Source organism: Tachyglossus aculeatus, chromosome 16 (genome assembly GCF_015852505.1).
Source record: "Tachyglossus aculeatus isolate mTacAcu1 chromosome 16, mTacAcu1.pri, whole genome shotgun sequence".
NCBI lineage: Eukaryota > Metazoa > Chordata > Mammalia > Monotremata > Tachyglossidae > Tachyglossus > Tachyglossus aculeatus.
This window is the reverse complement of record NC_052081.1, coordinates 1,901,216-2,044,475: the sequence shown is the minus strand read 5'-3', so window position 1 is coordinate 2,044,475 and position 143,260 is coordinate 1,901,216. Positions and strand designations below refer to the sequence as shown.

The 143,260-nt window shown below is 50.2% G+C and overlaps 4 protein-coding genes and 1 non-coding gene across 5 annotated transcripts in view; 1 reads left to right on the top strand and 4 right to left on the bottom strand.

Moving 5' to 3' along the window:
• GPR156 (G protein-coupled receptor 156) overlaps positions 1 to 20,307 on the bottom strand; it is a 20,775-nt gene extending 468 nt beyond the window's left edge. The window contains exons 1-9 of the mRNA XM_038757838.1: positions 20,242 to 20,307; positions 18,613 to 18,755; positions 16,787 to 16,922; positions 14,201 to 14,311; positions 13,967 to 14,092; positions 10,805 to 10,900; positions 7,470 to 7,706; positions 1,828 to 1,965; positions 1 to 495 (exon numbers count right to left, since the gene is read on the bottom strand). The exon at positions 1 to 495 is cut by the window's left edge and continues 468 nt beyond it. Of these exons, the coding sequence (XP_038613766.1) occupies positions 1 to 495; positions 1,828 to 1,965; positions 7,470 to 7,706; positions 10,805 to 10,900; positions 13,967 to 14,092; positions 14,201 to 14,311; positions 16,787 to 16,922; positions 18,613 to 18,755; positions 20,242 to 20,307 (1,548 nt within the window). The remainder of the gene's footprint in view (positions 496 to 1,827; positions 1,966 to 7,469; positions 7,707 to 10,804; positions 10,901 to 13,966; positions 14,093 to 14,200; positions 14,312 to 16,786; positions 16,923 to 18,612; positions 18,756 to 20,241) is intronic.
• Positions 20,308 to 43,930: 23,623 nt separating this feature from the next.
• On the bottom strand, positions 43,931 to 67,272 carry LRRC58 (leucine rich repeat containing 58). Its single transcript, XM_038758008.1, has 4 exons — positions 66,740 to 67,272; positions 55,273 to 55,401; positions 51,242 to 51,519; positions 43,931 to 47,337 (listed from the first exon to the last, which is right to left on the bottom strand). Exons 1-4 carry the CDS (start codon positions 67,252 to 67,254, stop codon positions 47,129 to 47,131), a joined length of 1,131 nt encoding a protein of 376 aa, XP_038613936.1. The 5' UTR covers positions 67,255 to 67,272; the 3' UTR covers positions 43,931 to 47,128.
• On the top strand, positions 67,253 to 76,981 carry LOC119938131. Its single transcript, XM_038757837.1, has 4 exons — positions 67,253 to 67,447; positions 73,173 to 73,572; positions 74,707 to 74,994; positions 76,648 to 76,981. Exons 1-4 carry the CDS (start codon positions 67,253 to 67,255, stop codon positions 76,677 to 76,679), a joined length of 915 nt encoding a protein of 304 aa, XP_038613765.1. The 3' UTR covers positions 76,680 to 76,981.
• Positions 76,982 to 83,707: 6,726 nt separating this feature from the next.
• On the bottom strand, positions 83,708 to 128,514 carry FSTL1 (follistatin like 1). Its single transcript, XM_038758530.1, has 11 exons — positions 128,462 to 128,514; positions 127,504 to 127,560; positions 105,244 to 105,348; positions 99,650 to 99,779; positions 96,398 to 96,430; positions 95,525 to 95,655; positions 91,259 to 91,377; positions 88,959 to 89,071; positions 88,286 to 88,396; positions 86,167 to 86,261; positions 83,708 to 86,070 (listed from the first exon to the last, which is right to left on the bottom strand). Exons 2-11 carry the CDS (start codon positions 127,558 to 127,560, stop codon positions 86,026 to 86,028), a joined length of 939 nt encoding a protein of 312 aa, XP_038614458.1. The 5' UTR covers positions 128,462 to 128,514; the 3' UTR covers positions 83,708 to 86,025.
• Positions 128,515 to 138,185: 9,671 nt separating this feature from the next.
• Positions 138,186 to 138,349, bottom strand: LOC119938924. The gene has a single exon (XR_005454610.1). It is a non-coding gene; the product is annotated as a U1 spliceosomal RNA (small nuclear RNA).
• Between the last annotated feature and the right edge of the window lie 4,911 nt (positions 138,350 to 143,260).

Genomic DNA, 143,260 nt, shown 5'->3' with positions numbered 1-143,260 from the left:
CACCCTTCCTTGGCGGCCCCATCCCGGCACAGGCCCGGGAAAACGGGGCGGGGGCTGGAGGGCCGCTGCCCTTCGTCTTCTAACGTGGTAGGGGTTAAAGGTCATGCCGGCGTCGGGAGCCCTCCTCGGAGGCTCCCGGGTGGCAATGGGGTCGCGGGACCCCCGGGGACCTCCGCCCCACAGCTCCCACAAGACGTCCCTCAGTTGGTCGTGGCTGACAAACCGTCCGGGGACCGGGCGCGGCGGGGCCTGGCGGGGGGCGGCGGAGTCAGGGAGGTCCTCCGGCCCGGCCGCGTGCTCCTCGGGGCCGGGCGGCGGGTGCCAGGCGGGCGCCGGAGTGTCCGGGGGGCTGACGGGGTCCCGGCGCCCGGGGGAACTGGAAGGGGCAGGCGGGGCAGCATCCGACCCCGGAGAGCCCTCGGCCGCCATCAGCCTCACCAGCCTCTCTTTGGCCTTGGCCACCTGGTCCTGCAGCGTCTCGATGGCGGCGTTTTTCTGGGAGAACCGAGCCCCGTCGGGACGGGGGTCAAGCATCTGGGGGGTCTCCCACCCCCGCCCACCCCGAGGGCTCACGATCTGGGGAAGACCCACCCACCGCCGGAGCGGGCAGGGCATAGTTGAGGTGGTGGGGATGGGAATAATAATAATAATAATAATAATAATAATGGCATTCGTTAAGTGCTTACTATGTGCAGAGCACTGTTCTAAGCGCTGGTGGGGTTACAAGGTGATCAAGTTGTCCCATGTGTGGCTCACAGTCTTAACCCCCATTTTACAGATGAGGTAACTAAGGCTCCGAGAAGTTAAGTGACTTGCCCAAGGTCACACAGCAGACACGTGGGGGAGTCGGGATTGGAACCCGTGACCTCTGACTCCAAAGCCCATGCTCTTTCCACTGAAGGAGTGGGTTAATAAGCCGGGGGGAGGGAGAGCCCAGGGACCTCAAGGATTTGCCGGGAGCCTGGCAGGGGAGGGGGGCATTTGAGTTGGGGAGGGGTCATTAGCTGACTACACTTGCCAGCTGTGTGACTTTGGGCGAGTCACTTCACTTCTCTGGGCCTCAGTTCCCTCATCTGGAAAATGGGGATTAAGACTGGGAGCCCCCCGTGGGGCAAGCTGATCACCTTGTAACCTCCCCAGCGCTTAATAATAATAATGACGGCATTTATTAAGCGCTTACTATGTGCCAAGCACTGTTCTAAGCGCAGGGGAGGTTACAAGGTGATCAGGTTGTCCCAAAGTCTTAATCCCCATTTTACGGATGAGGTAACTGAGGCCCAGGGAAGTGAAGTGACTTGCCCAAAGTCACACAGCGGACAACTGGCAGAGCTGGGATTTGAACCCATGACCTCTGACTCCAAAGCCCGGGCTCTTTTCCACTGAGCCATGCTGCTTCTGTGCTTAAAGCAGTGCCTTGCACATAGTAAGCGCTTAGTAAAATGCCACTGTTGTTACCACGAATCCCGCCTCCGGCCGGGCCCCGGGCAGGCGGTATTTTCCGAGCGTCTGATGATACGTTTGACTGCTGCCCTTTAATTCATTTTCATGACTGTTTGGACGCCGGCCTCGCCGTTCTGCCTCCCCTCCCCCTGTTCCTTGGGAATCCTGCAGGGATGGGGAGCCCTTGGGAATCCCGCCGGGATCAATAAATACGATTGATGATGACGATGATGGGGGCTGGAGGCCACCGCTTAGTACGGTCCCGTTAACGGGGAGCACCGTCCGGCCCCCTCCAGCACCGCAGGATCCCGGCCTGCGCTGACCGGAGGGGCGGCTATCACAGTGGGCCACCCCGGGCCCACCCCCGGGCCCCGGCCCGGTGGCTACCTCGCTGAGCAGCCTCTTGAGAGAGTAGATCTGGTCTTCGCTGCTGGGGCCGGGGTGACTTTTGCTGGGGGAGCTGAAGTATTTGGCCAGGTGCCCCGCGGCCGGGCTTTCCTCGTCGAACGCCCGCCACTGCCTCAGCTGCGGGCACAAGAGCACACGGTGAATAATAACGATGGCGTTTATTAAGCGCTTACTATGTGCAGAACAATCAATCAATCAATCAATCGTACTGGACTGAGCGCTTGGGAAGTCCAAGTCGGCAACATCTAGAGACGGTCCCTACCCAACAGTGGGCTCACAGTCTACACTGTTTTAAGCGCTGGGAATGATACAATAATAATAATAATGGCATTTATGAAGCACTTATTAGGTGCAAAACATTCATTCAATTCATTCATTCAATCATATATATTGAGCGCTCATCTAGAAGTCTTTATTTATTTTACTTGTACATATCCATTCTAGACTGTGAGCCTAGACTGTGAGCCTGTTGTGGGGTAGGGATTGTCTGTATTTGTTGCTAAATTGCACTTTCAAAGCACTTAGTACAGTGTTCTGAACACAGTAAGCACTCAATAAGTATGATGGAGTGAATGATTTAATGTAAGCATCAAACGGCAGAGTCAGAAGCAAAAGCATCATGAGACTCTGTAAACAACACCTGTATATATGTATATATGTTTGTACATATTTATTACTCTATTTATTTTACTTGTACATATTTATTCTATTTATTTTATTTTGTTAATATGTTTTGTTTTGTTGTCTGTCTCCCCCTTCTAGACTGTGAGCCCGCTGTTGGGTAGGGACCGTCTCTATATGTTGCCAACTTGTATTTCACAAGCGCTTAGTACAGTGCTCTGCACGCAGTAAGCGCTCAATAAATACAATTGCATGCATGCATCCATTCTATTTATTTTATTTTGGTAGTATGTTTGGTTTTGTTCTCTGTCTCCCCCTTTTAGACTGTGAGCCCCCTGTTGGGTAGGGACTGTCTCTAGATGTTGCCAACTTGGACTTCCCAAGCGCTTAGTCCGGTGCTCTGCACACAGTAAGCGCTCAATAAATACGATTGATGATGATGATAGAAGGGGGAGACAGAGAACAACACCAAACATATTAACAAAATAAAATAAATACAATAGACATGTACAAGTAAAATAAATAGAGTAATAAATATGTACAAACATATAAACAGGTGCTGTGGGGAAGGGAAGGAGGTAAGACGGGGGAGATGGAGAGGGGGACGAGGGGGAGAGCACTGTACTAAGCGCTGGGGAGGTTACAAGGTGATCAGATTGTCCCATGGGGGGGCGCTCACAGTCTTAATCCCCATTTTACAGATGCGGTAACTGAGGCCCGGAGAAGTGAAGTGACTTGCCCAAAGTCACCCAGCTGACAATTGGTGGAGCCGGAATTTGAACCCGTGACCTCTGACTCCAAAGCCCGGGCTCTTTCCACTGAGCCACGCTGCTTCTCACAAGGTGATCGGGTTGTCCCACGGGGGGCTCACAGTCTTAAATCCCCATTTTTACAGGTGAGGTCACTGAGGCCCGGAGTACGTATTTATTCTATTTATTTTATTTTCTGTATATTTTTTGTTCTGTTGTCTGTCTCCCCCTTCTAGACTGTGAGCCCGCTGTTGGGTAGGGACCGTCTCTAGATGTTGCCAACTTGGACTTCCCTTTTAGACTGTGAGCCCACTGTTGGGTAGGGACTGTCTCAAGATGTTGCCAACTTGTACTTCCCAAGCGCTTAGTACAGTGCTCTGCACACAGTAAGCGCTCAATAAATACAATTGATTGATTAATTGATTCCCAAGCGCTTAGTCCAGTGCTCTGTGCACAGTAAGTGCTCAATAAATACGATTGAATGAATGAATGAATGAATGAGAAAATGAAGTGACTGGCCCAGAGTCACACAGCTGACAAGTGGCGGAGCCGGGATTAGAACCCATGACCTCTGACTCCCAAGCCCGGGCTCTTTCCACTGAGCCACGCTGCTTCTCTAATACATAAAATTATAGACACGGACATACGTGCTGTGGGGCTGGGACGGGTGGGGAGAACAAAGGGAGCGAGTCAGGGCGATGCAGAAGGGATGGGAAAAGTGGAAAGGAGGGGCTTAGTCTGGGAAGGCTTCTGGGAGGAGATGGGCTATTTATTTATTTTATTTGTACATATTTATCCTATTTATTTTATTTTGTTAATATGTTTTGTTTTGTTGTCTGTCTCCCCCTTCTAGACTGTGAGCCCGCTGTCGGGTAGGGACCGTCTCTAGATGTTGCCAACTTGGACTTCCCAAGCGCTTAGTCCAGTGCTCTGCACACAGTAAGCGCTCAATAAATGCGACTGAATGAATTTGAGGAGGGAGGCGAGCTCACTGCCCCGTGTCTGCCCCATGTCTGCGGGTCCTGAGATTCACACATCCCAGAAGACACGGCCATGGAATCCCACAGCTCTTCCCTGTCCGTCTGGAAACTGAGCCCGGGATTTTAAGAGCGGGTGTTTCATAGCCAATCCATCCATCAGCAGTACGCTCTGGCAATTGTCAGCTGTGTGACTTTGGGCAAGTCACTTCACTTCTCTGTGCCTCAGTTCCCTCATCCGGAAAATGGGGATGAAGACTGTGAGCCCCACGAGGGACAACCTGATCACCTTGTAACCTTCTCAACACTCAAGACAGTGCTTTGCACATAGTAAGCGCTTAATAAATGCCATTATCATTATTATTATTATTACTTATTGAGCGCTTGAATTGAATGAATTGAATTGAATGAATTGAACGAATGAATGAATGAATGAGCGCTTACTGTGTACAGGACGCTCAGGAGGGGGACTATTAATGTCTGTTTCCCCCCAACACAGACCGTAAGCTCGTTGTGAGTGGGGAATGTGTCCGTTTATTGTTCTATGTGCCAGCGCTTAGAACAGTGCTTTGCACATAGTAAGCGCTTAATAAATGCCATCATTATTATTATTATTATTGCCCTCTCCCAAGCGCTCCATACAGTGCTGTGCACACAATAAGCGCTCAATAAATACAATTGAATGACTGAATTCAGTCGGTAGACACCATCGCCACCCTCAAGGAGCTGACAATCGGAGTTCTCCCCGCAGTCGGGCCTGGGTTTCAGGGGAAACCACCGGGGCACTAATCAATCAATCAATCAATCGTATTTATTGAGCGCTTACTGTGTGCAGAGCACTGTACTAAGCGCTTGGGAAGTCCAAGTTGGCAACATATAGGGACAGTCCCTACCCAACAGTGGGCTCACAGTCTAAAGGGCTCACAGTCTAGAGGGTTCACAGGAGGCCCTCGTCCCCCTCTCCATCCGCCCCCATCTTACCTCCTTCCCTTCCCCACAGCACCTGTATATATATATATATGTTTGTACATATTTGTTACTCTATTTACTTATTTATTTATTTTACTTGTACATATCTATTCTATTTATTTTATTTTGTTAGTATGTTTGGTTTTGTTCTCTGTCTCCCCCTTTTAGACTGTGAGCCCACTGTTGGGTAGGGACTGTCTCTATATGTTGTCAACTTGTACTTCCCAAGCGCTTAGTACAGTGCTCTGCACACAGTAAGCGCTCAATAAATATGATTGATGATGTTGATGATGACAAAAGGTAGAACCCGGTAATTGCCTGCTGAGGGAGAGTTTGGTTTCTTAAGAGCAGGTTTTTGAAATTGCCTTCAAGTCGCAAACCGCCCCGTTTCTAAGGCACGTCTGAACAGGTTTCTGTTGGGGTGGACGATTCCTTTCTGGAATCGTGTTTCTTTTCCTCCTTTCTCTGTTCCCACCCCCCGGTTGGGGGGCTCCAGGGTTGGGGGGCTTTGGGACGGGCTGGGTTTAGTCAGGACTTCTCCGCCGGACCGACGTTTTCCAAAACAGACTCCCGTATTGCGTGTCGGCCCGCTGCAGGCGGGACGAGTCACCCTGCCCCTTGTCGTTCTTTCTCCACGTCCCACCCGACGCAGCCATGAAATCCCCCAGTCAATCAATCAATCAATCAATCGTATTTATTGAGCGCTTACTGTGTGCAGAGCACTGTACTAAGCGCTTGGGAAGTCCAAGTTGGCAACATCTAGAGACAGTCCCTACCCAACAGTGGGCTCACAGTCTAAAAGGGGGAGACAGAGAACAAAACCAAACATACTAACGAAATAAAATAAATAGAATAGAATAGAATAGAATAGAATAGATTTATTCTAGTCCTTTGTGGTCGGCACACGGGAATGACCGCGGCCTCCCGCCGCCCCTAGTCTCCTCACGCCAGCCTTGGGGGTCGGGGTCCACGCAGGAGGAAGGGAAAGAGGGTCCCCGACCCTTCACTGGGTGTCTCGGAATGGAGGGTTGAAATGATTCTCCTCCTAAATGTGCTGAGGGCTGAGAGACAGGGCCAGGCCACAACTTAGGGATTGATCAATAATCATAATGATGGCATTTATTGAGCACTTACTATGTGCAAAGCACTGTTCTAAGCGCTAGGGAGGTTACAGGGTGATCAGATTGTCCCATGGGGGGCTCACAGTCTTCATCCCCAATATATAGATGAGGTAACTGAGGCCCAGAGAAGTGAGGTGACTTGCCCAAAGTCACCCAGCTGACAGTTGGCGGAGCTAGGATTTGAACCCATGACCTCTGACTCCAAGGCCAGTGCTCTTTCCACTGAGCCGCGCTGCTTCAAGCCACCGGCGAGCGGTCCAGAGTCCCCAGGTGAGGCTCATTCATTCATTCAATCATTCAATTCATTCAATTCAATTCATTCAAGCGCTCAATAAGTACTGCTGATTGATGGATTGGCTATGAAGCACACGCTCTTAAAATCCCCGGCTCAGTTTCCAGACTGACAGGGAAGAGCTGTGGGGCTCCATGGCCGTGTCTTCTGGGACGTGTGAATCGCAGGACCCGCAGACACGGGGCAGACACGGGGCAGTGAGCGCGCCTCCCTCCTCAAATTCATTCGGTCGCATTTATTGAGCGCTTACTGTGTGCAGAGCACTGGACTAAGCGCTTGGGAAGTCCAAGTTGGCAACATATAGAGACGATTGATTGATTGATTGTACTTCCCAAGCACTTAGTACAGTGCTCTGCACACAGTAAGCGCTCAATAAATACGATTGATTGATTATTTATTTATTTTACTGGTACATATCTATTCTATTTATTTTATTTTGTTAATATGTCTGGTTTTGTTCTCTGTCTCCCCCTTCTAGACTGTGAGCCCACTGTTGGGGAGGGACCGTCTCTAGATGTTACCGACTTGTACTTCCCAAGCGCTTAGTACAGTGCCCTGCACACAGTAAGCGCTCAATAAATACGATTGATTGATTGATCGATTGATTGACGGTCCCTACCCAACGGGGAAGCAGGGTAGCCTAGTGGAAAGAGCCCCGGCCTGGGTTCTAATCCCGTCCCGCCCTCTGCGTGATCTTGGGCAAGTGGCTTCACTTCTCTGGGCCTCAGCTGGAAAATGGGGACTCAAAGCCTGTTCTCCCTCCTCCTTCGACTGTGAGTCCCACTAGGCCTAGTGGTTAATAAATTATTAAGTGCTTAATAAATGTCATCGTTATTATTATTATTATTATTATTATTATTATTATTATTATTATTATTATTATTATTATTACCTGGGGCAGGAAGACGAAGCAGTTGACCGTGGTCGTGCAGATGATGATACCACCGGACGTGAGACCAAAGAGCAGGTTGGGCCAGGTGGGGAAGAGGTGGGCAACCAGCAGGGTGGTGCCAGTTGCCAGCGCGGCCAGGAAGATGCCCGCAAGGAGGGCAGAGGACTGGTTCACCGGCGGAGAGCTGATGGGGCCCGTCAGTCCGGCCACGTACGCGCCCACCAGTAAGAGTGCCCCCTGAGCAGAAAGGATCATAATAACGACGCGCGTGTATTAATAATAATAATAATAATGGCGTTCATTAAGCACTTACTACGTACAAAGCACTCTTCTAAGCGCTGGGGAGGATACAAGGTGATCAGGTTGTCCCACGGGGGGCTCACAGTCTTCATCCTTTTAGACTGTGAGCCCGTTGTCGGGTAGGGACCGTCTCTATATGATGCCAACTTGAACTTCCCAAGCGCTCAGTACGGTGCTCCGCAGACAGTAAGCGCTCAATCAATCAATCAATCGTATTTATTGAGCGCTTACTGCGTGCAGAGCACTGGACTAAGCGCTTGGGAAGTCCAAGTCGGCAGCATATAGAGACATAAATACGATCGATTGATTCATCCCCATTTTACAGGTGAGGGTGGCTCAGTGGAAAGAGCCCGGGCTTTGGAGTCGGAGTTCATGGGTTCAAATCCCGGCTCCGCCGATTGTCAGCTTGGGTGGCTTTGGGCAAGTCACTTCACTTCCCCGGGCCTCAGTTCCCTCATCTGGAAAATGGGGGTTAAGACTGTGAGCCCCACATGGGGCAACCTGATCACCTTGAATCCTCCCCAGAGCTTAGAACAGTGCTTGGCACATAGTAAGTGCTTAACAAATGCCATCATTATTATTATCATTATTAATCCCTGTTTTCCAGATGAGGGAACTGAGGCCCAGAGAAGTGACTTGCCCAAAGTCACACAGCTGACAACCGGAGGAGCTGGGATTAGAACCCGTGACCTCTGACTCCAAAGCCCGGGATCGTTCCGCTGAGCCACGCTGAAGCACTTCTTGTGTGCCAATCAATCAATCACTGGTACCTATACAGAAGCAGCGTGGCTCAGTGGAAAGAGTCCAGGCTTTGGAGTCAGGGGTCATGGGTTCAAATCCCTGCTCCACCAACTGTCAGCTGTGTGACTTTGGGCAAGTCCCTTCACTTCTCTGGGCCTCAGTTACCTCATCTGGAAAATGGGAATGAAGACTGGGAGCCCCCCGTGGGACAACCTGATCACCTTGTATCCTCCCCAGCGCTTAGAACAGTGCTTTGCACATAGTAAGCGCTTAACAAATGCCATTATTATTATTATTATTATTAATCCCCAATTTCCAGATGAAGTAACTGAGGCACAGAGAAGTGACCTGCCCAAAGTCATACAGCTGACAATTGGCGGAGCCGGGATTAGAACCCATGACCTCTGACTCCAAAGCCCGGGATCGTTCCGCTAAGCCACACTGAAGTGCTTCTTGTGTGCCAATCAATCAATCACTGGTATATATGTATATATGTTTGTACATATTTATTACTCTATTTATTTATTTTACTTGTACATATCTATTCTATTTATTTTATTTTGTTAGTATGTTTGGTTTTGTTTTCTGTCTCCCCCTTTTAGACTGTGAGCCCACTGTTGGGTAGGGACTGTCTCTAGATGTTGCCAACTTGTACTTCCCAAGCGCTTAGTCCAGTGCTCTGCACACAGTAAGCACTCAATAAATACGACTGATTGATTGATTGATTGATTGGTACCTATAGAGAAGCAGCGTGGCTCAGTGGAAAGAGCCCGGGCTTTGGAGTCAGAGGTCATGGGTTCAAATCCCGGCTCTGCCAATTGTCAGCTGTGTGACTTTGGGCAACTCACTTAACTTCTCTGGGCCTCAGTTACCCCATCTGGAAAATGGGGATGAAGACTGTGAGCCCCCCGTGGGACAACCTGATCACCTTGTATCCTCCCCAGCGCTTAGAACAGTGCTTTGCACATAGTAAGCTCTTAATAAATGCCATCATTATTATTATTATTGAGCACTTTTTATGCGCAGAGCACTGTACTGAGAACTTGGGAGAGGACAATACAACAGGGTTAGCAGACGTGTTCCCTGCCCACGATGAGCTTACAGGCTAGAGGACACTGTGCTAAGCACTGGGGCAGATACAAATGTGGACTAGTGGGTAGAGCCCTTGTCTGGGAGTCAGAGGACCTGGCTTCTATCCCCGGCTCTGCCACTCATCTGCTGTGTGACCTTGGGCCAGTCACTTCACTTCTCTGTCCCTCAGTTACCTCACCGGTAAAATAAGGATTAAGACTGTGACCCCGACGTGGGACAACCTGATTACCTTGTCTCTACCCCAGTGCTTGGAACAGTGCTGGGCACATAGTGCTTAACTATTATAATAATTATTATTATTACATTCATTCAGTCGTATTTATTGAGCACTTACTGTGTGCAGAGCACTGTACTAAGCGCTTGGGGAGTACAAGTCGGCAACATATAGAGGCAGTCCCTACCCTGCAATGGGCTCACAGTCCTGGCACTTCCTTGGGACGTGGACTGTTTCCAACCTGGTTGGATTGTATCCAAGCGCTTAGTACAGTGCCTGGCACAGAGTAAACACTTAACGAATACCACAATCTTATTTATTGAGCGCTTACGGGGGGCAGTGCACTGCGCTGCAAGTACAAGATCACAACAAATCAGATCATCCGTTCGGATGTGACCCCGGCCCCCCATGGGTCTCCCAGTCTGAGGGAAATGGGAGAAGCAGCGTGGCTCAGTGGAAAGAGCCCGGGCTTGGGAGTCAGAGGTCATGGGTTCTAATTCTGCTTCTGTCACTTGTCGGCTGTGTGACTTTGGGCAAGTCACTTCACTTCTCTGTGCCTCAGTTCCCTCATCTGTCAAATGCGGGTGAAGACTGTGAGCCCCATGTGGGACATCCTGATTACCTTGTATTTCCCCCAGCGCTTAGAACAGTGCTTGGCACATAGTAAGCGCTTAACAAAATACCATTTTGAAGCAGCGTGGCTCAGAGGAAAGAGCCTGGGCTTTGGAGTCTGAGGTCATGGGTTCAAATCCCAGCTCCGCCAATTGTCAGCTGGGTGACTTTGGGCGAGTCACTTCACTTCTCTGGGCCTCAGTGACCTCATCTGGAAAATGCGGGTGAAGACTGTGAGCCCCCCGTGGGACAACCTGATCACCTGGTAACCTCCCCAGCGCTTAGAGCAGTGCTTGGCATATAGTAAGCGCTTAATAAATGCTATCATTATTATTATTATTATGAGAGGGCGGGGTAAGGGGTTCCGGTTACCCACCTTGCTTCCCAGGATGAGGACGACCCAGAGGTCGGCGTAGCGTGAAGCGCAGAGGTGAGTCCAGGCTCCAGAACAGAAGAGGTCTCTGTCAGACACCTGGGGGGGGTTCAATCAATCAATCAATCAATCAATCATACTTATTGAGCGCTTACTGTGTGCAGAGCACTGGACTAAGCACTAGGGAAGTCCAAGTCAGCAACATATAGAGACAGTCCCTACCCAACAGCGGGCTCACAGTCTAGAAGGGGGAGACAGAGAACAAAACCAAACATACTAACAAAATAAAATAAATAAAATAGATATGTACAAGTAAAATAAATAGAGTAATAAATACGTACAAACATATATACATAGACACAGGTGCTGTGGGGAAAGGAAGGAGGTAAGATGGGGGGATGACGAGGGGGAGAGGAAGGAAGGGGCTCAGTCTGACGGTTGGGACAGAGGTGAAGAGGGGCGGGCATGGGTGATGTACTGAACGGGGGTGGGAGCGGATGGGGCACGGGGACCCCCTCTCTGTACCCCGCTGGTCCCCCAATATCATCAATCGTATTTATTGAGCGCTTACTGCGTGCCAGAGCACTGTACTAAGCGCTTGGTTCCCAGACCCAGCTGACCTGAATCCTGCCACTTTGGTGGGAGAGCAAAGCCAAAGCTCATTCATTCATACATTCATTCAGCCGTATTTATTGAGCGCTTACTGTGTGCAAAGCCACCACTCAGTCGTACTTACTGAGCGCTTACTGTGTGCAGAGCCGTCAGGCCATCATATTTATTGAGCGCTTACTGTGTGCAGAGCATTTATTTATTCATTCAATCGTATTTATTGAGCGCTTACTGTGTGCAAAGCCACCACTCAGTCATATTTACTGAGTGCTTACTGTGTGCAGAGCCGTCAGGCCATCATATTTATTGAGCGCTTACCGTGTGCAGAGCATTTATTCATTCATTCGATCGTATTTATTGAGCGCTTACTGTGTGCAAAGCCACCACTCAGTCGTACTTACTGAGTGCTTACTGTGTGCAGAGCCCTCAGGCCATCATATTTATTGAGCGCTTACTGTGTGCAGAGCATTTATTCATTCATTCAATCGTATTTATTGAGCGCTTACTGTGTGCAAAGCCACCACTCAGTCATACTTACTGAGAGCTTACTGTGTGCAGAGCCGTCAGGCAATCATATTTATTGAGCGCTTACTGTGTGCAGAGCATTTATTCATTCATTCAATCGTATTTATTGAGCGCTTACTGTGTGCAGAGCCGTCAGGCAATCATATTTATTGAGTGCTTACTGTGTGCAGAGCATTCATTCATTCATTCATTCAGTCGTATTTATTGAGCACTTACTGTGTGCAGAGCACTGGACTAAGCGCTTGGGAAGTACAACAAATCGGCAACAGATAGAGACGGTCCCTACCCAACAAGGGGCTCACAGGCTAGAAGGGGGAGACAGACAAAAAAGCAGCCAGTCAATAGTATTTATTGAGCACTTACTGTGTGCAGAGCACTGTACTAAGCGCTCAGGAGAGGACAATAGAACAATAAGCAGAGGCATTCCCTGCCCTCAACGAGCTTACGGTCTAGAGGGGGAGGCAGACATTAATAGAAAGAAATACTCTCACTTCATCGGTGAAGCAGGAACCCATGTGACTGCTTATTGTTCTATTATCCTCTCCCAAGTGCTTAGTACACAGCGCCCAATAAATAATAATGATATTTGCTAAGCTCTTATTATGTACCAAACACTGTTCTAAGCGCTGGGGTAGATACAAGGTAATGAGGTTGTCCCATGTGGGGCTCCCAGTCTTAATCCCCATTGTACACATGGGGTAACTGAGGCCCAGAGAAGTGAAGTGACTTGCCCCAAATCAATCAATCGTATTTATTGAGCGCTTACTGCATGCAGAGCACTGTACTAAGCGCTTGGGAAGTCCAAGTTGGCAACATATAGAGACAGTCCCTACCCAACAGTGGGCTCACAGTCTAAGTCACACAGCTGACAATGGCAGAGCCGGGATTAGAACCCACAACCTCTGACTCCCAAACCCGGACTCTTTCCGCTAAGCCATGTGGCTTCTCAATAATAATAATGATAATGGTATTTATTAAGCGCTTACTATGTGCAAAGCACTGTGCTAAGTGCCGGGGAGGTTACAAGGTGATCAGGTTGTCCCACGGGGGGCTCACAGTCTTCATCCCCATTTTACAGATGAGGTATCTGAGGCCTAGAGAAGTGAAGTGACTTGCCCAAAGTCACCCAGCTGACAATCGGCAGAGCCGGGATTTGAACCCATGACCTCTGACTCCAAAGCCCGGGCTCTTTTCCACTGAGCCACGCTGTTTTTGGGTAGGGATTGTCTCTCTCTGTCGCCGAACTGTACTTTCCAAGCACTTAGTCCAGTGCTCTGCCCACAGTAAGCGCTCAATAAATACGATTGAATGAAACAGAATAGAGAAGCAGCGTGGCTCAGTGGAAAGAGCCCGGGCTTTGGAGTCAGAGGTCATGGGTTCAAATCACGGCTCCACCGATTGTCAGCTGTGTGACTTTGGGCAAGTCACTTCACTTCTCTGTTCCTCAGTTACCTCATCAGCATGGCTCAGTGGAAAGAGCCCGGGCTTTGGAGTCAGAGGTCATGGGTTCAAATCCCGGCTCCACCAACTGTCAGCTGTGTGACTTTGGGCAAGTCACTTCACTTCTCTGTGCCTCACTTCCCTCATCCGTAAAATGGGGATTAAGACCGTGAGCCCCACGTGGGACAACCTGATCACCTTGTATCCCCCCAGCGCTTAGAACAGTGCTTTGCCCGTAGTAAGCGCTTAACAAATAAAAAAATAACAAAAAAATGGGGATGAAGACTGTGAGCCCTCCGTGGGACAACCTGATCACCTTGTAACCTCCCCAGCGTTTAGAACATAGTAAGTGCTTAATAAATGCCGTCATCATCATTATTATTATTACCCCAGCGCTTAGAACAGTGGCACATAGTAAGCGCTTATTAAATACCACCATTATTATTATTACTATTATTAAATACGATTAAAGGAATGAACCCAATGAGCTCGGTCAGCTCCCACCCTCTCCACCCATTCCCAGAGGCCAGCTGGGGGAGGTGGGGAAGGGCAGTGGTGGGGGGAGAGGGCGTCCAAGAAGTAACCTCTTACCCTCACGGTGAAACTGAAGACGCGGAGACAGCGGACCGGGTCCGAGAGAGTCCAGGTGGCGAGCAGCACGGCGTCGGCCAAGACCAGCGCGGCCACCAGCCCCAGCAGTTGCAGGTCTTTGATGATCTGCCAAGGACCGGGACTGGGGGGAGCGCCAACTTTCCCGCAAGCGAGGCTTTGGGGCACCCCCTCCTCGCCACCCGCCGGGGGACGCGGGGCCCGGGGGACACTCACCACTCTCTTGTTGGGAAGGCGTTGGGTGAACACTTTGTGGAGTCTCCAGCTCTTCCCCAGGATGGGACAGAATATCAGCGAGCTTCCAAGGGCCAGCAGGGCCAGCCGGGTCTGTGCGGGAATGGGGCGGGAGAGGAGGCGTGAGGGGAGGTGGGCATCAGGGTGGCAAAGCAGGAGCTGGGGGGCTTCTCTTCTGCCCGAGAAGGGCAAGGAGAGGGTGGGATCATTCCCAACTCCCCAAACCAACACATTCATCCATTCATTCTATCGTATTTATTGAGCGCTTGCTGGGTGCAGAGCGCTGGACTAAGTGCTTAGAGATGGTCCCTACCCAACAGCGGGCTCACAGGTTTTGTTCTCTGTCTCCCCCTTTTCGACTGTGAGCCCACTGTTGGGTAGGGACCGTCTCTAGATGTTGCCAACTTGGACTTCCCAAGCGCTTAGTACAGTGCTCTGCACACAGTAAGTGCTCAATAAATACGATTGATGATTGATGATGATGATATAATAATAATAATACCAGTGGTGTTTGTTAACGTGCCAGGCACTGTACTAAGCCCTGGGGTGGGTTGTATTGTAATAATAATAATGGTATTTGTTAAGCGCTTACTATTCATTCATTCATTCATTCATTGAGCGCTTACTGTGTGCACAGCACTGGACTAAGCACCTGGGAAGTCCAAGTTGGCAACATCTAGAGACGGTCCCTACCCAACAACGGGCTCACAGTCTAGAAGGGGGACACAGCGGGGAGAGGGTGCATATAATAATAATAATACCAGTGGTATTTGTTAACGTGCCAGGCACTGTACTAAGCCCTGGGGTGGGTTGTATTGTAATAATAATAATGGTATTTGTTAAGTGCTTACTATTCATTCATTCAATCATATTTATTGAGCACTTACTGTGTACAGAGCAATGGACTAAGTGCTTGGGAAGTCCAAGTTGGCAACATCTAGAGACAGTCCCTACCCAACAGCGGGCTCACAGTCTAGAAGGGGGACACAGCGGGGAGAGGGTGCATATAATAATAATAATACCAGTGGTATTTGTTAACGTGCCAGGCACTGTACTAAGCCCTGGGGTGGGTTGTATTGTAATAATAATAATGGTATTTGTTAAGCGCTTACTATTCATTCATTCATTCATTCAATCGTATTTATTGAGTGCTTACTGTGTGCACAGCACTGGACTAAGCGCTTGGGAAGTCCAAGTTGGCAACATCTAGAGACGGTCCCTACCCAACAGCGGGCTCACAGTCTAGAAGGGGGACACAGAGGGGAGAGGGTGCATATAACAATAATAATAATACCAGTGGTATTTGTTAATGTGCCAGGCACTGTACTAAGCCCTGGTGTAGGTTGTATTGTAATAATAATAATGGTATTCGTTAAGCGCTTACTATGTGCCAAGTGTTGCGGTAGATACAAGGTAATCAGGTTGTCCCACGGAGAGCAGCAGCATGGCTTAGTGGAAAGAGCATGGACTTGGGAGTCAGAGGTCATGGATTCTAATCCCGCTTCTGTCTCTTCTCAGCTGTGTGACTTTGGGCAAGTCACTTCACTTCTCTGGGCCTCAGTTACCTCATCTGGAAAATGGGGGTGAAGACTGTGGGCCCCATGTGGAACAACCTAGTTACCTTGTATCTACCCAGTGCTTAGAACAGTGCTGGGCACATAATAAGCGCTTAACAAATACCAAAGTCATTATTATATTATTATTATTCATCCCTATTTTACGGATGAGGTAACAGGCTCAGAGAGGCGAAGTGACTTGCCCAACGTCACGCAGCTGATAAATGGCGGAGTTGGGATTAGAACCCTGATTCCCAAGCCCGATCTCTGATTCCCAAGCCCGGGCTCTTTCCACTAAGCCATTGTACTCTCCCAAGTGCTTAGTTCAGTGCTCTGCACACAATAATTGCTCAATAAATCCTCTCCACAGGCATCTCCTCTCCCATGACCCCCTATAACAGCTCCGCCTTACTCCAGAACTGCCTTCCACAGGACTCCATCCTCCTCCACCTCAGAGACATTTTTGCCAAGAGCCCCCGGACTCTCCTTGCCATTAACCTCTTTGATCTGATTTGACTGACCTATGGACAATTCATTCTTCTGCCTATTTTATGGTCACTTCTGCATGTGCTCTCTGTGACGTCATCATCTGCTTATTTTACTATTCCCAACGAATGTTAATTGTTAACGTCCCTCGATGGCAACACCCGCTTATCTTACTGCCATCACCCATCCACGTGTTTTGTTGTCGTCTGTCTCCCCCTTCTAGACTGTGAGCCCGCTGTTGGGTAGGGGCCGTCTCTAGATGTTGCCCACTTGGACTTCCCAAGCGCTTAGTACAGTGCTCTGCACACAGTAAGCACTCAATGAATACGATTGAATGAATAAATATGACTGAATACAAGCAAATTGGGTTGGACATATTTCCTGTCCCACGCGGGGCTCACAGTCTTAATCCCCATTGTACAGGTGAGGGAACTGAGGCCCAGAGAAGTGAAGCGACTTGCCCAAGGCCACACGGCAGTTCAAATGTCCTGCAGGGGCGAAGCCCCCGGGCCCTGGGACCACTCACCTGGACCACGGTCTCCAGCGACGCTCCGGCCCAGGTGCCGGGCTCCTGGACCCCGAAGAGGAAGGCGCTGCTGTACGTCAGCCCGCTGCCCAGCAGGGTCACGATGTTCAGGTTGGGGCTGGACATCTTCACGATCCTGGGGGTCGGGGGGCCTGGCGGTCAGTGCCGGGGTCCCACACGGAAAGAGAAATCCCCTCCCCAGGTGCCCTCCATGCCCCTCCGGGCCCAAACCGACCCCGCTCGGTCCCCGCCACCCGGGTTGGACATTGTGATCAGCGGGTCTGCCTGGGGAAAATAATGGGTGCCCAAAGAAAGCTGGGAATTACGGGAAAGCTTTGCCATAATAAACTCCAGCAATTTGTTTACAAAGTTCTTAGAATGGAAACATCCCTAATTTGTACCTGAGCACAAGCACGTGCATGCACACATGTTCCACATGATCCCACCCATACCACCCCCAATTCCCACTCAGCCCTCTCCCAAGGGACCATCGAAGGGTCCTGCCACAGGCGATGGACAACAAGCTTTGATTTCCTGCTGTGGGGGAGGAGGAGGAGGAGGAAGACGAGGAGGAGGAGAAAGAGGAGAAGAGGAGGAGGGAGAAGAGGAGGAGGAGGAGAAAGAGGAAGAAGGAGAGGAGGAGGAAAAGGGGAAGAAGAGGAGGAGGGAGAAGAGGAGGAGGAGAAAGAGCAGGGAGAAGAGAAGGAGAAGGGAGGAAGAAGAGGAAGAGGAGGAGAAAGAGGAGGGAGAAGAGAAGAGGAGGGAGAAGAGCAGGAGGAGGAGGAGAAGGAGCAGGGAGAAGAGAAGGAGAAAGGAGGAAGAAGAAGAAGAAGAGGAGGAGGAAGAGGAGGAGACAGATGAGGAGGGAGAAGAGCAGGAGGAGGAGGAGAAGGAGCAGGGAGAAGAGAAGGAGAAAGGAGGAAGAAGAGGAAGAGGAGGGAGAAGAGGGGGGAGAAGAGCAGGAGGAGGAGGAGAAGGAGCAGGGAGAAGAGAAGAAGAAAAGAGGAAGAGGAGTAGAAAGAGGAGGGAGAAGAGAAGAGGAGGGAGAAGAGCAGGAAGAGGAGGAGAAGGAGCAGGGAGAAGAGAAGGAGAAAGGAGGAAGAGGAAGAAGAAGAGGAGAAAGAGGAGGAGGGAGAAGAGCAGGAGGAGGAGAAAGAGCAGGGAGAAGAGAAGGAGAAAGGAGGAAAAAGAGGAAGAGGAAGAGAAAGAGGAGGAGGGAGAAGAGCAGGAGGAGGAGGAGAAGGAGCAGGGAGAAGAGAAGGAGAAAGGAGGGAGAAGAGGAGGGAGGAGGAGAAAGAGGAGGGAGGAGGAGAAAGAGGAGGGAGAAGAGAAGGAGGAGGAGGAGAAGGAAGAGGAGGAGAAAAGAGGATGAAAGGGAGGAGAAGGAGGGAGAAGAGGAGGAGGAAAAGGAGGAGGAGTAGAAATCGATCAGTCAATGGTGTTTGTTGAGTGCTTACTGTGTGCAGAGCACTGTACTATGCACTTGGGAGAGGACAATGCAATAGAGTTGGTAGAGATGTTCTCTGCCCCCCAAGAGCTTACAACCCAGAATGGGAAACAGACATTAATAATAATAACAATATCATTAATAGAGATAAATAAATTACGGCACACAATCTACTCACGCGCATATGCACACCCTCCTGCAGGCCCACACACACCTACACTCACACACCCACATCCACACTACACTCACACGCCCACCTAAGCCCATCGACGTCCACGCTCACCAACCGTCCCCCCGAGTGGGCCCAGGGGCCCTCGGTGATCCCGTGGGGCCGGTGGCGGGGGAGCGGGGGTCGTCGGGGTGAGGGCGGGGGGCTCACCTGTTCCTGCGGCAGCGGATGGTGAAGGCCAGGAAGAAGAGGGTGAGGAGGAGTCCGGCCCCGAGGAGAGTCCACACGACGCCCCGGAGGGCAGGGGCCAGGGACGGGGGGCTCCCACGGCCCCCGCTATCGTCTGACGGAGTCTGGGGAAGAGGAGAGTTGAGGGGGAGCCGGGGTGGGGGGCTGTGAACCTGGGCCCAACCCCATCCCCGCTCAGGAGATTGGCGCTTCCTGTTGACGTTCCGAGTGCTGAATTTGGATTTGGGTTATTTAAGTGCTCACTATGTGCCAGGCACTGTACTAAACACTGGGGTGGACACAAACAAATCGGCTGGACACAGTTCCCGTCCCACATGGGGCTCACAGTCTCAATCTTTATTTGTCAGATGAGGAACTGAGGCCCAGGGATGTGAAGCGACTTAGCCAAGGTTACACAGGTGACGGAGCCGGGATTAGAACCCACGACCTTCCCAGGCCCGGGATCTAGCCACTACACCATCTCCCTGGTGTTTGTGGGGTGTCCCTTCCTGGGGGGTGGGGTAGTCCCCGAGAGCCCCTGCTGGGTTGGGGGGGGGGGTCTCAAACTGATTTTCTTGGACTTAGTCCAGCCCCAGCACAACGCTCAGCACACAGCAGGTGCCCAGTACAGTGCTCTGCACACAGCAGGCACCCAGTAATAGTAATAATTATGATGGCATTTATTAAGCGCTTACTATGTGCAAAGCACTGTTCTAAGCACAGTACAGGGCTCTACCCATAGCCGTCACCTGGTACAGGGCTCTGCACACGCAGTAGACGTCTAGTCCACTTCTCAGCCCACAATAGGTGCCCATTCAGCGTTTGGTCCCCTGAAGCTCAGCGCCGTGGTCAGTATGCAGCCGGCATGCAGTAAATTATAATAATAGTAATAATAATGATGGCATTTATCAAGCGCTTACTATGTGCAAAGCACCTTTCTAAGCGCTGGGGAGGTTACAAGGTGATCAGGTTGTCCCACACGGGGCTCACAGTCTTCATCCCCATTTTAGAGATGAGGGAACTGAGGCCCAGAGAAGTGGAGCGACTTGCCCCAAGTCACCCAGCTGACGAGTGGCGGAGCCGGGATTTGAACCCATGACCTCTGACTCCAAAGCCCGGGCTCTTTCCACGGAGCCACGGAAGCGGGGTGGCCTGTGTGCTGTGTGACCTTGGGAAAGTCACTTGACTTCTCTGGGCCTCAGTGACCTCATCTGTAAAACGGGGCCGAAGACTGGGAGCCCCCTTTTAGACCGTGAGCCCACTGTTGGGTAGGGACTGTCTCTGTATGTTGCCAATTTGTACTTCCCAAGCGCTTAGTCCAGTGCCCTGCACATAGTAAGCGCTCAATAAATACGATTGATGATGATGATGACATGGACTGTGTCCAGCCCGACTTGCTTGTGTCCACCCCAGCGTTAAGTACAGTGCCCGGGACACAGAAAGCACTTAAGAAGTACCGTAAAAAGGAGGATGAATGATAACCATGGGCTGTATAGCGGGTGCCCCAACCTTTGTGGTCCCGGGCAACTTGCAGCCACACCTGCTGTGGGGGTGAGCCCCAGGCCCCTCCCCACCCTGACTCGATTTCCCCTCGCGGGAGCGGACACTTACAACGACCACGGAGCAGAGGTCACGGTGCTCGGAGCAGGCGTGGGAGCAGTTGCGGGTGGGCTCCATGGCGGGCATGAGGGCGGGCGGGCGGCGCTCAGGCCCAGCCGCGGTGCCCCCGGCCCCGGGGCGCGGGCCCGGGCCCCAAGATCGGCGGTCCCATGCGCCTCGTCTTCTGAGTGCCCATGCCCACGTGCGAGGTGTCCGGGGGTGCGAGAGGAGGTCACCGGCTCCCCGGGGCCTGCTCAGCGGGGGCTCCGGCCACCCCGGGATGGGCACCGGGGACACCGGGAGGGGGTCTCCGTCCCCCCACCGCGGGTGGGCCGGCCTCTCCGACCGCTCCGGCCATCTGCGGGACGCCACACCTGAAAGACAAGAGCCACGTGGTGACTTGATGGCTCAACCAGGGCCGCCGGCCCCTTCCCCTGACTAGGCCGCGACGCCCCCCAAATCCCCGCCCGGCTCTACCCTCCCCAGGGCTCGCTGCCCTTCCTCCCACCCGGAGGTTCGGGCCTGGACAAAATAATGAGAAGTTCCCAAGCGCTTAGTACAGTGCTCTCAACAAGTACGATCGAATTTTACTTGTCCATATTTATTTTATTTTGTCAATATGTTTTGTTGTCTCCCCCTTCTCGGCTGTGAGCCCGCTGTCGGGTCATAATAATAATAATGACGGCATTTATTAAGCGCTTACTATGTGCAAAGCACCGTTCTAAGCGCTGGGGAGGTTACAAGGTGATTTCAATTCAATCGTATTTATTGAGCGCTTACTGGGTGCCGAGCACTGTACTAAGCGCTTGGGAAGTCCAAGTTGGCAACATCTAGAGACGGTCCCTACCCAACAGTGGGCTCGCAGTCTAGAAGGGGGAGACAGAGAACAAAACCAAACGTATTAACAAAATAAAATAAATAGAATAAATATGTACAAATAAAATAACTAAAGTAATAAATCCATACAAACATATATACATATATACAGGTGCTGAAGGGAGGGGGAGGAGGGAGAGATCAGGTGGTCCCACAGGGGGCTCACAGCCTTCATCCCCATTTTCCAGATGAGGTAACAGAGGCCCAGAGAAGTGACTCGTCTCTAGATGTTGCCAACTTGGACTTCCCAAGCGCTTAGTCCAGTGCTCTGCACACAGGCGCTCAGTAAACACGATTGAATGAATACGTTGCCAACTTGGACTTCCCAAGCGCTTAGTCCAGTGCTCTGCACACAGTAAGCGCTCAATAAATACGATTGAGTGAATGAATGAATGAATGAATGAATGAATGAATAGTGGATAGAGCTTGGGCCTGGGACTCAGAAGGTCCTAGGTTCCAATCCTGGCTCTGCGTGACCTTGGGCGAATCACTTCCCTTCTCAGAACCTCAGTTTCCTCATCTGTAAAATGGAGATGGAGACCGTGAGCCCTCTGTGGGGACATGGGACTGTGTCCAACCTGATTAGCTTGTGTCCACCCCGGTGCTTAGTACAGTGCCCGCCACATAGTAAGAAGCAGCGTGGCTCAGTGGAAAGAGCGCGGGCTTGGGAGCCAGAGGTCATGGGTTCTAATCCCGGCTCCGTCACTTGTCAGCTGCGTGACTTTGGGCAAGTCACTTCACTTCTCCGGGCCTCAGTGACCTCGTCTGTAGAATGGGGACTTAAACTGTGAGCCCCCGTGGGGCGACTTGATCGCCTTGTAACCTCCCCAGCGCTTAGAACAGTGCTGTGCACATAGTAAGCGCTTAATAAATGCCATCATCATCAAGTAACTTGTACTTCCCAAGAGCTTATTCCAGTGCTCTGCACACAGTAAGTGCTCAATAAATACGATTGATTGATTGATTGATTGAACTGTGGCATTTGCTAAGTGCTTACTATGTGCCAAGCACTGTTGTAAGCGCTGGGGCGGACACACGCAAACCGCGTCGGACACAGCCTCTGTCCCAAATGGGGCTCCCAATCTTCATCTCTGTGCATATTTACTATTCTATTTATTTTGTTAATGATGATGATGATGATGATGATGATTTATTAAGCACTTACGTGTTGGACACAGCCTCTGTCCCAAATGGGGCTCCCAGTCTTCATCTTTGTACATATTTACTATTCTATTTATTTTGTTAAAGGTAATAATAATAATAATAATGGCATTTATTTAGCACTTACATGTCGGACACAGCCTCTGTCCCAAATGGGGCTCTCAGTCTTCATCTTTGTACATATTTACCATTCTATTTATTTTGTTGATGATAATAATAATAATAATGGCATTTATTAAGCACTTACGTGTCGGACACAGCCCCTGTCCCAAATGGGGCTCCCAGTCTTCATCTTTGTGCATATTTACTATTCTATTTATTTTGTTAATGATAATAATAATAATAACGGCATTTATTAAGCAGTTACATGTCAGACACAGCCTCTGTCCCAAATGGGGCTCCCAGTCTTCATCTTTGTACATATTTACCATTCTATTTATTTTGTTGATGATAATAATAATAATAATGGCATTTATTAAGCACTTACTATGTGCAAAGCACCGTTCTAAGCACTGGGGAGTTTACAAGGTGATCAGGTTGTCCCACGGGGGGCTCACAGTCTCAGTCCCCAATTTACAGATGAGGTAACTGAGGCCCAGAGAAGTGAAGTGATTTGCCCAAAGTCACACGGCTGACAATTGGCGGAGCCAGGATTTGAACCCATGACCTCTGACTCCAAAGCCCATGCTCTTTCCACTGAGCCACACTGCTTCTCTTATAATAATAATAATAATAATAATAATAGCATTTTATTAAGCGCTTACTATGTGCAAAGCGCTTACTAATGATGTGCATCTAGCTTTATTTCTATTTATTCTGATGACTTGACACCTGTCCACATAATAATAATAATAATGATGGCATTTATTAAGCGCTTACTATGTGCAAAGCACTGTTCTAAGCACTGGGGAGGTTACAAGGTGATCAGGTTGTCCCAGGGGAGGCTCTCGGTCTTCATCCCCATTTTCCAGATGAGGGAACTGAGAGAAGTGAAGCGACTTGCCCAAAGTCACCCGGCTGACAGTTGATGGAGCCGGGATTTGAACCCATGACCTCTAACTCCAAAGCCCGGGCTCTTTCCACTGAGCCACGCTGCTTCTATGTTTGTACGGATTTATTACTCTATTTCTTTATTTTATTTGTACATATTTATTCTATTTATTTTATTTTGTTAATATGTTTTGTCTTGTTGTCTGTCTCCCCCTTCTCGACTGTGAGCCCGCTGTTGGGTAGGGACCGTCTCTATATGTTGCTAACTTGTACTTCCCAAGCACTTAGCACAGTGCTCTGCACACAGTAAGCGCTCAATAAATACGATTGAATGAATGAATGAATGAATACATCATTAACAAAATAAATAGAATAGTAAATATGTACGAGTAAAATAAATCGAGTAATCAATCTGTACAAATATATAGGCAGGTGCTGTGGGGAGGGGAAGGAGGTAGGGCTGGGGGGATGCGGAGGGGGAGAGGAAAAAGGGGGCCCAGACTATGAAGACCACTGCCTTTGTTCTGATTGTTCATGCAACCGTATTTATTGAGCGCTTACTGTGTGCAGAGCACTGTACTAAGCGCTTGGGAAGTACAAGTCGGTAACATTTTTGCATGCCAGGCTGGCCTGTTTGTGGCCCCTATTTTCCCATTGCCCATCACTGTGTCCCATTTCCCGCGGTTCGGCTTTTATTGTTGTGCTTCTAGAGCTTAGCAAGAAGCCCACTGAGGGAGAAGAGATAGCCACTCTGGGACCCCCCCAGTAATAATAATAATAATGGCATTTATTAAGCGCTTACTATGTGCAGAGCTCTGTTCTAAGCGCTGAAGAGGTTACAAGATGATCAGGTTGTCCCACGGCGGGGGGCTCACAGTCTTCATCCCCATTTTACAGATGAGGGAACTGAGGCCCAGAGAAGTGAAGTGACTTGCCCAAAGTCACACAGCTAACTGGCGGAGCCGGGATTCGAACCCATGACCTCAGACTCCAAAGCCCGGGCTCTTTCCCACTGAGCCACGCTGCTTCTCTTAAGCCCTCTTTAGCTTCCAGTAGCCCATCTCTGGGCCACATCTTGTGACGTTTGGCTTCGTTGTTTTAATAATAATAATGATAATAATGATAGCGTTCATTAAGCGCTTCCTATGTGCAAAGCACTGTCCTAAGCGCTGGGGAGGCCACAAGGTGATGAAGTTGTCCCACGGGGGTGTTCACAGTCCCATTCATTCATTCATTCATTCATTCAATCAATCATATTTATTGAGCGCAGAGCACTGTACTAAGCGCTTGGGAAGTACAAGTTGGCAACAATCCCCATCCTCCGGATTCCCAGGCCCCGGATGAGCTTGGACTAAAGCGGGGGAGACTGAGGACGGATCCGAGGGAAAAATTCCTGACTGCGAAGGGACAGACGGCGGGAAGGGCTCCCGGGGGACGGGGCCGAATCTCCACGGGAGAGAGCTTCAAGGAAACAGACCCTGGACGGACATTCCCCCCACAGCACCTGTCTATATGTTTGGACAGATTTATCACTCTATTTCATATTTACTGCTCTATTTATTTTCTTAATGACGTGCATCTAGCTATAATTCTATAGAGAAGCGGCGGGGCTCGGTGGAAAGAGCCCGGGCTTTGGAGTCAGAGGTCATGGGTTCAAATCCCGTCTCCGTCAATTGTCAGCTTTGGGCAAATCATCATCAATTGTATTTATTGAGTGCTTACTGTGTGCAGAGCACTGTACTAAGCGCTTGGGAAGTACAAGTTGGCAACATATAGAGACAGTCCCTACTCAATAGTGGGCTCACAGTCTAAAAGACTTCACTTCACTTCTCTGGGCCTCAGTTACCACATCGGTAAAATGGGGATTACGGCTAGTGGGCCGCACGTGGAACAACCTGATAATAATAATAATAATAATGGCATTTATTAAGCGCTTACTACGTGCAAAGCACTGTTCTAATCACCTTGCAACCTCCCCAGCGCTTAGAACAGTGCTTTGCACATAGTAAGCACTTAATAAATGTCATTATTATTATTACTATTATTTGTTCTGACGACTTTGACACCTGCCCACATGTTTTGTTTTGTTGTCCGTCTCCCCCTTCTAGACCGTGAGCCCGTTGTCGGGTAGGGACCGTCTCTATGTGTTGCCGACTTGGACTTCCCAAGCGCTTAGTCCGGTGCTCTGCACACAGTAAGCGCTCAATAAATACGACTGAATAAACGAATGAACTAAGCTCATTCCCTCGGCCGCGCTGTTGCCAAGGAACACCGGGCTCTGGACTGCTATGCACATGGCCCCGTGCGATTTCCATAAAAGCTGGGTCCAAGTGGCAATTAGTGCTCATTAATATGCAATAAAACTCTCGATCCATTGCCGCCGAAGGCAGGGACGAGGACGGGCCCGGTTCCCGCCGGCGGGAGAGGCCCAACGTGGGGGGCAAGGGGGTAAGGGTGGGTACGGCTTGGGAACCCGGGGACCCCGGGACCCCGAATTCCACCGTCGGCTAGAGGCCGAACGCATCAAATGCTGGGTTGTGTTGTAACTCTCAACGTTGTTGAAAGATTGGAGGGAAAGAATGATTCGTCTTGAAGTTTAATTCTCTTCTCTAACAATTAATGGGTGCTTAAAGAGCTCTGAGAGACTATTACGTTTTTTTCATCTTTACCTGTAAAAGTGATGAATGGAATCTGCAGGCAGAGTGACAACAAAAAGACTGCTATACATTAAAGTGTAAGTTAAAACTAGGGGTGTTCTGTGCTAAGCGCTTAGTCCAGCGCTCTGCGCTCGGTAAATATGACTGACTGACTGACTCTGTGCCTACGTGTCTCCTCCCAGCTCCCCAAGCGGCCCCCTCTGCCCGCTCCGGGCCTCCCCCTTGGGCGGGGGAGCTGGAGTTCACATAATAATAATAATTATGATATTTCATTCGTTCCTTCAATCGTATTTAGTGAGTGCTTACTGTGCGCCGAGCACTGGACTAAGCGCTTGGGAAGTACAAGGTGGCAACGTATAGAGACGGTCCCCACCCAACGGCGGGCTCACGGTCTAGATGGGGGAGACAGACGAGAAAACAAAACGTATTAACAAAGTAAAATAAGTAGAATGAACATGTGCAAGTAAAATAGAGTAATAAACGCGTACGAATATATTACCAAAGTAAAAAAAGTAGAATAAACATGTGCAAGTAAAATAGAGTAATAAACGTGTACAAATATATATACAGGTGCTGTGGGGAGGGGAAGGAGGGGGAGAGGAAGGAGGGGGCTCAGACGATGGAGGAGTGGAGGGACAGAGGAAAGGACAGAGAAATGGAGGGACAGAGGAATGGACGGAGAAATGGAAGAACAGAGGAACGGATGGAGAAATGGAGGGACAGAGGAAAGGATGGAGAAACGGAGGGACAGAGGAACGGACGGAGAAATGGAAGAACAGAGGAACAGACGGAGAAATGGAGGGACAGAGGAACGGACGGAGAAATGGAGGGGCAGAGGAATGGACGGAGCCCCTACTATATACCAGGCACTGTACTAAGTGCTGTGGGGGGGGATACAAGCGAATCGGATTGGACGTAGTCCCTCTCCCGGTCTTCATCCCCATTTCCCAGATGAGGTAAATGAGGCCCAGAGGAGTGAAGTGACTCGCCTAAGGCCACACAGCAGACAAGTGGCAGAGCTGGGATTAGAATCCATGACCTCCTGAATGCTAGGCCCTTGCTCTCTCCACTAGGCCATGCTGCTCGTCTACGGTAGACGCCTCCAGCCAACGCCACCCCCCAGAACTGGTTCCGGCGGCCCCTGGGCGCTGCCCGCCCTCTGAGCCGGCCGCGGGGCGCAGGCCGGGACTCAAGGCCCCACGCAGGCTGTTATTTAACACGAACCTACTTGTCCAGCGGGACTTCAAACTGGCCGGCCTCCCCCGGAGCCGGCATGGGCAGGCGCCAAGTCTGCCAGGGCCCCACTTGCGCGCCGGCCCGCCCGCCCCACCTCCCCTACCCTATCCCGTCTGGACTACTGCATCAGCCTTCTCTCTGACCTCCCATCCTCGTGTCTCTCTCCACTTCAATCCATACTTCATGCTGCTGCCCGGATTATCTTTGTCCAGAAACGCTCTGGGCATATCACTCCCCTCCTCAAAAATCTCCAGTGGCTAAAAAATCAATCTGCGCATCAGGCAGAAACTCCTCACCCTGGGCTTCCAGGCTGTCTATCCCCTCGCCCCCTCCTCCCTCACCTCCCTTCTCTCCTTCTCCAGCCCAGCCCGCACCCTCCGCTCCTCCGCCACTAATCTCCTCACCGTACCTCGTTCTCGCCTGTCCCGCCATCGACCCCCGGCCCACATCCTCCCCCGGGCCTGGAATGCCCTCCCTCCCAACATCCGCCAAGCTAGCTCTCTTCCTCCCTTCAAGGCCTTGCTGAGAGCTCACCTCCTCCAGGAGGCCTTCCCAGACTGAGCCCCTTCCTTCCTCTCCCCCTCGTCCCCCTCTCCATCCCCCCCCATCTTACCTCCTTCCCTTCCCCACAGCACCTGTATAGATGGATATATGTTTGTACAGATTTATGACTCTATTTATTTATTTATTTTACTTGTGCATATCTATTCTATTTATTTTATTTTGTTAGTATGTTTGATTTTGTTCTCTGTCTCCCCCTCTTAGACTGTGAGCCCACTGTTGGGTAGGGACTGTCTCTATATGTTGCCAATTTGTACTTCCCAAGTGCTTAGTACAGTGCTCTGCACATAGTAAGCACTCAATAAATACCGTTGATGATGATGATGACCGCCCCGCTCGCCCGACAGAGGCCCAGCCGGGTGTGTGTGTTTGTGTGTTGGGGGGACGCCTCGCTTGGGGTTCAGCCCTCTCCGACCCCCAGGACTTTGGCCTCCTCCAGCCTGCCTCAAATCGCGGGACGGGGCCCCTTCCCCGCAGTGGACCTTTGCACCTCAGCTGTAAAATGGGGATGAAGACTGGAAGCCCCATGCGGGCCGGGGACCGTCTCCTTGTACCCACCCCGGTGCTTAGCGCGGGGCCTGGCCTGTAATAATAATGATGGCATTTATTAAGCGCTTACTATGTGCAAAGCACTGTTCTAAGCACTGGGGAGGTTACAAGGTGATGAGGTTGTCCCACAGGGGGCTCACAGTCTTAATCCCCATTTTACAGATGTGGGAACTGAGGCACAGAGAAGTGAAGTGACTTGCCCAAAGTCACACAGCTGACAATTGGCAGAGTCGGCATATGAACCCATGACCTCTGACTCCAAAGCCCGGGCTCTTTCCACTGAGCCACGCTGCTTCTCAATAATGACATTTATTAAGTGCTTACTATGTGCCAAGCACTGTTATAAGCGCTAGGGAGGTTACGAGGTGATCAGATTGTCCCACGGGGGGCTCACAGTCTTAATCCGCATTTTACAGATGAGGGAACTGAGGCCCAGAGAAGTTAAGTGACTTGCCCAAAGTCACACAGCTGACAATTGGCCGAGCTGGGATTTGAACCCATGACCTCTGATTCCAAAGCCCGAGCTCTTTCCACTGAGCCACGCTGCTTCTTATGCGTGTAACACAAACCACAATTATTTATTCATTATTAAATGAGACTGGCAACAGCAAACCTCGGCCCGCCATCAATCAATCAATCAATCATATTTATTGAGCGCTTACTGTGTGCAGAGCACTGTACTAAGCGCTTGGGAAGTCCAACTTGGCAACATCTAGAGACAGTCCCTACCCAACAGTGGGCTCACAGTCTAGAAGGGGGAGACAGAGAACAAAACCAAACATACTAACAAAATAAAATAAATAGAATAGATAGGTACAAGTAAAATAAATAAATAAATAAATAGAGTAATAAATATGTACAAACATATATACATATATACAGGCGCTGTGGGGAAGGGAAGGAGGTAAGATGGGATGACGCGGAAGAGAGGGGGAGTAAGAAAGTGAGGGCTTAGTCGGGGAAATAACCTAGCAAGAAGGCAAATTCATTCTTTCATTCATTCGATCATATTTATTGAGCGCTTACTGTATGCAGAGCACTGTACTAAGCGCTTGGGAACTCCAAGTCAGCAACATACAGAGACAGCCCCTTCCCAACAACGGGCTCAGAGTCTCGAAGGGGGAGACAGACAACAAAACAAAACATGTGGACAGTAGATCTGTCATGAAGGCAGGGGGAAATGCTAGATGACGGGGAATAATAATAATAATAATAATAATAATAATATTATATATTATTGTTATATATTATTATATATAATTATAATATTATAATATATTATATATTATTAATTATATTATTATATTATAATTATTATATTATTATAATAATATTATTATATTATTAATTATATTATTATTATATAATGTTATTATTATTATTATTATTCCCTCACCATCGACAACTAAACCAATGCACACTGGGTTCTGAGGGAGGGGGGTGGCCGAGGACTGGTGGCTGACATCCGTTTAGGGACTGTCTCTATGTGTGGCCGACTTGTACTTCCCAAGCGCTTAGTCCAGTGCTCTGCACACAGTAAGCGCTCAATAAATACGATTGATGGATTGACTGATTGATTGACCCCACAACCACCCTCCTCCCCCATTAGAGACGGACAGAAACCGAGGCCTCGTCCTCCCCAAGGGGAACCAAAGGGCAGTCTCCCCACAGACAGGAATATTTCAAGAGTTCCTCAACCGGGTCCCTTCATAGATACTTCATTCATTCAATCGATTGTATTTATTGAGCACTTAGTGTGTGCACTTAGTGTACAGTGCTCTGCACATAGTAAGCGCTCAATAAATACGATTGATTGATTGATTGATTGATTGCAAAGCACCGTCCTAAGCGCTTGGGAGAATATGTCAGTCCTCTGCAGCCCAAGATCCCCGGGGATCAAGCTAATGCTTGGCCTCTGGCTGCAGGGTGGTCATCCCCACTTCCCACCGGGCTGAAAAAGGGACTTATTTCCGTGCTTCCCGCGGCCCCCGAATCCCGGGCCACCGCACGCGGCGGGCGCCCAGCTTCCTGCACACAGTGCGGGCCCCGTTTTGATCCTTTACACACAACAGCTTGCACACAACAAGTCCAACTTGTACTTCCCAAGCGCCTAGTACAGCACTCTGCACACAGTAAGCGCTCAATGAATGAATGAATGAATCATCATCATCATCATCCATCGTATTTACTGAGCGCTTACTATGTGCAGAGCACTGTACTAAGCGCTTGGGAAGTACAAATTGGCAACATCTAGAGACAGTCCCTACCCACCAGTGGGCTCACAGTCTAAAAGGGGGAGACGGAGAACAAAACCAAACATACTAACAAAATCAAATAAATAGAATAGATATGTACAAGTAAAATAGAGTAATAAACATATATACATATATACAGGCGCTGTGGGGAAGGGAAGGAGGTAAGATGGGGGGGATGGAGAGGGGGATGAGGGGGAGAATGAATGGAAGCGCTCCCCACTTCTCCGTGCGCTTCAGGCTCCGCCAATCTCCCCACAGCGGGGATCGGTTTCCAGCAGGTGGTTTCCAGGGCTGAGATCGAATCTCTCCCTCGTGATCCTCCTCCAGAAAAGACCCGCCAAAGCCCAGGAAACCAGAGATGCCCACTGGGCCCCGCAGAACCGGACGGCGTACCCGCCCTCGAGAAGGCCGCGTGGCCCCCGTTGCCCAGGAAAACCAGTCAGGCCAAAGTCTTTCCCTCCCATAGACTGGACGCTACCTGCAGGCCAGACACTAGAAAAGGCGGGACATTAACACGTCCCGGGCCCCACTATCAATCAATCAATCAATCGTATTCATTGAGCGCTTACTATGTGCAGAGCACTGTACTAAGCGCTTGGGAAGTACAAGTTGGCAACACGTAGAGACAGTCCCTACCCAACAGTGGGCTCACAGTCTAAAAGGGGGAGACAGAGAACAGAACCAAACATACCAACAAAATAAAATAAATAGGATAGAAATGTACAAGTAAAATAAATAAACGAATAAATAGAGTAATAAATACGTACAACCATATATACATATATACAGGTGATGTGGGGAAGGGAAGGAGGTAAGATGGGGGGATGGAGAGGGGGACGAGGGGGAGAGGAAGGAAGGGGCTCAGTCTGGGAAGGCCTCCTGGAGGAGGTGAGCTCTCAGCACTACGGACGGGACCCCCAGCGCTTTCGTTGCAGTCTCTTCGGACGTCATTTCTGCTGGGTGACCATTACACCCGCCAGGACGCGGCCTGCCCGGCAGCCGGACCCTGGGACCGTATCCGTGTATATCATCATCATCGTCAATCGTATTTATTGAGCGCTTACTGTGTGCAGAGCACTGTACTAAGCGCTTGGGAAGTACAAATTGGCAACATCTAGAGACAGTCCCTACCCAACGTCGGGCTCACAGTCTAAAAGGGGGAGACAGAGAACAAAACCAAGGTGTATATGCTGCTGTGGGCTTGGGCGAGCCACTTCACTTCTCCGGGCCTCAGTTTCCCCATCTGTAAAACGGGGATTGAGACTGGGAGCCCCACACGGGACAACCTAATCACCTCGTGTCTCCCCCAGAGCTCGGCACGGTGCTTGGCACCTTGTCTGCACTTAATCGATCCCATCGTTATTATTATCATCATAACCGAGGTCAGATCCCCAATTTTTACCCAGATGACTCAAAACTGTATCCTCGGTCAACTGTAATAATAATAATGATAGCATTTATTAAGCACTTACTATGTGCAAAGCACTGTTCTAAGCGCTGGGGAGGTTACAAGGTGATCAGGTTGTCCCAAAGGGGTCTCACAGTCTTCATCCCCATTTTACAGATGAGGGAACTGAGGCACAGAGAAGTGAAGTGACTTGCCCAAAGTCACATAGCTGACAAGTGGCAGAGGCAGGATTTGAACCCATGACCTCTGACTCCAAAGCCCGGGCTCTTTCCACTGAGCAACGCCGCTTCTCCAACTAGAGATGAGCAATAGCATAGGATTGATGTGAGCCCGTTGTTGGGTAGGGACCGTCTCTATATGTTGCCGATTTGTCCTTCCCAAGCGCTTAGTCCAGGGCTCTGCACACAGTAAGCGCTCAATAAGTATGATTGATTGAATGAATGAATGAATATGTCCCAGTGAGCATGTCCCTGGGCCCGCATCATGTGTGTGTTTGTGTGTGTGTGCTCAGTACAGTGCTCTGCACACAGTAAGCGCTCAATAAATATGATTGAATGAATGAATGAATATGTCCCCGTGAGTGTGTCCCTGGGCCCGCATCGTGTGTGTATTTGTGTGTGTGTGCTCAGTCCAGTGCTCTGCACACGGTAAGTGCTCAATAAATACGATTGAATGAAGGAATGAATATACCACTGAATGAATGAATGAATATACCACTGAATGAATGAATATGTCCCCATGAGCATGTCCCTGGGCCCACATCGTGTGCGTGTGCTTGTGTGTGTGTGCTCAGTACAGTGCTCTGCACACAGTAAGCGCTCAATAAATACGCTCAATAAATAGGCCCTACTGAGAGCTCACCTCCTCCAGGAGGCCTTCCCAGACTGAGCCCCTTCCTGTCCCCCTCTCCATCCCCCCCATCTTACCTCCTTCCCTTCCCCACAGCACCTGTATATATGTAGATATGTTTGTACAGATTTATTACTCTATTTATTTATTTTATTTGTACATATCCATTCTATTTATTTTATTTTGTTAGTATGTTTGGTTTCGTTCTCTGTCTCCCCCTTTTAGACTGTGAGCCCACTGTTGGGTAGGAACTGTCTCTAGATGTTGCCAATTTGTACTTCCCAAGCGCTTAGTACAGTGCTCTGCACATAGTAAGCACTCAATAAATACGATTGATGATGATGATGATGATGATAAATACGACTGAATGAATGAATGAATATGTCCCCGTGAGCATGTCCCTGGGCCCGCATCGTGTGTGTGTTTGTGTGTGTGTGCTCAGTACAGTGCTCTGCACACAGTAAGCGCTCAATAAATACCACTGAATGAAAGAATGAATGAATATGTCCCCGTGAGCGTGTCCCTGGGCCCCCATCATGTGTGTGTTTGTGTGTGTGCGCTCAGTGCAGTGCTCTGCACACAGTAAGCGCTCAATAAATATGACTGAGTGAATGAATATGTCCCCATGAGTGTGTCCCTGGGCCTGCATCCTGTGTGTGTTTGTGTGTGTGTGTGTGCTCAGTCCAGTGCTCTGCACACAGTAAGCGCTCAATAAATACCACTGAATGAATGAATGCAAGCCCGTATATGTGTGTGTGTGAGCCCCATATATCCTCAGAGAAGCAGCGTGGCTCAGTAGAAAGAGCCCGGCTTTGGGAGGAACAGGACGTGGGTTCTAATCCTGCCTCCGCCACTTGTCTGCTGTGTGACCTTGGGCAAGCCACTTCACTTCTCTGGGCCTCAATGACCTCATCTGTACAAAGGGGATGAAGACTGTGAGCCCCATGTGGGACAACCCGCTTACCTTGTATCTACCCCAGCGCTTAGAACAGCACTCGGCACATAGTAAACGTTTAACAAATAGTGATTAATCAAATTAACCATAATTAATCTGTGCCACTGAAGCAGTTGAGCAGTCACAACCTCCCATGACACTTACGTCCGGATCCTGTATATATGTATATATGTTTGTATGTACTCTATTTATTTTACTTGTACATATCTATTCTATTTATTTTATATATGTATATTTATTTTATATGTGTATATATGTTTGTACGTACTCTATTTATTTATTTTACTCGGACATATCTATTCTATTTATTTTATTTTGTTAATATGTTTTGTTTTGTTCTCTGTCTCCCCCTTCTAGACTGTGAGCCCACAGTAGGGTAGGGACCGTCTCTATATGTTGCCAACTTGGACTTCCCAAGCGCTTAGTACAGTGCTCTGCACACAGTAAGTGCTCAATAAATACGATTGATTATTTATTTATTTTATTGTACATATCTATTCTATTTATTTTATATATGTATATTTATTTATTTCATATATGTATATATGTTTGTACGTACTCTATTTTACTTGTACATATCTATTCTATTTATTTTATTTTGTTAATATGTTTTGCTTTGTTCTCTGTCTCCCCCTTCTAGACTGTGAGCCCACTGTTGGGTAGGGACTGTCTCTAGATGTTGCTAACTTGGACTTCCCAAGCGCTTAGTACAGTGCTCTGCACACAGTAAGCGCTCAATAAATACGATTGATTATTTATTTTACTTGTACATATCTATTCTATTTATTTTATATATGTATATATGTATATTTATTTATTTTATATATGTATATATGTTTGTACGTGCTCTATTTTACTTGTACATATCTATTCTATTTATTTTATTTTGTTAATATGTTTTGTTTTGTTCTCTGTCTCCCCCTTCTAGACTGTGAGCCCACTGTTGGGTAGGGACCGTCTCCATGTGTTGCCAACTTGGACTTCCCAAGCACTTAATACAGTGCTCAATAAATACGATTGATTATTTATTTTACTTGTACATATCTATTCTATTTATTTTATATATGTATATATGTATATTTATTTATTTTATATGTGTATATATGTTTGTACGTAACTCTATTTTACTTGTACATATCTATTCTATTTATTTTATTTTGTTAATATGTTTTGTTCTCTGTCTCCCCCTTCTAGACTGCGAGCCCGCTGTTGGGTAGGGACCGTCTCTGGATGTTGTCAACTTGGACTTCCCAAGCACTTAGTGCAGTGCTCTGCACACAGTAAGCGCTCAATAAATACGATTGATTGATTGATTGATTGATCTTTATCCTGGATTGCTTCCTCTTATCTTTAATTTGCTTTAGTGTCTAATCTAGATGAGGTCCGCTCACTCTCGTGGACTCTCCCCAATTCTCAATCCAGTGTTTTCTGCACACAGGAGGCTGAAAACTCCTAAGGGCAGGGCTCTTGTCAACCAATTCTGCTGGACTCTCCCCAGCGTTCAGTCCAGTGCTTCATTCATTCGTTCATTCAATTGTATTTATTGAGCGCTTACTATGTGCAGAGCACTGTACTAAGCTCTTGGGAAGTACAAGTTTGCAACATGCAGAGATGATCCCTACCCAACAGCGGGCTCACAGTCTAGAAGGGGGAGACAGACAACTAAACTAAACATGCTAACAAAATAAATATGTACAAATAAAATAAATAAATAGAGTAATAAATACGTACAAACATATATCCATATATGCAGGTGCTGTGGGGAGGGGAAGGAGGTAAGATGGGGGGATGGGGAGGGAGAGGAGGGGGAGAGGAAGGAGGGGGCTCAATTACTATTATTATTTATTGAGCGTTTACTGTGTGCAGAGCACTATACTAAGCGCTTGGGAAGTACAAGTTGGCAACATATAGAGACGGTCCCTACCCAACAGCGGGCTCACAGCTAGAAGGGGGAGACAGACAACAAAACTAAACATACTAACAAAATAAATATGTACAAATAAAATAAATAAATAGAGTAATAAATACGTACAAACATATATCCATATATGCAGGTGCTGTGGGGAGGGGAAGGAGGTAAGGGGGGATGGGGAGGGGGAGGAGGGGGAGAGGAAGGAGGGGGCTCAATTACTATTATTATTTATTGAGCGTTTACTGTGTGCAGAGCACTATACTAAGCGCTTGGGAAGTACAAGTTGGCAACATATAGAGATGGTCCCTACCCAACTGCCAAACACTGTATTAAGCTGGGGAGTAGATACAAGAGAAGCAGCGTGGCTCAGTGGAAAGAGCCCGGGCTTTGGAGTCAGAGGGCATGGGTTCAAATCCCAGCTCTGCCAACTGTCAGCTGGGTGACTTTGGGCAGGTCACTTCACTTCTCTGGGCCTCAGTTCCCTCATCTGGAAAATGGGGATGAAGACTGTGAGTCCCCCCTGGGACAACCTGATCACCTTGTAACCTCCCCAGCGCTTAGAACAGTGCTTTGCACAGAGTAAGCGCTTAATAAATGCCATTATTATTATTATTATAAGCAGGTCAGACACAGTCCCTTTCCCACACGGGGCTCACCGTCTAAGAAGGTGGGAGAACAGGCCTTAAATCTCCCGCACAGAGTCGACTGGAAGCTCCCCGAAGGCAGGGTCCTTTTCGACTGACTCTATCGGACTCTCGCTTGGTCCAAGGTAGGCTGTCGGCTCCTCGACTGTCTCTATCTGTTGCCGAATTGTAGTTTCCAAGCGCTTAGTACAGTGCTCTGCCCACCGTAAGCGCTCAATAAATACAACTGACTGAACGAATGAGGGCAGGGACTTTGAGAAAGCAGCGTGGCTTAGTGGCAAGAGAGGTTGGGGGTTGTCATCCCGGCCCCTCCACCTGTCTGCTGTGTGACCTTGGCCCAGTCACTTCCCTTCTCTGTGCTTCAGTGACCTCATCTGGAAAATGGGGGTGAAGCCCGTGAGCCCCACGTGGGACAACCCGGTGACCTCGTATCTGGCTCTGCCACTTAGCTGTGTGACTTGGGGCAAGTCGCTTCACTTCTCTGTGCCTCAGTGACCTCATCTGTCAAATGGGGATTAAGACCGTGAGCCCCACGTGGGACAAGCTGATCACCTTGTAACCTCCCCGGCGCTTAGAACAGTGCTCGGCACATAGTAAGCGTTGTTAAAATGCCATTATTATTGAGCCCACTGTTGGGTAGGGACCGTCTCTATATGTTGCCAACTTGTACTTCCCAAGCGCTTAGTACAGTGCTCTGCACACAGTAAGTGCTCAATAAATACGATTGATTGATTGATTGATTATTATTGTTATTATTATTACCCCAGCGTTTAAAGCAGTGCTTGGCAGATAGTAAGTGCTTAACAAATACCATCATTATGGTGGTGATCAAGATGATGTCTGCACACTCTATTGGACTCTCCCAAGCACATGGTTCAGTGCAGAGCTTGATAATCAATCAATTGTATTTATTGAGCGCTTACTGTGTGCAGAGCACTGTACTAAGCGCTTAATAATAATAATAAATGAATAAATGAATGAATGAATGAATGAATAAATAAATAAATAAATAAATAAATAAATAAATAAATTCTGTTGATTGATAATTGAGCATTTCGCTCCGTGTGCCCAGCTGTGGATGGGCACCGGGGGTGAGTGTGTATATGAGGGTTATTTCCTGAGGCGGGGAGTGTGTGTGTGTGAATGTGACTGTGATTGTTTGTGTGTGTGAGTGTGTACGAGAAGCAGCGTGGCTCAGCGGAAAGAGCCCGGGCTTGGGAGTCAGAGGTCATGGGTTCTAATCCTGGCTACGTCAGCTGTGTGACTTTGGACAAGTCACTTCACTTCTCTGGGCCTCAGTGACCTCACCTGTCAAATGGGGATGAAGACTGTGAGCCCCACGTCAACCTGATCACCTTGTATCCCCCCAGCGCTTAGAACAGTGCTTGGCACATAGTAAGCGCCTAACAAATACCATCGTTATTCATTCATTCATTCAATCGTATTTATTGAGCGCTTACTGTGGGCAGAGCGCTGTACTAAGCACTTGGGAAGCACAATTCGGCAACAGATACAGTCGAGTCTACCGTTGTGCAAAGCAGAGGATTGTTATTCTCTGTGCTTCAGTTCCCTCATCTGTCAAATGGGGATGAAGACTGCGGGCCCCACGTGGGACAACTTGACGACCTTGTATCTCCTTCAGTGCTTAGCACATAGTAAGCGCTTAACAAATGCTATCAAGATTATTACCCGGGCGGACAGGGAAAGGGGGCCCTGAGCTTTGGCCAGTGATCCTTGTGAGCCCCCGGCCTCCTCCAAGCAAGGTCCAGGCGGGGCCCCCGAGGGCCGGACAGCTGGGCACGAGTGACCCGAGCGGCCCTGCGGACACTCGCCCCCCCCGATCGCCCCCCATCATCGCCCCCTCGCCCCGGCCCGGGGGACCCTCTTGGGTGGCGGGTTATTCTGGTCCGGCCGGTCCGGCGGGGGAGGGACAGGAGGGGTCCGGGGCCACCGGGCCCCCCCCCCCGCCCTCAGCCCCCTCCCCAAAGGGCAGGGGTCAGGCCCAGACCACCCCCCGGACGGGCCCCACTCACCTGGAGCGGGCCGGGCAGGGCCGGGCTGGGCTGGGGGACGACGAGGAGGAGGAGGAAGGGAGGAAGGGGAGAGGAGAAGGAGGAGGGGAGAGGAGGAGAAGGATGAGGAGGAGGAGCAGGAGGAGGAAGAGGAGGAGGGAGGGGAGAGGAGGAGGAAGAGGAGGAGGGAGGGGAGAGGAGGAGGAAGGGGAGAGGAGGAGAAGGAGGAGGATGAGGAGGAAGGGGAGAGAAGGAGGAGCAGGAGGAGGAAGAGGAGGAGGGAGGGGAGGAGGAGGAAGGGGAGAGAAGGAGGAGGAAGGGGAGAGGAGGAGGAAGGGGAGAGGAGGAGAAGGAGGGGAGAGGAGGAGAAGGAGGAGGAGGAGGAGGAAGGGGAGAGGAGGAAGAAGGGGAGAGGAGGAGGAGGAGGAGGAGGAAGGGGAGAGGAGGAGAAGGAGGGGAGAGGAGGAGAAGGAGGAGGAGGAGGAAGAGGAGAGGAGGAAGAAAGGGAGAGGAGGAGGAGGAGGAGGAGAAGGAGGAGGAGGAGGAGGAGGAAGGGAAGAGGAGGAAGAAGGGCAGAGGAGAAGGAGGAGGAGGAGGAGGAAGGGGAAAGGAGGAAGAAGGGGAGAGGAGAAGGAGAGGAGGAAGAAGGGGAGAGGAGAAGGAGGAGGAGGAGGAAGGGAAGAGGAGGAAGAAGGGGAGAGGAGAAGGAGGAGGAGGAAGGGGAGAGGAGGAAGAAGGGGAGAGGAGGAGGAGAAGGAGGAGGTGGAAGGGGAGAGGAGGAGGAAGGGGAGAGGAGGAAGAAGGGGAGAGGAGAAGGAGGAGGAGGAGGAAGGGAAGAGAAGGAAGAAGGGGAGAGGAGAAGGAGGAGGAGGAAGGGGAGTGGAGGAGGAGGAAGAAGGGGAGAGGAGGAGGAGGGGGCAGCTACTGGTGCGGCAGCGGCGTGCTGGGCCCTGAGTTTCAGGCGGACACTCAGCTGGGCAAGCCGGGGCTCCACCTTGTGCGGCTCGCTCCGCCCCTTGCCCCTTCTTCCCCTTCTTCCCCTCCCCCTGCCCTGGTCCGCCCGCCCTCCGGCTCGACTCCCTCCCCGAGACAACCGGTCCCCCGGTCCCCCCAGGAAGGAGACCCTCGGGGTGCCTGGGGCAGGACGTGGTGGCTCGAATAATAATAGTAATAATAGTAGTGATGGCATTTATTGAGCGCGCTTACTATGTGCCAAGCACTGTTCTAAGCGCTGGGGAGTTTACAAGGTGATCAGGTTGTCCCACGGGGGGGGCTCCCAGTCTTCATCCCCATTTGACAGATGAGGTCACTGAGGCCCAGAGAAGTGAAGTGACTTGCCCAAAGTCACCCAGCTGACAGTTGGCAGGGCCGGGATTTGAACCCATGACCTCTGACTCCAAAGCCCGGGCCCTTTCCACTGGGCCACGCTGCTATCTCTGCCTTCCCTTCGGAAGAGCCCGTTGTTGCGTGGGGATTGCCTTTATTAGTTGCCAAGTTGTACTTTCCAAGCGCTTAGAACAGTGCTCTGCACACAGTAAGCGCTCAATAAATACGATTGAATGACCGAATTCCCCACCGCCATAACCCACTAGACGTGGGGCAGCCCACAGCCTTCTGGACTGTGAGCCCGCTGTTGTGTAGGGATTGTCTCTATCCGTTGCCAAATAATAACAATAATAATAATAATAATAATAATAATAATAATAATAGCATTTATTAAGCGCTTACTATGTGCAAAGCACTGTTCTAAGCGCTGAAGAGGTTACAAGGTGATCAGGTTGTCCCACGTGGGGCTCACAGTCTTAATCCCCACTTTACAGATGAGGGAACTGAGGCCCAGAGAAGTGAAGTGACTTGCCCAAAGTCACCCAGCTGACAATTGGCAGAGCCGGGATTTGAACCCACGACCTCTGACTCCAAAGCCCGGGCTCTTTCCACTGAGCCACGCTGCTCCTCTACCGAATTGTACTTTCCAAGCGCTTAGCACAGTGCTCTGCACACAGTAAGCGCTCAATAAATGCGTGGCTCAGTGGAAGGAGCCCGGGCTTGGGAGTCAGAGGTCGTGGGTTCTAAATCCGGCTCTGCCACTTGTCTCCTGATGTGACGAGTCACCGCTAAGTGCTTAATAAATACCATCATTGTAATTATTATTATTAACTTCTCTGGGCCTCAGTGACCTCATCCATAAAATGGGGATGGAGACTGTGAGCCCCATGTGGGACAACCTGATCACCTTGTATTCATTCAATCGTATTTATTGAGCGCTAACTGTGTGCAGAGCACTGTACTAAGCGCTTGGGAAGTCCAAGTCGGCAACATATAGAGACGGTCCCTACCCAACAACGGGCTCACAGTTTAGAACGGGGAGACGGGGAACACAACAAAATGTGTGGACAAGAAGCAGTGTGGCTCAGTGGAAAGACCACAGGCTTTGGAGTCAGAGGTCATGGGTTCAAGTCCTGACTCTGCCAACGGTCAGCTGTGTGACTTTGGGCAAATCTGTTGTCTCCCCCTTCTAGACTGTTGTTTCCCCCTTCTAGACTGCGAGCCCGCTGTTGGGTAGGGACCGTCTCTAGATGTTGCCAACTTGGACTTCCCAAGCGCTTAGTACAGTGCTCTGCACACAGTAAGCGCTCAATAAATACGATCGAATGAATGAATGAAAGTCGCTTCACTTCTCTGGGCCTCAGTTCCCTCATCTGGAAAACGGGGATTAAGACCGTGAGCCCCCCGTGGGACGACCTGATCACCTTGTAACCTTCTCAGCGCTTAGAACAGTGCTTTGCACATAGTAAGTGCCTAATAAATGCCATTAGTAGTAGTAGTAGTAGTATTCGGTGGGCAGGCGTAATCAGAATAAATAGAAATAAAGCTAGCTGCACATCATTAACAAAATAAATAGAATAGTAAATATGTACAAGTAAAATAAATCACTCCCCCAGCACTTAGAACAGCACATAGTAAGCGCTTAATCAATGCATTCATTATTAATCAAACAATCATATTTATTGAGCGCTGTGTGCAGAGCACTGTACTAAGCGCTTGGGAAGTCCAAGTTGGCAACGTAGAGAGACAGTCCCTACCCAACAGTGGGCTCACAGTCTAGAAGGGGGAGACAGAGAACAAAACATACTAGCAAAATAAAATAAATAGAATAGATATGTACAAGGTGATCAGGTTGTCCCACGTGGGGCTCCCAGTCTTAATCCCCATTTTCCAGATGAGGTCACTGAGGGCCAGAGAAGTGAAGTGACCTGCCCAAAGTCACACAGCTGACAAGTGGCAGAGTCGGCATTTGAACCCATGACCTCTGACTCCAAAGCCCAGGTTCTTTCCACTGAGCCACGCTGCTTCCCCAAGTGGTATCTGGCACAGAGGCCGACTACTTGCTCCTTCCACAGGTTTTTGGTTTTTTTAAACCGTATTTTAGCGCTTACTATGTACTGGACACCTTACTGAGCTCTGAGGGGCCCCCTCATCCCCCTCTCCATCCCATCTTACCTCCTTCCCTTCCCCACAGCACCTGTATATATGTATATATGTTTGTACATATTTATTACTCTATTATTTTACTTGTACGTATCTATTCTACTTATTTTGTTAGTATGTTTGGTTTTGTTCTCTGTCTCCCCCTTTTAGACTGTGAGCCCACTGTTGGGTTGGGACCGTTTCTAGATGTTGCTAATTTGTACTTCCCAAGCGCTTAGTACAGTGCTCTGCACATAGTAAGCACTCAATAAATACGATTGATTATGACGATGAGTAGATACAAGCTAATCAGTCCATGTCCCACATGGAGCTCCTAGTCTTGATTCCCATTTTCCGGATGAGGTCACTGAGGCCCAGGGAAGTGAAGTGACGTGCCCGAGGTCACACGGCAGACGGGTGGCAGAGCCGGGATTAGAACCCAGGTCTTTCTGACTCCCGCGCCTGGGGTCTATCCCCTAGGCTATGCTGCTTCTCGTGTCCTCTAGGATGGATTCTGGGGATATGATCCCTAGAGAGGTGAGCTGTCTGTGGATCCGCACAGACAATACTATGGGAGAGATGACATTAATAATAATTAATAATAATTACTATGTTCCAGGCACTGTACTAAGCGCTGGGATCATCAATCGTATTTATTGAGCGCTTACTGTGTGCAGAGCACTGTACTAAGCGCTTGGGAAGTACAAATTGGCAACATATAGAGAGTCCCTACCCAACAGTGGGCTCACAGTCTAAAAATGGGATGGGCAGAAGCAAATGGATACGAAGGATGCTGGCCTACTGGCCGGGAGCACCGCCCAGTAGGGACGCAGGACAGGACCGGAGGCCGGACGGGGGTGACCTCTCCTGCCCCCGCCTCGGCCCGAGCCAGCATCTCGTCACCTTCTGATTCACCATTAGTCAAGTGGCTCCTCGCTCGATGAACGCTGCCCTCGGTTGCCATGAGGGATGGAGGAGATTCGCCCGAGCCTGCCTGCCGCCTTGGCCCGGTCCTCGTCGCCACAACCGCAACAGACACCAGGCCGAGCCCGGAATCGGCTTGGAGTTTCCCGCTTCCAAGGGCTCCGGGGATCCGGACCCGTGTCCGGCCTGACTTCCAACGTGACCAGTCTGGGAGAACATAACCCCACTGCTGATTGAGCCCACTGTTGCCTAGGGACCGTCTCTGTTGCCAACTTGGACTTCCCAAGCGCTTACTACAGTGCTCTGCACACAGTAAGCGCTCAATAAATACGATTGAATGAATGAATGAATTGCCGGGCCAGTCAGGGAGGGAGAAGGGAGAGTTAAGGGTGTCGGACAGCCCACGCCGGGTCACCGGGGGGAAGAGTCAGGGATGGAGGGGGTGAGTCAGGGGTTTGGGATGGTCTGTCCCTAATTGTGAGGCTGGGTGACGCGGAGGGAAGCTGGCACCTGGCTCCTCCAAGTGCCTTGGTGCCCCTGTGAGCCAGGACCTCGTCTCTCTGGATCTCAATTTCCCACTCCATGTAACAGCGTCCCATGGAGCACAAACCCGGAAGCCAGATCTCGGTTTCCAAGCCACCCCGGCGGCCAGAATCCCGCTCCTCTCCTGGAGTCCCCCCCTACCTGGCGTCAGGCCGAGAGTTGGTCCGTGGCTGTTTCCACAGAAGGAATCGGAAGGCCGGCCATGCAGCCGGATATTCCTGTTTCCCTAAGAAGGCGGTGGGCCAACCCATCCCTGGAGCAACTAACTCTGTGTCGGGGAACCTGTCCTCCCCATCACCTCCAAAATTGCCTCCTGGTAGCACCCCCCCTCCACCCTTTGGGCTCAAGTTCAGTGCTCCCTCCCCTCATCATCCCCTCTTGCTGTGACCCCAGGGGAAAGCCCCTCAGGAGTTTGCAGTTATTCCCCTGATTTGGCTCACATCACACCTGCTCTCTCCCTCAGAGAGGGGCAGACAACTGGCCAAGGCCACACAGCACCATGGTGGCAGAGCTCACAACCCGTGCCACCAGCCTGTGGCTGTTCTGTCCCCCCTGGTCCCAAAGGCTGGGTGGGTGGGTGGGTGTCAAGGGGGCCACGGGTGAACCTCCCCTCCACAAACCGGGAAGTGAGGGGGGACCATCCCCTTCAGAGCAGACTGTTTCCGGAGGAGGGAGTGGCAACATACGTTGTCAAGGAGAAGTAGCAGCAGTAACAGCATTTATTGAGCGCCTCCCGAGTGCAGTACACTGCACCAAGTGCTGGGGGGATGCAACAGAAATACAAGGCCAACGTGCCCACAGAGAGGGTCCGCTCTTACAGGTGTTAAGGGATGGGAAAGCCTCGAGAGGGGAAGAAGCCAAGATGGTTGAGCAAACGGTCAGAACCCAGTGGTCCAGTGGGGAAGAGGGAATCTAACCAGAAAACCACCTCCCCAGGCAGAAGTGCAACCTCACCTCCGTTGAGTCCCGTCTGAATTTGTGTTTATTGAGCACTGCACCAAGCGCTTGGAAGAGAACAGCCTCAGTCTCCCTCGGGGCGCCGGACCTGAGCACCAACAGGTCTCCCCAGAGGGATGTTTCACAGTGTTTGTGGGCTCGGGCGGCAGCTGCCCGTCAGGGAGGGTTCTGGGGCAATCAAGGAGATACCCGTCCAGTCTCACAGATAAATCTCTCCTCTCCCCCTGCACCAGTTTGGCCGAATATTTCAAGTGCCGTCACAATGATGGCTTAAAGCACCAGGTCTCTCCGCCCAGCCAGCTGGCATGCAAGACAACGGCAAAAATACTTCCGAACTCGTGACTGGGTTCTTTCCTTCTCCCCGGGGCATAATCTTCTTCGCCCCCGTGGGCTCACAACCCCGGCCGGTGCACCCGTCGACTTTTACACCCACCTTCCTTTTTAAGCACGCACTTTTCCACACGTCCACCTCCCCCAAGTTGGTCTGTGCCTGCCTCCCCCGCTAGACTGCAAGCTCCTTGGGAACGGGGAATCTTGTCCAACCGTGGCACTCTCTCGAGGCCTACACAGTGCTGTGCCCACCGAACGCAGTCTTAATTGGCCCACGAGCGGGCGGCCCCGAAGCCGAAAGCGTCGCTCCCTGCAGACGCACGGGGCTCTGGGAAGCAACGGCGGCCGCTTTGAATTTCACGCCAGGCGCGTTACCGCTCGATGGAACGCTGGCTCCGTGTGGGAATTCCCAGCCCGGATGCTTCTGCACAAATTCTTTGGAAAGGGGGGAAAAATTATAATAAGGCACTTGATTCTGAATTGGGTGCAATTCGGACAGAAGATCAAGCGGGTCTCCTACGGTCACGTGACCGCCCCTTAATGAGGGCGGGTCTGTAGTAACCGAGGAGCCAGGGGCCGCATGAAAGGGCGGCCGTGCGAATTAGATGCATCAAAGTGCTCCTTGAGCTTCCAACAAAGATGCGATTGTGGGGATTAATTCTCATTACGCTCATCGGATTAAGTTTCCTTATTCAGTTCGGCCAACAGGAGGATAACAAAGGCAGCAGCTTGTCTTCCCCCAACCGCCAAAGGGCTCCTTTCAAGACATCCAAAAGCCGCAGGTCCGAAGGGCCAGTCGGCCATGAGAAACTGGATCTGGGCCCCGCCCCCCCATGCCTCGATGGCTCCTGCTGGCAGAGGGAAGTGCCGCCTGGGCCACCGAGCCCAGTACCCCATGACGGGAGGACGCTTCTCGGCCCTTTTTTCGCAGGGCTGGAGCTGGGGCGTAAAGAGGCAGAGAGAAAGAGATGGGGGGCAAGGGGAAGAGAGAGACAGAGGGGGAAGAGCGGAGATTTCTCTCCGGGATCTCAGAAGACACAGCTTCCAAGCAAGCTTCCATCCGGGCCACCTTCGGAGGCTAGGGAGGAGGCTCAGCATTGGCGGTGGGAGGTGTTTTAGTGTTGGTGGGGGTAGCACAGACCCGACATGTCTCAAATAAGGCTGGGGGGGTGGAATAAGCATGCCACAGGAGAGAGGCTGCTTCTCCCCGCCACTCAGCCCCCAGCCCCGGGACCTAGGATCTCAGCACTAAATGAGAATTCCCAGGGAGAAGGAGGGAAGGAAGCCGCCCTCCGACCCGTCCAGTCGTGAGCTCGGGAAGGTGCTTGGCACTTGGCTCTCCAGGTGACCAGGGTCAGCCTGCGAGTGAAGGGGAAACTGCCCTCTCTTCCAGGGGGGAGGGGGCCAAGGCTCTGCCCTGCCCTGAGACGGTGGGGTCAGAATCGACGCGCAGCTGAGCCACCTGCCAGTCTACAGGATCGCTGGGGCGAGCCAACAGCACAGCTGCAGTGCTAAAACCGCTGGGCCGATTCTCGCTTGGCTGAGTAGCGCCGCCTCAATTGGTCCCAAAGTGCGCAACGATGTGGCACGCGTGAAGAGAGCAGACTTCATGCCCTGGCAGTACAAACATCAGACTACTGGTCCCCTCACCCGGCAAGCTTTGGCAGAAGACGGCCAGCCGTGACGCCAGATGGGGAGATTCACCCCCGAGCCATCCCAACCCCGGTTCACACACCCGCCTCAGGCCGGGCAGGCGGAGAAAGGCCCTTGTTTTGGGCTTGGTTCTCTGGGGGGAGTCGGGCTCCATCACGGGAGAAAAAGACTTGCTCGCGACCACCCGCGCTCCCCTTATTGCATAGCAGAAGTGGGAGGCGGCTCCCGCCAAAGCCCAGATCGGCCCTGACGGCAGGTGGGCAGAGGCATCGAAGCTCGTTGGGAATCGTCCTTCGAGCCCTGGCACGGACACCGGAATCCAGGCAACGTTGGCACCACGGCCTGGAGACAGAAAGCGCCCGAGATCCCTGCCCGGGTGAAGGCACAGTGGCGGTGGTCACGGAGGAGAGGAAGTTCTGGATGAGAGGAAGGATCGGTGCTCGGGGTGGGGGCAGACGGTGGCACCGAAACGAGGACCGGAGCGCATTAAAAAGTCAGAGGGGGATGTGGTCCCAGAAGACCCTGAGAGTTCTGTTCCGAGAGGAGGACAAGGCACAGAGGAGAAGGGAAGATGGGCGGAACGGGAGGAGGGTGGCAGAGTCGGACGACCCTGCGGTAGAGAGGGTGGTGGTTTGAGCAGAAGACCGTGCCCGCTCTCCGCCGGGCCTCTCCTTCCACCCCCTCGGTGCCCAGCCCGGCCCCGCCCGCCGTCTGTCGTCCCACCTCCACCCCTCCCTGCCAGGGCCAAGAATCCGGCACGGCAACGGCCCGCTGACTCTAAAACGCCTTACGGTGGGCCTTCTCATCGTCGCCGTGAAAAGGCGGCCCCGTGGCGCTGGTGACGGGGCAGTCCGAGTCTTCCGCCAAGTCGGGGGGTGGGGGACAACGAGGAGAGGAGGACGACGACCCCGAGGTGGTGGAGCAGCCCGCCCGGGTCCTCGCCCCCTCGGGCGCGCGGCTCAGCCCAGGAGGACTTTCTGCATCCTGCGGGCGGCCACGCTGGCCTCGTCCTCCGAGTCGGACTCGCTCTGGGAGGTGGAGCTGTGCGAAGCGGAGCTGCAGGGGGACGAGCACTCCGGCGAGCAAAGGTAATGCATCAGGGGCAGCCGGTACTTCCCGCAGAAGTCGACGAACTTGATCTGCCGGACGCAGCAGTCGAAGTAGACGCCTGGGGGGGAACAGAGGGACCGTTAGGAGGGAGGGTGGGGGGCGGGAGACCCCAGGGGCCGGGCCGGCGAGGGCTTGGAGCCGCGGGGCGCTTGGTTGCCGTGGGCTTTGAGAACCGGCCCACTTTGAACCAACGGGCAAGGGAAGGTGGAGGGTCAACTGCTCGAGTCGGCAGTGAAGTGCCAGCCTGGAGTGGCTTCGGGCAACCTGCCTGGGAGACGTTTTCAGACAGCCAGGTTGACTTCACAGACTTTCTTGGGGTGTTCGATGGAACTCCCCAGCGCTTAGAACAGTGCTTTGCACATAGTAAGCGCTTAATACCATTATTATTATAATTATTATTATTATTATTATTTCGTGGCCTGCCAGCAGCAGCGCCTAGAAAGAGCCCCCGTCCATGCCAAGGGCACCCTCCGAGAAGGGAACGGCCCAGAGCTCTCCTGGGAGTGGCATGGTGTGGACTCCTCATAACAAAAATAATTATGGTATTTAAGTAATAACGGTATTTATTACAGTGTCTATGTGATAGACACTGTACTAAGCGCTGGGGTGGGTACAAGCAAATCGGCTGGACACAGTCCCTGCCCTACACGGGGCTCACAGTCTCAATCCAAACTCGGGCCAACGCTCACGCACAATCAAGAGTCGTCGGTGAAAACACGGTCAACTTATTTTGTTGTCTGTCTCCCCCTTCTAGACTGTGAGCCCGTTGCTGGGTAGGGGCGGTATCTGTTGCCGAACCGGACTTTCCAAGCGCTTAGTGCAGTGCTCTGCACACAGTAAGCGCTCGGTAAACACGACAATGAATGAATGAGACGGTTTCTCCTTTCCATTTCCGTCAGGTTTACTCTTGCGCCTTTCGGCTTATCGGCTGTAACTTCTCAGACAGGGCCCCAAAGCCTGCCCCGAGTCGAGAGACGGAAGCGGAGCCCGCCGGCGACAACCCCGTGGGGAACTGAGTCCGTTGACCTCCCCCGGCCCACTTCTCGCCTACAGGCCCCCTTGAAGCCCCGGGGGGCTCGCCTCTAAGAGGAATCCAGTGCCGGCCGCTCGGGTACCAACCCCGGCGGTCCCTCACCTCGCACCCCGCCCCGAAACCCAATGCTTCCGTCCGGCCCACCCCAGCTGGGCCCACCGACCTTTTCCCCTCCCGTCTCCCCTCCTGCCAGCGCTCTCGGTTGCAGCTTCTGCCCCGGGTCATCATCATCAATCGTATTTACTGAGGGCTTACTACGTGCAGAGCACTGTACTAAGCGCTTGGGAAGTACAAATTGGCAACATATAGAGACAGTCCCTACCCAACAGTGGGCTCACAGTCTAAAAGGGGGAGACAGAGAACAAAATCAAACATACTAACAAAAAAAAATAAATAGAATAGATATGCACAAGTAAAATAGAGTGATAAATATGTACAAACATATATACAGGTGCTGTGGGTCGCACGTACCCTACGCTCTCCGAAGGAGAGAATCTACGAGTCTGCCCGCCCCCCGGCGCCATCCTCGCCTGCCAAGATGGGGCAATATGACCTCCGAACCCGGGGTGACCCCCGCTCCTCACCGACGCGGGTACGGGCCCCACTCAGAGATGACACTGTCACTCTACTGTCCAAGCAGCGTGGCTCAGTGGAAAGAGCGCGGACTTGGGAGTCGGAGGTTCGAATCCCACTTGTCAGCTGTGGGACCCTGGGCAAGCCACTTAACTTCTCTGTGCCTCAGTTACCTCATCGGTAAAATGGGGATTACGACCGTGAGCCCCAAGTGGGACAACCTGATCACCTTGGATCCCCCCCGCGCTTAAAACAGTGCTGTGCACATAGTAAGCGCTTGACAAATACCACCATTATTATTATTATTAAGGATTTAGAACGGTGCCCCGCACACAGTACGCGCTCAATAAATTCTGTTGACTGATTCCAGGAAAGTCAGCCTGGCATCCGTCGGTCCGGGTCGGGGACTACGGGGACCCAGAGTCGCTTTTGCTGCACTGTGCTTTCCCCAGCGCTTAGCAGAGCGCTCTGCACACAGTAAGCGCTCAATGAATACGACTGAATTAACAATGAACAAACGATCCGCCCAGGACAAGGCGGGCTTCAGGGGCCGGTGGCGACAGCGGTCAAGCCGAAAGAGCCAAAATGGGGAGCAGCTGCGCAGAGAGGCACCCACAGAAGGAGGAGGTCCATTGTATTTACTGAGCGCTTACTATGTGCAGAGCACTGTACTAAACACTTGGAGAATACAATAGAATAAACATTCTCTGCCCACCACGAGCTTACAATCTAGAAGAAGTGCGGGGCATACTGTTATACTGTTCTACTGTATTCTCTCCCAAGCTTTAGGTACAGTGCTTTGCACATAGTAAGTGCTCAATAAATGCGACTGAATGAACAAACAGGCAATCAGAGGGGGAGCCTCCATCTCTCCACCGGTCGCCCCCTGCCCCTATTTGAGAACCCAGGTGGGGTCGGTGGCGTCAGAGCCGCGCCACCGCCTCCGGTTCATCCCGTGGACTCTGGCTGAGGGTGCAGAAGCATTTGAGACGTGATCCAGCGCTTAGAACAGTGCTCTGCACACGGTAAGCGCTTAACAAATACCATCATTATTATTATTTCTGTTCTCAACTCGTTTCACGTCCGGATTCTCCCGGACCCTTTTTCGGGAGCCAGCGGAGAAGCAGCGTGGCTCAGTGGAAAGAGCCCAGGTTTGGGAGTCAGAGGTCAGCGGATTCAAATCCCGGCTCCGCCAATTGCCAGCTGCGTGACCTTGGGCAAGTTGCTTCACTTCTCTGGGCCTCAGTTCCCTCGTCTGCCAAATGGGGATGAAGGCTGTGAGCCCCACTTCTCTGTGCCACAGTTCCCTCATCTGTCAAATGGGGATGAAGGCTGTGAGCCCCAAGTGGGACAACCTGATCACCTTGTATCCTCCCCGGCACTTAGAACAGTGCTTTGCACGTAGAAAGTGCTTAACAAATGCCATCATCATCATCATTACTATTATTATTATTATTTCCAAGAGGTGATGAGTCTTGGCAAGACTAAACCGGAACCTGCCACACCGCGAGGAGTCTTAGTCAGGGACCTCCACGGGCTCCCGAGCGTTAGCAGGGGGCAAAGACAGAGAGGATGGAGGCCAAACGCCTGCCTGCACTGGATGATGACTTATATGATAGTGGTATTTGTTAAGCACCTACTATGTGTCAGGCACACAACCAAACACACAAACACCACCACCACCAATTTAAGCGCTTACTTTGGTCCAGGCACTGTTCTAATAATAATAATAAAGGCATTTATTAAGCGTTTACTATGTGCAAAGCACTGATCTAAGCGCAAGGGAGGTTACAAGGCAATCAGGTTTCCCCTCGGGGTACTCACAGTCTTAACCCTCATTTTACAGATGAGGTAACTGAGGCCCAGAGAAGTGAAGTGACTTGCCCAAAGTCACACAGCTGACAATTGGTAGAGCCGGGATTTGAACCCACGACCTCTGACTCCAAAGCCCGGGCACTTTTCCACCGAGCCACGCTGCTTCTAAGCGCTGAAGAGATACGAATTAATCAGGTTGGGGACAAACCGCGTCGCACACCCTTAATCCCCGTTTTCCGACGAGGGGACCGAGGCCCAGAGAATGAAGCGACTTGCCCGAGGTCGCCCGGCCGGCGAGCGGCGGGATTAGAACCCGGGTTCTCCCGAGCCGCTCGGGCCCGGGCTCTATCCACCGAGCCTCGCCGCCGGCCCAAAAGGACACGTCAGCATCATCATCATCAATCGTATTTACTGAGCGCTTACTGTGTGCAGAGCACCGTACTAAGCGCTTAAAATACAAATCACCACGTCAGGCCCGGGATCCGAACCGGCCCCTCCGGAGGCGGCCCCGGCCCGAACGGCGGCGGACACCCCGACTCACCTCCACACTTGGGGTTGGGGCAGTTGCTGGCTAAGTCCAGGTAGCGGATGAGGTTTTCGGGGAGGTCCCGGGGAGTGTAGGTGATGCCGCGGGTCTTGATGGTGCGACCCGCCAGCTCCAGGAGGCTCGGGGGGTTGTAGGTGAGGTCCCTGACGAAGCGCACCACCAGAGGGTTGCCGCGCAGGCTCAGCTCCTGCAGCTGAACCAGGCTGAGGATCTCCCGGGGCAGGTACGACAGAAGGTTGTTGTGAAGGCTCAGTGACCGCAGCGAGTGCAACCTGAATCGATCACAGTCATCGTCGGGGTTATCATCAGTCACCGGAACCACGGGACTTGGTACGTAATAATAATAATAATAATAATAATGGCATTTGTTAAGCGCTTACTATGCGCAAAGCACTGTTCTAAGAGCTGAGGAGGTTACATACAAGGTGATCAGGTTGTCATCATCATCAAACGTATTTATTGAGCGCTTACTATGTGCAGAGCACTGTACTAAGCGCTTGGGAAGTACAAATTGGCAACATATAGAGACAGTCCCGACCCAACAGTGGGCTCACAGTCTAAAAGGGGGAGACAGAGAACAAAACCAAACACACTAACAAAATAAAATAAATAAGATAGATATGTACAAGTAAAATAAATAAATAAATAAATACAGTAATAAATATGTGCAAGCATATATACATATATACAGGTGCTGTGGGGAAGGGAAGGAGGTAAGAAGGGGGATGGAGAGGGGGACGAGGCGAAGAGGAAGGAAGGGGCTCAGTCTGGGAAGGCCTCCTGGAGGAGGTGAGCTCTCAGCAGGGCCTTGAAGGGAGGAAGAGAGCGAGCTTGGCGGAGGGGCAGAGGGATTGGGGGCATTCCAGGCCCGGGGGAGGACGTGGGCCGGGGGTCGATGGCGGGACGGGCGAGAACGAGGCCTAACGGTGAGGAGATTAGCGGCGGAGGAGCGGAGGGTGCGGGCTGGGCTGGAGAAGGGGAGAAGGGAGGTGAGGTAGGAGGCGGCGAGGGGATGGACAGCCTGGAAGCCCAGGGTGAGGAGTTTCTGCCTGATGCGCAGATTGATTGGTAGCCACTGGAGATTTTTGAGGAAGGGAGTGATATGCCCAGAGCGTTTCTGGACAAAGATAATCCGGGCAGCAGCATGAAGTATGGACTGAAGTGGAGAGAGACACGAGGATGGGAGATCAGAGAGAAGGCTGGTGCAGTAGTCCAGGCGGGATAGGATGAGAGCTTGAATGAGAGCTTGAATGAGAGGTTGTCCCACGGGGGGCTCATAGTCTTAATCCCCTTACAGATGAGGGAACTGAGGCTCAGGAAGTTAAGTGACTTGCCCAAAGTCAAACGGCAGACATGCGGCGGAGCCGGGATTCTATTTATTTATTTTATTTTGTTAGTATGTTTGGTTTTGCTCTCTGTCTCCCCCTTTTAGACTGTGAGCCCACTGCTGGGTAGGGACTGTCTCTAGATGTTGCCAATTTGTACTTCCCAAGCGCTTAGTACAGTGCTCTGCACACAGTAAGCGCTCAATAAATACGATTGATGATGATGATGAACTCATGACCTCTGACTCCAAAGCCCGGGCTCCCTCCACTGAGCCACGCCGCTTCTCCTAATGATTTTGGTATCTGTTAAGCGCTTACTATGTGCACCGTTCTAAGCACTGGGGAGGATACAAGGTGATCAGGTTGTCCCACGCGGGGCTCACAATCTTAATTCCCATTTTACAGATGAGGTAGCTGAGGCACAGAGAAGTTGAGTGACTTGCCCGAAGTCACACAGCTGACCAGCAGTGGAGTGGGGATTTGAACCCAAGTACTTACTCGGAGCCAAGCACTGTTCTAAAGCTATTCAGGTTGGACACAGTCCCTGTCCCACGGGGGGGCTCCCCCTCATCCCCGTTTTCCGGATGAGGTCGGCGAGGCCCAGAGAGGTGAAGTCATTCGCCCGAGGTCCCACAGCAGATGTGTTTTGTTTTGTTGCCTGTTTCCCCCTTCCAGACTCGGAGCCCGTTTCTGGGTAGGGACCGTCTCTATCTGTGGCCGGCTTGTCCTTCCCAAGCGCTTAGGCCAGTGCTCTGTACACAGTAAGCGCTCAATAAATACGATTGAATGAATGAATGTGGCAGAGCTGGGATTAGAACCCAGGTCCTTCCGACTTCCAAGCCCATGCTCTATCCACTAAGCCACGCGGTTCCTCCTAGGTTTTTGTGACGTGCTGACGCTGTGCGAAGCACTGTAATAAGCGCTGGGGCATGTAGAAGACCATCAAGTCCCATGCGGGGCTCACAGTCTAAGTCAGAGGGAGAACAGGGGTTGAATCCCCATTTGGCCGACGAGGGAACTGAGGCCCGGAGAAGTGAATAATAATAATAATCATAATCATAATAATAATAATAACAATAATAATAATAATAATAATGGCGTTTGTTAAGTGCTTACTATGTGCAAAGCACTGTTCTAAGCGCTAGGGAGGACACAAGGTGATCGGGTTGTCCCACGTGGGGCTCACAGTCTTAATCCCCATTTTACAGACAAGGTCACTGACTGAGGCACAGAGAAGCTAAGTGACTCGCCCAAGGTCCCGGCTGACAAGTGACAGAGCCGGGATTTGAACCCATGACCTCTGGCTCCCCAGCCCGGGCTCTTTCCACTGAGCCACGCTGCTTCTCTAAGCAGCAAAGTGAAGTGACTTGCCCACGGTGACACAGCAGAGAAGTGGAGGAGCCGGGATTGGAACCTCATCACGATCGTCGCTGTGGTTTTTGTGAAAGCGCTTACTTTGTGCCGAGGACTGTCCGGCGCGCCGGAGTTAAGTGCCTGTCGACTGGGTTGGACACCCCTTGGCCCACATGGGACTCACGGTCCAGGTGGGACAGGGAACAGGTATCACATCCCCGGTTTACAGGTGAGGAAACTGAGGCGGAGAGGGTCGCCCAAAGTTACACAGTGGAGGTGCCGGGATTAAGACTGAGACCCATGTGGGACCGGGGCTGTGTCCAACATGATCATCCTATAAGTACCCCAGTGCTTAGAACAGTGCCTGGCACATAGTGAGCGCTTAACAAATACTACATTTTTTTAAAAAACTAAAAGAAATAAAAATCAGGTCCTCTGAATCCCAGGCCCGGGCTTTTTCCACCAGGTCACACTGCTCTCCCTTCTGAAGGGAAGCAGAGAAGCAGCATAGCGTAGTGGATAGGCACAGGCCTGGGACTCGGAAGGTCATGGGTTCTAATCCTGACTCCACCACTTGTCTGCTCTGGGCAAGTCACTTCACTGCTCCGGGCCTCAGTCACCTCATCCGTAAAATGGGGATCGAGACTGTGAGCCCCACATGGGACGGTGTCCAACTAGATTTGCCTGTCTCCACCCCGGCGCCTAGTACGGTGCCTGGCGCGTAGTAAGTGCTTAACAGATACCAAGGCCAAGCCTCCAGCGGCGGCTCTATCACAAGTTCCCCCGGGCTGGACAATGAGAACTTGGGCACGCGTCCCGCTTTTTAACGACGGACGCTTAGGAGAGCAAGGCAGTGGGCTCGGTGCTCAGGAGGGAAGGCGGCGGAAGGCGAGAGGCCTTCCCTGCCCACGAGAAGCTTCCTGCCTAAGAGGGGGGGCAAACTCTGCCACGTCCCAGGCCGGATCTTGGCAAACTCACCCGGTAGCTAAGACGGGAGGGATGCCAGAGGGCAGAAGAGTTGTCTGCGATTGATCGCCCAGGGGAAGGCGGCCAATAGATCACCACGGTTACTTCAGCGGCTCGGGGCGAAGTCACGGAGGGTTTGCGGGCCTGGACGAGCCTCACCGCCCTCACGCAGGGCTGAAAACGAGGCCCTCTCTGCCTTCTTCCCCTGCTTTGGCCTTTACCCTCTGACAGCCCACGGGGCCTGAAGCTAGAGCTGGGTCCCATCGCCGCCCGTTCAGTGCTCTGCACACAGTGAGCGCTCAATAAATACCACCGACCGACAAGCCCGCGGGCGCTCCCCAAGTCCCCGATTCCCCCTTCGAAGGGTCTGGAGTTACTCACTGGGCTAGCTGCGGTGGGATACTCTCGATCTTGTTGTCACACAGCACCAAGTAGTTCAGAGACGGCAGGTTGGCGATTTCCGGAGGGATTTCTCTGATGAAGTTTCCTCCAAGGTATAAAAACTCTAAACTGGAAAGAAAAAGAGAGCGAGAGAGATGAAATGAAACAATCCATTCCCCTTGAGTCCATTCCCATCTACCTAGAGAAAGGCATGGTACGATTTAGGTCCCTCAACCACCAAGAACGAATCTCTTCATCCAGAGGATGGCGGCGGGGGAAAAACAAAAACACAATCAAGTTTATTGAGCGCCTTCTGTTGCAGAGCACTATACTAAGCACTTGGGAGACTACAACACAACGATGTAACAGACACATTCCCTGCCCCTAATGAGCTTATAGTCTAGAGAGGGAGACGGACATTAAATAAATCGTGGATACGTACGTAAGTGCCGTGGGGCTAGGTGAGCAAAGGGAGTGAGACAGGGCAACGCAGAAGGGAGCGGGAGAAGAGGAAAGGAGGGCGCAGTCAGAGAAGGCCTCTTGGAGGAGACGGGCCTTCGATAAGGCTTTGAACGGGGGAAGAGGAATTGTCTGTGGGATTTGAGGAAGGAGGGCGTTCCGGGCCAGAGGCGGGACGTGGGCGAGAGGTCGGCGGCGAGATAGAGGAGGTACAGTGAGTGGGAACTGAGGCCCAGAGAAGCGAGGTGACTTGCCCGAGGACACACGGCAGACAAGTGGCGGAGTCAGGATTAGAACCCATGACCTTCTGACTCCCGGGACTGTGCTCTATCCAATGTGGCTTCCCTTTCTGCAGCTCTCTGCGGGCTCTGGCCCGGGCCTTTCTTTCTCCCATGGTATCTCGGTGGGGCGGCGGGGGAGGGAGGAGTGTCCGTCTTGGCCCATTCGCGGAAGTCCCAGGCGATAGCTGGGAGGAGAGCCACCTGGTTAGGAAAAAGACAGCTCAGAGGCCACGGCGGCCGGGCCGAGACCCCGGGGGCCCTGCTCCGTCTTGCCCTGCCGAGGCCCAAAGCGGTGGCCTGGGGCAAAGCGACCGTCAGGACAGTACAGACAGTACCGTTCTGTAATTTATTTATTTATATTAATGTCCGTCTCTCCCTCTTCTAGGTCGTAAGCTCGTTGCGGGCAGGGAATATGTCTGCTTATTCTGTCATCCTCTCCCAAGCATTCAGCACGGTGCAGTGCACACGGTAAATGCTCGGTAAATACGACTGACTGACGACTGGCTGACTGGAGCTAGCCTGGGAGCAGGCCGGAGGCACATCCCAATCCTTCCAGGTGCAGCCTGGGGCGGAAAAGAGGGCGGACGCAGCCGGGAGGGGGACAGGATGGGAAAGGATCGGGATTCCCATCACCAGCCCTTCCCGAATGGGAGTCCGCAGTCTCTCCGAGTGCCAAAAGACAGTCACCGGAGCCCTGCGGCAGCAGGCCGAGCCGCCCGGCTGGAAATACACAGACAGGCCGGAGGCCCTGGAAACCGAAAACCTGCTCAGCTTTCAGTCCACGCCGGCCGCCCGCCTCGACTCCGGCCCGTTGTCGGTTCACCTGTCCCGCTCTCGGCACAAACCAACCCCTTTCTGCAGACCGGCTTTCCCACCCGAGGCTGCTTTGATGGTATTAAGCGCTTACTGGAGTCCATGCGCTAATCAGACCGGACCCCATCCCTGTCCCAAACCTTCAGGAGGGAGGACTGGTACTTCATTCCCATCGTCCCGGATGAGGAAACTGAGACACGGAGAGGTTAAGGGACTCGGCCGAGGTCACCCAGGAGGCGGCGGCGGGACATCTGTGACTAGAGTTTTCAATCCTGCCAAGCGCTTCTCGGCCTGACGTCCGGGCCGGAGAGGGCTGTAAAAGGCACCTCCCGCCGGGGGAGACGGGTTGGGGTGGGGTAATTCCCAACCCCACGGCCCCGCCACGCCGCACCCACTTGTCCGTGAGGAGACCAACGAGCTAACCGCACCAGCTCCCCCCCAGCCTCCGCACTACTTCACGTTTTGGAAGGGAAGTTTAATTACGGTACTTGTTAGGCGCTTACCATATGCCAAGCACTGTTCTAAGCGCTACGCGCTGTTTAGAAAGGGGGGTGACCTCACCCCGGGTCAGGATGAAGGCTGGGGGGGGGGGTGGGACCGGTTTCCCATTTCCCGGTGAGGCGAACACCCCAATGGCCCAATCCAAGGTTCGGGGTGGGCGCCACGCGACTCAAGTTCTCATCTCCCGGAAGAGCGCCAGCCTGAGTGCCCGCATTTCCCAGAAGTCCTGCAAATGTCATCTAGGGATAACAGCCCGCGCTAACCACTCGCTCGGTGCGTAACGCCCTGCCAAGTGCCGGCAGAGGAAACAGCGTGAGAAGCAGCGTGGCTCAGTGGAAAGAACCCGCGTCAGAGGTCATGGGTTCAAATCCCGACTCTGCCAACTGTCGGGTGGGTGACTTTGGGCAAGTCACTTGACTTCTCTGGGCCTCGGTTACCTCTTCTGCAAAATGGGGATGAAGACTGTGAGCCCCCCGGGGGACAACCCGATCACCCTGTAACCTCCCCAGCGCTTTGCACATAGTAAGTGCTTAATAAATGCCATTATTATCATTAAACACATCAGGCGGGGTCCTCAGCCCACGGGGACGGATCCAATCGCCCTGCCGTCTGCCCCTGCTTCAACTCGAGTCCATCCAGAATGAGCGTTTTATCCTGGAATAAAGACATCGTCACCGACGTAATCACTTTAAGAGGACCGGGGCGTTGAACGGGGGCCGAGCCTTCCTCTTCTCGTTGACGGCTCAATGAGGCCTCTCTCTTTCTCTCTCTCTTCCCCCACCCCGCCGCATCGGAAATTTTGCAAGCGGGGGCAAAGTTCGGCGGGTCCAGGTACCGGCCGCGTGAACACGCTGCCCGGGCCAGGCCAATCGGGATGACTCTCTCTCCAAACGAGTATCGGATAAGTGTTTGTCTAACAGCTAAGTAACTTCGGTGAGAGGAGGAACGATCACGAAGTGATGATCAAAGCTCATTTCCTCCACGTTGATCGGGTTATTCATTCTCTCCCGGATAAGATCGTGAGCCTCAAGGCGGGGGGGAAGGGAGGGGAGTCTGATTCTCTTCTATTCAGTCGTATTTATTGAGCGCTTACTGTGTGCAGAGCACTGTACTAAGCGCTCGGGAAGGACAAGTTGGCAACAAGTTGGGGTGGAGGTTTGAGTCGGTGGGTTAATCGACTACTATGTGTAGAGACCGGATCGCCGGATCAGAGACGGGATAATCCGACTGCGCCCCCATCTGATTATCTTGCACCTTCCAAAGAAGCAGTGTGGCTCAGTGGAAAGAGCCCGGGCTTTGGAGTCAGAGGTCATGGGTTCAAATCCCGACTGCGCCAGTTGTCAGCTGTGTGACTCTGGGCAAGTCACTTCACTTCTCTGGGCCTCAGTTCCCTCACCTGGAAAATGGGGATGAAGACTGTGAGCCCCCCGTGGGACAACCTGATCACCTTGTAAACTCCCCAGCGCTTAAAACAGTGCTTTGCACATAGGAAGCACTTAATAAATGCCATCATTATAATAATAATAATTATTATTATTAACACTCTCTCTCCCACCACATCCCATTCCCTCCCTTCCCAAATCTCCCTCTAGACTATCAGCTCATCGTGGGCAGGGTCATTTCTGTTGTAACGCCGTCTCCCAAACACCGCGGAGCCCTGCACACCATAAACACTCAAACACGATTGATAGACTTCCAGATCCCACCCATTCCTCCTTGAGGTGGGGGTTTGCCCAGGTCTACCAGGTACTCCGGGCTCCTCCCCTCCCCCAGATGCCCCCCCAAATTTCCTGCCTGCAGGTGTCCCCAGCCCCCCAAATTTCTTGCCCTCCAAGTGCCCCCAGCCCCCCAAAGCTCCTGCCTTGCAGATACCCCCAGCTCTTCCCCTCCCGCAGATTCATTAATTCATTCAATCGTATTTATTGAGCACTTACTGTGTGCACAGCACTGTAGTAAGCACTTGGGAAGTACAAGTTGGCAACATATAGAGGCAGTCCCTACCCAACAACGGGCTCACAGTCTAGAAGGGGGAGACACACAATAAAACAAAACATGTGGATGGGTGTCAAGTCATGGGAATAAATAGAAATAAAGCTAGATGCACATCATTAAAATAAACAGAATAGTAAATGTGTACAAAATAGAGTAATAAATCTGTACAAACATATATATAGTTGCCCCCAGCCTCCCCAAAGTCCCTGCCCCCCAGATGCCCCCAGGCCCAAAGCTCCTCCCCTCCAAGAGATGCCCCCAGCCTCCCCAAAGTCCCCGCCCCCAAGATGCCCCCAGCCCCAAAGCTCCTCCCCTCCCAGAGATGCCCCCAGCCCCCCCAAAGTCCTAGCCCCGCAGATGCCCCCAGCCCCCGCAAAGTCCCTGCCCTGCAGATACCCCCAGCCTCCCCAAAAGTTCCTACCCTGCAGATGCCCCCAGCTCCTCCCCTCCCCCAGGTGCCCGCAGCCTCCCAAAGCTCCTCCCCTCCTGCAGATGCCCCCAGCCCCCCCAAAGTCCCTGCCCTGCAGATGCCCCCAGCACTCCCAAAGTCCCTGCCCTGTAGATGCCCCCAGCGCCGCCAAAGTCCCTGCCCCACAGATGCCCCCAGCCCCCCAAAGTCCTTGCCCTGCAGATGCCCCCAGCATCTCCCCTCTCCCAGATGCCTCCAGTCCCAAAGCTCCTCCCCTCCCAATGCCTCAGCCCCGCAAAAGTCCCTGCCCTGCAGATGCCCCCGGCTCTCCCAAAGTCCCTGCCCCGCAGATGCCCCCAGACCCCCCAAAGTCCCTGCCCTGCAGATACCCCCAGCACCTCCCCTCCCCCAGATGCCCCCAGTCCCCCCAAAGCTACTCCCCTCCCGATGCCTCAGCCCCCCTAAAGTCCCTGCCCTGCAGATGCCCCCAGCTCCTCCCCCCCAGATGCCCCCAGCCCCCCCAAAGCTCCTCCCCTCTAACAGATGCCCCCAGCCCCCGAAAGCTCCTCCCCTCCCACAGATGCCCCCAGCCCCTCCCCAAAGTCCCTGCCCTGCAGATGCCCCCAGCCCCCCAAAAGCTCCTGCCTTGCAGATGCCCCAAGCTCCTCCCCTCCCCCAAGTGCCCCCAGCCCCCCGAAAGTCCCTGCCGTGCAGATGCCCCCAGCTCCTCCCCTCCCCTAGATGGCCGCAGCCCCCCCAAAGCTCGTCCCCTCCCCCAGGTGCCCCCAACCCCCCAAATCTTCTCCCCTCCCACAGAAGCCCCCAGCCCCCCAAAGCCCCTGCCCTGCAGATGCCCCCAGCTCCTCCCCTCCCCGAGATGCCCCCAGCACCCCCCCCAAAGTCGCTGCCCCGCAGACGTCCCCCAATTCTGTCCGTCCTTGGGTGCGTGTGCCCGACCTGCGGAGGTTCTCGATGTCGGGGGGTATGGCGTGGAGGAGGTTCCTGCCGAGGCTGAGGCATTATTATTATCATTCTCTGTGCCTCAGTGACCTCAGCTGTAAAATGGCGATGAAGATTGTGAGCCCCACAAGGGACAACCTCATCACCTTGCATCCTCCCCAGCGCTTAGAATGGTGCTCGGCACATAGTAAGCGCTTAATTAATGCCATTATTATTATTATTATTACAAATGCCCCCATTATTAGTATTCTTCTCTGTGCCTCAGTTACCTCAGCTGTAAATGGCGATGAAGACTGTGAGCCCCACAAGGGACAACCTCATCACCTTGCATCCTCCCCAGCGCTTAGAACGGTGCTTGGCCCATAGTAAGTGCTTAATAAATACAAATATTATTATTATAGATGCCATCATTATTATAGTAATCTTCTCTGTGCCTCAGTTACCTCAGCTGTAAAATGGCGATGAAAACTGTGAGCCCCACAAGGGACAACCTCATCACCTTGCATCCTTCCCAGCGCTTAGAACGGTGCCTGGCCCATAGTAAGCGCTTAATAAATATAAATACTATTATTATTAGTATTATTATAAATGCCATCATTATTAGTATTATTCTCCGGGTCTGTTATCTCAGCTATAAAATGGCAATGAAGACTGTGAGCCCCACAAGGGACAACCTCATCACTTTGCATCCTCCCCAGCGCTTACAACGGTGCTTGGCCCTTAGTAAGCGCTTAATAAACACCAAAATTATTATTATTATAAATGCCACCATTATTACTATTATTCTCTGGGCCTCAGTTCCCTCAGCTGTAAAATGGGGGTGAAGATTGTGAGCCCCACAAGGGACAACCTCATCACCTTGCAACCTCCCCAGCGCTTAAAACGGTGCTTAGCCCATAGTGAGCGCTTAATAAATACAAATATCATTATTATTGCCATCATTATTAGTATTATTCTCTGTGCCTCAGTTACCTCAGCTGTAAAATGGTGATGAAGATTGTGAGCCCCACAAGGGACAACCTCATCAACTTGCATCCTCCCCAGCGCTCAGAACGGTGCTCAGCCCATAGTAAGCGCTTAATAAATACAAATATTTATTATTATTATTATTATTATTATTATTATTATAAATGCCATCATTATTACTATTATTCTCTGTGCTTTAGTTACCTCAGGTGTAAAATGGGGATGAAGACTGTGAGCCCCACGGGGGTCAACCCGATCACCTTGCATCCTCCCCTGCGATTAGAACGGTGCTTGGCCCATAGTAAGTGCTTTTAATAAATACCAATATTATTATTATTATAATTATTATAAATGCCATCATTATTAGTATTATTCTCTGTGCCTCAGTTACCTCAGCTGTAAAAGGGGGATTTAGATTGTGAGCCCCACAAGGGACAACCTCATCACCTTGCATCCTCCCCAGGGCTTAGAACGGTGCTCAGCCCATAGTAAGTGCCTAATACAAATATTATTATTATTATAGATGCCATCATTATTATAGTAATCTTCTCTGTGCCAGTTACCTCAGCTGTAAAATGGCGATGAAGACTGTGAGCCCCACAAGGGACAACCTCATCACCTTGCATCCTCCCCTGCGATTAGAACGATGCTTGGCCCACAGTAAGTGCTTAATAAATACAAATACTATTATTATTATTATTATAAATGCCATCATTATTAGTATTGTAATAAATACCAATATTATTATTATTATTATAAATGCCATCATTATTAGTATTATTCTCTGGGCCTCAGTTCCTTCAGCTGTAAAATGGCGATGAAGATTGTGAGCCCCACAAGGGACAACCTCATCACCTTGCATCCTCCCCAGCACTTAGAATGGTGCTCGGCCCATAGTAAGTGCTTAATAAATACAAATATTATTATTATTATAGATACCATCATTATTACTATTATTCTCTGTACCTTAGTTATCTCAGGTGTAAAATGGCTTTGAAGATTGTGAGCCCCACAAGGGACAACCTCATCACATTGCATCCTCCCCTGCGATTAGAACGGTGCTCGGCCCACAGAAAGCGCTTTTAATAAATACCAATATAATTATTATTATTATAAATGCCATCATTACTAGTATTATTCTCTGGGCCTCAGTTCCCTCAGCTGTAAAATGGCGATGAAGACTGTGAGCCCCACAAGGGACAACCTCATCACCATGCATCCTCCCCTGCGATTAGAACGGTGCTCGGCCCACAGTAAGCGCTTTTAATAAATACCAATATTATTATTATAAATGCCATCATTATTACTATCATTCTCTGTGCCTCAGTTACCTCAGGTGTAAAATGGCGATGAAGACTGTGAGCCCCACAAGGGACCACCTCATCACCTTGCATCCTCCCCTGCGCTTAAACGGTGCTCAGTCCATAGTAAGCGCTTTTAATAAATGCCAATATTATTATTATAAATGCCATCATTATTACTATTATTCTCCGTGCCTTAGTTACCTCAGGTGTAAAATGGCGATGAAGACTGTGAGCCCCACAAGGGACAACCTCATCACCTTGCATCCTCCCCTGCGATTTAGTACAGTGCTCTGCACACAGTAAGCGCTCAATAAATACTATTGAATGAATGAATGAATGATTAGAACGGTGCTCGGCCCATAGTAAGCGCTTTTAATAAATACCCATATTATTATTATAAATGCCATCATTATTACTATTATTCTCCGTGCATCAGTTACCTCAGGTGTAAAATGGCGATGAAGACTGTGAGCCCCACAAGGGACAACCTCATCACCTTGCATCCTCCCCTGCGCTTAGAGCGGTGCTCGGCCCACACTAAGCGCTTAATAAATACAAATACTATTATTATTATTATAAATGCCATCATTATTACTATCATTCTCTGTGCCTTAGTTACCTCAGGTGTAAAATGGCGATGAAGACTGTGAGCCCCACAAGGGACAACCTCATCACCTTGCATCCTCCCCTGTGCTTAGAACGGTGCTTGGCCCATAGTAAGCGCTTTTAATAAATACCAATATCATTATTACAAATGCCATCATTATTAGCATTATTCTCTGTACCTTAGTTACCTCAGCTGTAAAATGGAGATGAAGACTGTGAGCCCCACAAGGGACAACTTCATCACCTTGCATCCTCCCCTGCAATTTAGTCCAGTGCTCCGCACACAGTAAGCACTCAATAAATACGACTGAATGAATTAATGAATGATTAGAACGGTGCTCGACCCACAGTAAGCGCTTTTAATAAACACCAATATTATTATTATGAATGCCATCATTACTGGTATTATTCTCTGTACCTTAGTTACCTCAGGTGTAAAATGGCGACGAAGACTGTGAGCCCCACGGGGGTCAACCTCATCACCTTGCAACCTCCCCTGCGCTTAGAACGGTGCTCAGCCCACAGTAAGCGCTTTTAATAAACACCAATATTATTATTATAAATACCATCATTACTACTATTATTCTCTGTGCCTCAGTTACCTCAGCTGTAAAATGGCGATGAAGACTGTGAGCCCCACGAGGGACAACCTCATCACCTTGCATCCTCCCCTGCGCTCAGAACGGTGCTCGGCCCACAGTAAGCGCTTTTAATAAACACCAATATTATTATTATAAATGCCATCATCATTATTACTACTATTTTCTGTGCCTTAGTTACCTCAGGTGTAAAATGGCGATGAAGATTGTGAGCCCCACGAGGGACAACCTCATCACCTTGCATCCTCCCCAGCGCTTAGAACGGTGCTCGGCCCACAGTAAGCGCTTTTAATAAACACCAATATTATTATTATAAATGCCATCGTTACTACTATTATTCTCCGTACCTCAGTTACCTCAGCTGTAAAATGGCGATGAAGATTGTGAGCCCCACGAGGGACAACCTCATCACCTTGCATCCTCCCCTGTGATTTAGTCCAGTGCTTTGCACACAGTAAGCGCTCAATAAATACAATTGAATGAATGAATGATTAGAACGGTGCTCGACCCACAGTAAGCGCTTTTAATAAATACCAATATTATTATTATAAATGCTATCATTATTAGCATTATTCTCTGTACCTCAGTTACCTCAGGTGTAAAATGGCGATGAAGACTGTGAGCCCCACAAGGGACAACCTCATCACCTTGCATCCTCCCCTGCGCTCAGAACGGTGCTCGGCCCATAGTAAGCACTTAATAAATACCAACATTATTACTATAAATGCCATCTTTATTACTATTATTCTCCGTGCCTTAGTTACCTCAGCTGTAAAATGGCGATGAAGATTGTGAGCCCCACAAGGGACCACCTCATCACCTTGCATCCTCCCCTGCGCTTAGAACGGTGCTCGGCCCACAGTAATTGCTCTTAATAAATACCAATATTATTATTATAAATGCCATCTTTATTACTATTATTCTCTGTGCCTCAGTTACCTCAGCTGTAAAATGGCGATGAAGATTGTGAGCCCCACAAGGGACCACCTCATCACCTTGCATCCTCCCCTGCGCTTAGAACGGTGCTCGGCCCACAGTAATTGCTCTTAATAAATACCAATATTATTATTATAAATGCCATCTTTATTACTATTATTCTCTGTGCCTCAGTTACCTCAGCTGTAAAATGGCGATGAGGATTGTGAGCCCCACAAGGGACAACCTCATCACCTTGCATCCTCCCCTGCGATTAGAACGGTGCTCGGCCCACAGTAAGCGCTTTTAATAAACACCAATATTATTATTATAAATGCCATCGTTACTACTATTATTCTCCGTACCTCAGTTACCTCAGCTGTAAAATGGCGATGAAGATTGTGAGCCCCACGAGGGACAACCTCATCACCTTGCATCCTCCCCTGTGATTTAGTCCAGTGCTTTGCACACAGTAAGCGCTCAATAAATACAATTGAATGAATGAATGATTAGAACGGTGCTCGACCCACAGTAAGCGCTTTTAATAAATACCAATATTATTATTATGAATGCCATCATTATTACTATTATTCTCTGTACCTCAGTGACCTCAGGTGTAAAATGGCGATGAAGACTGTGAGCCCCACAAGGGACAACCTCATCACCTTGCATCCTCTCCTGCGCTTAGAGCGGTGCTCGGCCCACACTAAGCGCTTAATAAATACAAATACTACTATTATTATTATAAATGCCATCATTATTACTACTATTCTCTGTACCTTAGTTACCTCAGGTGTAAAATGGCGATGAAGACTGTGAGCCCCACAAGGGACAACCTCATCACCTTGCATCCTCCCCTGCGCTTAGAACGGTGCTCGGCACATAGTAAGCGCTTTTAATAAATACCAATATTATTATTATAAATGCCATCATTACTACTATTATTCCCTGTACCTCAGTTACCTCAGGTGTAAAATGGCGATGAAGATTGTGAGCCCCACGAGGGACAACCTCATCACCTTGCATCCTCCCCTGCGCTCAGAACGGTGCTCGGCCCATAGTAAGCACTTAATAAATACCAACATTATTACTATAAATGCCATCTTGATTACTATTATTCTCCGTGCCTCAGTTACCTCAGCTGTAAAATGGCGATGAAGACTGTGAGCCCCACGAGGGACCACCTCATCACCTTGCATCCTCCCCTGCGCTCAGAACGGTGCTCGGCCCATAGTAAGCACTTAATAAATACCCACATCATTATTATAAATGTCATGACTATTACTATTATTCTCCGTACCTCAGTTACCTCAGGTGTAAAATGGCGATGAAGACTGCGAGCCCCACAAGGGACCACCTCATCACCTTGCATCCTCCCCTGCGCTCAGAACGGTGCTCGGCCCACAGTAAGCGCTTTTAATAAACACCAATATTATTATTATAAATGCCATCATTACTACTATTATTCTCCGTACCTTAGTTACCTCAGGTGTAAAATGGCGATGAAGATTGTGAGCCCCACGAGGGACCACCTCATCACCTTGCATGCTCCCCTGCGCTCAGAACGGTGCTCGGCCCACAGTAAGCGCTTAATAAACGTCATCATCATCATCATAACGATGACGGGTCCCCCATCCCGCCCTGGGTTTCCGCGCGCCCGACCTTTGCAGGTTCTCGATGTCGGGGGGAATGGCGTGGAGGAGGTTCCCGCCGAGGCTGAGGCTGCGGAGGCCGCGGAGGCGGAGCAGGTCCGGCGGCAGGTGTCGGAACCGGTTTCCGCTGAGGTTGAGGACGCGGAGGGAGGCCCCGAGCGGGGCCCGGGCCAGCCCCTTGGGCAGCGCGTTGGGCCCGCCCAGCCGGTTGTTCTTGGCGAGCAGCGTGCGCAGCCGTCCGAGGGCCAGCAGCTCGGGCCCCAGGGCGCTCAGCCCGTTGCCGCTCACGTCCAGCAGCCGCAGCCGCGGGAACCGCGCGCCCAGCCCCGCCGGCAGCGCCCGGAGCCCGTTCTGAGGCAGCAGCAGCCGCCGCGCCCCGCTCGGGCCCCGGGACAAAACCTCGGACGCCACGCTCGCCGCCGACACGCCCAGGCGCGACAGGTCCAGCTCCTCCTCATCGTCATCGTCCTCCTCGTCGTCCTCCTCCGGCCCGCTCTCCTCAGCTTCGGCCGCCGCCGCCGCCATGTTCGTCCCCCTCACCGCCCCGCGGCCCCGGACCCTGAATACGTCCCGCCGCCTTGCAGCCCGCGGACGGGACCTCCCCCCGCCATCCAGGGGCCCGGGCCCCGCCCCGGACTCTGGATGGACGCGGGCGGAGGCGCGCGCCCGAGGGGAGGCCCGCCCGCATGCGCAGTCCGGGGCAGCCTCGGCTTCGTTCGTTCGTTCGTCACGTGACGGAGGCGGCCGGGGAGGCCCTCCCGCGTGCGCAGTCCGGGGCTGCGTCATTCATTCATTCATTCGTTCACTCATTCATTCATTCGTTCATTCAATCATTCATCCATTCACCCACTCATTCAATCATTCATCCATTCAATCATTCATTCATCCGTTCACTCATTCATTCAATCATTCATCCATTCGTTCGTTCATTCATTCAATCATTCATTCATTCGTTCACTCATTCATTCAATCATTCATTCATTCGTTCGTTCATTCATCCATTCAATCATTCATCTATTCAATCGTTCATTCGTTCATTCATTCATTCAATCTTTCATTCGTTTGTTCATTCATCCATTCAATCATTCATTCAATCATTCATCCATTCAATCGTTCATTTGTTCATTCATTCGTTCATTTGTTCATTCATTCATTCAATCTTTCATTGGTTCATTCATTCATTCACTCATTCATCCAGTCAATCGTTCATTCATTCATTCAATCGTTCATTCATCCATTCACTCATTCATTCAATCATTCATTCAATCATTCATCCAGTCAATCGTTCATTCATTTATTCATTCATTCAATCATTCATTCACCTGTTCACTCATTCATTCAATCATTCATCCATTCAATCGTTCATTCATTCATTCAATCATTCATTCATCTGTTCACTCATTCATTCAATCATTCATCCATTCAATCGTTCATTCATTCATTCAATCATTCATTCATCTGTTCACTCATTCATTCAATCATTCATCCATTCAATCGTTCATTCATTCAATCATTCATCCACCCATTCATTCATTCATTCAAGCGCTTAGTACAGTGCTCTGCACACAGTAAGCGCTCAATAAATACGATTGAATGAATTCATTATAATGATGGCATTTGTTACATGCTATTCATCCATTCAAGCATTCATTCAATTATATTTATTGAGCATTGACCATGTGCAGAGCACTGTACTAAGCGCTTGGGAAGTACAAATTGGCAACAGATAGAGGCAGTCCCTACCCAACAAAGGGCTCACAGTCTAGAAGGGGGAGACAGACAACAAAACAAAACATATTAACAAAATAAAATAAATAAAAAGAATAGTAAATATGTACAAGTAAGATGAATAGAGTAATAAATCTGATCAAACATATATACAGGTTTTCTGGGGAGGGGAAGGAGGTAGGGTGGGGGGATGGGGAGGGGGAGAGGAAGGAGGGGGCTCAGTCTGGGACTCACTCACTGGGACTCATTCAATCATTCTTTCATTCATTCAATCATTCACTCACTCATTCATTCATTCATTCAATCATTCAATAATTCACTCATTCATTCATTATAATGGCATTTGTTAAGTGCTTCTTAGAGAAGCAGCGTGGCTCAGTGGCAAGAGCCCAGGCTTGGGAGTCAGAGGTCATGGGTTCAAATCTCAGCTCCGCCAATTGTCAGCTGGGTGACTTTGGGCAAGTCCCTTCACTTCTCTGGGCCTCAGTTCCCTCATCTGGAAAATGGGGATCAAGACTGTGAGCCCCACGTGGGACAACCTGATTACCTTGTAGCCCCCCCCCCCCCCCAGCGCTTAGAACAGTGCTTGGTGCTTAGTAAGCGCTTAACAAATACCATCATCATCATTATTATTATTATTACTATGTGCCCAGCACTATTCTAAGCGCTGGGGAGGTTACAAGGTGATCAGGTTGTCCCACGGGGGGGCTCACAGTCATAATCCCCATTTTACAGGTGACGGAACTGAGGCTCCTAGAAGTTAGTGGCTTGCCCAGGGTCACACAGCAGACATGTGGGGGAGCCGGTATTAGAACCCATGACCTCTGACTCCCAAGCCCGGGCTCTTTCCACTAGGCCACGCTGCTTATTCATTCATTCACTCACTCACTCATTCATTCATTCAAGAAACAGTGTGGCTCAGTGGAAAGAGCCCGGGCTTGGGAGTCAGAGGTCATGGATTCTAATCCCGACTCCACCACTTGTCAGCTGTGTGAATTTGGGCAAGTCCCTTCACTTCTCTGGGCCTCAGTACCCTCATCTGGAAAATGGGGATGAAGACTGTGAGTGCCATGGGGGACAACCTGATCACCTTGTATCCCCCCAGCACTTAGAACAGTGCTTGGCACATAGTAAGTGCTTAACAAATGCCATCATCATTATTGTTATTATTATTCATCCATTCATTCATTCATTGATTCTTACATTCATTCATAATAATAATGACATTTGTTAAGCACTTACTATGTGCCAAGCACTGTTCTAAGCACTGGAGTAGATCCAAGGTAATGAGGTTGTCCCATCTGGGGCTCACGGTCTTCATCCCCATTTTACAAATGAGGTAACTGAGGCCCAGAGAAGTGAAGTGACTTGCCCAAAGTCACGCAACAGACAAGTGGCAGAGCCGGGATTAGAACCCAAGTCCTCTGACTCCCAAGCCCGGGCTCTTGCCACTGAGCCATGCTACTTCTCGGCGTGGTGTGCTAAGCGCTGGGGAGAGGACACTACAGCGATAGACAGACGCCTTCCCCGCCCTCGACGAGCTTCCAGTTTAGAGGTCCTCTGTGCCCACATCCCTCCCACTGCCGTCCAGCTCCCCCTATGCCCTCTGCCCTCCATCCCTCCCACTCCGGCCCAGCTCTCCCATTCCCTCGGCCCTCTGCCCCCCATCCTTCCCACTGCTGCCCAACTCCCCCATTCCCTCGGCCCTCTGCCCTCCATCCCTCTCACTCCTGCCCAGCTCCCCGACTCCCTCGGCCCTCTGCCCTCCATCCTTCCCACTGCTGCCCAGCTCCCCGATTCCCTCGGCCCTCTGCCCTCCATCCTTCCCACTGCTGCCCAGCTCCCCCATTCCCTCGGCCCTCTGCCCTCCATCCTTCCCACTGCTGCCCAGCTCCCCCATTCCCTCGGCCCTCTGCCCTCCATCCTTCCCACTGTTGCCCAGCTCCCCCATTCCCTCGGCCCTCTGCCCTCCATCCCTCTCACTCCTGCCCAGCTCCCCCATTCCCTCGGCCCTCTGCCCTCCATCCCTCCAACTGCCGCTCAGCTCCCCCATTCCCTCGGCCCTCTGCCCTCCATCCTTCCCACTGCTGCCCAGCTCCCCGATTCCCTCGGCCCTATGCCCTCAATCCTTCCCAGGGCCGCCCAGCTCCCCCATTCCCTCGGCCCTCTGCCCTCCATCCTTCCCACTGTTGCCCAGCTCCCCCATTCCAAAGGACTTCTGCCCTCCATCCCTTCCACTGCTGCCCAGCTCCCCCATTCCAAGGCCTTCTGCCCTCCATCCCTTCCACTGCCGCCCAGCTCCCCCATTCCCTCGGCCCTCTGCCCTCCATCCTTCCCACTGTTGCCCAGCTCCCCCATTCCCTCGGCCTTCTGCCCTCCATCCCTCCCACTGCTGCCCAGCTCCCCCATTCCAAAGGCCTTCTGCCCTCCATCCCTCCCACTGCCGCCCAGCTCCCCCATTCCCAAGGCCCTCTGCCCTCCATCCCTCCCACTGCTTCCCAGCTCCCCAGTTCCCTCGGCCCTCTGCCCTCCATCCCTCCCACTGCCGCCCAGCTCCCCCATTCCCTCGGCCCTCTGCCCTCCATCCCTCCCACTGCTGGCCTCCCTCCTTCCCCGCCCCCCGGCCTCCTCGTTAGCCTCCCTCCCAGGGGGTTTCTGCTCCCCGCCTCTCCGCCCTGCATCCTTGCCATAGACAGGGCGGTGGGGGCAGTCGCTGCTGCTGCTGCCCCTTGCCAGAACGCTCACCACAACCCCCCGCACCTGGAGGATGCTCAGCTCACTCCCCCCTGCGCCCCTGGCCGCCCCTCGCCCCCTCTTCCTCCCCCTCCTCCTCCTCCTCCTCCTCCTCCTGCTCCACCGGCCAGGTGAGTCCAACCCCTCACTGGACACCCCGTCTGGACAGTGCCCGGGGGCGGGGGGCAAAAAAAAATCTGAAAGGGGAGACCCTCTGATAATACAGCGCTTAGAACAGTGCTTGGCACATTGTAAGCGCTGAACAAATAATAATAATAATGGTGGTGTTTGTTAAGCGCTTACTATATGCCAAGCACTGTTCTAAGCGCTGGGGTAGATACGAGGTCATCAGGTTGTCCCCCGGGGGGCTCACAGTCTTCACCCCCATTATACAGATGAGGAAACTGAGGCCCAGAGAAGAAGAAGAAGAATGATGGCATTTGTTAAGCACTTACTATGTGCAAAGCACTGTTTGAAGTGGCTTGCCCAAAGTCACCCAGCTGACATGTGGCGGAGCCGGGATTAGAACCCATGACCCCTGGCTCCCAAGCCCGGGCTCTTTCCACTGAGCTACGCTGCTTCCCTATTAATAATAACATGTATTTATAATATATATAATATTAATAATAATACCATTATTATTAGGGCACCCAAGGGACAGGAGGCGGCCCGCATCTGGTTCCTTGTTTTGGGGTGGTGGGCGAGGGGGCGGAGGAGCATCCCGGCTTGTTCTTGGGCTCCCCCGAGCCCCCCACTCGCACCCCCACATCCTGCAGGGCCTGAGCTGAGGACAATTTGATAATAATAATAATAATAATAATAATAATAACAATGATGGCATTTGTTAAGCATTTACTGTGTGCCAAGCACTGTTCTAAATACTGGGGGAGATACAAGGTGATCAGGTTGTCCCACGTGGGGCTCACAGTCTTCATCCCCATTTGACAGATGAGGGAACTGAGGCCCAGAGAATAATAACAATGATGGTATTTGCTAAGCGCTTACTATGTTCTAAGCACTGGGTGGGGGGGATACAAGGTAATCAAGGTTGTCCCCCGTGGGGCTCACAGTCTTCATCCCCATTTGACACATGAGGGAACTGAGGCCCAGAGAAGTGAAGTGACTGGCCCAAAGTCACCCAGCTGACAAGTGGCGGAGCCGAGATTAGAACCCGTGACCTCTGACTCCCAAGCCCGGGCTCTTTCCGCTTCTCTAGTGCCTTAGTGTCTGGCACATAGTAAGCACCTAGCAAATACCACAGTTAGTATTATAAAGACGGTAGGGAGGGGGGCCGGGGTTGCAATCAATCAATCAATCGTATTTATTGAGCACTTACTGTGTGCAGAGCACTGTACTATGCGCTTGGGAAGTCCAAGTTGGCAACATAGAGAGATAGTCCCTACCCAACAGTGGGCTCACGATCTAGAAGTGGGCTCAGTCCCCGGCTCTGCTGTCCCTCGGCGGGCCCAGGCCTTCCTCCGCGGTTGGGGGGCCGGTGGGCGTCTCGGACTGGGGTCTCATTCGTTCATTCAATCGTATTTATTGAGCGCTTACTGTGTGCAGAGCACTGGACTAAGCGCTTGGGAAGTCCAAGTCGGCCACATATAGAGACAGTCCCTACCCAACAGCGGGCTCACAGTCTAGAAGTGGGCTCAGTCCCCGGCTCTGCTGTCCCTCGGCGGGCCCAGGCCTTCCTCCGCGGCTGGGGGGCCGGTGGGCGTCTCGGGCCGGGGTCTCATTCATTCATTCAATCGTATTTATTGAGCGCTTACTGTGTGCAGAGCACTGGACTAAGCGCTTGGGAAGTCCAAGTCGGCAACATATAGAGACAGCCCCTACCCAACAGTGGGCTCACAGTCTAAAAGGGAAGTCCAAGTTGGCAACATCTAGAAGGGGGAGACAGACAACAAAACTCAACATATTAACAAAATAAAATAAATCGAATAGGGCCCACGATCCCCGCGGCGGCGGCGGCCCCGGAGGAGAAGGAAGTGCGGGTGCGGCCTTACACGGACGTGGCCCTGCCCTGCGCCTTCGCCTTCGTGGACGGCCCCGACGGGCTGGAGCTCTCCTGGGAGCGCGACGACATCCGGGAGGTGTTCGAGGTGGCCGACGACGAGGAGTACTTCCGCTTCTTCCGCTCCTACGACTTCTTCGAGGTCTTCTCCAAGGTGGTGTACCGGTTCGGCGACGGCCGGGAGCAGCCGGAGGAGCAGAGCGGCCTGTACGGGGGGCGGGCGGCCGTCGACCTCGACGGCATGGCGGAGGGCAGCCTGGCCCTGCTCCTCAGGGACGTGGAGGCGCACGACGAGGCCGTCTACACCTGTTCGGCCAGCACGCCCCACGGCAGGGGCAGGCGCAAGATCAAACTGGTCGTGGAAGGTGAGGACCCCCTCCGGTCCCCCCACCCCGGGGTCCCGGCCGTCCCAGCGGCCCTGACAAATCGAGTTTCCTAGAGAGGGGCCCACCTCCGGCCCCTCGGCACTTTTTTCATTTTTATATTGTATTTACTGAGCGCTTCCTCCCTGCTGCCCCATCTTTTTTTTTTTAAATGATATTTATTAAGCTAGCTCTCTTCCTCCCTTCAAGGCCTTACTGAGAGCTCACCTCCTCCAGGAGGCCTTCCCAGACTGAGCCCCTTCCTTCCTCTCCCCCTCGTCCCCCTCTCCATCCCCCCATCTTACCTCCTTCCCTTCCCCACAGCACCTGTATAGATGTATACATGTTTGTACATATTTATTACTCTATTTATTTTACTTGTACGTATCTTTTCTATTTATTTTATTTTGTTAGTATGTTTGGTTTTGTTCTCTGTCTCCCCCTTTTAGACTGTGAGCCCACTGTTGGGTAGGGACCGTCTCTAGATGTTGCCAACTTGGACTTCCCAAGCGCGCAGTACAGTGCTCTGCACACAGTAAGCACTCAATAAATACGATTGATTGATTGATTGTACATATTTATTACTCTATTTATTTATTTATTTTACTTGTACGTATCTTTTCTATTTATTTTATTTTGTTAGTATGTTTGGTTCTGTTCTCTGTCTCCCCCTTTTAGACTGTGAGCCCACTGTTGGGTAGGGACTGTCTCTATGTGTTGCCAATTTGTACTTCCCAAGCGCTTAGTACAGTGCTCTGCACACAGTAAGCGCTCAATAAATACGATTGATTGATTGATTGATTGATTGATCCCCCCCATCTTACCTCCTTCCCTTCCCCACAGCTCCTGTATATATGTATATATGTTTGTACAGATTTATTACTCTATTTATTTATTTATCTTACTCGTACCTATCTATTCTATTTATTTTATTTTGTTAGTATGTTTGGTTTTGTTCTCTGTCTCCCCCTCCTAGACCGTGAGCCCGCTGTTGGGTAGGAACCGTCTCTATATGTTGCCAGCGTGTACTTCCCAAGTGCCCTGCACACAGTGAGCGCTCAATAAATACGATTGATTGATGGATTGATTAACAGGTACCTCGGTTGTTGTTCTTACCCTTCCCCGCGCCGGGCCTAGCGGCCGAAGAGCCCCCGGTGCGGTTTGAGCGGCGGGGCGAGGAGCACGTGGCCGTGTGCCTCTCCAAGGGCTGGTATCACATGCCCAACGTGACCTGGCTCAACCGGGCCGAGGAGGACGTCAGCAACTTCAGCAGCGTGGAGATCCTGGAGGAGCGCAGGGACGGGGCTCACCGGGTCCTCACCGTCCTCCACCACCGCCTCGTCAAGCTCCACGAGACGTACGTCTGCCGCATCCTGGAGACCGATGCCAACCACCAGCCCGTCAAGTCCATCCGCCGGATCCCCAGTGAGCGGGCGGGCCCGGGGCGCTGGGCCGGGGACGGGATTTGTAGTCCCATTTATTAATAATAATAATAATAATAATGATAAAGTTGGCATTTGTTAAGCGCTTACTATGTGCAAAGCACCGTTCGAAGCGCTGGGGAGGTTACAAGGTGATCAGGTTGTCCCACGGGGGGCTCACAGTCTTCATCTCGGGAGAAGCAGCGTGGCTCAGTGGAAAGAGCCCAGGCTATGGAGTCAGAGGTCCGGGGTTCACCAACTGTCAGCTGTGTGACTTTGGGCAAGTCACTTCACTTCTCTGGGCCTCAGTTACCTCATCTGTAAAATGGGAATCAAGACTGTGAGCCCCCCGCGGGACAACCTGATCACCTTGTAACCTCCCCAGTGCTTAGAACAGTGCTTTGCACATAGTAAGCGCTTAATAAAAAATGCCATTATTATTATTATTATTAATCCCCATTTTACAGATGAGGGAACTGAGGCTCAGACAAGTGAAGTGACTTGCCCAAGGTCACACAGCAGACAGGTGGCGGAGCCGGGATTCGAACCCATGACCTTTGACTCCAAAGCCCGGGCTCTTTCCACTGAGCCACGCTGCTTCTTCTTATTGAGCGCTTACAGCGTGCAGAGCACTGAGAGAGACAGACGCATTCTTCTAGACTGTGAGCCCATTGTTGGGTAGGGACCGGCTCTATATGTTGCCAACTTGGACTTCCCAGGCGCTTAATCCAGTGCTCTGCACACTGGAAGCGCTCCATAAATACGATTGATTGATTGATTGATTCCCTGCCCACAGTGAGCTTACGGTCTGGGGGTAGGGGAGACAGATATTAGTTTGGGTTCATTCATTCATTCATTCATTCATTCAATCATATTTATTGAGCACTTACTGTGTGCAGAGCACTGTACGTGGGCTAGCTCTCTTCCTCCCTTCAAGGCCCTACTGAGAGCTCACCTCCTTCAGGAGGCCTTCCCAGACTGAGCCCCTTCCTTCCTCTCCCCCTCGTCCTCCTCTCCATCCCCCCATCTTACCTCCTTCCCTTCTCCACAGCACCTGTATATATGTATATATGGTTGTACATATTTATTACTCTTTATTATCTATTCTATTTATTTTATTTTGTTAGTATGTTTGGTTTTGTTCTCCATCTCCCCCTTTTAGACTGTGAGCCCGCTGTTGGGTAGGGACCGTCTCTCTATGTTGCCAACTTGTCCTTCCCAAGCGCTTAGTCCAGTGCTCTGCACACAGTAAGCGCTCAATAAATACGATTGATGATGATGATGATGATGTTGCCAACTTGTACTTCCCAAGCGCTTAGTCCAGTGCTCTGCACACAGTAAGCGCTCAATAAATACGATTGATTGATTGCTTGATTACCTGCTGTGTGACTGTGGGCGAGTCAATTTCTCTGGGCCAATTTGTACTTCCCAAGCGCTTAGTCCAGTGCTCTGCACATAGTAAGCGCTCAATAAATACGATTGATGATGATGATGATGGGCCTCATTTCTCTCGTCTGTGAAATGGGGATTCAGTTCCTGTTCTCCCTCCTACTTCGACTTAGTGAGCGCTTAACAAATCCCGCAATTATCCTTATTAGTATCATTATTATTGAAGCTCCTCCTCTGATGCTGGTTTGGTTTTTTTTGGCTTTTTCAGGGAGAAAGCACCACATGTACGATTACTACTAGCTGCCCCGAGACCGCTCTCGGGAACCCAGGCCCCGAGGATCCCAGTCTACACCTACGAGGGTCCCAGGTGGTCGGCGACCCGAGTCTGGAGGAAGAGAGGGCGGAGGGCGGATCGTCGGAAATCCCTCAGCCACCCGCTGTCTCCACGTCTCTTGTCTTCCCGGGGCTTAGGCCTCCATTTCCTCTCCCCTTCCCGGCGTTCCGGCCTTTAGGTTTCCTCCATTCCCTGCCTCTCCTCTCCCTCTCCCTCCCACCGTTTCTCCGTCTCGGAACTCCGATGCTTCGTAGGAATGAGATAATAGAGTGCCGATTAAAGTCGATAGCTGTCTCGCTCCAGGCTTGGCCTGCGTTTATCCGCTTGAGTGAACGGGAGGCTCCCCATTTTACAGATGGAGACACTGAGGCCCAGAGAGGTGGTGACTCGCCCTGACTGGGGGCTCCCCCCAGTCTGCCAAGCACCGTACCCGAGAGCCAGCCCTGGTAATGACCAAATCGTTCATTCATTCAGTCGTATTTATTGGGTGCATTCTGTGTGCAGAGCAGTCAATCAATCGTATTTATTGAGCGCTTACTGTGTGCAGAGCACTGTACTAAGCGCTTGGGAAGCACAAGTCGGCAACATCCAGAGACGGTCCCTACCCGACAATGGGCTCACAGTCTAGGAGGGGGAGACAGACAACAGAACAAAACGTGGAGACAGTTGAAGCACTAGAGTAGATGCAAGGTAATCAAGTTGGGCACAGTCTATGCCCCACATGGAGCTTACAGTCTTAATGCCCATTTTACTATTAATTATTAATAGTATTCATTTACTATCAGTAAATTTTAGTAATTATTTACTATTATTTACTATTTATTTACTATTAATTAATTATTGACTAATTGAGGCCCAGAGAAGTGAAGTGACTTGCCCAAGTTCACACAGCAGATGTGGCATATATATATATATAATAACGGCATTTATTAAGCGCTTACTATGTGCAATGCACTGTTCTAAGAGCTGGAGGGAATACAAGATGATCAGGTTGTCCCACGTGGGGCTCACAGTCTTAATCTCCATTTTCCAGATGAGGGAACTGAGGCTTAGAGAAGTTAAGTGACTTGCCCAAGGCCACACAGCAGACATGTGGTGGAGCCGGGATTCGAACCCATGACCTCTGACTCCAAAGCCTGGGCTCTTTCCACTGAGCCACACTGCTCCCCGTGGAGTATATATATATATATATACTTGCACTCTGTCCCAATCCCTAATCTATTTTAATATCTGTCTCCCCCTGCAAGCTCCTTGTATTGATCTCTCCCAAGTGCTTAGTACAGTGCCCTGTACACAGTAAGCACTCAACGCAACTGAGCGATTGCTCTAGACTGTAAGCTTCTTGTGGGCACGGAATGTGTCTGTTTATTGTTATAGTGTACTCTTCTAAGTGCTTAGTACATTGCTCTGCACACAGTGAGCACTCAATAAATAAGAATGAATGAAAGAATGATGGATTGGTAGAGAATTAGCCTCGCCGTTCCAACGGGGCCAAAGAAGCCACGGTTTCAACCCAACGTAAATCACTTCAATCAATCAATCAATCAATCAATCGTATTTATTGAGCGCTTACTGTGTGCAGAGCACTTCAGTCCCAGATCCGTTTAGACTGTGAGCCCACTGTTGGGTAGGGACTGTCTCTATATGTTGCCAACTTGTACTTCCCAAGTGCTTAGTACAGTGCTCTGCACACAGTAAGCGCTCAATAAATACGATTGATGATGATGATGATGATGATCTCTCTGCCAACCTCCTCGTTCCCCCTCACCCCGCCCACCTCCTCAGCTGCAGTGCTGGCTCTCACTCAATCCACCAGCCGTTCAGTAATAATAATAATCATGATGGCATTTATTAAGCGCTTACTATGTGCAAAGCACTGTTCTAAGCGCTGGGGAAGTTACAAGGTGATCAGGTTGTCCCACGTCTTCATCCCCATTTGACAGATGAGGTCACCGAGGCCCAGAGAAGGGAAGTGACTTGCCCCAAGTCACACAGCTGCCAAGCGGCGGAGCCGGGGTTTGAACCCACGACCTCTGACTCCAAAGCCCGGGCTCTTTCCACTGAGCCACGCTGCTTCTCTGTTCAATCAATCGGTGGTATTTACTGAGCGCTAACTGGATGCAGAGCACCGGAATAAGCGCTTGGGAAGAGTAGGAATAATAATAATTGTATTTGTCAAGCGCTTACTATGTGCCAGGCACTGTACTAACCGCCGGGTTGGAGAGGAGCAAATCGGGTTGGACACAGTTCCTAACGGTGGGGTCGAGCAGACCGGTTCTGGGTTTGGGAAGGGCAACGCCGTTGAGGATTCAACAGCGTTTGAATTTCTAGACTGTGATTTCTACATCTCTAGGATTTCTAGACTGTGAGCCCGTTGTTGGGTAGGGACCGCCTCTATATGTTGCCAACTTGTACTTCCCAAGCGCTTAATACAGTGCTCTGCACACAGTAAGCGCTCAATAAATACGATTGAATGAATGAATGAATGTCCCGCCTGAGGCTGACAGTCTTAATCCCCCTCGTCCCCCTCTCTTTCCCCTCATCTTACCTCCTTCCCTTCCCCACAGCACCTGTATAGATGTATATATGTTTGTACATAATTATTATTCTATTTATTTATGTATTTATTTTACTTGTACATATCTATTCTATTTATTTTATTTTGTTAGTATGTTTTGGTTTTGTTCTCTGTCTCCCCCTTTTAGACTGTGAGCCCACTGTTGGGTAGGGACTGTCTCTCTATGTTGCCAACTTGTACTTCCCAAGCGCTTAGTCCAGTGCTCTGCGCACAGTAAGCGCTCAATAAATACGATTGATTGATTGATTGATTAATCCCCATTTTACAGATGAGGGAACTGAGGCTCAAAGAAGTTAAATTCATTCAATCATATTTATTGAGCACTTACTGTGTGCAGAGCACTTTACTAAGCGCTTGAGAAGTACAAGTTAGCGACACATAGAGATGGTCCCTACCCAGCAGTGGGCTCACAGTCTAGAATTTAAATGTCCTGCCCTAGGTCACATAGCAGACAAATTGCAGAGCCAGAATTAGAACCCGGGTCCTTCTGATTCCCGGGCCTGGGCTCTATCCACTAGGCCACGCTGCTTCACGCTTCATATAGCTCCTACAATATAACAGAGTTGATAGACATAATAATAATAATAATAATAATAATAATAATAATAATGGCATTTATTAAGCGCTTACTATGTGCCCAGCACTATTCTAAGTGCTGGGGAGATTACAAGGTGATCAGGTTGTCCCACGGGGGGCTCACAGTCTTCATCCCCATTTTCCAGATGAGGTCACTGAGGCCCAGAGAAGCGAAGTGACTTGCCCAAAGTCACACAGCTGACAATTGGCGAGCCGGAATTTGAACCCATGACCTCTGACTCCAAAGCCCGGGCTCTTTCCACTGAGCCACGGTTCTCCTCCCACAACAGGCTTTCATTCTTCACTCGTCTTCACTCCTGCATCCCACAAATTAGTTATTTGTTTGGCTTTTTGGGGTTTATTTTTCAGTGTTTGACCGTCTTTAGTTTCCCCTTTTCTTCACCCCTTTTACACCGCGAGTCTGTTGAGGCTCAGCGTAGACTAGCCTTATACCAGCTTGGAGCTTTGGTTAAATACCTCATTCATCCATTCAATCGTATTTATTGAGCGCTTACTGTGTGCAGAGCACCGTACGGAGCGCTTAATACTTAGTCCGTACGAAGAAATGGCCTGGCTTCTTCCAAAGTCAGTTGGCCCAAATCTGGCTGATTATTTAGTAGGAATGAGTTCAGAAAACCTTCAGACTTGCAGTCAACGTTCAAAGAAATTCCTCACGCAAAGCAACGCGCAGTGGCTGGGCCTATTAGAATGTAAGCTCCTTGAGAGCAAGGATCGGTTTATCAGATATTTAGTACTTTCTCCCAAGCGCTTAGTACAGTGTTCTGCCCAAACTCAGTTCTTAATAAATACCACTGATTTATTGAGGCATGGAACCACTCATTTCCTGGCTGAAATGCTAGCGTGAAGCAATGTGGTTTAGCGGGTAGACCACAGGCCTGGAATCCCAGCTCCCCATCTTGTCGGTTGTGTGACCCTGGGCAAGTCATTACTCTTCTCTGGGCCTCAGTTACCTCAACTGTAAAATGGGGGTTCATCATCATCATCATCAATCGTATTTATTGAGCGCTTACTATGTGCAGAGCACTGTACTAAGCGCTTGGGAAGTACAAATTGGCAACATATAGAGACAGTCCCTACCCAACAGTGGGCTCACAGTCTAAAAGGGGGAGACAGAGGACAAAACCAAACATACTAACAAAATAAAATAAATAGAATAGATATGTGCAAGTAAAATAAATAAATAAATAAATAGAGTAATAAATCTGTACTAACATATATACATATATACAGGTGTTGTGGGGAAGGGAAGGAGGTAAGATGGGGGGATGGAGAGGGGGAAGAGGGGGAGAGGAAGGAAAGGCGCTTGGGAAGTACAAATTGGCAACATATAGAGACAGTCCCTACCCAACAGTGGGCTCACAGTCTAAAAGGGGGAGACAGAGAACAAAACCAAACATACTAACAAAATAAAATAAATAGAATAGATATGTGCAAGTAAAATAAATAAATAGAGTAATAAATATGTACTAACATATATACATATATACAGGTGTTGTGGGGAAGGGAAGGAGGTAAGATGGGGGGATGGAGAGGGGGACGAGGGGGAGAGGAAGGAAGGGTTAAGACTGTGAGCCCCTTGCAGGGCACAGACTGTATCCAACCTGATTAAGTTGCTTAGGACAGTGCTTGGCACGTGGTAAGCGCTTAACAAATACCATTAAAAATAATGCTGAGGCCTGGGTGATCAATGGAATCAGTTTCCTAGACAAGAGGGCAGAGATAGTTCACTACACTTAACCGGGCAAGGGAAGCCACGGGAAGTTAGAACATTTTCGCCAAGGTCGCTCTTAGAGTCAGCGGTGTTCGTTTTCTGGATAATTATCTGGAAAATTCAGGCCAAAAGCCCCTTTCGTTTGGGTGTTCGAGGACGAAAACGGAGCGTCTTTTATTTATTTTTGGAATTACCCAGGTACTTCCTCAATTCTGGGCCTCACCTTTGCTCTGAAGACCCTCACCTCGGCTCACCTGGCTAGCAGACAGAGAGAAGCCCCTCACGACAACACGTCCCGGGGAGCCGGGAGGCTGATGAAATCGGCCCAAGAAAACAGCCGCGAGGGTAACGAAAATAATCACCGTGCACGGCCTCCGTTTAGAGCTTTTCTTTTCCCAGAGCACTTTGACAATTATCTCACTTTCCCCTCCCAGCGTCCCCGAGGCAGGTGCCCCCGTTTTACAGAGGAGGGAGCCGAGGCCCAGAGAGGTTCGGTGATTTGCTGGAAGTCACCCAGCGGGCCGGTGGCCCAGCTCGGGTCTCCTGACGGCCACAGCCTCACTCCGACTGCTGGAATATGCCGCTTTGGACCAGGGACACGTGGCTGAGGAGTTGCAAGTGCTTGAAGCCATTCAACACCCCAAATTTTCGGGTTCACCACTGCTTTGGACCCCCTCTTTAATGAGTCTCCACTCCTCCTCGAACCCTCCTCCCCTTCCAGCCGGCGTTTCCCCCAAGCCCCTAGGTCTGGACCTCTCGCCCAGCTCCGTACCCGGACCCTTTCTGAGTTCCCCGAATTCCCTTCGGTCCAAACTTCCCGTAACCGTGATATTCAATTTAGCAGAGGGAGACGGGGTCGTGGGAGAAGACAGAGAAGCGGCGTGGCCTGGCGGGCCTGGGATTCGGAAGGACCTGCCGGGGTCTCACCCCGGCCCCACTGCTTGTCTGCCGGGCAACCTTGGGCAAGTCACTTCACTTCTCTGGGCCTCAGTTCCCTCAGCTGTGAAATGGGGATTAAGGCTGTGAGCCCCAACTCGATTTGCTTGCATCCACCCCAGCGCTTAGTACATAGGTGTCGACTACGGGGGATGACTTGGGGAGAAGGAAGTGAGAGGAATGGAGGCCCACGGGGGCTGCATAATAATAGCAATAATATTTGTTAATATCTGTTAAGCATGTACATTTGTTAAGACTGTGAGCCCCACGTGGGACAACTTGATCACCTTGTATAATAATAATAATGGCATTTATTAAGCGCTTACTATGTGCAAAGCACTGTTCTAAGTGCTGGGGAGGTTGTATCCCCCTCCAGCGCTTAGAACAGTGCTTTGCACATAGTAAGCGCTTAACAAATGCCATCATTATTATAATAATTATAAAAATAATAATGATGGCATTTATTAAGTGCTTACTATGTGCAAAGCACTGTTCTAAGCACTGGGGAGGTTGTATCCCCCTCCAGCGCTTAGAACAGTGCTTTGCACATAGTAAGCGCTTAACAAATGCCATCATTATTATAATAATTATAAAAATAATAATGATGGCATTTATTAAGCGCTTACTATGTACAAAGCACTGTTCTAAGCGCTGGGGAGGTTGTGTCCCCCTCCAGCGCTTAGAACAGTGCTTTGCACACAGTAAGCGCTTTACAAATGACATCATTATCATTATTATTATGTACTAGGAGCCAAGCTCTGTAATAAACACTGGGACAGGTACCAGATCAAATATGACACAGTCCCCGTCCCACGTGGGGCTCCCGGGTCTAAGTAGGCAGGAGAACAGGTATCGACTCTCCGATTTACAAACGAGGAAACTGAGTCACAGCGAAGTGACTTGCCTAAGGTCACACGGCAGGCAAGTAGCAGGTCTGGGATTAGAACCCAGGTCCAGGCTCTCGCCACTAAGCCACATTGATTCTCTCAGGGAAAGGGGGTTTCTGGGGGAGAGGAAGCAGTTTCCTGGCTGCACCTTGGGTGGGAATCACCCTCCCATCCTACCTGGCCCCCCCCCTCCCAACCAAAACCAGTGCCCCCTTTACAAAGCCCTCGACGGTGGGTTGCAAAGTCCTCTCGGCTTTCACTCGGGAGAGAGAACCGGAGAGAAGGCCTGGTTTACCTTTTTTATTTGGCTGTTATATCCAAAAAAGAAAAACAAACTTATCAGGCATTATAAAAAACAAATAGTAGGATAAATGCAGTAAGGAAGCTCCCCGCCGTCCCCCCCGAGTGACGGTTACATTTCACGGACCCCCTCGCTGAGACGCCACCCCTCCGGGGAAAGTGGTTCTTATGTGGTTTCTCCGAGCTTGGTGGTCCAACAGCAGACCCCCGGGGGTCTGTGCCCTGTCTGCGGTTTATTTTGGGTCTGTCTTCCCCGCTAGACGGTGAGCTCCTCGAGAGCGGGGATCCGTGCATGCTACCTCTATTGTACCCTCCCGAGCATGGTGTCCAGGGCTCCGTGCACAGTAGACTGGAAGCTCCTGGAGGACAGGCACCGTGTCCCTCTCCCAAGCGCTCAGCACACAGCAGGCGCTCCGTAAATGCTGCGGATGGATCGGTGGGTGGCCCTTCAGATGGGCCACCCACGGTGCGGCCTGAAGTCTCCTCGGCTGCCGTGTGGGACGCGGCTCTGCCACCTCACCGCCGGACCCCTGCTCCCCAACTCCGCGGGGCCTCGGTTTTGGGAAGCGGAACCCCTTTCCCGCGAGTGAGAACTGGGAACTGGGTTAAGGCATAGGCTGTCCCGGGTTCTCTAAGGCACTTGGTCACGGAGACCCTGGGGCTGGGGGGAGGAGGAGGGAGAGAGGAGGGGTGTTCTCGGACAAGCCGAGTCCTCTGGGGTTGAAGTTGCCCAAACCCATAGGAAGAGGAGCTGGGGGGCAACCTCCAAAGAGAGTCCTCCTGCCTTGGCCCCGCAAAGTCCTTTGGGGGCCCTGACTTCCCCTTCCGGGCAGTGATGGGGCAGAAGAGCCTGGTTTCACTTCCCAGCGAGGTCGAGGGGAATGGAAGTGTGATCCCACTCTCGACCTCCCCGCCCTCCCGCCGGACTCCGGGGATTGGTTGCAAGATGACATCGGTCGCTCAGAGATGTCACGCTCTCTCTGCCCGGTTCCCTGGGATCCTGGCACCAGACGCCCCTGGATTATAGCCCCCCAACTCTGGGCCTTGAGGTAGGACCACCCCACGGCCTCGGGTTGGAGATCCCCGCCGCAGCAAGGATTGGCGGGACGGGACGTGGAACGTTGCTTCCTGTCCGTGAGGGTGAAAGAGAAGAGGTGGCCGGGCTATCTAGGGTCCACTCGGGGAGGGGTGACAGCAACAGCAGCCGGGGACCCGGTGGATGTCAGTGGGTCCCCTGGTTTCCCAGTTTCCTGAGTCCTTTGGCTCTGAAAGTCTTCCCGGATTGGGAGCGGGGAGAGCGGGACCTTCGGAAAGGCCAATCCGGGCAGCGTTGGGAATGGTGTCAGGGGGGTAGAAGGTGATTGGTTAAAGCCCCCCTCGTTACTGGTTTCCAGCTGGCTGCCCTCGCCGTCTTCCCCGCCCCACGTATCCCTCCATTCATTCGATCGTATTTATTGAGCGCTTACTGTGTGCAGAGCACTGTACTAAGCGCTTAAGGCCGACTCCCTCCGCCTTCACCTCCGGGAAGCTGGGAGAAATCGGGGGCAGCTGATCTGGGAGGGTGGAGGGGTCTTCGTCCTAGGCCAGAGCCATTTTCGGACCTACAGCGATGACCACGATGCCTTAAATAACCCTCATCCGCCCACGCCCTCCCCCAAACCTAGGGACCGCTGGGAAGTACCAAACCTTCGTCTCTGAGGAAACAAAATAACAAAAATAACACCACCGACGGTCTGAACAGGGGAGTCCACTCCTCGCGGGGTCTTCAGCGATCGTAGCACCTTTGTGAAAAGTCAAAAATGGAGAGCGGAGAAGGCGGGGGGGGGCGCGGTGAGCGAGAGTGGGGGCCGTGGCGGGGACGGAAGGGGACAGGGAATGTGGCCTGGTCCCGAGCGGGACCGGACCGGCGGTTTGGGGGGCAGGAAGGGGGCCGCAGGGGTCACGTGGCGTTGGCTAGTTAGCGGGTCCAGGACTCGCCACCCCGCCCACCCCCAGCCTCGATCCGGCCCGTCGGGTGTGGACGACTCCGGGAGTTGCGGGAGCAGAAGACAACCCGCCGCGCCCCAGCTTCCCGCTCTTCCTATTGCACTTCCTAGCTCGAGGGCCCCTCCGCCACGTCCGGCCTGGGGGGGCCTGGCTTTTTCTCTATTACAAAACAAGTAGAACAAAACAAAACTCATCGCTATACACTGTAAATATCGGTGGCTGGACGGCTGAAGCAGACGGTCCGGAATACTGACGTCGGAAGGGAAAGGGGCAGGGCCAAGCCACCTCACCCCCTCTTCGGAAGCTGGCGGGCTCGGCTACATGTCTTTGCTGCTTCCTCTCTTGGTCTTTTCAGCCGTCTCCTTCGGGGAGGGAGAGAACACGGGCAGGGTGAGCCCGGGGCCAGCCGAACCCGGGGGTGGTCTTCAAGGGTCCCGGGAAGGCCGGGGGTCGCTCACCTGGTGCTTCTGAAGCTCCTGGACGTATCTGGCCAGCTCTTCCTCGGTCAGCTCCACGTCCGCCGGCTGCTGCTGCCCCCCTTTTCGTTTTTTCCCTGCAAGGACCATCATCGATCGTATTTATTTATTGAGCGCTTACTGTGCGCAGAGCACTGTACTAAGCACTTGGGAAGTACAAATCGGCCAGGTCAGAATGGTTAGGGTAAGCTCGTTGTGGGCAGGGAACGTGTCCCTTTATGGTTCTGCTGTCATTCATTCAGTCGTATTTATTGAGCGCTTACTGTGGGCGGAGCACTGGACTAAGCGCTTGGGAAGTCCAAGTTGGCGACATATAGAGACGGTCCCTACCCAAAAACGGGCTCACGGTCTAGAAGCAGAGGGGAAGCAGCGGGTCTCAGTGGAAAGAGCCCGGGCTTTGGAGTCAGAGGTCGTGGGTTCAAATCCCGGCTCTGCCACCTGTCAGCTGTGTGACTTTGGGCAAGTCACTTAACTTCTCTGGGCCTCAGTTCCCTCATCTGTAAAATGGGGATTAAGACTGTGAGCCCCACGTGGGACAACCTGATCACCTTGTAAACTCCCCAGCGCTTAGAACAGTGCTTTGCACATAGTAAGCGCTTAATAAATGCCATTATTATTATTATTATTATTATTAGAAGTGATTATAGACTGTCAGCTCGCTATGGACAGGGACTGTGCCTGCTAATTCTGTTGTACTCTCCCAAGCACTTAGTACAGTGCTCTGCATATAGTAAGAACTCAATTCATTCATTCACTCATTCAATTGTATTTATTGAGCGCTTACTGTGTGCAGAGCACTGTCCTAAGCTCTTGGGAAGTCCAAGTTGGCGACATATAGAGACAGTCCCTACCCAACAATGGGCTCACGATCTAGAAGTGATTATAGACTGTCAGCTCGCTATGGACAGGGACTGTGCCTGCTAATTCTGTTGCATTGTACTCTCCCAAGCACTTAGTACAGTGCTCTGCATATAGTAAGGACTCAATTCATTCATTCACTCAATCGTATTTATTGAGCGCTTACTGCATGCAGAGCACTGGACTAAGCGCTTGGGAAGTACAAGTCGGCGACATATAGAGACGGTCCCTACCCAACAGCGGGCTCACAGTCTAGAAGAGGGAGACACACAACAAAACAAAACATATTAATAAAATAAAATAAATAGAATAAACATGTACAAATAAAATAAATAAATAAATAGAGTAATAAATACGTACAAACATATATACATGTATACAGGTGCTGTGGGGAGGGGATGGAGGTAAGATGGGGGGATGGGGAGCCTGTGAGCCCACTGTTGGGTAGGGACTGTCTCTATATGTTGCCAATTTGTACTTCCCAAGTGCTTAGTACAGTGCTCTGCACATAGTAAGCGCTCAATAAATAAGATTGATGATGATGGGGAGGGGGAGGAGGGGGAGAGGAAGGAGGGGGCTCAGTCTGGGGAGGCCTCCTGAGAAGGACTCAATAAATACCACTGATCGATTATTTCGTACTTACCTCAGTGCTTAGTACAGTGGTTGGGACATCGAAAGCACTTAAATGCCACTGTTATTATTATTACAATATATCAATCAATGGTATTTATTGAGCACTTACTACTTGCAGAGCACTGTACTAAGCACTTAGGAGAGTACAATACAGCAGAACTAGCAGACACATTCCCTGCCCACGATGCGCTTCCAGTCTACCTTACCCACTCTGCGGCTTTAGAACTAGCTCACGGATCGATTCCTTTCTCTTCCCTCCTCCTGTCTGGATTTTATTTCACGGTCTCCACAAATCATTTTCAAGTCTAGAACCCCGGTCTGCTGGATCCACGGGACCCCCGTCCGAGCCAGAATAATAATAACAATGCTGGCATTTGTTAAGCGCTTACTATGTGCAAAGCACCGTTCTAAGCGCTTGGGGGGATACAAAGTGATCAGGTTGTCCCACGTGGGGCTCGCACTCTTAATCCCCATTTTACAGATGAGGTAGCTGAGGCTCAGAGAAGTGAAGCGACTTGCCCAAGGTCACACAGCAGACTTGCCACGCTGCTTCAGAAGTGGGGGGGTGCCCTTTTTACCCCCGGGCTGGGGGACGGGGGAGGGTCCTTACCGTCACAGGCCATGGCGGTGCACACCCAGTTGCCGCAGGCGCAGACGCAGCGATTGCACTCCACCTGGGTCTCAGCCCCGTCGTCGTACGTTTCGTCTTCCAGGGCGCACTCTGCGGGGGACGGACACAGTTCAGTTCCCCCCGGGGAGCCCGGGCCTTTTGCTCCGTTGTCCCGGGAAGGGGCCGGGAGCGCTTAGTAAGCGCTCAATAAATACGATTGGATGAATGGTCCCCAACGTGGCCCTGCTCCCGGCTTCGCTTTGGCCCGGCTCTCAGCTCCACCACCAAGATCCCCATCCCGGCCCGGCTCCTGGCTCCACCCCGGTCCCTGATACGGTGTGGCTCAGTGGAAAGAGCCCGGGCTTTGGAGTCAGAGGTCACGGGTTCAAATCCCGGCTCCGCCAATTGTCAGCTGGGTGACTTTGGGCAAGTCACTTCACTTCTCTGGGCCTCAGTTCCCTCATCTGGAAAACGGGGATTAAGATCGTGAGCCCCCCGTGGGACAACCTGATCACCTGGTAACCTCCCCAGCGCTTAGAACAGTGCTTTGCACATAGTAAGCGCTTAATAAATGCCATTATCATCATCATCCTCGTCCCCATCCCGGCCCCCAGGCCCAGCCTCCCCTCCGCCAACCAAGTCTTCCCTGAGTGGGGAAGGGGGGACGGCCTACTTTTCTCAGGTGGGTTGAAGGAAGGGTTGAGGCACTTGAGGAACTCGGCGAAGCTGAGCTTCCAGTCGGCGTTGTCGTCCGACAGCTCGATGAGGGCGTCGACGCAGAGGCCCCTGGAAGAAAGCAGAGAGCTCGACGGGAACGACGCGGGGACTCCCGGGCTCGAGAGAACGGCCTCGGCCACCACGCTTCCCAGCGTCTACGATTAAGGGGACACTGGGGCCCGGTCCCAGCATCCCATCCCCGGAATCTGCCAGGGAACCGAGCACTTTGAGATCCAGAAATCCCCATCGTGCAGCTGCCCGGCCCCCCATCCCTCATTCCGCCCCAATTTTTTCTTTTCCCAAGAACCTCCCCAAATCTGCCAACCCAGCCTCCAGAGGAGGATGACGGTAGGGACTGTCCCTATGTGTTGCCGACTTGTACTTCCCAAGCGCTTGGTACAGTGCTCTGCACACAGTGAGCGCTCAATAAATACGATTGAATGAATGAATTAACGGCGGGGTGGCTCCCAAGGAGATCGGGTTGGACGCAGGCCTTGTGTAATACCTTCTGTATTACTCTATTTATTTATCTTATATTACTCTTTATTTACTTATTTTATTTGTACATGTTTATTCTATTGATTTTATTTTGTTAATGTGTTTTGTTTTGTTGTCTGTCTCCCCCTTCTAGACTGTGAACCCACTGTTGGGTAGGGACCGTCTCTATATGTTGCCGATTTGGACTTCCCAAGTGCTTGGTACAGTGCTCTGCACACAGTGAGCGCTCAATAAATACGATTGAATGAATGAATTAACGCCGGGGTGGCTCCCAAGGAGATCAGGTTGGACGCAGGCCTTGTCCCGCAGCGGGCTCTTACCATGTGTATTACTCTATTTATTTATTTAGCTTATATTACTCTTTATTTACTTATTTTATTTGTACATGTTAATTCTATTGATTTTATTTTGTTAACGTGTTTTGTTTTGTTGTCCGTCTCCCCCTTCTAGACTGTGAACCCACTGTTGGGTAGGGACCGTCTCTATATGTTGCCGATTTGGACTTCCCAAGCGCTTAGTACAGTGCTCTGCACACAGTAAGCGCTCAATAAATACGATTGAATGAATGAAAGAATCAGGCCCATGGAATTCACTGGCACAGGCTAAAATTTCCCTGGAGAGGGTTCGGACACGGGGCTCTGTAACGGCATCTGCCTTGGGACGGGACACAGGAGCGTGGGATGAGCCATCCCACTTGGAAGCCCCGATCCCTGAGGGGAGGGGGCTGTCACATGGATTGGGGGCCCAACGAGGCCCATTTGGGATGTGACAAAGATTCGTCCTCCCTCTCGGCCCCACAGCTCTTACGTCCGTAGCTGTAATTTCTATATTTCTATTCATGTTTGTCTCCCCCTCTATCATCATCATCATTATCAATCGTATTTATGGAGCGCTTACTATGTGCAGAGCACTGTACTAAACGCTTGGGAAGTACAAATTGGCAACATATAGAGACGGTCCCTACCCAACAGTGGGTTCACAGTCTAGAAGGGGGAGACAGAGAACAAAACCAAACATACTAACAAAATAAAATAAATAGAATAGATATGTACAAATAAAATAAATAATAGACTGCAAGCTCAATCAATCAATCAATCAATCAATCGTATTTATGGAGCGCTTACTATGTGCAGAGCACTGTACTAAGCGCTTGGGAAGTACAAATTGGCAACATATAGAGACAGTCCCTACCCAACAGTGGGCTCACAGTCTAAAAGGGGGAGACAGAGAACAAAACCAAACATACTAACAAAATAAAATAAATAGAATAGATAGGTACAAGTAAAATAAATAAATAAATAGGGTAATAAATATGTACAAACATATATACATATATACAGGTGCTGTGGGGAAGGGAAGGAGGGAAGATGCGGGGGATGGAGAGGGGGACGAGGGGGAGAGGAAGGAAGGGGCAGGGAACCTGTCCGTTTATTGTTGCATTATACTCTCCCAAGCACTCAGTACAGTGCTCTGCACACAGTAAGCACTCAATAAATACGACTGAATGAATGGATTCAACCACATTGAAAGCAACTTCCACTTGACTTTGTATCCGGTGAAAAATAAAACAACCCAAATCGTCGTCGGCTGTTGTCGGCAGCGTCCCCACCGAAAACAAAGGTGACCCTAACTTCTCAACCCCCTCTTGAATCACCGGGTCAAGTCCCTCCCGCAAATCTCCGGGTCCAATCCACCCCACTCCTAAAATCTCCCCGGCCAACTCCGCCCCCACCGAAAAGTCCCGGGTCTTCCGGGTACCTGAGCAGCTTGTTGGTCTCTTGATCCACGTAAGTGGTGATGTTGAGGGCGGTCTCGTTCTGCTCCACGAACTTCAGGAACTCACTGGAGTCCAAGCTGGAGTCTCCGTTGTCGAAGTTCTGCAAGGGGCCCAGCGGGACGCGTGGGGCTCGGCTCTTGGCCGGTCCGAAGGGCTCCTTTGAACCGTCCCACCCTCTTTTCTTCTCCCATTCCCTTCTGCCTCGCCCTGACTTGCTCCCTTATACTCATCTTCCTCCCAGCCCCACGGCCCTTAAGTCCATTTTGGTAATTTCGTTATTTACGCCAATGCCCGTCTTCCCTTCTAGGCCCTACGCTTGTTGTCGGCAGGGAATGTGGCTTTTATTGTTCTATTGGCCTCTCCCACTCGCTCAGTATAGTGCTCTGCAAACAGTAAGCGCTCAATAAATATGATTGACTTACTGACCAGAGGGATCACCCCCACTTCTCCTTACTCCCTCAGAAGAGACAATACCATTTCCCTCTAGTAGCCTGTGGAGGGTTTCCCGGCAAGGAAGCAGCATGTGAGATATATGTATATATGTATATATACATATACATGTATACGTATAGTATATATGTATATATACATATATGTATATATGTATATATACATATACACGCATACGTATAGTATATATGTATATGTATATATGTATATATACATATGCATGTATACGTATAGTATATATGTATATATACATATGCATGTATATATACACACATGTATATATATTTTATATGTACATACACACACATATATACATATATGTATATATGTGTATATATGTATATATGTTTGTACATATTTATTACTCCATTTATTTATTTATTTTACTTGTACATATCTATTCTATTTATTTTATTTTGTTAGTATGTTTGGTTTTGTTCTCTGTCTCCCCCTTCTAGACTGTGAGCCCACTGCTGTGTAGGGATCGTCTCTAGATGTTGTCAACTTGTAACAATAATAATAATAATAATAATAATAACGGCGTTTATTAAGCGCTTACTACGTGCAAAGCACTGTTCTAAGCGCTGGGGAGTTTACAAGGTGATCAGGTTGTCCCACGGAGGGCTTACAGTCTTCATCCCCATTTTCCAGATGAGGGAACTGAGGCCCAGAGAAGTGAAGCGACGTGCCCAAAGTACTTCCCAAGCTTTCAGTACTGTGCTCAGCACACAGTAAGCGCTCAATAAATACGATTGAACGAATGAATGAATGAATGAATGAATGAATGAAAGAATGAATGAACACTTCTCCCTCCGGGGGTGGGTGCCGTCGAGACGGGGATTTGAGCACCGTGTGAGGTTGGATTGGGGCGCAGGTGGGGGAGAACCACTGTTTAGCCCGCCCTCTGAGGAGTCCAGTAATTAAATCTAAGAGCAGGTGTCTCTAGCCCGCCCGAGGCAGGAGGCGTTGCCACTTCTCTTGGACCTAAAGGCGGCACGATGGTTGCTGGGAGGAATGGGACGGGCTCCCTCCTTCTGGGAAGGCCCGGGGTCCCGGGAGCCGCTGCCAAGTTGGTAATAATAACAATAACGTTGGTATTTGTTAAGCGCTTACTATGTGAAAGCACTGTTCTGAGCACTGGGGGAGATACAAGGTAATCAGGTTGTCCCACGAGGGGCTCACAGTCCTCATCCCCATTTTACGGATGAGGGAACTGAGGCCCAGAGAAGTGGAGTGACTTGCCCGCAGTCACACAGCTGACAAGTGGCGGGGCCGGGATTTGAACCTGCAGCCTCTGACTCCAAAGCCCGGGCTCTTTCCACTGAGCCACGCTGCTTCCCAGTAGGTATCAATCAATCGTATTTATTGAGCGCTTACTGTGTGCAGAGCACTGTACTAAGCGCTTGGGAAGTCCAAGTTGGCAACATATAGAGACAGTCCCTACCCAACAGTGGGCTCACAGTCTAAAAGAGTGGGCTCACAGTCTGAAATGTATGTGTATGGTATGTGTAATCGGTTCCCATCTAAAGCCAATCATCTTGAAATGAGAGGATGGCACAGCAGACGGAGCCCGGGCTTGGGAGTCTGACGGTCATGGGTTCGAATCCCGGCTCCGCCACTTGTCGGCTGGGTGACCTTGGACAAGTCACTTTCATTCATTCATTCATTCAATCGTATTTATTGAGCACTTACTGTGTGCAGAGCACTGTACTAAGCGCTTGGGAAGTACAAGTTGGCAACATAGAGAGACGGTCCCTACCCAACAGCGGGCTCACTTTTCTGTGCCTCAGTGACCTCATCGGTAAAATCGGGATTAAGACGGTGAGCCCCACGTGGGATAACCTGATTACCATGCATCTGAAGCAGCGTGGCTCAGTGGAAAGAGCCCGGGCTTTGGAGTCAGAGGTCACGGGTTCCAATACCGGCTCCTCCAATTGTCAGCTGCGTGACTTTGGGCAAGTCACTTCACTTCTCCGTGCCTTAGTTCCCTCATCTGTAAAATGGGGATTACGACTGTGAGCCCCCCGTGGGACAACCTGATCTCCTTGTAACCTCCCCAGCGCTTAGAACACTGCTTTGCACATAATAAGCGCTTAATAAACGCCATCATTATTATTATTATTTATTACCCCAGTGCTCAGAACTGTGCACACATAGTAAGCGCTTAACCTTACCTGTATATATGTATATATGTTTGTACGCATTTATTACTCTATTTATTTATTTATTTTACTTGTACATATCTATTCTATATATTTTATTTTGTTAATATTGGTTTTGTTCTCTGTCTCCCCCTTCTAGACTGTGAGCCCACTGTTCATTCATTCATTCAATCGTATTTATTGAGCGCTTACTGTGTGCAGAGCACTGGACTAAGCGCTTGGGAAGTACAAGTTGGCAACCTATAGAGACGGTCCCTACCCAACAACGGACCATCTCTATATGCCAGCTTGGACTTCCCAAGTGCTTAGTCCAGTGCTCTGCACATGGTAAGCGCTCAATAAATACGATTGATCGATTGATTGATTGATTAACAAATACCATCATCATTATTATTATTTCTCTGGGCTTCAGTTGCCTCATCTGTCGGATGAGGATTGAGAGTGTGAGCCCCACATGGGACAGGGACTGCGTCCAACCCGATTTGCTTTTATCCACCCCAGTGCTTAGTACAGGCACACAAATAGCATAATTATTATTATTATCTCGCGCTCCTCCGTCCTTGTCGAAGTCCCCCCCGCCGCTCCCCGTCCTTTGTTCCCAGGGCCCTGCTCTTTGATGTGAGACCCCTCCCCTCCGTCCCACTCTTTTCCCTCGTGACCGCTCCCGGCCCTGCGGAGCTATGGGCCGGGCCGCGGATTATGGACGGACGCGGAGGAGAAAGGGTGTGGGCACCCTGCCATCCTGGGGGCAGAGGGAGAGGGGAGCTGGCTTTGCCGGCTGGAAGATGCACGGAGTTAAAAGGCATCTAAGAGCATCGCCTAAAGCGGCTCTGCTTTCCCCTGAATGGCTGGCCCCAACCAGACCAGCAGGTAATAATAATAATAGTAATAATAATAATAATAATAATAATAATAATAATAATGGCATTTGTTAAGCACTTACTACGTGCCAAGCACTGTTCTAACCCCTGGGCGGGGGGGATACACGGTAATCAGGTTGTCCCACCTGGGGCTCACAGTCTTAATCCCCATTTTACAGATGAGGCCCAGAGAAGTGAAGTGACTTGCCCAAAGTCACACGGCTGACGAGTGGCGGAGCCGGGATTAGAACCCAGGACCTCTGACTCCCAAGCCCGGGCTCTTTCCACTGAGCCACGCTGCTTCTCTATATCTCTAACACTATAACACGGATGGGGTTCTAACTATAACTTCTCTAACACTATATCCTGTATATATGTCTAGATGTTTGTACATATTTATTACTCTATTTATTTATTTTACTTGTACATATTTATTCTATTTATTTTATTTTGTGAATATGTTTGGTTTTGTTGTCTGTCTCCCCCTTCTAGACCGTGAGCCCGCTGTTGGGTAGGGACTGTCTCTAGATGTTGCAAACTTGTACTTCCCAAGCGCTTAGTCCAGTGCTCTGCACACGGTAAGCGCTCAATAAATACGATTGAATGAATGAATGAATGAATGATTGACTGATGATCGACTGACTTGGGGGCCTAATTTCGCCCCTGGGCGTCTTACCCCATGTGCCACCCGCGTCTGACACCCCACGAACCCTGCAATTACAGGGAGCCATGCTGGGAGGGAGGGAGGGAGGATTCCTGGCCCCCCCAGGGGTACCTTGAAGTAGCGGTCTAAGACTTGACTGTAGTTGCTGCCCTTGGAAAACCAGCCGTCGGGGACGATCTCAGCTTCCAGCCACTGGATGATGCGTCTCCGGAGCTCATCGCGGTCAGACTGGTAGCAGACCACTGTTGGCGGCGGCGGGCGGGGGTCACGGACCACGCGGGGACGGAGAGAGGGCAAGAAGTGGGGTAAGACCCAAGATTATGGCGGCTTGGTCATTCCCAGATTATGTTTCTCCAATATTCGCCTCTCTGCCTCTCCGGATGGGGAGAGTTCCCAAATGGCACACCTCGCATTCCAGCCTGGACTGCACTGGGAGCCAGAGAGGGTCAGTGTCGCGGGGCAGAGGTGACCCCTTGGGCGTCCCGATCCACCCGAACCTGTTGGATTCCCAACCAGGACTTCCCAGAACCACCCAGAGGGATTCCAGCTCTGGCTCCCTTCTCCCAAAGAGCCTTGGGACCTGGATCAGAGGGATCCTCGCTCCCATGACCACAATCCCCGAGTATCCACCCATGGGGGCAAGCCTGATCTGCAGGGACAGAGCCCTGCTCCGGTTTTGACCCAGATGGGAGGAGTTTGGGTGGAACCACCGGGAAGCCGGATGCCCAGGGAGAGAAGGGACGGGTCAGCTCGCTTCCGTCAGCCCCTGGGGTTCTTGGCATCGGTGAGCAACGGGCCCAAGGCCCAACAGGCTCGAGACCCCAGGGCTCCGGCGATGGCCAGATCGGCTGTGCCCACCCCAGGGCCGGCTGGCATTGGCGGGAGAGGCCATCTCCCGACGAAAGACTCGGACCCCGGGTTCCCGGGAGCGGTTGCCGCGGACCAGCTGGCTTGGGGGCGGGGGAGGGCGCGGCCGGGCCTCACCTGGACTTGAAGACGGAGTCGTCGGCTTCTTTTCTGTCAACGGAAAGAGAGAGACGTTGTGGCACGGGGAGAGTTCGCGTGGGGCGGGCCACAGGAGCTCGCCCCTGGACCGGTCAGGGGTCATCACCCTATTTGGCACGTAGAAAAACCCCCTGTCAGGATACAGACTGTGAGCCCACTGTTGGGTAGGGACTGGCTCTATATGTTGCCAACTTGTACTTCCCAAGCGCTTAGTACAGTGCTCTGCACACAGTAAGCGCTCGATAAATACGATTGATTGATTGATTGACAGCTCAGGGGCCTGAGGGGTTTGGAGATCATACTGCACCTGGGACAGTCCAACCAGGGTCGGCGGGAGACCATCCTGTTGTCCTCCCGGGTGACTTTTGAGATTTGTCCAGATTATAAATATCCCTGGGTCAACCCCGTGGCCCGTTCGGCTGAGGACTCTGAGTCTGATGGGGCCACCGGGCCCCTTGGAGGAACTGTGTGTGCTGGTTGCCCTTCTGGATGCCCACCCTCATGGGCATCTCTGACGTTCCCCTCTCCATCTCTGACTCTCCTCCAGTAGTTCAACCCGGACCATCGTGGCTCTGTGACTGTTCAACCTGTGACTCCTCTGTTGGACCAGTGATAGTCCTAGGAATCTCTCCTCTTAGCTGCGATGCGCTGTGGCCCTCACGTTTTGAGGAATTTGTCTTTTAGTTCCATTTTAGGGTTCTCGGCATGTAGTTCAGTGTCCTGCATACAATTCTATAAATGCTATTTTTGATGACTACTGCAGTTTAGATAAGAAACAATCCACCGAAAAACCCAATGCAGCCATGTTTCGTTTTGCTGTCCGTCTCCCCCTTCTAGACCGTGAGCCCGTTGTCGGGTAGGGACCGTCTCTATCTGTTGCCGGCTTGGACTTCCCAAGCGCTTAGTACAGTGCTCTGCACACAGTAAGCGCTCAATAAATACGACTGAATGAATGAATCCCACCCCCCTGACGCTCCCCCAAGCAGCGTGGCTCAGTGGAAAAGAGCCCGGGCTTTGGAGTCAGAGGTCATGAGTTCAGATCCCGGCCCCACCAATTATCAGCTGTGTGACTTTGGGAAAGTCACTTCACTCCTCTGTGCCGTTACCCCATCTGTAAAATGGGGATGAAGGCTGTGAGCCCCCCGTGGGACAACCTGATCACCTTGTAACCTCCCCAGCGCTTAGAACAGTGCTTTGCACATGGTAAGCGCTTAATAAATGATTATTATTATCCCAGACTCCCCCAGTGACCCAGCACAGACCATCTATCAATCATCCTTTACTATTCCTCTTTATCCCTGGGTCTCCCCAAGTGACCCAGGTGGAACCATCCCTGAATCTCCCCCTCCGTCCCTGATTCTCCCCCGGTGACCCCGCCCAGACCATCCAACACCCCCGATTCTCAATCAATCAATCAATCAATCGTATTTATTGAGTGCTTCCTGTGTGCAGAGCACTGTACTAAGCGCTTGGGAAGTCCAAGTTGGCAACATAGAGACAGTCCCTACCCAACAGTGGGCTCACAGTCTAGATTCTCCTCTCTCTATCCCTGACTCTTTTCCAGGGATCCAGCACGGACCGTCCTACATCCCTGACTCTCCCCCAGTGAGCCGGCATGGATCCCGGAGGATGGAGAGGAGGGAAGGCTCCGGAGGCAAAGCAGTGTCGCGTAGTGGCTAGAGCCCGGGCCTGGGATTCAGAAGGTTTCCAATCCCTGTTCCGCCTCTTGTCGGCTGTGTGATCTGAGGCAAGTCACTTCGCTTCTCTGATCCTCAGTTCTCTCATCTGTCAAATGGGGATTAAGACCGTGGGGATTATGAGCCTCTCCTATGCTGCGAGAAGCAGCGTGGCTCAGTGGAAAGAGCCCGGGCTTTGGAGTCAGGGGGCATGGGCTCAAATCCCGGCTCCGCCACTTCAATTCAATTCAATTCAATCGTATTTATTGAGCGCTTACTAAGCGCTTGGGAACCTGATTACCTTGTATCTCCCCCAGTGCTTAGAACCATGCTCGGCACATAGCAAGCGCTTAACAAATACCATTATTTATTTATAGGGATTTATTTATGGGGGCAGCAGTGTGGCTCAGTGGAAAGAGCCCGGGCTTGGGAGTCAGCGTTCAGGGGTTCTAATCCCGGCTCCGCCACATGTCTGCTGTGTGACCTGGGGAAAGTCACTTAACTTCTCTGCGCCTCAGGTACCTCATCTGTAAAATGGGGATTAAGACTGTGAGCCCCACGTGGGGCGACCGGATTACCTTGTATCTACCCCAGTGCTTAGAACCGTGCTTGGCACGTAGTAAGCGCTTAACAAATGCCATTATTATTAGTATTATATCAATCTGTAACCTCCCCAGCGCACAGAACAGCGCTGTGCACATAGTAAGCGCTTAACAAATGCCATCATTATTAGTATTATATCCCTTTGTAACCTCCTCAGCGCTTAGAACAGTGCTTTGCACATAGTAAGCACTTAACAAATGCCATCATTAATACTATTATATCACTCTGTAACCTCCCCAGAGCTTAGAACAGTGTTTTGCACGTAGTAAGCGCTTAACAAATGCCATCATTAATATTATTATATCACTCTGTAACCTCCCCAGCGCACAGAACAGCGCTGTGCACATAGTAAGCGCTTAACAAATGCCATCATTATTAGTATTATATCACTTTGTAAACCTCCCCAGAGCTTAGAACAGTGCTTTGCACATAGTAAGCACTTAACAAATGCCATCATTATTAGTATTATATCACTTTGTAACCTCCCCAGCGCTTAGAACAGTGCTTTGCCCATAGTAAGCGCTTAACAAATGCCATCATTATTATTATTATATCACTCTGTAACCTCCCCAGCGCTTAGAACAGCACTGTGCACATAGTAAGCGCTTAACAAATGCCATCATTATTAGTATTATATCCCTTTGTAACCTCCCCAGCGCTTAGAACAGTGCTGTGCACATAGTAAGCGCTTAACAAATGCCATTATTATTATTATTATTATTATTATTATCATTATTATTATTACTATTATTATTTATCTCTCAAATGGGGATTAAGTCTGTGAGCCCCACGTGGGACCTGGACTATATCCGACCTGATTAGCTTGGATCTTGCTTAGCTTAGAACAGTGGTTGACACACAGTAAGCGCTTAACCAATGCTATCTTTATTATATTATTATTCTTATTCTTCTTCTTATTATTATTATTAGAGGGGAGGGGCAGACTTCACACCTTTGCACTGTCCATCGTAGTCCACCTGGATCTTGGAGCCGGTGAGGCAGGCGTCACGGTGCAGCTCGCAGTGGTTGAGGTAAGTCTTTCCGTTGCTGCCGCACACGGGCCTCTTGTGAGGTTTGCATTGCTGGAACGGAGCACGATTCGGTCAGAAAATCGTATTTACGGAGCGCTTAGTGCGTGCAGAGCACTGTACTAAGCACTTGGGAGAGGACGATCCAACAATCAACAGCCGCCCGCCCTGCCCACAATGAGCTGATAGTCTAGACGGGGCGGGGGGGGGACATGAATAGAAAGAAATAAATGACGGATATGGGCGTAAGTGGTGTGGGGCTGGGAGGGGAGCGGTGAATCAATCAATCAATCAATCGTATTTATTGCTTAAGAAATGACATTATTATATTAGAAATGCCATCATTATTATTATTATTAATCAGTCAATTGTATTTATTGAGCGCTTACTGTGTCCCAAGCACTGTACTAAGTGCTTGGGAAGTATAAGTCCCTTCCCCACAGCACCTGTATATATGTATATATGTTTGGACATATTTATTACTCTATTTATTTATTTATTTTATTTTACTTGTACATATCTATTCTATTTATTTCATTTTGTTAGTATGTTTGGTTTTGTCCTCTGTCTCCCCCTTTTAGACTGTGAGCCCACTGTTGGGTAGGGACTGTCTCTATATGTTGCCAATTTGTACTTCCCAAGCGCTTAGTACAGTGCTCTGCACATAGTAAGCACTCAATAAATATGATTGATTGATTGATTGATTGATTGACGATCCAACAATAAACAGCCGCTCGCCCTGCCCACAATGAGCTGATAGTCTAGACGGGGCAGGGGGGACATGAATAGAAAGAAATAAATGACAGATATGGGCATAAGTGGTGTGGGGCTGGGAGGGGGGCGATGAATCAATCAATCAATCAATCAATCAATCAATCGTATTTATTGAGTGCTTACTGTGGGCAGAGCACTGTACTAAGTGCTTGGGAAGTACAAGTCCCTTCCCCACAGCACCTGTATATATGTATATATGTTTGGACATATTTATTACTCTATTTATTTATTTTATTTTACTTGTACATATCTATTCTATTTATTTCATTTTGTTAGTATGTTTGGTTTTGTCCTCTGTCTCCCCCTTTTAGACTGTGAGCCCACTGTTGGGTAGGGACCGTCTCTATATGTTGCCAACTTGGACTTCCCAAGAGCTTAGTACAGTGCTCTGCACACAGTAAGCGCTCAATAAATACGATTGATGGTGATGAAGTTGGGAACATATAGGATAAATAAAGGGAGTGAATCAGGGTGACGCAAAAGGGAGTGGGAGAAGAGGAAAGGGGGGTTTAGTCAGGGAAGGCCTCTGGGAGGAGGTGGGCCTTCGATAAGGCTTTGAAGGGGGGCAGAGTCACCGTCTGTTGGATTTTTAGACTGTGAGCCCACTGTTGGGTAGGGACTGTCTCTATATGTTGCCAATTTGTACTTCCCAAGCGCTTAGTACAGTGCTCTGCACATAGTAAGCGCTCAATAAATACGATTGATGATGATGATGATGATATGAAAAGTCGTTCATACACTGCGAGAAGCAGCGTGGCTCAGTGGAAAGAGCCCGGGCTTTGGAGTCAGAGGGCATGGGCTCAAATCCCGGCTCCGCCGCTTCAATTCCATTCAATTCAATTGCATTTATTGAGCGCTTACTGTGTGCAGAGCACTGGACTAAGCGCTTGGGAAGTACAAGTTGGCAACATATAGAGACGGTCCCTAGCCAACAGTGGGCTCACAGTCTAAAAGGGGGAGACAGAGAACAAAACCATACTAACAAAATAAAATAAATAGAATAGATATGTACAAATAAAATAGAGTAATAAATTTGTATAAACATATATACATATGTACAGGTGCTGTGGAGAGGGGAAGGAGGTAAGTCAGCTGTGTGACTTTGGGTAAGTCACTTCACTTCTCTGGGCCTCAGTGACCTCATATGTAAAAGGGGGATGAAGACTGTGAGCCCCCCCGTGGGACAAACTGATCAATCAATCAATCAATCAATCATATTTATTGAGCGCTTACTGTGTGCAGAGCACTATACTAAGCGCTTAGGAAGTCCAAGTTGGCAACATATAGAGACAGTCCCTACCCAACAGTGGGCTCACAGTCTAGAAGGGGGAGACAGAGAACAAAACAAAACATATTAACAAAATAAAATAAATAGAATAAATATGTACAAATAAAATAAATAAATAGAGTAATAAATTCGTACAAACATATACACATATATACAGGTGCTGTGGGGAGGGGAAGGAGGTAAGTCAGCTGTGTGACTTTGGGCAAGTCACTTCACTTCTCTGGGCCTCAGTGACCTCATCTGTAAAATGGGGATGAAGACTGTGAGCCCCCCGTGGGACAACCTCATCACCCTGTAACCTCCCCGGCGCTTGGAACAGTGCTTTGCACTTAGTAAGCGCTTAATAAATGCCATTATTATTATTATTATTATTATTCAGTCAATTGTATTTATTGAGCCCCTACTGTGTGCAGAGAGAAGCAGCATGGCTCAGTGGAAAAAAGCCCGGGCTTTGGAGGCAGAGGTCATGGGTTCAAACCCCAGCTCCACCAACTGTCAGCTGGGTGACTTTGGGCAAGTCACTTCACTTCTCTGGGCCTCAGTTCCCTCATCTGTAAAATGGGGATTAAGATTGTGAGCCCCCCGTGGGACAACCTGATCATCTTGTAACTTCCCCAGCGCTTAGAACAGTGCTTTGAACATAGTAAGCGGCTTAATAAATGCCATCATCATCATCAGAGCACTGTACTAAGCGCTTGGGAGAGGACAATAGATCAATATGTGAGCCCACCGTTGGGTAGGGACCGTCTCTATATGTTGCCAACTTGGACTTCCCAAGCGCTTAGTACAGTGCTCTGCACACAGTAAGCGCTCAATAAATACGATTGAATGAATCAATCAATAGGACAGACACGTTCCCTGCCCACAGGGAGCTGACGGTCCAGAGGGGCAGGCGGGCGTGAATAGAAATCAATAAATGAGGGATGTGGACCTAAGTGTTGTGGGATTGGGAAGGGGGGATGAAGAAAGGGAGCGAGTTCGAGGGAAGCAGAAGGGAGGGAGAGAAGAGGAAAGGAGGGTGGCGTCAGAGGAGACAATGACAGCAAAGGGAACAGGGCTCCGGCCCGGGCATCCCCCCCTGCCATTTTATTTTCACATCACGAAGCCCCTTCATAATAATAATAATAATAATCATAATAATGATGGCATTTGTTAAGCGCTTACTATGTGCAGAGCACTGTTCTAAGCGCTGGGGGTGGATACAAGGTGATCAAGTTGTCCCACATGGGGTTCACAGTCTTAATCCCCATTTTCCAGATGAGGGAACTGAGGCTCAGAGAAGTTAAGTGACTTTCCCAAGGTCACACAGCAGACATGTGGCGGAGCCGGGATTCGAACCCCTTCCCCTGGGAAAGCCCTCCTTTCCCAGCCAACAGCATTAGTGGGGCAATCCGAGAAGAAAAAAGGGGGAAAACCAGGAAAACAGAAAACGGCCCCTTGCCTTTTTTTTTTTCAGATATTTCTTAAGCGCTTGCTGTGTACCGGGCGCTGTACTAAGCGCTGGGGGAATTGCGAGCTACTCAGGCTGGACCCGGTTCACGTCCCACGTGGGGCTCGCGGCCTTCATCCCCATTTTACAGATGAGGTAACTGAGGCGCGGAGAAGTGAAGGGACTTGCCCAAGTTGACGCAGCAGCATTAGTACTGGAAATCAACAGTGGCCATTTGCCTTGATAGTAATAATAATAATGTTGGTATTTGTTAAGCGCTTACTATGTGCTCAGCACTGTTCTAAGCGCTGGGGTAGATACAAGGTTATTAGGTTGTCCCACGGGGGGCTCACAGTCTTCATCCCCATTTTGCAGATGAGGGAACTGAGGCCCAGAGAAGTAAAGTGACTTGCCCAAAGTCACACAGCTGACAAGTGGCGGAGCCGGGATTTGAACCCATGACCTCTGACTCCAAACAGGGTAGGGTAGGTCTCCCCCTTCTAGACTGTGAGCCCACTGTTGGGTAGGGACCATCTCTCAATGTTGCCAACTTGGACTTCCCAAGCGCTTAGTACAGTGCTCTGCACACTGTAAGCGCTCAATAAATACGACTGACTGAATGAATGAATAAAACAAACCAATAAACCAATAAAGCCAACGATTCCGGTGCCAGATCTGCTGGTGGCAGGATGGACTTTTTCCCCACTTAACCAACCGCTTAGTACAGTGCTCTGCACACAGTAAGTGCTCAATAAATACGATTGAATGAATGAATGAATGAATGGTGTCTGACCATATTTCCCGGGGCACAGGGTCACTGCCGGTTAATCAATCAATCAATCAATCGTATTTATTGAGCGCTTACTGTGTGCAGAGCACTGGACTAAGCGCTTGGGAAGTCCAAGTTGGCAACATCTAGAGACAGTCCCTACCCAACAGTGGGCTCACAGTCTAAAAGGGGGAGACAGAGAACAAAACCAAACATACTAACAAAATAAAATAAAAAGAATAGATATGTACAATTAAAATAAATAAAGCGCTCAGCAAGAGGCTTGCTCTCTGCAGACAGGGTGGAGACCATTTATATGTTGCCGACTTGTACTTCCCAAGCGTTTAGTACAGTGCTCTGCACACAGTAAGAGCTCAATAAATACGATTGAATGAATGAATGAATAAAACAAACCCAAAAAGCAATAAACCAATAAAGCCAACGATTCCGGGGCCAGACCTGCTGGTGACAGGATGGACTTTTTCCCGACTTAACCAAGCGCTTAGTCCAGTGCTCTGCACACAGTAAGCGCTCAGTAAATACGACTGAATTAATGAATGCATAAAACAAACCAATAAAGCAATAAAGCCAACGATTCCGGGGCCAGACCTGCTGGTGACAGGATGGATTTTTTCCCCACTTAACCAATCAATCAATCAATCAATCATATTTATTGAGCGCTTACTGTGTGCAGAGCACTGTACAATTGTATTTATTGAGCACTTACTGTGTGCAGAGCACTGGACTAAGTGCTTGGGAAGCCCAAGTTGGCAACATATAGAGACGGTCCCTACCCAACAGCAGGCTCACAGTCGAGAAGGGGGAAACGGAGAACAAAACCAAACATATTAACAAAATAAAATTAATAGAATAGAGATGGACAGTAAAATAAATAAATAAATAGAGTAATAAATCCGTACAAACATATATACATATATACAGGTGCTGTGGGGAAGGGAAGGAGGTAAGGCGGAAGGGATGGAGAGGGGGATGAGGGGGTGCTCTGCATCATCATCATCATCAATCGTCTTTATTGAGCGCTTACTATGTGCAGAGCACTGTACTAAGCGCTTGGGAAGTACAAATTGGCAACATATAGAGACAGTCCCTACCCAACAGTGGGCTCACAGTCTAAAAGGGGGAGACAAGGGTCACTGGCGGTTAGCGCTCAGCAAGAGGCTTGCTCTCTGCGGACACGATGGAGCCCATCGCTCCCACGGAGAATCTCTCCCCCCGTGCCCCGTGGCGGGCAACTTACCTCCATGCAGAGGCAGGAGGGCTGCCCCTTCTCAGTGACGGCGCATTCGCGGCCTGCCCCGCAGAAAACGTTGGCACAGATTTTCGATTTGCTCTTCGGCTCTTCCTGCAAAGCAAGACGATAAAATCACCACCGGACCTTTTTTTTTGGCGGGACGGAGGGGGGACCAAGGAGGGACCCAAATCAGGACAAACCAAGGAGAGAATCTCCCTTCTGCCCTTTCCTAACGTAGTTTTTTTTATGGTTTCTGTTGAGTGCTTACTATGTGCCTAGCATTGTTCTAAGCACTGGGGTAGATCAAGATAATCAATCAATCAATCGTATTTATTGAGCACTTACTGTGTGCAGAGCACTGTACTAAGCGCTTGGGAAGTACAAGTTGGCCACACATAGAGACAGTCCCTACCCAACGGTGGGCTCATAGTCTAGAATCAATCAATCAATCGTATTTATTGAGCGCTTACTGTGTGCAGAGCACTGTATTAAGTGCTTGGGAAGTCCAAGTTGGCAACATATAGAGACAGTCCCTACCCAACAGTGGGCTCACACTCTAAAAGGGGAAGACAGAGAACAAAACCAAACATACTGACCAAATAAAATAAATAGAATAAATATGTACAAGTAAAATAAATAAATAAATAGAGTAATAAACATGTACAAACATATCATCATCATCATCAATCGTATTTATTGAGCGCTTACTGTGTGCAGAGCACTGGATTAAGTGCTCGGGAAGTACAAGTTGGCAACATATAGAGACAGTCCCTACCCAACAGTGGGCTCACAGTCTAAAAGGGGGAGACAGAGAACAAAACCAAACATACTAACAAAATAAAATAAATAGAATAAATATGTACAAGTAAAATAAATAGAGTAATAAATATGTACAAACATATATACATATATACAGGTGCTGTGGGGAAGGGAAGAAGGTAAGATTGGGAGGATGGAGAGGGGGACGAGGGGGAGAGGAAGGAGGGGGCTGAGTGTGGGAAGGCCTCCTGGAGGAGGTGAGCCCTCAGTAGGGCCTTGAAGGGAGGAAGAGAGCGAGCTTGGCGGATGGGCAGAGGGATTGGGGGCATTCCAGGCATTCCAAATATACCGCACACACATAGTTGGGGCTCCCCACTCAAAGCGTCTTCGAATCCCAAGAGTGTCCAGCTTCCCTCGGCCCTTCCCACCGTGCCCCTTTTCAACTGGGCCAACTGGGCCAGAGGGAGAGCGGGGCCCCCCTCTTCTCGCCGTCCAGACGTCTTTGTCCGCGGAGACTCGGTTTCCTCCCTGCCGAAATGAGTCATGGAAAAACTTCCCAACTCCCGGCGCCCCCTCCCCACCGACATGTCCGCGGAAAGGGGTGTAACCTGAGATGGGGGACCCTTGTCATCCAGGGAGAGGGGGAAGAAGGGTGGGAAATCGGGAATGCAGACAGAAACAGTCACACACACGCTTCCTTTCTCTCTCTTTCTCTCTGTCTTGGGTTTCCACCTTCCTCCCCCAACAAGGGGCTGGGGAATTCCAGGAATCAGATCCTGGAAACCAGGGATTGCGTCGACTGACCCTCCTGGGAGTTGGGAGGACCTGGGTTCTAATCCCGGCTCCACCACTTGTCTGCTGAGTAACCTTGGGCAAGTCAACTTCACTTCTCTGTGCCTCAGTTCCCTCTTCTGTAAAATGGGGATTAAGACTGTGAGCCCCACGTGGGACAGGGTGGGTCCAACCCCATTTGCTTGGATCCACCCTAGTGCTTAGTATAGTGCCTGGCACATAGTAAGCGCTTAACAAATGCCACCATTATTATTATTACTGTATTGGACTCTCCCAAGTGCTCAGTACAGTGGTCTGCAAAGAGTGCAGTGTAAGCCTCTTGAGGGCAGGGATCACGCCTAACCACTTTACTGTATTTTTAGACTGTGAGCCCACTGTTGGGTAGGGACTGTCGCTATATGTTGCCAACTTGGACTTCCCAAGCGCTTAGTACAGTGCTCTGCACACAGTAAGCGCTCAATAAATACGATTGATTGATTGATTGATTGTATTGGATGCTCCCAAGCACTCAGTACACTGCACTCAGTAAGTGCTCAAGATTCATTCATTCATTCAATCATATCTATTGAGCGCTTACTGTGTGCAGAGCACTGTACTAAGCGCTTGGAAAGTACAATTCGGCAACATATACAGACAGTCCCTATCCAACAACAGGCACACAGTCTAGAAAGCGGGTACAGACAGTGCCTGGGGGGAGGGGGTCAATAATAATAATAAGAATGATGGCATTTATTAAGTGCTTACTATGTGCAAAGCACTGTTCTAAGCACTGGGGAGGATAAAAGGTGATCAGGTTGTCCCACGTGGGGCTCACAGTCTTCTCCCCCATTTTACAGATGAGGTAACTGAGGCACAGATAATTTTAGGGACTTGTCCAAAGTCACATGGCTGAGAAGCAGCGGAGTCGGGATTTCATTCATTCATTCATTCATTCATTCATTCATTCATTCATTCATTCATTCAATCGTCTTTATTCATTCATTCATTCAATCAATCATATTTATTGAGCGCTTACTGTGTGCAGAGCACTGTACTAAGCGCTTGGGAAGTACAAGTTGGCAACATAAAGAGACGGTCCCTACCCTACAGCGGGCTCACAGTCTAGGACCTCTGACTCCAAAGCCCGGGCTCTTTCCACTGAGCCACGCTGGTTCCCTATTGTACTTCCCAAGCGCTTAGTACAGTGCTCTGCACACAGTAAGCGCTCAATAAATACGATTGATGATGACAGATACCACTGGTGGACTGCCGGATTGAACCGGATTGCTAGAGTCCCCCAGTCAGCTCTCAGCGACACTTGGGGTGCGGCCTTTTCAGATCCAGGATTGAGGCCAGGAAAAGTGTTGGCAACTGGAGCCCCTCATTCCATTCATTCATTCATTCATTCATTCAATCGTATTTATTGAGCGCTTACTGTGTGCAGAGCGCTGGACTAAGCGCTTGGAAAGTACAAGTTTGCAACATACAGAGATGGCCCCCACCCAACAGCGGGCTCACAATCACTCAATCGTCTTTATCGTATTTACTGAGCGCTTACTGTGTGCAGAGCACTGTACTAAGCGCTTGTACTAAGCTCACAGTCTAGAAGGGGGAGACAGACAACGAAACAAAACATATAAACCGAATAAAATAAATAGAATAAATATGTACAAGTAAAATACATAAATAAATAGAGTAATAAATCTGTACAAACATATATACATATATACAGGTGCTGTGGGGAGGGGAAGGAGGTAAGGCCGGGGAGAAGGGGAGGGGGAGGAGGGGGAGAGGAAGAAGGGGGCTCAGACTGGGAAGGCCTCCTGGAGGAGGTGAGCTCTCAGTAGGGCTTTGAATGGAGGAAGAGAGCGAGCTCTCATTCCAGAGCAAGTGGGCCTCCCGCCCGGGCCTGGCCCTCGCAGAAGGGATTAAGAGCCAGGTGTCGCTCCTGTAGAGTGAATAATCACCATAATGCTGGTATTTGTTAAGCACCTACTATGTGTCAGGAACTGTACTAAGTGCTGGGGTAGATAATAATAATAATTATGGTATTTGTTAAGCGCTTACGATGTGCCAAACACTGTTCTAAGCGCTGGGGGAGATACAAGGTAATCAGGTTGTCCCACGCGGGGCTTCCCAGACTGAGCCCCCTTCTTCCTCTCGCCTTCCTCCCCCTCCCCATCCCCCCCCGCCTTACCTCCTTCCCCTCCCCACAGCACCTGTACATATGTATATATGTTTGTACGGATTTATTACTCTATTTATTTTATTTGTACATATTTAGTCTATTTATTTTATTTTGTTAATATGTCTTGTTTGGTTCTCTGTCTCCCCCTTCTAGACTGTGAGCCCATTGTTGGGTAGGGACCGTCTCTACTTGTACTTCCCAAGCACTTAGTCCGCACACAGTAAGCGCTCAATAAATACGATTGAATGAATGAATGACAAGCGGCAGAGCCGGGATTGGAACCCACAACCTCCGACTCCCAAGCCCGGGCTCTTGCCACTGAGCCACGCTGCGTCTCCCAGTCGGGTTGGACACAGTCCCTGTCCCACATTGGGCTCACAGTCTTCACCCCCATTTTCCAGATGAGGGAACCGAGGCCCAGAGAAGTAAAGTGACTTGTCCGAAGTCACCCGGCAGACATGTGGAGGAGCCAGGATTAGAACCCGGGTCCTTCTGACTCCCAAACCCTTCTGACTCCCAAACCCGGGCTCTTGCCACTGAGTCACGCCGCTTCTCCCGGCCCTCCTCGTGCGCACGTTTCAGTGGGGTCTGCTGGAAGCAGACAGAGGTAATTAAATGTTCCCGTACACTGCGTTGCCATAGCAACCGCTGGTCCGGAGGGGAAGGGGGGACCCCCCCGCCCATCCCCCCAGTGAGACGGAGGCGGGAAGGGGGCCTTCATGCTCGGGAATGCCGCGGAGAATCTCCGACTGGGCGACTACAACTGGGCAACACAAAGACACCTGGCTGCTAACAGTCAATCGTAATAATAATAATAATAATGGCATTTATTAAGCGCTTACTCTGTGCAAAGCACTGTTCTAAGCTCTGGGGAGGATACAAGGTGATCAGGTTGTCCCACGAGGGGCTCACAGTTTTAATCCCCACTTGACAGATGAGGGAACTGAGGACCAGAGAAGTGAAGTGACTTGCCCAGAGTCACCCAGCTGACAAGCGGCGGAGCCGGGATTTGAACCCACGACCTCTGACTCCAAAGCCCGGGCTCTTTCCACCGAGCCACGCTGCTTCGGCGCGTCTATCGCCGTCCGGCCTGGTCGGGCCGGCCGGACGCCCGGTGGCACGCTGCTCGGGGAACGGTTCTCGCGCAACAGTGAATGGGTGATAATAATAATTGGGGTATTCGTTAAGCGTTAAGTCTTCTAGACTGTGAGCCCGCTGTTGGGTAGGGACCGTCTCTAGATGTTGCCAACTTGGACTTCCCAAGCGCTTAGTACAGTGCTCTGCACACAGTAAGCGCTCAATAAATACGATTGAAGTGAGCCGGAGGGGACGGGAGGGCCCCTCTCCCCACCGTAGTCCAGGAACCCGGGGCTCAGTGGAAAGAGCCCGGGCTTTGGAGTCAGAGGCCGTGGGTTCGAATCCCCTCTCCGCCACTTCTCAGGTGTGTGAGTTTGGGCAAGTCACTTCACTTCTCTGGGCCTCAGTTACCTCATCTGTCAAATGGGGATTAAGGCCTGCTCAGTCTGGGAAGTTCTTTAATAAAGGCATTTATTAAGCGCTTACTATGTGCAATGCGCTGTTCTAAGCGCTGGGGAGGTGACAAGGTGATCAGGTTGTCCCACGTGGGGCTCACAGTCTTAATAATAATAATAATGATGGCATTTATTAAGCACTAACTATGTGCAAAGCACTGTTCTAAGCACTGGGGAGGTTACAAGGTGATCAGGTTGTCCCACGTGGGGCTCACGGTCTTAATAATAATAATAATGATGGCATTTATTAAGCACTAACTATGTGCAAAGCACTGTTCTAAGCACTGGGGAGGTTACAAGGTGATCAGGTTGTCCCACGTGGGGCTCACAGTCTTAATAATAATAATAATGATGGCATTTATTAAGCACTAACTATGTGCAAAGCACTGTTCTAAGCGCTGGGGAGGTTACCAGGTGATCAGGTTGTCCCACCTGGGGCTCACAGTCTTAATCCCCATTTTACAGATGAGGGAACTCAGTCTTCTATCATCATCAATCGTATTTATTGAGCGCTTACTGTGTGCAGAGCACTGGACTAAGCGCTTGGGAAGTCCAAGTTGGCAACATCTAGAGACAGTCCCTACCCAACAGTGGGCTCACAGTCTAAAAGGGGGAGACAGAGAACAAAACCAAACATACTAACAAAATAAAATAAATAGAATAGATATGTACAAGCAAAATAAAGAAATAGATAGAGTAATAAATATGTACAAACATATATACAGGTGCTGTGGGGTCTTCTAGACTGTGAGCCCACTGTAGGGTAGGGACCGTCTCTCTATGTTGCCAACTTGTACTTCCCAAGCGCTTAGTCCAGTGCTCTGCACACAGAGAGCGCTCAATAAATGCGATTGAGCGAATGAACTGAGGCACAGAGAATCAATCAATCGTATTTACCGAGCGCTTACCGTGAAGTGCCTTAGGATCACGATCCCTCCCGATTTCTTGCTCTTCTTTAAACCGAATGCCTCACCCTCTTTTGAATTTCTCCCACCGACGGGGAAGAAGGACAGGGAAGGAGGTAAGGGCAGCAGGGGAGGAGACGGGGGAAGAAGGTAGTAGCCGAGTTCCGCCCTTCCCTCTCCATCCAAACCGCGACCACGTTATCGTACAGTCCATCATCGTATCCCGATTGGATAACTGCCTCAGCATCTTTTCTGATCTCCCAACCTTCCTGTTTCTTCCCGCTTCAGTCTCTACTTCACTCTGATGCCCAGATTATCTTTCTACCACCCACCCCCCTCCCCGCACCATCGGAAATTTCCAGTGGTTTCCCAAATAAGCAAAAACTCCTCGCTATTGCCTTCGAAGCTTTCCATCCCCTTGTCCCCTTTTATTTCACCTCCCTTCTCTCCTTCTACATCCCAGCCTGCAAGCTCCACTCCTCCGCTGCCAACCGTGCCTCGCCCGTCCCGCCGTCGAACCCTGGCTCACGTCCTATCTCTGTACTCTAGACTGTGAGCCCACTATCGGGTAGGGGCCGTCTCTATATCTTGCCGACTTGTACTTCCCAAGCGCTTAGTCCAGTGCTCTGCACACAGTCAGCGCTCAATAAATACGATTGAGTGATTGATGATTGACGGTGTCGGCGGGGAAAGGCTGCTCCGTCCTTCCTCGCCGTCGGCCGCGGGCAGTGCCTCTCCCCGTGAGATGAAAGGCCGCGGACACGTGCAAATTCCATCGCATTCCCGGCCCGCATATTTTCCTGCCAACAGCTGCGGAGACACAGCTGGGGGAAAGCATCCAAATGGAGCCGGGCAGTCGTCCGCCGGGAGCCTGACCAATCACCGCCCGCCAGGTACTCCGCTGGACGTCCTCTTGAGTCTCGCTGGGGCCCGCTCTGAGGCCTGTTTCGGAGCACTCTCAGACGGGGCCCCCCGCTTCAAAATGCCCAGGCTTTCCTTTCGGAGTCCTTCCCGAGTCTCGCCGGAGTCCAGGGAAGGGATGGAAAATCCTTAAAGAGCCAGTACGAAGTCCCCCACCATCACGGCCACGACCTTTTTAGACTGGGAGCCCGCTGTTGGGTAGGGACTGTCTCTATATGTTGCCAATTTGGACTTCCCAAGCGCTTAGTACAGTGCTCTGCACATAGTAAGCGCTCAATAAATACGATTGATGATGACGATGATTAGCCTCCTCGCGCCTATCATTCGTTCACCCAATCGTATTTATTGAGCGCTTACTGTGTGCAGAGCACTGTAATAATAACAATAGTAATGATGGCATTTGTTTAAGCGCTTACTATGTGCAAAGCACTGTTCTAAGCACTGGGGGGGATACAAAAATACGATTGATGATGATGATGGTTAGCCTCCTCGCGCCTACCATTCGTTCACTCAATCATATTTATTGAGCACTTACTGTGTGCAGGGCACTGTAATAATAATAATAGTAACGATGGCATTTGTTTAAGCGCTTACTCTGTGCAAAGCACTGTTCTAAGCGCTGGGGGGGATACAAGGTCACAGTCTTAATCTAGTCTTATTATTATTACTTGGCAGAACCGGGAATCGAACCCATGACCCCTGACTCCAAAGCCCGGGCTCTTTCCCCTGAGCCACGCTGCGATGGCGGGGGTGATACGGTAATGACATGTTGCCAACTTGTACTTCCCAAGCGCCTAGTACAGTGCTCTGCACACAGTAAGTGCTCAATAAATGTGACTGGTTGATTGGTTAATCCCCGTTTTACAGATGAGGTAACTGAGGCCCAGAGAAGTTAAGTGACTTGCTGTACTAAGCGCTTGGTTGGCAACATATCATTACCATATCACCCCCGCCACCACGGGGAAGCGGCGTGGCTCAGTGGAAAGAGCCCGGGCTTGGGAGTCAGAGGTCATGGGTTTGAATCCCGGCTCTGCCACATGTCTGCTGTGTGACCTTGGGCAAGTCACTTAACTTCTCTGAACCTCAGTTCCCTCATCTGTAAAAAATGGGGATTAAGACTGTGAGCTCCACGTGGGACAACCTGATCACCTTGTATCCCCCCAGCGCTTAGAACAGTGCTTTGCACATAGTAAGCGCTTAACAAATGCCATTATTACATATTACAGCGTGGCTCAGGGGAAAGAGCCCAGGCTTTGGAGTCAGGGGTCATAGGTTTGATTCCCGGTTCTGCCAATTAACAATAATAACAATAATAATGATGGTATTTGTTAAGCGCTTACTATGTGCAAAGCACTGTTCTAAGCGCTGGGGAGGTTACAAGGTGATCAGGTTGTCCCATGGCAGGGCTCACAGTCTTCATCCCCATTTTCCAGATGAGGTCACTGAGGCCCAGAGAAGTGAAGTGACTTGCCCAAAGTCACACAGCTGACAGTTGGTGGAGCCGGGATTTGAACCCATGACCTCTGACTCCAAAGCCCGGGCTCTTTCCACTGAGCCACGCTGCTTCTCCCCAGTCCCACCATGCCCTCCATCACAACACTAACACCCATCTCATTCTATCACCACCACTACTCAGCGCTTAGAACAGTGATTTGCACATAGTAAGCGTTTAATAAATGCCATTATTATTATTATTACTCCTCCACCATATCACCATCACATCACTCCCACCATCGCTATCACATCTTCCCTATCGCCGCACCCAGTATCATATTGCCATCGCAATAAAAGTCATCATCATCAATCGTATTTATTGAGCACTTACTATGTGCAGAGCACTGTACTAAGCGCTTGGGAAGTACAAATTGACAACATATAGAGACAGTCCCTACCTAACAGTGGGCTCACAGTCTAAAAGGGGGAGACAGAGAACAAAACCAAACATACTAACAAAATAAAATAAACAGAATAGATATATACAAATAAAATTAAAAAGTCTTCACTATCATCATCATCAATCATATTTCTTGAGCGCTTACTGTGTGCAGAGCACCGTACTAAGCGCTTGGGAAGTACAAATTGGCACTATCGCCGCACCATATTGCCATCGCAATAAAATTATGGTATTTACTAAGCACTTACAGTGTACCAGGTACTGTTCTAAGCGCTGGGGTAGATACAAGATAATCGGGTTGGACACAGTCCCTGTCCCACCTAGGGCTCCCAGTTTTACTCCCCACTTTCCAGATTCATTCGTTCATTCAATCGTATTTATTGAGCGCTTACTGCGTGCGGAGCACTGGACTAAGCGCTTGGGAAGTCCAAGTCGGCAACATCTAGAGACAGTCCCTACCCCACAACGGGCTCACGGTCTAGAAGGGGGAGACGGACGACAAAACAAATCACGTGGACTTTAGCTTTAGAATTAAAGCTAAATGTACATCATTAAGAAAATAAATAGAATAATAGATCCTGCCTCCGGCCTGGAATGCCCTCCCTCCTCATATCCCACAATTATTCCCCTCCAGTTCAAAGCCTTATTGAAGGCCCACCTCCTCCAGGAGGCCTTCCCTGACTGAGCCCTTCTCCCCTCTTCTCCCACTCCCTTCTGCGTCGTTCTTTGTTCCCTTTATTCACCACCCAGCCCCGCAGCATTTATGTCCGTGTCCGTTATTTATTTTATTATATTAATGTCTTCTCCCCCTCTAGGCCGTGAGCTCCTGAAGGGCAGCGACTGCTTTTCCCAACTCTTATTGTATTCTACTAAATTCAGGTACAATCCTCTGCACACCCTAAGTGTTCACTCACAATAACAACAGAATTGTGGTATTTGTTAAGCGCTTCCTATTTGCTAAGCATTGTACAAAGCATTGGGGGAGGTAATAATAATAATAATAATAATAATAATAATAATAATAATAATATTGGTATTTGTTAAGCGCTTACTATGTGCAAAGCACTGTTCTAAGCGCTGAGGGGAACACAAGGAGATGAGGTTGTCCCATGTGGTAAGATACTCAGTTCCTGTACCACTTGTCCGCCTCCCCCTTCTAATAATAATAATGATGGTATTTGTTAAGTGCTTACTATGTGCCAAGCACTGTTCTAAGCGCAGGGGAGGTTACAAGGCGATCAGGTTGTCCCACGGGGGGGCTCCCAGTTTTAATCCCCATTTTACAGATGAGGGAACTGAGGCACGGAGAAGTTCTGTGCCTTCTGAGCCACTGAGCCACGCTGCTTCTAGACTGTGAGCCTGCTGTTGGGTAGGGACTGTCTCTATATGTTGCCGACTTGTACTTCCCAAGCGCTTAGTACAGTGCTCTGCACACAGTAAGCGCTCAATAAATACGATTGAATGAATGAATGAATGAATGAAAAGCGAGAGAACGAATTCCATTTTACACACAAGGAACTGAGGCACAGAGGAATCAATCAGTCAATCAATCGTATTTATTGAGCGCTTACTGTGTACAGAGCACTGTACTAAGCGCTTGGGAAGTACAAGATGGCAACATATAGAGACAGTCCCTACCCAACAGTGGGCTCACAGTCTAAAAGGAAGTGAAGTGACTTGCCCAAAGTCACACAGCTGACAAGCGGAAGAGCCGGGATTTGAACCCATGACCTGTGACTCCAAAGCCCATGCTTTTTCCACTGAGCCACGCTGCTTCTCTAGCAAATCTTCTCCTTAACAAATCTTCTTCTTCGTAGATGCCGTAGAAGGGTTTCCGATTCCTAACGGCCCTCCGGATCTTTTTCCTTAGAGTTTTCTTGGTAAAAAAATACGGAAGTGGTTTGCCACTGCCTTCTTCTGCACGGTAAAAACTTAAGTCTCTGCTGTTGCCTTAGAGAAGCAGCGTGGCTCAGTGGAAAGAGCCCGGGCTTTGGAGTCAGAGGTCATGGGTTCGAATCCCGCCTCCGCCACATGTCTGCTGTGTGATCTTGGGCAAGTCACTTAACTTCTCTGGGCCTCAGTGACCTCATCTGTAAAATGAGGATTAAGAGTGCGAGCCCCACGTGGGACAACCTGATCAGCCTGTATCCTCCCCAGCGCTTAGAACAGTGCTTTGCACATAGTAAGCGCTTAACAAATGCCAATTACTATTATTATTATTATCAACATTTTGATCATCTGCTCATTTGCCTTGGGCTCTTTCCCGTTCCGCTGCTGCCCAAAGCAGGTTAATAATAATAATAATAATAATAATAATAATAATAATAATGATGGTATTTGTTAAGCGCTTACTATGTGCAAAGCACTGTTCTAAGTGCTGGGGTAGATACAAGGTGATCAGGTTGTCCCACGGGGGGCTCACAGTCTCCATCCCCATTTTACCCATGAGGAAACTGAGGCTCAGAGAAGTGAAGTGACTTGCCCAAAGTCACACAGCTGACAAGTGGCGGAGCCGGGATTTGAACCCATGACCTCTGACTCCAAAGCCCGGGCTCTTTCCACTGAACTACACTGTTTCACTGTCCGGGTTAGACCTTTCCATTATGGGTGGCCCTGAGGAGAAGGCATCTCTCAGTAGCTCTACGCTTTATTACTTCCCAAGCGCTTAGTACAGTGCTCTGCACATAGTAAGCGCTCAATAAATACGATTGATTGATTTATTAGCAAACTCTCCTGCTGCGATAAGGCATTGATTCATAGGCGAGGCTTAATAAATACCACTGATTAATTGATAGAGAAAATAGTCACTAACTATCAGAGCCAGGAGAAGCAGCGTGGCCCAGTACATAGACCACGGGCCCGAGAGTCCGGAGGACCTGGATTCGAATCCCAGCCCTGCCGCTTGTCCACTGTGTGACCTTGGGCAAGTCGTTTCACTTCTCTGGGCCTCAGTCCCTCCTCTGTAAAATGGTGATTAAGACTGTGACCCCCATGTGGGACTTGGACTGTGAGCCCACTGTTGGGTAGGGACTGTCTCTATGTGTTGCCAATTTGTACTTCCCAAGCGCTTAGTACAGTGCTCTGCACATAGTAAGCGCTCAATAAATACGATTGATGATGATGATGATGATGATGACTTGGACTGCGTCCAAGCTGATTAGCTTGTATCTACCCCAGCACTTAGAACAGTGCCTGCCACATAGTAACAGCATAACAAATACCACAAATAAATAAAAAAAGACCGTGAGCCCCATGTGGGGCATGGACTGTGTCCAATTATTATATATTAATAATAATATATTATTATATTATTATATTATTATAATATTATATTATTATATAATAATAATAATGGCATTTATTAAGCGCTTACTATGCGCAAAGCACTGTTCTAAGCGCTGGGGAGGTTACGAGGTGATCAGGTTGTCCCACGTGGGGCTCACGGTCTTAATCCCCATTTTCCAGGTGAGGTCACTGAGGCCCAGAGAATAATAATAATGATGGTACTTTTAAAGTGCTTACTATGTGAGAAGCACTGTTCTAAGCGCTGGGGGAGAGACAAGGTGATCAGGTTGTCCCACGTGGGGCTCACAGTCTTCATCCCCATTTTCCAGATGAGGTCACTGAGGCACAGAGAATAATAATAATAATAATGATGGTACTTTTAAAGTGCTTACTATGTGAGAAGCACTGTTCTAAGTGCTGGGGAAGAGACAAGGTGATCAGGTTGTCCCACGTGGGGCTCCCAGTCTTCATCCCCATTTTCCAGATGAGGTCACTGAGGCACAGAGAATAATAATAATAATAATGATGGTACTTTTAAAGTGCTTACTATGTGAGAAGCACTGTTCTAAGCGCTGGGGGAGAGACAAGGTGATCAGGTTGTCCCACATGGGGCTCACAGTCTTCATCCCCATTTTCCAGATGCGGTAACAGAGGCCCAGAGAAGTGGAGCGGCTTGCCCAAAGTCACACAGCTGACAATTGGCGGGGCCGCAATTTGAACCCTTGTAGCTGCCGTAGCACTTAGGACAGTGCCTGGCACGTAGTTAGTGCTTAACAAATACCATTTTTAAAAAAGGAGTCATTTCCTGACCTCCTCAGAGAGAGGACAGTGGAAACCCTGGGACATCCCCATCTAGCTGATAATAATAATAATAATAATAATAATGATGGTATTTGTTAAGCGCTTACAATGTGCAAAGCACTGTTCTAAGCACTGGGGAGGTTACGAGGTGATCAGGTTGTCCCACGGGGGGGCTCACAGTTTTCATCCCCATTTTCCAGATGCGGTAACAGAGGCCCAGAGAAGTGGAGTGACTTGCCCAAAGTCACACAGCTGACAATTGGCGGGGCCGCAATTCGAACCCTTGTAGCTACCGTAGCACTCAGTACAGTGCCTGGCACGTAGTAGGTGCTTAACAAATACCATTTTTAAAAAAGGAGTCATTTCCTGACCTCCTCAGAGAGAGGACAGAGGAAACCCTGGGACATCCCCGTCTAGCTGATAATAATAATAATAATAATGACGGTATTTGTTAAGCGCTTACTATGTGCAAGGCACTGTTCTAAGCACTGGGGAGGTTACAAGGTGATCAGGTTGTCCCACGAGGGGCTCACAGTTTTAATCCCCATTTTCCAGATGCGGTAACAGAGGCCCAGAGAAGTGGAGCGACTTGCCCAAAGTCACACAGCTGACAATTGGCGGGGCCGCAATTTGAACCCTTGTAGATACCGTAGCACTTAGGACAGTGCCTGGCACGTAGTAGGTGCTTAACAAATACCATTTTTAAAAAAGGAGTCATTTCCTGACCTCCTCAGAGGAGGACAGAGGAAACCCTGGGACATCCCAGTCTAAATGGTAAAGCCAGACGGTCACACTCGTAAAAGGGGGTCCTGGGGAGGGGATGGGGGGCGGCAGGGGTAGCTTTTGTAGCTCCATTAGCAGCCCGGAGGGTTATTGTGCTTGGGCGTTCCTCGCTTTCGGCCAAATGGCCCCCGCACTATTTATTTATTTCTCCGCAGGGCCTTCTCTGTGGGGCCAAGGGGCCCGGGCCCCGGAGGGGGAATGGGATAATAATAATAATGATAGCATTTATTAAGCGCTTACTATGTGCAAAGCACCGTTCTGAGCACTGGGGAGGTTGCAAGGCGATCAGGTTGTCCCACGGGGGGCTCACAGTCTTAATCCCCATTTTACAGATGAAGGAACTGAGGCGCAGAGAAGTGAAGTGACTGGCCCGAAGTCACACAGCTGACAGTTGGCGGAGCTGGGAGGCCTTTGTGTTCAGATGAACACAGCTCCAGTCCCGTCAATCAATCAATCGTATTTATTGAGCGCTTACTGTGTGCAGAGCACTGGACTAAGCGCTTGGGAAGTACAAGTATATATCTGTTAAGTGCTTCCTATGTGCCAGGCACTGTACTAAGCGCTGGGGTGGATACAATCAAGTCAGGTCGGACACAGTCCCTATCCCGTATAGGGCTCACAGCCTTAATCCCCATTTTACAGCTGAGGGAACTGAGGCACAGAGAAGTGAAGCGACTCGCCCAAGGTCACACAGCAGACAAGTGGCAGAGCCAGGATTAGAACCCGGGTCCTTCGGAGTCCCGGGGCCAGGATCTATTCACTAAGCCACGCTGCAAGTGGCCTCAGTTGCATCCCCAGGGCCTAGCGGGGCCCGGGTGGCAACCAGCCACTAGGCAGGCAGGAGGGCACGTGTGATTCATTCAATCGTATTTATTGAGCGCTTACTGTGTGCAGAGCACTGTACTAAGCGCTTGGGAAGTACAAGTTGGCAACATATAGAGGCGGCCCCTACCCAACGTGGCTTTTACTTCTGTGTGCTTCTCCCAGTCGATCAATCAATAATATTTATTGAGCGCACACTGCGTGCAGAACTCTGTACTGAGTGTTTGAGAGAGTTCAGTACAACAGAGTCGGAGGACACGTTCCCTGTCCACCAGGAGCTTACAGGCTAGAGAGGGAGAATGGGAATTAAAACAAATTACGGATTTGTGCGTACAAAGGGCTACGGAGCGGAGGGTGGGGTAAGCTTTTAGACTGTGAGCCCACTGTTTGGTAGGGACTGTCTCTATATGTTGCCAACTTGTACTTCCCAAGCGCTTAGTACAGTGCTCTGCACCCAGTAAGCGCTCAATAAATACGATTGACGATGATGATGATGATGATGGGGTGAATATCAAGTGCTTAAAGAGTACAGATCCAAGTAGAGAGGTGATGCAGAAGTGAGAGGGAGTGGGGTAGATGAGGACTTAGGGAAGACCTCTCAATAAATACGATTGATGATGATGATGGGGTGAATATCAAGTGCTTAAAGAGTACAGATCCAAGTAGAGAGGTGATGCAGAAGTGAGAGGGAGTGGGGTAAATGAGGACTTAGTCAGGGAAGACCTCTTGGAGGAGACGTGATTTTAATACGGCTTAATAAATACTCAATGAACACTGTTAGTAACGCAGTGGGCCCCCAAATTCAGAATTAAATCACGACGGAATAGCGGCTCCGGTAATAAACAGCGAGGTCCCTATAACTTCCAGGTTGTGGGGTATCAGTTCGGGCAGGGATTGCCTCTATTTGTGGCTGAACTGTACTTTTCAAGTGCTTGTACAGTGCTCCGCACACAGTAAGCGTTCAGTAAATCATCATCATCATCATCATCAATCGTATTTATTGAGCGCTTACTGTGTGCAGAGCACTGGACTAAGCACTTGGGAAGTACAAGTCGGCAACATCTAGAGACGGTCCCTACCCAACAGTGGGCTCACAGTCTAAAAGGGGGAGACAGAGTACAAAACCAAACATGCTAACAAAATAAAATAAATAGAATAAATATGTACAAGTAAAATAAATAAATAAATAAATAAATAAATAGAGTAATAAATATGTACAAACATATATCCACATATACAGGTGCTGTGGGGAAAGGAAGGAGGTAAGATGGGGAGGATGGAGAGGGGACTAGGGGGAGAGGAAGGAGGGGGCTCAGTGTGGGAAGGCCTCCTGGAGGAGGTGAGCCCTCCAGTAAATACGACTGAATGAATGAATGAGTTTAGACACAGTCCCTGTCCTCCATGGGGCTCACAGAGTACGGAGGAGGGAATTGGTTCATTCATTCAATCGGATTTATCGAGCGCTCACTGTGTGCAGAGCACTGGACTAAAGTACAAGTCAGCAACATATAGAGACGGTCCCTACCCGACAACGGGCTCACGGTCTAGAAGGGGGAGATGGACAACAAAAAAAACCATGAGGACGGGTGTCAAGGAATAGGACTTAATCCCCATTTTATAAATGAAGACACCGAAGTATCGGAAAGTGAGGTCACACGGCAGACAAGTGGAGGAGGCAGGATTAGAACCCAGGTCCTTCTGACTCGCAGGCCCGGGCTCTATCCATTAGGCCACACTGCTTCTCAAAGCAGGTGAAAGGGAGATAACATAATAATAATAATAATGGCATTTGTTAAGCGCTTACTATGTGCAAAGCACTGTTCTAAGCGCTGGGGGGGATGCAAGGTGATCAGGTTGTGCCACGGGGGGCTCACAGTCTCAATCCCCGTTTTACAGATGAGGTAACTGAGGCGCAGAGAAGTTAAGTGACTTGCCCAAGGTCACACAGCAGACACGTGGAGGAGCTGGGATTCGAACCCGCGACCTCTGACTCCAAAGCCCGAGCTCTTACCACTGAGCCACGCTGCTTCTCTATCACTTTATCACTCATCCCCTCCCGCCTTCTCTGTCCAGGGAACGGATACCCAGCCTAAGCCTCCCTCTGGGAGTCAGTTCCTCTTGTGCTCAGGCTGGATCATCATCATCATCATCATCAATCGTCTTTATTGAGCGCTTACTATGTGCAGAGCACTGTACTAAGCGCTTGGGAAGTACAAATTGGCAACATATAGAGACAGTCCCTACCCAACAGTGGGCTCACAGTCTAAAAGGGGGAGACAGAGAACAAAACCAAGCACACTAACAAAATAAAATAAATAGAATAGATATGTACAAGTAAAATAAATAAATAAATAGAGTAATAAATATAGAGAAGCAGCGTGGCTCAGTGGAAAGAGCCCGGACTTTGGAGTCAGAGGTCATGGGTTCAAATCCCGGCTCTGCCAATTGTCAGCTGTGTGACTTTGGGCAAGTCACTTCACTTCTCTGTGCCTCAGTTACCTCATCTGTAAAATGGGGATTAAGACTGTGAGCCCCCTGAGGGACAACCTGATCGCCTTGTAGCTTCCCCAGCACTTAGAACAGTGCTTTGCACATAGTAAGCGCTTAATAAATGCCATCAAAAAAAAAATATGTACAAACATATATACATGCATACAGGGGATGAAACGAGGCTGGGTTTGTCCCAGTTTCCCCGGAGAAATGGGGGCCCTTGGGGATTCAAGGGGGACAGGATCCCCTAAAATGGGTTCCTGGTCACGTCGGAGTCATTCAATCTTATTTATTACTGCGTGCAGAGCGCTGCGCTAAGCGCTTGGGGGGTACGATGCAACTGACACGTTCCCTGTCCAAAAAGAGAGCGAAGTCTCTCAAGCGGTTTCCAGCTCCCAACGATGGGGGAGTCTAGCGGGGATTAAGGGTTAACTGGGTGTTTATGGCCGGGATTATATATGGGATGCTCCCTTCTCGGGGATGTGATAGCAGGCTGGCTGTCGACATTACCAAAGTGGATTTCTGCATCACGCAGGCAGAAGCAAACCAGACCCCCACCCTCACACAGGGGCTAGAGGCAGTGACCCGCTAGAAGCCCGCTCGGAGGACTTTCCGGGATTTTTTTCCGGCCGCTAGCCCATAAAACGGCCTGAGCAGGCCGCCGCGCCTCTGTCAATCAGTCGGTCAGTCAATCCTATTTATTGAACACTTACTGTGTGCAGAGCACTGGACTAAGAGCTCCGGAAAGGACAACAGAACAATCAAAAGACACATTTCCTTTTGGTTTTGTTTTGTTCTCTGTCTCCCCCTTTTAGACTGTGAGCCCACTGGTGGGTAGGGACTGTCTCTATAGGTTGCCAACTTGTACTTCCCAAGCGCTTAGTACAGTGCTCTGCACACAGTAAGCGCTCAATAAATATGATTGATGATGATGATTTCCTGCCCATAATGAGCTTACAGTCTAGTGGGGGGGACGACACCACAGACATTAATAATAATAATAATAATGATGGTGTTTTTTAAGTGCTTACTATGTGCAAAGCACTGTTCTAAGCGCTGGGGGGATACAAGGCAATCGGGTTGTCCCACGTGGGGCTCACAGTTTTCATCCCCACTTTACAGATGAGGGAACTGAGGCACAGAGAAGTGAAGTGACTTGCCCGAAGTCACACAGCTGACAAACGGTGGAGCCGGGGTTAGAACCCACGACCTCTGACTCCAAAGCCGGTGCTCTTTCCGCTGAGCCGCGCTGCTGCTAATTAATAAAATTAATAAAAATAAATAAATGACAGATCTGGACATAAGTGCTGTGGGGCTGGGAGGCATTCACTAAATGCCAGAATTGTTTGTTTTCAATAAGGAGAAAAGCAGAAACACCAAGGAGCGAGATGAGCAAAGAGATATTGCACACAAAGGCTGAGGCAGCTGATGGGAGGGGACACGACAGAGAAAGTGGGGGCGTTCATCAGGGAAGACTTCTTGGAAGAGGTGACATTTTGGGAGGGCCTGGGGGCTTGGCCCAGTGGAAAGAGCCCAGGCCTGAGAGTCGGAGGACCTGAGTTCCAACCTCAGTCCCTCCACTTACCTGCCGTGTGACCTTGGGAAAGTCACGTCACGTCTCTGTACCTCAGTTTCTTCACCTGCAAAATGGGGATTCAATATACTTTCTCCCTCCTACTTAAGACTGTGAGCCCCATGCGGGACAGGGATCGTGTCCGACCTGATTCAACGGTAAGCCCCTTGTGGGCCAGGAAATCATCTACCAGTTCTGTATACCGTACTCTCCCAAGCCCTTAGTACGGTGCTCTGCACACCATAAGCAATCAATAAATACGATTGATTATCTTGTTTCTACCCCAGCGCTAAGTAACAGTGCTTGGCACAGAGTAAGCGCTTAACAGAGAAGCAGCATAGCTCAGTGGAAAGAGCACGGGCTTTGGAGTCAGAGGTCATAGGTTCAAATCCCGGCTCTGCCAGTCGTCAGCTGTGTGACTTTGGGCAAGTCACTTAACTTCTCTGTGCCTCAGTTACCTCATCTGTAAAATGGGGATGAAGACTGTGAGCCCCCCGTGGGACAACCTGATCACCTTGTAACCTCCCCAGCACTCAGAACAGTGCCTTACACCTAGTAAGCGCTTAATGAATCCCATCATCATTATTAACAGGTAACACAACTATTATTATCATTATTAGTAGTAGTATTATATCACTGGGAGGCTTTTGGTTTGGCTAATCTGAGTGGGAGGGAATTCCAGAGAGTGAGAGGGGGGAATACCGACTTTAGGGAAAGAAATGGGAGCTGTAGGTGGGCGTGAAAGGGTCACTGAAGGAAAGTTCTCAGTAAATCCCTTCCGTTCCAGAGCCGAACTGAAACACTTTTGACCAGTAATTTGTGATTCATTTCCCAAGGCTAGCCACTCCCTCTACGGCCAAACATTTTGTCTTTCTCCACCCATCTCTTCCAATTCCTCCCCTCCAGGCCCCGTTTCCTCTGGGCCTCTATGGTCCCCACTGAAAGCATTTTTGGCCACGGTCGGCTCCCATCATCACAGACAATCAAGCACGGCCCTCTCACTCCTCCCAACCTTCAAATCAATCAATCGGTCAATAGAATTAACCGTGCATTACAGTCCAATGGGTGAGGCAGACACTAAACTAATTCACAGAATCAAAGTTGATAGATTGTACTAAGCGTGTGAGAACTTAAGTGAGTATACGCTTGGATTTGTACTTTTATTTATCCCCCCTTCAGCCCTTATGTATTCATTCAATCGTATTTATTGATTGATTTCTAGACTGTGAGCCCGCTGTTGGGTAGGGACCGTCCCTATATGTCGCCAACTTGTACTTCCCAAGCACTTAGTCCAGTGCTCTGCACACAGTAAGCGCTCAATAACTACGATTGAATGAATGAATGAATTGAGCGCCTACTGTGTGCAGAGCACTGGACTAAGCACTTGGGAAGTACAAGTTGGCAACATACAGAGACGGTCCCTACCCAACAACGGGCTCACAGTCTAGAAGGGGGAGACAGACAACAAAACAAAACACGTGGATACCAATAATTTAAGGTCTGTGTCCCCCTCTACATCATGTCGACCAATTCTGTTATATTGTACTCTCCCAGTGCTCTGCAAGAGTAAGCGCTCAATAAGTACGATGGATAAGGGTATCTCAGTTCCCTGCAGGTCCTCCCCATGACATCAGCAACCTGGAATGCAAAGTCCCTTAAAAACGGCTGTAGAATTAGCTCGAATGTGTACTTGTGGAGACGAAGAACGCATCTCTCTAGGGTCCACTGAAGTTTGTGTTTCCCCAATATTTTCCACAGACATTTTACAGTCCAAGGAACCAGTGTGATTCCCGTTCGTTCCATGCCCTGATTTTTTCAGTCTCCAAGGGAGCTCTCATCTGGAAGACCCAACAATATCGCCAAACCCTGATACCTCCAAACTTCAAATCAGTCAAAAGCCTGGGTAACTGGTATCAACCTACCTGGGTGGTAACACTCACAGATTTTGCAGGCATTCTAATTAAAAAAAAAACAAAAAACAACCCTCAAAGGGGGCTACACAGTCTGGGTTTTAGTAAATGAAAAAAAGCAAAAAAAACCCCAAACACATCCAAATTGCATTTTTCATCATAGGTTTTCTGAAATAAATTGTTCCTAAGGAGAATCGGTGAACTTGCCTGGAACCATTGAACGTAGCAGTGGCCAAAAAAGGAGCTAAATATTTCTACTACAAGCACCATTAACTCCCAGATAAAACGCATTAAAACGAGGTTCAATATTGTAGCTTATTGTCGTGAGAGGTTTTAGCTGCACATTTACCAGAATTAGTTTTGGTTTATTAAATCCCGCCACGGACCACGACATTTTCAAGTCCGTCTCTTTTAACGCCCGCTCCGAGTGATTCTGTGTTACTGCTGGCTGTGGGACCCCAGGAGAAAGACCCACCCCTAAAACACAAACCCCAGATTTTGGCACTTACCACAATTGCAGCCCATTCACCAGGGGCTAATGTTTCCACGTTTACTGCTGAGCTATTGAACCACCATCGCTTTCCTCTCCTCTATTTTCCCCCAGATTTCTCGTGGTCTGGGCTTCTAAAAAGACCCTCACCCTGGATTTAGCTGGGGAGAACCCCATTTTGTTCTATTTTTCCCCCATTTTCCTCGGGGTTCTTCTAAATTCACCAGCAGAAGGGTAGTAATGAAGATGAATGACCCTGTACCTATCCCAGCGGAAACTGTGAGATCGTTATGGGCGGCTAATCCTGTTGTATCGACTCTCCCAAACGCTTAATAAAGTGCTCTGCAAGTAGTAAGCGCTTAATAAATACCACTGATTGATTTGTTCAATGCTCGGCTCATAGTAAGCACTTAACGAATACCACACGATGATGGTGATGATGAAGAATGGGAAATCAGAAGGCCCTCTTTTTGTAACCTCCGGGAGTTTGGAGTTGACCTGGGACGAGGGTTATCCTGGAGTGAATACTAATGTTAATACAGCACTCTCCCAAATGCTTAGTACAGTGCTGGGCGCCCAGTAAGCTCTCAATTAATTTCCACTGATGGATTGGTTGATTGAGAGAACTTACAGGGAGGTGGGGGCACAGCGACGCACTGGGAACTTGCCTTCTGTAAGGCACATTTCTTCTCACTCCCTCATTCAGGCGGGGTTGGACTTTGTTAATCGCTTCCACATTGTCCTGCCACAATTATCGAATATTTTGTTTCTGACCTCACTTTCTAGGGACCAAAGCCCAGCCAGCTTGGCGTTTTTTCCTCTCCCAGCCAGGAAGCCCACCGTCGTTTTGCAGTATGGGGGTGGCGGGGAAGGTCTGGAGCGGAGAAGGGAGGAAGGAAAAGGGGTGTCTCAAGTGGGGGCGTTGGTATGGGGGGGATCTTTTGGCAACGTCTCAGGGTTGGACTCTGTTTGGAGAAAGCCCAGAAATGGGCGACTGGGGAAAGGCTGGTGAAGAAGGAGTTTGGGGGGTGAATGAGGAAGGAGTTTGGGGGGTGAACGAGGAAGGATCCAGGGCCGGACCGGTCCCTGCCCCTTTTGGGTTGACCGCCCGGCCTGTCCCCTGACAAGAGCCCCTCACCCACCTCTGCGTGGACCCAGGCGGTGACCAGGAGGGCGAGGACGGGCAGGCGGGTCCACATCTGCAATGGACAGAGAGGGGGTGAGGGTCCGCACCCCTGGTCCCGCCCGGTCGGGCCTGTTCTTTGGCCCAGACTTGTCCCCCTTCCCTCCCACCCCCTTCTCTTCCCTCAGCCCCCTCCCTTCTCCCCTCTCCCCCAGAACCCGCCATCCTCTCCCCTCTCCCCCAATCTCCACCCCCACCCCCTCCTCTCTCCCCAGCCCCCCACCCTTTCTCCTCTCCCTCAGCCCCCATCCTCTCCTCCCCAGCCCCCCGACCCTCTCTCCTCTCCCCCAGCCACCCGACCCTCTCTGCTCTCCCCCAGCCCCCATCCTCTCCTCTCCAGCCTCCCGACCCTTTCTCTTCTCCCCCAGCCCCCATCCTCTCCTCCCTAGCCCCCCGACCCTCTCTCCTCTCCCCCAGCCCCCATCCTCTTCTCCCCAGCCCCCCGACCCTCTCTCCTCTCCCCCAGCCCCCATCCTCTTCTCCCCAGACCCCCCACCCTCTCTCCTCTCCCCCAGCCCCCATCCTCTTCTCCCCAGCCCCCCGACCCTCTCTCCTCTCCCCCAGCCCCATCCTCTCCTCTCCAGCCCCCCGATCCTTTCTCTTCTCCCCCAGCCCCCATCCTCTCCTCCCCAGCCCCCCGACCCTCTCTCCTCTCCCCCAGCCCCCATCCTCTCCTCTCCAGCCTCCCGACCCTTTCTCTTCTCCCCCAGCCCCCATCCTCTCCTCCCTAGCCCCCCGACCCTCTCTCCTCTCCCCCAGCCCCCATCCTCTCCTCCCCAGCCCCCCGACCCTCTCTCCTCTCCCCCAGCCCCCATCCTCTCCTCCCCAGCCCCCCATCCTCTCTCCCCCCCTCCCCCAGCCCCCCATCCTCTCCCCTGTCCCCCATCCTCTCCCCTCTGTCCCCTGTCCCCCCTCACCTTGCCGTGGGGGTCCTGAGAAGGCGGGAAGGGGTTGTGGGGCGGGGGGGGGGCCTGGCCTCTGCCGGGGAAGAAGAGGGGCAGAATCCGGTTCCCTCTCCCGCTCGGGCTCCGGGAAGTGCGATGGCCGCTCGGGAAGGGGGATCCCGCGCCCCCCGACGACCCCGCCCCCTTTCCCTTCCTCCTCCTCCTCCTCCTCCTTTTCCCTCCCTTTTCCTTTCTCTTAATCATCATCATCATCATAATGATCCAGCGCTTGGAACAGGGCTTGGGGCATAGGAAGCGCTTCCCAAATACCATCCTTATTATTACTATAATACACTATAATATTATAATAGTAATACATAGTATTAATACTATAATATTATAGTAATAATAACGATGGCATTTGGGAAGCGCTTCCTATGTGCCAGGCCCTGTACTAAGCGCTGGGGTGGATCCGAGCAAATGGGGTTGAATACAGTCCCTGTCCCCCGTGGGCTCGCAGTCTCCATACCCATTTTACAGAGGAGGGAACTGAAGCCCAGAGAAGAGAAGTGACAATAATAATAATAATTAATAATAATAATAATATTTCTTAAGCGCTTACTCTGTGCCATGCACTGTTCTAAGCGCTCGGGAGATGCAAGGTAATCAGGTTGTCCCACGTGGGGCTCGCAGTCTCCATCCCCATTTTACAGGGGAGGGAACTGAGGCACAGAGAAGTGAGGTGACGTATGATAATAATTATAATGATGGTATTTATTAAGCGCTTACTATGTGCCAAGCACTATTCTTAAGCGCTGGGGTGGATACAAGCTGATCAGGTTGTCCCACGTGGGGCTCGCAGTCTCCATCCCCATTTTACAGGGGAGAGAACTGAGGCACAGAGCAGTGAGGTGACGTAGTGATAATAATTATAATGATGGCATTTATTAAGCGCTTACTACGTGCCAAGCACTGTTCTTAAGCGCTGGGGTGGATACAAGCTGATCAGGTTGTCCCACGTGGGGCTCGCAGTCTCCATCCCCATTTTACGGAGGAGGGAACTGAGGCCCAGAGAAGTGAAGTGACTTGCCCGAGGTCACGCAGCAGACAGGTGGCGGGGCAGGATTAGAACCCAGGCCCGGGCTTTAGCCTGTCAGCCTACTTGTTTTGTTGTCCGTCTCCCCCCTTCTAGACTGTGAGCCCGTTGTTGGGTAGGGACTGTCTCTGTTGCCGAATAGTAGTTTCGAAGCGCTTAGTCCAGTGCTCTGCGCACAGGGAGCGCTCAATAAATAGGATTGAATGAAAGAAGTCACGCTGCTTCCAGTAGCCTTGCTTGGAGCCCCTCTCTTTTCCCTACCCCTGGTACCGACCCTGCTGGCAGGTCATCATCGTCAATGATGATACTTATTGGGTACTTACTGTGTGCGGAGCACTGTACTAAGCGCTCGGGAGAGTGCAATGCAACAGAGCAACAAAGTTGGTAGGCACATTTCCTGCCCACAACGAGCTGACAGTCTTGGGGGGTGCGGGGGGCGTCCTGCTTGGAGCCCCTCTCCTCCCCCACACCCCCGGAATTGACCCTCCTGACAGGTGTCATCAACATCAGCAATGATATTTCTTGAGCACTCACTGTGTGCCGAACACTGTACTAAGCGCCTGGGAGAGTGCAGTGCAACGGAGTTAGCAGACACGCTCCCTGCCCACAACGAGACCGTGAGGCCGTTGTTGGGTAGGGAACGTCTCTCTCTGTTGCTGGATTGTACTTCCCAAGCGCTTAGTATAGTGCCCTGCACACAGTAAGCGCTCAATAAATACGACTGAATGGATGACTGAACAAACTTACAGTCTGGAGGGGGGAGACGGAGTCAGAGATCCTGGGTTCAAATCCCGGCTCTGCCACTTGTCAGCTGTGTGACTTTGGGCAAGTCAACTTCTCTGTGCCTCAGTTACCTCATCTGTAAAATGGGGATTAACTGTGGGGCAACCTGATCACCTTGTAACCTCCCCAGCGCTTAGAACAGTGCTTTGCACATAGTAAGCGCTTCATAAATGTCATTATTATTATTATTGAAGTCCCTCTCCTCTCCCTGATCCAGGGAAAACTGGTTTTAATAATAATAATCATGGCATTTATTAAGCGCTTACTATGTGCCAAGCACTGTTCTAAGCGCTGGGGAGGTTACAAGGCGATCAGGTTGACCCACGGGGGGATCCCAGTCTTCATCCCCATTTTCCAGATGAGGGAACTGAGGCCCAGAGAAGTGAAGTGATTTGCCCGAAGTCACACAGCTGACAAGTGGCAGAGCCGGGATTAGAACCCATGACCTCTGACTCCCAAGCCCGGGCTCTTTCCGCTGAACCGGTGTCCGGGTCGACCTCAGCAGTATCTAGGCATGAAGGCTCTTAAATGCCCTGACCCCGACCCCTCGGGCTGGGCACAATCTCTTATTCATTCATTCAATCGCATTTATTGAGCGCTTACCGTGTGCAGAGCACTGTACTAAGCGCTTGGGAAGTCCAAGTCGGCCGCCGAGTTAGGCTGTGTGGGGCAGTGACCTCCCTTGAAAGTCCAAAAAATCAGTCTCGCGGCTAGAGGAGGGATTTCTTTCCCATTTTAGACTGTGAGCCCACTGTTGGGTAGGGACTGTCTCTATATGTTGCCAATTTGTACTTCCCAAGCGCTTAGTACAGTGCTCTGCACATAGTAAGCGCTCAATAAATACGATTGATGATGATTTGTGAGGCTTTTCCGCGGCTCGACTGTTGTCCTCAAAGGTACAAAAGCATCATCCTTCAGACGATGCCAAGCTTCGGTTCAGACGCTTATTCTGTGAGAACCTAACACCTGAAAATGCAGGATCAATAGCCGAGTCTGCTTTAAATTTTTACCGTTAAAATCATCACCCACCACTATTTAATCTGTTTTATTTCCTTTAATGCTGAAATCTCTTTGAATCGGGCTTGCTCTCCCTTTTCCTTGCCTCTTTTCTGTCTTCCCGGGATTTAGGCTGTCACGCCGCTGGAGAGGTCATCTGCTCCAGTCCCCTGCCTCCAAGCAGGCGAATGAACTGCCTGCCCTCCGTGATAATAATAATAATAATAATGGCATTAGTTAAGCGCTTACTATGTGCAAAGCACTGTTCTAAGCGCTGGGGGGGATACAAGGTAATCAGGTTGTCCCACATGGGGCTCACAGTCTTCATCCCCATTTGACAGATGAGGGAACTGAGGCCCAGAGAAGTGAAGTGATTCGCCCAAAGTCACCCAGCTGACAAGTGGGGGAGCTGGGATTAGAGCCCATAATAATAATGATAATGATGGTACTTGTTAAGCGCTTACTATGTGCAAAGCACTGTTCTAAGCGCTGGGGGGGATACGAGGTAATCAGGTTGTCTCACATGGGGCTCACAGTCTTCATCCCCATTTTACAGATGAGGGAACTGAGGCCCAGAGAAGTGAAGTGACTTGCCCAAAGTCACCCAGCTGACAAGTGGGGGAGCCGGGATTAGAACTCATAATAATAATAATAATGATAATGATGGTACTTGTTAAGCGCTTACTATGTGCAAAGCACTGTTCTAAGCACTGGGGGGGATACAAGGTGATCAGGTTGTCCCACATGGGGCTCACAGTCTTCATCCCCATTTTACAGATGAGGTAACTGAGGCCCAGAGAAGTGAAGTGATTTGCCCAAAGTCACCCAGCTGACAAGAGGGGGATCCGGGATAAGAACTCATAATAATAATGATAATGATGGTACTTGTTAAGTGCTTACTATGTGCAAAGCACTGTTCTAAGCACTGGGCGGATACAAGGTGATCAGGTTGTCTCACATGGGGCTCACAGTCTTCATCCCCATTTGACAGATGAGGTCACTGAGGCCCAGAGAAGTGAAGTGACTTGCCCAAAGTCACCCAGCTGACAAGTGGGGGAGCCGGGATTAGAACCCATGACCTGTGACTCCCAAGCCCGGGCTCTTTCCACTGAGCCATGCAGGTTCTCTAATGGATGATAGATGGGGGTTTCTTCTTTTCCCAGAGTCAGTCAGTCATACTTACTGAGCGCATACCATGTGCACAGCACTGTACTAAGCGCTTGGAGAGTACAGTAGAACAATATGACAGACATAGTCCCTGCCCACATTGAGCAGTCTAGAGTGGGAGACACATTCGTATCAATAAATACGAATTCTCCCCCTTAATAATAATAATAAATAATGATGGCATTTGTTAAGCACTTACTATGTGCAAAGCACTGTTCTAAGCGCTGGGGAAATACAAGGTGATCAGGTTGTCCCACGTGGGGCTCACAGTCTTAATCCCCATTTTACAGATGAGGGAACTGAGGCTCAGAGAAGTTAAGTGACGTGCCCAAGGTCACACAGCAGACATGTGGTGGAGCGGGGATTCGAACCCATGACCTCTGACTCCAAAGCCCGGGCTCTTTCCGCTGAGCCACGCTGCTTCTCCCCCTTCTAGACTGTGAGCCTGCCGTTGAGTAGGGACCGTCTCTATATGTTGCCAACTTGGACTTCCCAAGCGCTTAGTCCAGTGCTCTGCACACAGTAAGCGCTCAGTAAATACGATTGAATGAATAAATAAAATGATAGATAATAATAATAACAATAATGGTGGTATTTGTTAAGCGCTTACTATGTGCAAAGCACTGTTCTAAGCGCTGGGGGAAATACAAGGTGATCAGGTTGTCCCACATGGGGCTCACAGTCTTAATCCCCATTTTACAGATGAGGGAACTGAGGCACAGAGAAGTTAAGTGGCTTGCCCAAGGTCACACAGCTGACAAGTGGCTGAGCTGGGATAACTAAGTGCTGCGGGGCTCGGACGGGGCTGAATAAAGGGAGCAAGTCAATGCAGCACAGAAGGGAGTGGGAGAGGAGGAAAGTAGGGCTGCCTTGAATAAAAACCGACAAGCACTGTTGGGGGATGAGGATGTGGAGCAGGAGAATAATAATAATAATAGCAGTGGCATTTATTAAGCGCTTACTATGTGCAAAGCACTGTTCTAAGCGCTGGGGCATTTGCAAGGTGATCAGGTTGTCCCACGGGGGGCTCCCAGTCTTCATCCCCATTTTCCAGATGAGGGAACTGAGGCCTAGAGAAGTGACTTGCCCAAAGTCACCCAGCTGACAAGTGGCGGAGCTGGGATTTGAACCAATAATAATAATAATATTAATAATGGCATTTATTAAGCGCTTACTATGTGCAGAGCACTGTTCTAAGCGCCTGGGTGGGAGGTTACAAGGTGATCAAGTTGTCCCACGGGGGGCTCACAGTCTTAATCCCCATTTTCCAGATGAGGGAACTGAGGCCTAGAGAAGTGACTTGCCCAAAGTCACCCAGCTGACAAGTGGCGGAGCTGGGATTTGAACCAATAATAATAATAATAATAATAATGGCATTTATTAAGCGCTTACTATGTGCAGAGCACTGTTCTAAGTGCCTGGGTGGGAGGTTACAAGGTGATCAAGTTGTCCCACGGGGGGCTCACAGTCTTAATCCCCATTTTACAGATGAGGTAACTGAGGCCTAGAGAAGTGAAGTGATTTGCCCAAAGTCACCCAGCTGACAAGTGGCAGAGCCGGGATTTGAACCAATAATAATAATAATAATAATAATGATGGCATTTATTAAGCGCTTACTATGTGCAGAGCACTGTTCTAAGCGCTGGGGGGGTTACAAGGTGATCAAGTTGTCCCACAGGGGGCTCACAGTCTTAATCCCCATTTTCCAGATGAGGGAACTGAGGCCTAGAGAAGTGAAGTGACTTGCTCAAAGTCACCCAGCTGACAAGTGGCGGAGCCGGGATTTGAACCAATAATAATAATAATGGCATTTATTAAGCTCTTACTATGTGCAGAGCACTGTTCTAAGCGCTGGGGGGGGGGTGGTTACAAGGTGATCAAGTTGTCCCAAGTGAGGCTCACAGTCTTAATCCCCATTTTCCAGATGAGGGAACTGAGGCTCAGAGAAGTTAAGTGACTTGCCCAAGGTCACACAGCAGACATGCGGCGGAGTCGGGATTCGAACCAATGACCTCTGACTCCAAAGCCCGGGCTCTTTCCACTGAGCCACGCTGCTTAAGGGGAGAGGGAGCTAAACTCTGGTTTGGAGAAGCCCCCCTACCATCTCCCACTGCCCCTCGCCCACCAAAGGAAGGCGGAAGGTGGCCGAGGGACATTCATTCAATCGTATTTAATGAGCGCTTACTGTGTGCAGAGCACTGTACTAAGCGCTTGGGAAGCACAAGTTGGCAACACAGAGAGACGGTCCCTGCCCAACAGCGGGCTCACAGTCTAGAAGGGGGAGACAGACAACAAAGTAAAACATATGAACGAAATAAAATAAACAGAATAGTAAATTGGAATAGAATAGAGTTCATTCATTCAATCGTATTTATTGAGCGCTTACTGTGTGCGGAGCACTGGACTAAGCGCTTGGGAAGTCCAAGTCGGCAACATCTAGAGACGGTGCCTACCCAGCAGCAGGCTCACAGTCTAGAAGGGGGAGACAGAGAACAAAACAAAACATATTAACAAAATAAAATAAATAGAAGAAATAGGTACAAATAGAATAAATAAATAGAGCAATAAATTCGTACAAACATATATACATATATACAGGTGCTGTGGGGAGGGGAAGGAGGTAAGCGGGAAAATAATCAGAGTTCTCTCCCTGACTTTTGGAGGGGGAAATCAAATCCACGAGGGTTTGCCTGCTGGAAGAAAATAAAGAATTTTTAACCGCACCCATCTGAGACTCTGGCCCCTGGAAAGGCTGAGAGGTGGGCTCTAAAGACCCCTCCCTCTGTCAGTCAATCCTATTAATAATAATAATAATCATCATCATCATCATCAATCGCATTTATTGAGCGCTTACTATGTGCAGAGCACTGTACTAAGCGCTTGGGAAGTACAAATTGGCAACATCTAGAGACAGTCCCTACCCAACAGTGGGCTCACAGTCTAAAAGGGGGAGACAGAGAACAAAACCAAACATACTAACAAAATAAAATAAATAGAATAGATATGTACCCGTAGAATAAATTGAGTAATAAATATGTACAAACATATATACATATTAGTATTATTAATAATAATAATAATAGTCTTCTAGACTGTGAACCCACTTTTGGGTAGGGACCGTCCCTATATGTTGCCAACTTGCACCTCCCAAGCGCTTAGTACAGTGCTCTGCACACAGTAAGCGCTCAACAAATACGATTGATTGATTATCATCATCATCACCATCAATCGTATTTATTGAGCGCTTACTATGTGCAGAGCACCGTACTAAGCGCTTGGGAAGTACAAATTGGCAACATCTAGAGACAGTCCCTACCCAACAGTGGGCTCACAGTCTAAAAGGGGGAGACAGAGAACAAAACCAAACAGACTAACAAAATAAAATAAATAGAATAGATATGTACACGTAGAATAAATAAATAAATAAATAGAGTAATAAATATGTACAAACATATATACATATTATTAATAATAATAATAGTCTTCTAGACTGTGAACCCACTGTTGGGTAGGGACCGTCCTTATATGTTGCCAACTTGTACCTCCCAAGCGCTTAGTCCAGTGCTCTGCACACAGTAAGCGCTCAACAAATACGATTGATTGATCATCATCATCATCGTCAATCGTATTTATTGAGCGCTTACTATGTGCAGAGCACCGTACTAAGCGCTTGGGAAGTCCAAATTGGCAACATCTAGAGACGGCCCCTACCCAACAGTGGGCTCACAGTCTAAAAGGGGGAGACAGAGAACAAAACCAAACATACTTACAAAATAGAATAGATATGTGCACGTAGAATAAATAGAGTAATAAATATGTACAAACATATATACATATTATTATTATTAATAATAATAATAGTCTTCTAGACTGTGAACCCACTGTTGGGTAGGGACCGTCCCTATATGTTGCCAGCTTGTACCTCCCAAGCGCTTAGTACAGTGCTCCGCACACAGTAAGCGCTCAACAAATACGATTGATTGATTAATGATGGTGGTATCTGCTAAGCAGTTACTATGCGCCAGGGACTGTACTAAGCGCTGGAGTGGGTACAAGCAAATGAAGCTGCACACAGTCCCGTTCCCTTCTGGGGTCTCCTGCCCCGCCAGCTTTCTTCCCCCCGACCTTGGCTTAAGACTTTCAGCCCCCAAAGTGATGTCAACCGTCCCCCGGACCAAACCGCGTGCCCCACCCGGGGTCGGGCCGAGGGAGGAGACCCCCGGCTAGATGCCCGGGGGGAGTTCTGGGGTCCGGGAGAGGCCCGGTGTGAGTCGGACTCGAAAATATTTCAGTCCCGGGCCCGGCTCCCAGTCAAGTGGTAACCGCCGGGCCTCTCGGGGAGGCCCGCTGGGGCGTTGTCGTAGCAATATGAGACCATCGGACCGTGAGATAATAATAATAATAATGTCATTTATTAAGTGCTTACTACGTGCAAAGAGATAAACGCTCCTCCGTCTCAATCAATCGATCAATCGATCAATTTATTGAGCCCTTACTGGGTGCAGAGCACTGGACTAAGCTCTTGGGAAGTCCAAGTTGGCAACATCTAGAGACGGTCCCGACCCAACAGTGGGCTCACAGTCTAGAAGGGGGAGACAGAGAACAAAACCAAACATATTAACAAAATAAAATAAATAGAATAGATATGTACGAGTAAAATAAATAGAGTAATAAATATGTACAAACACATATACATATATACAGGCGCTGTGGGGAAGGGAAGGAGGTAAGATGAGGGGGATGGAGAGGGGGGCGAGGGGGAGAGGAAGGAAGGGGCTCAGTCTGGGAAGGCCTCATCATCATCATCAATCGTATTTATTGAGCGCTTACTGTGTGCAGAGCACTGGACTAAGCGCTTGGGAAGTCCAAGTTTGCAACGTCTAGAGACAGTCCCTACCCAACAGTGGGCTCACAGTCTAAAAGGGGGAGGCAGAGAACAAAACCAAACGTACTAACAAAATAAAATAAATAGAATAGATATGTACGAGTAAAATAAATAGATAAATAAATAGAGTAATAAATCTGTACAAACATATATCCATCTATACAGGTGCTGTGGGGAAGGGAAGGAGGTAAGATGAGGGGGATGGAGAGGGGGATGAGGGGGAGAGGAAGGAAGGGGCTCAGTGTGGGAAGGCCTCCTGGAGGAGGTGAGCTCTCAGTAGGGCCTTGAAGGGAGGAAGAGAGCGAGCTTGGCGGATGAGCAGAGGGATTGGGGGCATTCCAGGCCCGGGGGAGGACGTGGGCCGGGGGTCGATGGCAGGACAGGCGAGGACGAGGTACGGTGAGGAGATCAGCGGCGGAGGAGCGGAGGGTGCGGGCTGGGCTGGAGAAGGACAGAAGGGAGGTGAGGTAGGAGGGGGCGAGGGGATGGATAGATGGACGGCCTTGAAGTCCAGGGTGAGGAGTTTCTGCCTGATGCGCAGATTGATTGGTAGCCACTGGAGAGTTTTGAGGAGAGGAGTAATATGCCCAGAGCGTTTCTGGACAAAGATAATCCGGGCAGCAGCATGAAGTATGGATTGAAGTGGAGAGAGACACGAGGATGAGAGATCAGAGAGAAGGCTGATGCAGTAGTCCAGACGGGATAGGATGAGAGCTTGAACGAGCAGGGTAGCAGTATGGATGGAGAGGAAAGGGCGGATCTTGGCAATCTTGGGAGGTACAAGTTGGCAACATATAGAGACGGTCCCTACCCAAGAACGGGCTCACAGTCCAGAGAGAGCGGGAACGCAGCCCTCCACTACCACAAATCATGTAGTCGAGTCTCCCGCATTTGGGGAAATCACAGGGGTCAGCACGGCCCGAGTGCAATGGCTGAGCCTCGCCCTGGGAAAACCACCTACGTGATCGTGGTGTCTCCCCTGCCAGGTAGTAATAATAATAATGGTATTTGTTAAGCGCTTACTATGCGCAAAACACTGTTCTAAGCGCTGGGGGGGGGGGGGTACAAGGTGATCAGGTTGTCCCCGGAGGGGCTCACGGTTTTATTCCCCATTTTACAGATGAGGGAACTGAGGCCCAGAGAAGTGAAGTGACTTGCCCAAAGTCACACAGCTGACAGTTGGTGGAGTGAGGCTTTGCACCCACGACCTCTGACTCCAAAGCCCGGGCTCTTTCCACTGAGTCACGCTGCTTCTCTAAATATTGTACGCGCTGAACAAATGCCATCTTTATTATTATTATAGTAGAACTTAATAGCCCATTTTTCAGAGGAGGAGACTGAGGCCCAGAGAAATGAAGTGACCTGCCCAAGGTCACTCAGCAGGCAAGGGGCAGAGCTGGGATAGGAAACAGTGGTTTGACAGAGAAGCAGCGTGACTCAGTGGAAAGAGCCCGGGCTTGGGAGTCAGAGGTCGTGGGTTCGAATCCTGGCTCCGCCCCTTGTCAGCTGGGTGACTTTGGGCAAGTCACTTCACTTCTCTGGGCCTCAGTTCTCTCCTCTGTAAAACGGGGATGAAGACTGTGAGCCCTACATGGGACAACCTGATCACCTTGTAACCACCCCAGCGTTTAGAACAGTGCTTTGAACATAGTAAATGCTTAATAAATGCCATGATTATTATTATTATTATTCTCTGTGCCTCAGTTCCCTCCTCTGTAAAATGGGGGTGAAGACTGTGAGCCCCACGTGGGACAACCTGATCACCTTGTATCCTCCCCAGCGCTTAGAACAGTGCTTGGCACATAGTAGGCGCTTACCAAATACCATCATTATTATTATATGATTGACTCCCAAGCCTGAGATGTTTCCCCTCGGCCAGGCTGTGAACCCACTGCTGGGTAGGGACCGTCTCTATATGTTGCCAACTTGGACTTCCCAAGCGCTTAGTCCAGTGCTCTGCACACAGTAAGCGCTCAATAAATACGATTGATTGATTGATTGATCGATTGGTGCTGGAGATGGAGGGTGGGGGGGAATCGGGCAAGGGGTTTTCGGAGTGACCAGCAGAGGACAGTGTCGGGCTGAAAATGACCGGCGATGGCATGGCCCGGCCGGCAGGAGGCGCCGTTCCGTGCATTCATTCATTCATTCAATCAATCAATCAATCAATCGTATTTATTGAGCGCTTACTGTGTGCAGAGCACTGTACTAAGCGCTTGGGAAGTACAAATTGGCAACATATAGAGACAGTCTCTACCCAACAGTGGACTCACGGTCTAAAAGGGGGAGACAGAGAACAAAACCAAACATACTAACAAAATAAAATAAATAGAATAGATATGTACAAGTAAAATAAATAGAGTAATAAATATGTACAAACATATATACATATATACAGGTATTTTTCATTCATTCAATCAATCAATCGTATTTATTGAGCACTTACTGCGTGCAGAGCACTGCACTAAGCGCTTGGGAAGTCCAAGTTGGCAACATATAGAGACGGTCCCTCCCCAACAGTGGGCTCTTGTATTTATTATTATTATCAATAATAATAATGGCATTTATTAAGTGCTTACAATGTGCAAAGCTATGTTCTAAGCGCTGGCGAGGTTACAAAGTGCTCCGGTTGTCCCACGGGGGGCTCACCGTCTTAATCCCCATTTTCCAGATGAGGGAACTGAGGCCCAGAGAAGTGAAGTGACTTGCCCAAAGTCACCCAGCTGACAATTGGCAGAGCCTGGATTTGAACCCATGGCCTCTGACTCCAAAGCCCGGGCTCTTTCCACTGAGCCATGATGCTTCTCTACAAAGGTGATCAGGTTGTCCCATGTGGGGCTCACAATCTTAATCCCCATTTTACAGAAGAGGTCACTGAGGCCCAGAGAAGTTAAGTGACTTGCCCAAAGTCACTCAGTGGACAAGCAATAGAGCGGGGATTTGAACCCATGACCTTTGACTCCCAAGCCCGTGCTCTTTCCACTGAGCCACGCTGCTTCTCTATTGAGCGCTTACTGTGTGCAGAGCACTGGACTAAGTGCTTGGGAAGTACAAGTTGGCAACATCTAGAGGTGGTCCCTACCCAAAGGGGGAGACGGACAACAAAACAAAACATATGGACAGGTGTCAAATCATCAGAATAGAGATTCATTTATTCTTTCAATCGTATTTATTGAGCACTTACTGGGTGCAGAGCACTGTACTAAGCGCTTGGGAGGTCCAAGTCGGCACGATCTAGAGACGGTCCCTACCCAACAACGGGCTCACGGTCTAGAAGGGGGAGACAGACAACAAAACAAAACATAGTAACAAAATAAAATAAATAGAATAAATATGTACAAGTAAAATAAATAAATAGAGTAATAAATCTGTACAAACATATATACATCTATACATGTACTGTGGGGAGGGGAAGGAGGTAAGGTGGGGGGGATGGGGAGGGGGAGAGGAAAAGGAAGGAGGGGGCTCAGTGTGGGAAGGCCTCCTGGAGGAGGTGAGCTCTCAGTAGGGCTTTGAAGGAAGAAAATAATAATAATGATGGCATTTATTAAGCACGTACTATGTGCAAAGCACTGTTCTAAGAGCACTGTACTAAGCGCTTGGGAAGTCCAAGTCGGCCACATCTAGAGATGGTCCCTACCCAAAAACGGGCTCACAGTCTAGAAGGGGGAGACGGACAACAAAACCAAACACAGAGACAGGTGTCTGGCATAGTTACCCCATCAACAGGGGGATTACATTCACTGGAAACTCGAAGGGACTTTGCAAAGTCCAAATGAGCCTGGCTGACTTGAACCTTTAAGCAGCAAAACCTAATTCTGCTTTGCCACCCATAATGACCTCAAGAGTTCTCGGACCTCAGCAGCTGGGAATGCGAGGTTTTCGGCGCAGAATGGGTTCCTCTCCAAGTCCAAGCCCGGTATCTGACCGGGCAATTCATTCATTCATTCATTCAATCGTATTTATTGAGCGCTTACTGTGTGCAGAGCACTGGACTAACCGCTTGGGAAGTACAAGTTGGCAACACATAGAGACGGTCCCGACCCAACAGTGGGCTCACAGTCTAGAAGGGGGAGACAGAGAACAAAACAGAACATATTAACAAAATAAAATAAATAGAATAAATATGTACAAGTAAAATAAACAAATAAATAGAGTAATAAATCCGTACAAACATATACACATATATACAGGTGCTGTGGGGAGGGGAAGGAGGTAAGGCGAGGGGGAGGAGGGGGAGAGGAAGGAGGGGGCTGAGTGTGGGAAGGCCTCCTGGAGGAGGTGAGCTCTCAGTAGGGCCTTGAAGGGAGGAAGAGAGCGAGCTGGGTGGATGGGCAGAGGGATTGGGGGCATTCCAGGCCCGGGGGAGGACGTGGGCCGGGGGTCGATGGCGGGACGGGCGAGAGCGAGGCCTAACGGTGAGGAGATTAGCGGCGGAGGAGCGGAGGGTGCGGGCTGGGCTGGAGAAGGACAGAAGGGAGGGGAGGGAGGAGGGGGCCAGGGGATGGACAGCCGGGAAGCCCAGGGTGAGGAGTTTCTGCCTGATGCGTAGGTTGATTGGTAGCCACTGGCGATTTTTGAGGAGGGGAATAACATGCCCAGAGCGTTTCTGGACAAAGACAATCCGGGCAGCGGCGTGAAGTATGGATTGAAGTGGGGAGTGACAGGAGGATGGGAGATCGGAGAGGAGGCTGATACAGTAATCCAGACGGGATAGGACGAGAGCTTGAACGAGCAGGGTAGCGGTATGGTTGTGGAGGAAAATGAGCCAGCCCAGCTAAGAAAGGGGCACGCTTGTGGTGCCATCGTCCCTGCCTGCTGCCACTGAAGCATGCCCCCGGGGCCCGGGCCCCTTCCATTGGTGCCGGGCACGAGGGAGGGCACACGGAACACGTGGAAAGGGGCAAACCGCCTCCGCCAAGAAAGACGTCAGGCGGCTGGCAGGCCCCGCCGCCCGTTTATTGAGCGCTTACTGTGTGCAGAGCACTGGACTAAGCACTTGGGAAGTACAAATCGGCAACAGATAGAGACTGAGGCCGGCGTGCGGGTGAGCGGACGGGGCAATGAAGGTAATATGTTTTGTTCTCTGTCTCCCCCTTCTAGACTGTGAGCCCGCTGTTGGGTAGGGACCGTCTCTAGATGTTGCCGACTTGTACTTCCCAAGCGCTCAGTCCAGTGCTCTGCACACAGTAAGCGCTCAATAAATACGATTGATTGATTGATTGATTGATTGCTGAGCTGGCAAGGTCCAGGAAGAGGAGGTGGGCGGACGACCACTACCACCGTTCAGTCCGGCAGCAAGCGACGCTAGCCTCACGAGGGAGGACAGAGCCAATTCGCAAACGCCACGAGCCCCAGATACAGCTTATAAGCAACTATTACTCTATTTATTTATTTATTTTATTTGTACGCATTTATTCTATTTATTTTGTCAATATGTTTTGTTCTCCGTCTCCCCCTTCTAGACTGTGAGCCCACTGTTGGGTGGGGACTGTCTCTATATGTTGCCAACTTGGACTTCCCAAGCGCTTAGTACAGTGCTCTGCACACAGTAAGCACTCAATAAATACGATTGAATGAATGAATGTACTCCTGCGGAGTGCTCAGGGCTCTCGCCTCCCCTAAGGAGCAGAGTCCGCTGCATGCGTTACACCCATAAGGACGTAAATCCAGAGCAGTCCTGGGAGGGAAATTGGACGGGATAATAAAAGCTTGCTTGGGAAGGCGATCCTCTGAGTAATTCTTTACTCCCCCATGCGACGCGGGTGTTTTTTTTTATAATTAGCATTTATTAAGCGCTTACTATGTGCAAAGCACTGTGGCGGTTACAAGGCGATCAGGTTGTCCCACGGGGGGGCTCATAGTCTTAATCCCCATTTTACAGATGAGGTAACTGAGGCATAGA

Excerpts from the sequence above, each read along its gene's own strand:
- LOC119938131 (XM_038757837.1), top strand. The coding sequence starts at position 67,253 with ATGTTCGTCCCCCTCACCGCCCCGCGGCCCCGGACCCTGAATACGTCC. Across the intron at positions 67,448-73,172 it reads GGGCAGCCTCGGCTTCGTTC|GAGAAGGAAGTGCGGGTGCG; the intron begins GTTCGTTCGTCA and ends GCGGCCCCGGAG. Across the intron at positions 73,573-74,706 it reads GATCAAACTGGTCGTGGAAG|CGGCCGAAGAGCCCCCGGTG; the intron begins GTGAGGACCCCC and ends CGCCGGGCCTAG.
- FSTL1 (XM_038758530.1), bottom strand. The coding sequence starts at position 127,560 with ATGTGGACCCGCCTGCCCGTCCTCGCCCTCCTGGTCACCGCCTGGGTC. Across the intron at positions 99,780-105,243 it reads CCTCCTGCCTCTGCATGGAG|CAATGCAAACCTCACAAGAG; the intron begins GTAAGTTGCCCG and ends GCTCCGTTCCAG. Across the intron at positions 88,397-88,958 it reads CTTCAACCCACCTGAGAAAA|AGTGCGCCCTGGAAGACGAA; the intron begins GTAGGCCGTCCC and ends CGTCCCCCGCAG.
- LRRC58 (XM_038758008.1), bottom strand. The coding sequence starts at position 67,254 with ATGGCGGCGGCGGCGGCCGAAGCTGAGGAGAGCGGGCCGGAGGAGGAC. Across the intron at positions 51,520-55,272 it reads ATCCCACCGCAGCTAGCCCA|GTTGCACTCGCTGCGGTCAC; the intron begins GTGAGTAACTCC and ends TGATCGATTCAG. Across the intron at positions 47,338-51,241 it reads CCCCAACCCCAAGTGTGGAG|GCGTCTACTTCGACTGCTGC; the intron begins GTGAGTCGGGGT and ends GTTCCCCCCCAG.